We start from the raw sequence: 144,179 nt of genomic DNA on the forward strand, positions 1-144,179 counted from the left end.
TGGAGGCTCTGGCATGGCAGGCTGCAGGTCCCAAGCCCTGCCCCACAGGGAGGCAACTAAGGCCTGGCAAGAAATGGAGCACAGCAGCTGCTGGCCCAGGTGCTAAGCCCTTCACTGCCCGGGGCTTGCGGGCCCGCCCGGCCGCTCGGAGTGCAGGCCCGCTGAGCCCACGTCCACCCGGAACTCGCGCTGGCCCGCAAGCGCCGCACGCAGCCCCAGTTCCCACTGGTGCCTCTCCCTCCACACCTCCCCACAAGCTGAGGGAACCGGCTCCGGCCTTGGCCAGCCCAGAAAGGGGCTCCCACAGTGCAGCGGTGGGCTGAAGGGCTCCTCAAGCGCGGCCAGAGTGGGCGCCAAGGCCGAGGAGGTGCGGAGTGCGAGGGACGGCTGCGAGGGTTGCCAGCTCGCTGTCACCTCTCAGTTCCACAATAGAGCCATGATTGGACTCAAAAAGACCCCTCTTTTCTGGGATCCATACATTTTCTGGGCTCCATTAGGTCCTGCTTAGGTAGTGCTCAGGGGTCCAGGGAGGGTGGAGAGCCTGTATTGGGGTGGAACCCTTTGACTCAACAAGCTAAGGGCTACGTTGAAGTGGCTTATCTGCACCCCTAGTTCCAGAGGCAGTAGTTATCTCGGGCCGCAACATCGCGAGGTCTAGGGAAAAATGCTACCACTCCTCCCCCCCACTTCCGCCGCCACGCTGCCTCCATGCCTGCCTCCCCTCTCTGCCACGCCCCCAGCACGCGCTTTGCACTCTGGGGCCCACGCACTTCCCTGGGGAGTCTAGAAGCTGCTCCTCATTTCCAGACTTTCCGGGCGCCCACCAGGCTCCCGGGCTCTCACCGGAGACCACAGGGAGGAGCTTCAAGGTACCCCAAGTCCCTGCGGCCTCCAGCAGTGAAGAGTTCCACAAGGGTGAGTGAAGTCCGTTAATGAAAGCTACTCCAAAGTAAAGTGCCTTGGGGTGGCGGCGGGGAGCCAGCCCCTTTGTCCCTCGGTGGCTGAGGAGCCCAAGCTACTCCATTAGAGACATTCCCTGCAGGACCCTCGTTTTCCTGGTCATCCTGGGAAGGTTGGTTGGGATGAGGCAGAAGGAGAGGGGTGGCAGCGGGTAGCTGGGGGTTGCACGAGGAAGACCCTCACATTCTGAACCTCCTCCTGCATTGGGCACCATCGTAGGTGCACCATAGGAGGCACCCATTGATTTTTCTTTGGACATTTCGAGAAATTGAAGCAGAGTTGGGAAGAATGGAAAGCTTGTGGTGTCGCGAATAGGCCGGTCTGAGCGGGCGGTTCGGGTGAGAACGCCAGGCTCTGTCCGGTAGGTCTGGGGCGCGTCTCCATTACCACAGTCAGGGACGGTGTGCTGGGGTGGGCGCGCATATCGAGAGGTTTGCCTGGCTTTCGGCAGATTGAGCAGTTTGTGCACGTGAAATCTCAGACTTCAGAATTTTCAGGGCAGTAGCGGCTTTTCAAAGGATCTGCTTGAAGTTTTTGTTGTCCTTTGGGTTTGTTTTTTGCTTTTTTGGATTTCAAATGATGAGGAGTTTATGTCAGGATGTGTATTTCGGCACACTTAGACGGAGAGCACAGAAGTTGTGGCTACCTTAGAAAATGTGTTTTTTCAAAATGGAGTCAGATTAGCGTGAAAGTTGCCAGCAGCCATGTATCTGAAGACCGATAATGGAGGCGAACGTGGGTGCGGTGGCAGGCATCTTAGTCTCAGCTACTGGTTACGGCTGAGTTTGAGACCAGCTAGGGCGGACTTAGCGAGACCTGTTCTCTACAAAAATTAAAAAAAAAAAAATTAGCTGGGCGTGTGGTGCCCAACTAGTCAGGAGGCTGAGGTGGGAGGGATCGCTTGAGCCTGGGAGTTCGAGGTTGCAGTGAGTCATGAATGAACCACGGCACCCCAGCCTGAACAACAGAGCAAGACCCTGTATTTTCAATCAAAACTTCCTTCAAAAATTACAACTCATAAGACAATATTTTATCAGTTACTCATCCATCTTAAGGGAACATAACTTTCCAATGTATAAAATCAAGAATGTAAACTAATCTACCCTGGATTATGTAATATGCATGCCATACACCACACAATATGCCAGGAAAGGCAGGTGGCAAAGTCATGCTCCAAAAGAGATCCAGGAACAGAATCAGGCATCCTGGTTTTTTTGAGGTATCCCTACTGACTGGCTGTGCTTTTCTCTAACCTTAGTTCTTTCAGTAAGTTAAGCTGTATCTAAAGTAGATTTGTTGTGCTTATTTCTCTGCCAGTTCTAGAACAGAGAGTACTGAGGGGTAAAGACACTCAGGCAGCAAAAGAAAATCCTTTCCACCAAACTAAAGAGAATGGGCAGAAAGCATTGGACTCATGACTTTGAAAGTATTCAGGCCAATGTAGCCAGTAGATGCCCTCCAATCTGTCAGTACTTACTTAGAGAGACATCTGTCTTTGAGATTAGCCTAGCACTTCCTTAGGAGAGTTGGCAGTGATGGAGGGAGGATGTGGGGACGGGAACTGGACCTTTCTTCCATCAGCAAAGAACAGGCGTGAGGGCTGTTCCTCCTTTTCTTTTCCCAGCAAGTCAGGAGCCAGTGGGAAGTGGCTTTCTTTTTCCTTTTTCCTTTCTTTTCTTTTTTCTTTTTTTTTTTTTTTTTTTGAGACGGAGTCTCGCTCTCAACCAGGCTGGAGTGCAGTGGCGTGATCTCGGCTCACTGCAAGCTCCACCTGCCAGGTTCACGCCATTCTCCTGCCTCAGCCTGCCAAGTAGCTGGGACTATAGGCGCCCGCTACCATGCCCAGCTAATTTTTTTGTATTTTTAGTAGAGACAGGGTTTCACCATGTTAGCCAGGATGGTCTCGATCTCCTGACCTCGTGATCCGCCCGCCTTCGCCCCCCAAAGTGCTGGGATTGCAGGCGTGAGCCACCGCGCCCAGCTGGAAGTGGCTTTCTAATGGCTGGCCTTTATGGGCAGATTTCTTTGCAAAGTAATTCACAGATACCCAGTTTCTTGGGTAATAAGAATTAGACTAGAAATCCTCCTACTCTTAACTGAAAGCTGATAGGGTTGATAAGGTAATTAGGATTATGGGGAGAGCATTTGGTTGTTGGTAGTAAAACGAAAATTTGTGATAAAAGTGTAGTTTAACTCTCCTGGTTTTGGTTTCAACATTTCATTCAACACATATTCAGAAGTTCTGTTAGAGGCACGTTTTGAGCTAAGATACAGGGCAAAGCAACTGAGAATAAAGATGCAGCTTTTAGGGAGTCCATAGGCTAGTGGAGCAGAGAAACGTGCAAACAAATTATTATATCCCATTATTTGCTTTGAGCTATAATATGTGAATAAGAAACCCAGACACTGGACTTCAAAGAGAAGGGAGTGATCAATTTACCCTGGGTTAAGGCCTCAGCCCATCTTCCCCAAAGAGGAGGATTTAGATTGGGTTTTAAGTTATGAGATTAATAACTCTGGAAGGAGAAGGCAGAGGGAGACACACATACTAACAAAATGATGGAGGAGCAAAAATGCCTAGCATTTTCCGAAGCAGGAGGTGACCAGGTGAGGGTGGCTATCCTTGTGACCTTTGAAAGAGGAGGGATCAGTTTGAGGGGTTGCCTTTCATTTCTTGGACAGTAGGGAGCCATGGCAGGATTTTAAGAAAGTGATTCCCTATACAGGTTGATACCCTTTATCCAAAATGCTTGGGACCAAAATTGTATCAGATTTCAGATTTTGGAATACATGTAATTTGCATTATGCTTACTGGGTGAGCATCCCTAATTTGAAAATCTGAAGTCCAAAAATGTTTCAGTGAGCATTTCCTTTGAGTGTCATATTTACACTTAAAAAGTTTCAGATTTTGTCCGGACGCGGTGGCTCATGCCTGTAATCCCAGCACTTTGGGAGGCTGAGGCAGGTGGATCACCTGAGGTCGGGAGTTTGAGACCAGCCTGACCAACATGGAAAAACCCCGTCTCTACTAAGCCTGGTGCGTGCCTGTAATCCCAGCTACTCGGGATGCTGAGGCAGAAGAATTGCTTGAACCTGGGAGGTGGAGGTTGTGGTGAGCCGAAATTGCACCACTGCATTCCAGCCTGGGCAACAAGAGTGAAACTCCGTCTCAAAATAAATAAATAAATAAATAAATAAAATAAAATAAAGTTTCAGATTTTGGAGCATTTCAGATTTTGGATTTTCGATTTTCGAGTCAGGGATGCTCCGCCATACGTACCACACCTGATTTAGAGGTGGACTCATCAGGATTTGCTGGACTGGATTGTTTGGAGGCAGAGTGAAGGAGAGGGAGCTGTTAGCAGTGATCCTACAAGTTTTTGTTTTATACAACTGATTCCACTCACTGAGATGAGGAGCACCGGGACCAGGAGAAATTTGGGTAAGTTTAGTTTTGGACCTGAACATAAGGTGCTGGTGAAGCATCTAGGAAGCCACTGGATATGCTTCTAGAGCCAGAGCTCAAAGGAGTAGTCACAGCTGGAAATAAAGATGCAGTGTCATCAAGGTTTCTTTTTGGCAGAGGCTTCTGGGGACTACTAGCACCTCTTTATGGCTCTGGTGTCAGGGAAATGAGTCAATGCCTACCCTGCTCTAGCCATAAAAAGCTGCTGTCTCTAGTCATGCTGATGTGACTTAGACTCTGTCTGAATGTTGATAGGCAAAGGTCTGTGTGACAAAGGCTTCCACTAAATTTTCAAGGAGGTACTCCCCGAAAGTCAGTCTCTTAAAAGACAAGATCTAAGCAATTGTCTTTTTGTTCTGTTTTGTTTTGTTTGTTTGAGACAGGGTCTTTCTCTGTCACCCAGTCTGTAGTACAGTGGCATGATCTTGGCTCACTGCAACCTCTGCCTGCCGGGCTCAAGCGATCCTCTCACCTCAGCCTCCTGAGTAGCTGGGACCACAGGCATATGTCACTATGCCCGGCTAATTTTTGTTTTTTTTGTAGAGATTGTAGGGTTTTGCTATGTTGTCCAGGCTGGTCTTGAGCTCCTGAGCTCAAGTGATCTGACCACCTCGGCCTCCCAAAGTTCTGGGATTACAGGTGTGAGCCACCACGCCCGAACAATTGTCATATTTTTTAATGGAAAATACAAACTACCTTTGACGTCCCAGTTTACACTGAAACTTTACATTTGCCCCTTGTCCTTTATCAAGGGCTTAAGATGTCGGCAAGGCTTTCTCCAAACACTATATAAATATTAAATTGACTTCCAAATGTTGTTTATGAGAACTAGAATACTGTTCTTGTTATTTGATATGTATTTATGGAGTGTGTGTGTTCTGACTTGAGTCTAGCTAATGTCCCAGTAGGGTAGGATGTTTTGGACGTTGATGAGTTTTTCTTCTGATTCTATTTCTAACAGTTAAGCACATTGTTTGGGTAACTGGTTGTTCCTTGATTATAGAGTGTTCATGGCCACTAATAAATGTCCCCCATATTTAAATATACAAGTTATACCTTTGGGATGGCAGGGAGCTAAGGGCCATCAGCTCTTTTATATGCTAATACCTGAGATCAAGGCACATGATATTACTCAATCAAGCTAATATTTAGCTTTGGAAATTAAAGCATAAATTCATGAATGTGAATAGTGTTCTTTCTGCATTGATATTTAACCATAATGTATGTATGCACACAATGTTCCAAGATTTCTCTTTGTTTTTATTTTTTTGGTGATGTATGTTTCACTTGCTGCAATATTTGTTGATTTCATGAATACTACTGATATTTAGGGAAAGGATCCAAGAAGTGTTGAACTCCTAGTGTGTCTTTCTTTAAGCTTGTCTCCTTGTTAAGGTGAACCTTAACATTCAAGGTTATGGTGATCCTTATCATTTGAGACATTTCACCGAATATATGGGTGAGCAATGCACCTTAGACTTTTCAGTGAACTTCTCCATCCGTGTGGTATCTGATCCTCCTGAGAGTGGCCATATGCGGTAGGGAGGCCAGGGCTTAGCACCATTTTACAGGTACTCAGACAGGCTAGGTGACTTGCCCAAGATCACACAGCTAGTGCAGAGCTGGGACTAGATCCCAAGAATTCTGACCTCAAGAGGGGTGTTGATTTCCATTGATTTTGCAATTCCCCCTACTTAAGTCACTGGATTAATAATTTTAAAGTGTGGATTAAGGCAAGTATATTTTGTTGGCTTGCTCTCCTTTAACTTTAGGTCTCCCAGTTGGGAGAATGAACTTGTAGGTTAATAGTTTCCTAGTAGAAAGCAATAAATATATTCCTTAGTATAGACAATAAATTGTGGCAGTTTCACTCTCCTCCTTGGGCTGCGTCAAGATCACTTTGAAACATTCCTGGGTATTCTGCATACAGGACTTAGGGCTGTTTACTCTTTGCCGTCTCCCATATCAGCCTCCTTTGCCAATCATCTTCAGAAATACAGGTGTAAGCTGTGCTGTAAGGCATGAACCACACAGCACTTTGAAATGAGAAAGCTTTAAAGTAACAGGCAGGAATTTGAGGGGGAAATTGAAAAGTCTTTCTGCACAAAATGATTGTACTTTAAGGTGAAATTCACAAAGTCAATCAACATGAAGAATCTGGAAACTCTCATTGAGAGTTCTTTCATTTTTTTATACATTCCACAAGAAACAAGGTAGAGCTTTCATGTAAAGTTCTAACTTGTGATTAGAGAAGGCATTTGAAGTGTATAGAACAGAGAGTATATTGTAACTGGCAGCCAGGGCATTTGCAGAGCTTCACGTTAATGGGCAAGTGTCTTAACCATCAGCATTGAGAAAAGGAATGGCACAGGAGTGGGGGCTGAGGATGGGGTGGGGAGAGGGGCTCTGGCATCAGGTAGCCAAGAGTCAGCAAAATTAGAGATAATTTTAAGTGAGGAGGTCCATAGCCTTTCTTTCAGGAAGTGGAAGGTTTCCTTGGCCCCTTTTTCTAATTTGAGAACAATGTGGCTCATACATTGTCAACCTTTTCACTCGGTGGTATATATTTTTTGACCTTTTATGTGATATTGATACTTAATTTATATATCCATCTTAAATTAATTTTGTTGCATATAGATTTTTATGTGTGGACATAGCCCTTTTTAAAAAATTATTCAACAGCTTCTAGGAGACAACTTCTCTGCTTTTTGGGACAAGGCAGCCCTGCAGTAGGCAGAACAGTAGGGTAGGATTCAGGAGAACTGGGGGTTAGGCTGGGGATTACTTGAAGATAAGGGATTTAAAGGAAGTTAGGATTCTGTTCCTCTTCTCAAAGTTGAAATAAAGTAAAATAAATTAGGAGAAACCTAATTAGAAACCTAATTGCTAAAGGGTTTGTTTCCCTACTCAGACTTGCCCTGATTTAAAAACTGTATTTACAGAATGTTCACAGCCATGTAAAATAGACTGGAAAGAAATACTCTAATGTGGCAATGTTTCCCTCAGAGTGGTAGAATTATGCTTGTGTTGTCTTTCCTTTCTATTTTGTAAATTTGGCACTCTTTAAAAAAGAAACCTAAAATAAATTTCCTTTTAAAAAATGAAATTGTAAAAAGAAACAAGAAGCCTGGCTCGTTCCCAGCATTCTAAAGGGGAATGATTGTAGAGCTCCACAAAACTGGCCAAGGAGCTACATAGTGATGAAAGGGTTTTGATCTCTTTGGGAAGTATTGTAGGGAACAGCTTTGCTGGCACTCTCACAGCCCCTTTCCTGTGTGGAGATTGGGCTGTGGGACCTTTGTCTTGAGTGGTAAATGCCCAGCATGCCGCCAGAAGCCCTAGCTGTGGTCACTCCCTCATGGAGCACCTTTTGGGTCTGAGGCTGATAATTGTCCTGCTTCTTATGTGGTAAGCTGTCAGGACTGTGGGCTGCCAGCTGCCTTAGCTTTACTAAAAGGAGGTGGTTGATTCATTCTTTTACTGTGGATTGTCAGCTGAATAAAGCGGCCCACCACAGCCTTAGGGACAAAAGCTCTCCATTAGGATTACACTGCCAGGTTGGAGAATGGCCCTTTCAATGCTGTACAGCCTCAAACAGGGGCTGTATTAAGCTGACCACCTTTATGCAAATCTCTCTCCTTTGTCCAAAGGCCCCCTCATGACAGAGGCCAGCTAAGCCTTTATGGACAGATAGGCTTTGTGCAAGGCTGGGGGATCACCCAGGTTAGGTGTTTCCAGGAAGAAAAGTGGATTGAGGCGATTTTGTAAATGTCACTGCTAATAAATTGAACATTGGCAAACTTGCACTTAAGACATTACTTGGGAAGAACAGATTATTAAAATGGAGCAGATTGAGGTGCCATAGAGTTCTGGAGTGCTGAAATTATTGTCCTTTGGCATTATGCAAAACAACATTATGTCTTTATCTGTCTTTTCCAGTTCCTTTCTAGTTTCCTCCCTGATCCTGAGCTGCTTTATTTTTGTCCAAAGTGGAGAGGCTGCTCCCATCTGTGCTCATCTCCTCCTTAGTTGCTTTGGCTCTTTTCTCTCTCCTTGCTGCTGTGTTTTCCCTCCACCCATCTAATAGAATATTTCCAAGGTCTTATCTTCTTTTCCTCATGTCACTCCCTTGGGGCGCTCAAGTGACTTGTCTAATTTCATATATTCTCTGTGAACATGTCTTATAGAGTCATGGATTCCCCAAGCTGAAAGAGACTTCCAAGTTATCTGTCCGACTCATGTCTATGTGGTCAAATTGACAATTCTTGTCAAATAGAGGTTGGAGTTTCTTCCATGTTTCATTGATGCCTAAGCATGCAAGAGAACCTAAAGTTGATGACACTTCTTTCAGTACTTTTCCATGATTCAGTTTTTCTTTAAGAAAAAACACTCTCCCCTTTTGACCTTCAGCTACTTTAGCCCCCACTGCCCCAGGCCCATAACAGTAGCAACACATCTAATTCTTAATCTTTGTTCCTTCTCATATTAGTCTGCCTCCTTCATAGCATGTCTGGGAGTCATCCTCTCTTGCAACCTTTTTCTCTTCTTTCTGCAGCAGCTAACCTCGAACCCCTTCTCAGCCTGTCTGCTTGAGCTCCCCTTGCATCACCTCTTTTAAAATTAGTTTGATCTTGTGAGTCAATTCTCAGAAAATTTGAGTAGTGCCCAGCTACCTCACATAGTAAATAAAAATGTTAACATCTTCAGTTAGAGAATCCAGCCTGACCTGACGACTTTGATTTTCTCATTTGATTTTTCTTAACACCTTTTAACATTCCAGCTGCTCATTTTTAGAGAATTATTTTGACAGTTGTAAGTTATAAGAGCTATAGCTCTTCTTTGAAATAATAATATTTTAATTTTTCTTTAGGTCCTTTTGATTTACAAAAACCCCCCACAACAACAACAATAATAACAATAGCAATGAAAACACCAGACACAGTGCCTTGCCCATAGTATGTTTGGGGGCATGAATGATGAATAAATAAATAAAAGTATTTGAAATCACTGTAGATAACTTGATTTGCCCAGAAGCCAGAAATGTAGAACCCGCTGTCCTGGAAACTGTATTCTTTCTTCCTTGGTAAATTCCTACGGCATCAAGTAGAGGAAACCTTAATAAATACGGACTGGGAGTGGCCTAAAATATTCCACTATAATCTGTAATACTTTCAGATTCTTTACAGTTTAAATTTTTCTGTTCATTTATATATGAAAATCTTTCTGTTTAAAAAGTTCTTTAATGAAGTGTTCCAGTATCATTTTCTCTAGATTGTTTTACTGATTGGCTGTCAGTATTTTAAATTGAAAATGGACTGGAGACAGAGAAAAACGTACCTATCAAATTCTTAATTAAATGATTCATGAAGATGTCTTTTAAATGGTTCATTTGAAATATACCTTTATATGGACAGGAATGGCTATCTCCATATTAAGTCATCTGTATAAGTTCGTTCTTGCATTGCTACAAAGAAATGCCTGAGACTGGGTAATTTATAAAGAAAAGAGATTTAATTAACTAACAGTTCTTTAGGTTTTACAGGAAGCATGGTATTGGCTTCTGGATGGAGCTTTTACTCATGGTGGAAAGTGAAGCGGGAGCTTACACATCATGTGGCTAGAGCAAAAGGGGGTGCAGGAAGATGGGGTGGTGACGGGGGGTGGGGGAAGGGCATGCTGGGGGTAGAGGTTGGGGGTGGGGGGCAAGGCAGGGGAAGTTTTGGGGTGGGGGTGGGTGCTGGGGGTGGGATTGGGGGAAGATGCCACATACTTTTAAATGACCAAATCTCCCAAGAACTCACTCACTATGGAGAAGACAGCACCAAGCCATGAAGGATCCACCCCCATGATCCAGTCACCTCCTACCAGGCCCCACCCCCAACCTCGGGGATTACAATTCAACATGAGATTTGGACAAGGACAAATATTCAAACTATATCATCATCTGTCCTGCATGTTTTCCTACATTTTTTCTATGTCTTAGGTCGTTCTGTTCCTGCATCTCATGATCTCTGGAGAAGTAACAAGTTCTTGATTTTTCACAGTTTTCAACTAGCTGAATGTTATTCTTCATAGTTTTACAGGCTATGTTTAGATAGCCTTGTGTTGCTGAGAGAAACTTACCCTATTCGCTGCAGTGATCGGGGAGAGACTGACAATACAGGACTTTGATACAGTACCAAGTAAGGCAGGTGCCATAAGGGTAAAGGCAATGTGCTGTGGAGATGGAGGACAGAGGATCAGAAAAGGCTTATTGGAGAAGATGCTTTGGGGGAAGTGCTTTGAAAGATTTATATTACTTCTTTAAGTAAAGATATAGGGAAGGACATTTTAGGCAAGGAGATGATCATGAGCAAAGGCTGGGCAGTATGAATGAAGAGTGAGTGTCTGGATAATAGTGGGTAGTTCCTGGAATTCAGGAATGATGTGATTGGAAAGGTGAATTGGGTTGTATTATAGAGAGCCTTGGGTAACAGGCTGAGACAGTTTTATTGTGGTGATGCTTAAAATCTCCAGACAAGAACACATGTGATTGTAATAGGAGAGCACATTCAATAAATATTTGTGGAGAAATCATATATTGAACTTCTTGTATTTCCCCTTTACTAACATGTTGTCTGTAATGAGGCAAGGTAGAAATGAATTTAATAAACCAAACCAAACTCAAACCTGTCTAACTAAGTGGGTTCCAAAGTCCACATGACTACTTTTGCTTGCTTCACAATGGCTTCAAGTGACAAACTTTGTGAGGGGATCTTCCTTGAGGTCACAATTGTGCCAAACAGGTAGTCCCAAGTGCCAGTCACTAGTGAAGTTAAGCACTGGGCATAAGTGCCAACTCTGGGCACCTAGCCAGGTTCTTGCCAGATGCTCCTTGGCTGATGTGAATGAAAGTCATCTGTTGAGGAGTGGCTCCAGTTCATGTCACTGGATGATTCTTGAGTTTCTGCCCTGTGCTAGGTGCTGCAGACAGGGAGAAATCAGACCACATTCTGGTCTTGTGCTCATACTCCACTGGGGGAGACAGACAAGGGGTTGAATAGTGATCATACCTCTTAGAAAGTGACAAGCGCCCTGAGACAGTAGCAGACAATGAATTCTAGAGGGTTCAGGGAGAAGGAAGCTGAGGAAAATATTTGTGAGAGTGCATTCTACCTGAATCTGGAAAAACTTGAAAAAAATGATGTACTTTGGGATTCAAGTCCATACATCCAGGTTACACTTAACCTTTACACCCAGTAGATGCTGTGGGGATAGATATATTTTGCCAAACATCAGAAACAGATTGCTCTTTTGGGACTACATTATTTGGCTTTGGCATTGGTATGCTCCAGAGGCAAAAATGGTGTGTCCCTCAGAAAAGGCAAGAATACTATTTGCCTGAAGTGAAGCAAGTCCATAGAATCTGTTAAAAGAAGTTTTTGAACATCAACACTTACATTTTCTTCTTTTTTTATTAAAAAATAGAGACGAGGTCTCTTTATGTTGCCTAGGCTGGTCTTGAACTCCTGGGCTCAAGGAATCCTCCTGTCTCAGGCTTCCCAAAGTGTTGGGATTACAGGTGTGAGCCACTGCTCCCAGCCATCACGCACTTTTGTATCTATAAACCAAGGTAAAGATTACAAGTAAGAGTTTTTACATTGCAGAAAAAGGAGAATTCCCTTAGAGGCAGATCTAAACACCATCTCTAGGGCTTGTATCAAAGACCACTGGACAAAATAGCATCAGAAAGCTCAGTCCCTTTGGTCAAGTAAACCATCATGGTGATTGCAGGGGGCTGGAATTGGGAGGAGACTAAAGACATTTGACTTCGTGCAAAAGCTAAAAGCAGTTTAAGAACATTTTTTTTTTTTGGCGGGGGTGGGGGGAGGTGATGAACATTCCCAGTTTCTCCAATCAATAGCATTTCTGTGAGAATTGTAACACTATGAAAAGTCATTTCTAATCTGGAAAGTCTTGGTGGTTGAAAAGTTTCTCTTACCTTTATTTTCAGTTATGTGATTATTGAATTCCCTGGTGTTGCTAGATGGGCTATTTTTTATTTAAAAACATCTCTTTTTTCTAAGATGATCTGGATAGACTATCCAGTGCCCATACATAACACTCATCAGTTTTTCAATCTCTCATTCTCAGGTAAGAAAACGATTTTTGTCTTTCAGACTTTACTTTTGTACTTACCTTTTTATATTTTACTATGTACTTGTAATGGAAGTAAGATTCCTCTGTATTTTGAAACGGATCATCAAGTTGTAAGTGGGGAAAATCTAAGTAATGAGCTGGAATTTTTTTTTCTTTTTTGAGACAAGGTCTCTCTCTCTCTGTCACCCAGGCTGGAGTGCAGTGGCATAATCATGGCTCACTACAGCCTCGACTTCCAGGGCTCAAGCAATTATTCCACCTCAGCCTCCTCAGTAGCCAGTGAGTAGCTGGGACTACAGACATGTAGTGCCATGCCCAGCTAATTTATTTTTTATTTTTAAAATTATTTTTATTTTTATTTTTATTTTTATTTATTATTTTGAGACAGAGTCTCACCCTGTCACCCAAGCTGGAGTGCAGTGGCACAATCTTGGCTCACTGCAACCTCCACCTCCCAGGTTCAAGTGATTCTCCTGCCTCAGCCTCCCAAGTAGCTGGGATTACAGGCACCTGCCACCATACCTAATTTTTTTTTTTTTTTTTTTTGTATTTTTAGAAGGGATAGGGTTTCACCATGTTGGCCAGGCTGGTTTCGAACTCCTGACCTCAAGTGATCCGCCCCCCTCGGCTTCTCAAAGTGCTAGGATTACAGATGTGAGCCACGGCGCTCAGTCCTAATTTTTTAATTTTTTTGTAGAGACGGTGTCTCCCTGTATTCTCCAGGCTGGTCTTGAACTCCTGGGCTCAAGCGATCCTCCTGCCTCAGCCTCCAAAAGTGTTGGGATTGTAGGCGTGAGCCACCATGCCTGGCAATAAGCTGCATTTTAAAATAATAACACCTGAGTAAGTAATTCATACAATGCTCAGTCAGGCTTAAAGCATAGGCCAAGATGTAACATCATTCAAATAGTCAAAATCAACTCTTATCCTAGTGAATTGATTACATGTGAAATTGTGTAGCATCAATAATAAAAATATCTGTTTATGGATGTTCTTGATTTTCACCAATGACAACTACAGATTTAAAGTGCAAATCATATTTTATCTTGAGATTCTACTTGATCACTTTAAATGTAGCACTCTTCTAATTTCCCTCAGAGAATTATAAAATCAAGTGAAGGAAAGAAGACGTCTTAGTTTTGATAAATTGGTGATTGTAGATCAATAAGAAGTGTGTGTGTGTATGTGTGTGTGTGTGCGCACGTGTGTATGTGTACTCAGTTGTAGAACAGTTGCAAACAGAAATGAACTTTAATGTTAATTTTCACCAACTACTGTAATTTTATGTTTATATAGATATTATATGATTGTATTCTCTCAAAACATAGCATATATTTATTGCCATAAATGTAATTTGTTTTTTACATGATTTGCCATAAATGTAATTTGATACTTCTGTAATTAAAAAGTAAATAGATATAGAAAATAGATTTATAAATCTTAAGATATAACAATTAGAGCTCATTCTCACCCAACTCTTTCAAATGGGGCGTTTTTCCAGCTATGCGGCTCGTCAATTCTGTAAATATATTTTTTGAAATTACATGAGACAGCCCAGTGCAGTGGTTGTGCACCTGTAGTCTTAGTTATACAGGAGGCTTAGGTGGGAGGATTGCTTGAACCGAGGAATTATTAATAGAAGCCAGCCTGGGCAATATAGTGAGACCTCGTCTTGAAAGAGAGAGAGAGAGAGTGAGAGAATGAGATTTTCATTTCTGTTATGCTAAGTTGCTCATTTAATAAAAAATTCTCAATAGAAACACAAATTATCCTTGCACAGCCTTGAAATTCCATTTTGGGACCATTTCCTTAGTATAGGAATTCTACTGTGGTGGTACATACAGTGAACAGATTTTACCTTGTTTCTGTCTTCAAAGTTATTTCAATGGCAGGGATTAATAGCATATTAATTTATGGCTCATACTGTTTGCCTGAAGGAGACTTATCTTACACAGATAATTCTGACAGAGACATATACCATAATGCACAGTCATTGCAATTGTTTTGTAAAAGAGAGGTTAGGTGAGAGTCTTTATTTATTTATTTATGAGATGAAGTCTTGCTCTGTTGCCCAGGCTGGAGTGCAGTGGTGCGATCTTGACTCACCAAAACCTCCACCTCCCGGGTTCAAGTGATTCTCCTGCCTCAGCCTCCCGAGTAGCTGGGACTACAGGCATCTGCCACCACGCCCAGCTAATTTTTTTTTTGTATTTTTAGTAGAGACGGGGTTTCACCGTGTTAGCCAGGATGGTCTCGATCTCCTGACCTCGTGATCTGCCCGCCTCAGCCTCCCAAAGTGCTGTGATTATAGGCGTGAGCCACTGCGCCCGGCCCTGAGAGTCCTTTATTCTTCAAGTTGTTTCCCAGGTATTTGGGCAGGCTATGCTGGGGACCTTTATGGGAGCACTTTGAACTGCAACCAGTAAACCAGTTAAAAAGGATCTCTGCTATTACCACATTCATCTTTCCCTGGACCATTCGTAAACCTTGGAGGGGATCCTAAGACTAGTATTTTTGTCACAGAGACCATTCAATATTTGTTAGGCTTTCAAAGTTTCCATTTTGTCATGTATAAGCCAAAATGCATGCATAGGTGTTTGAGGATAGAAAGTAAAACAAGACAAAGACACACTGAAGTCATTTTGGAGATTCTCTGTGCTCCTAGATCTATTAAAAGTGCTGAGATGTCTTGTGTCAAGAAATCTGCTTCAGTGTATTTAACCAGCATTTTTCAAATGTTCTCCGCTAAGGAGCACTTAATGCCTATTTTTATTTTTGCTTAATCCTGTTAACATCTTTTGGTATTTGTGTTCTGCAGGACCAGTGACCTTTAGGAAAGTTGTTGTTACCTGTATGATACCATTTTATATATATGATCAATGGTATTTGGCTCAGCTATATTGAATTCCCCAGGAATAATATTGACCAGCTATTTCTGGGCAAGAAGACCATCAGCTAATTGCAGTGTCAAACTTCTTATGACAACTGGTCATGAATGCTTTTGTGCCAAATTCTCTGATGTGTTGACTAAGGCTCTGGCAGGTTTGAAGACATCAAAAACTCCTGAGGTATCTCCAGTAGATTCAAAAACTGGCCTTGCAGGCTTAAGAACTTTCTCTGCTGCAGAGACAACAGAAACAAGCCTAACTCCCCAAATCCAGAATGAATCTGTTGACTCAGTCCCCTCTGATCTTAGATGCTGTTGCATGGGGATGACATTTGCCAGAGATTTCTCCCCTCTCCCTCTCCTCTGAGTGGCTTTGAGATGGTGGGTTTTGATAACTGAGTTCACCTCGTTGGAGAGAAAGTGTGGACACCAGCATCACAACTGTGGTGAACAAAAAGGCTCCTCCCCTTCCAAGGAAGCTGGGAAGGTGGATTGCTTCACTGAAGAGTTAAAGAAAAGAGTTTTAGAATATATTATTTGATTTTTTTTCTTTTTTCAGGATCATCTGTTGGGCACTTAAGTCACAGACCAACTCCCATTCCATGTTTCTGAGAACCCGTCCTTTAAAATACTGCAGAAAAATGGGTTTGCCTGTAGTTTGACAAATTAACTTTTCTTTAAGGAAACAGTAAAATGTGATTTTCCCATTCAGCAAAACTTAGAAATTCTTTGCATCAAATTTCAGTGAGTTTTATTTTTAGTGTATATGATTGGAATTCTGTTTAATACATAATTTTGAAAAGTCAGCATCTGTTTATATTGTATATAAGATAGATCCAGTGTGGACAATGTCATATAAAATGTTAATCTTACAAGCCGGTAAAGGCTTCAAGTTTAACTTAAGCCTGTTACTAACTTTGCAAAATTTTTTAATAAGGTGTGAGTGACTAGAAAAACCCTAGTTTCTATAGATTTTAATAAACTCAAGTGAGGAAATATATATAAAATGAAGTTTTACCCTTACATGAGTAATAATAGAAGTTTTAAACTGTTATGCAGATCTGTAGAATCCAAGTCAAAGGATAAGTTGTTCTTCAGCTTTTGTAAGGAGCAAAGGAATAACTGTAAGAAGCTTAAAAGCTGTAGACATTTTAGGGAAAGAGGCATAGTGAAATGGACATGAGAGTAATGTACTCTTGACTCAATTTTAACTTTTTAAGCAATCATTTGCAAACCCCAATGCTTTAACTAATATTAAAACATGATTATTTCATTCATTTATTTATTCATTGAATAAAAATTATTGGGAGAAAGTGAAGATGGGAGGTGTGGAAGAGATGTGCAGGAAAGAAAGAGCCTCTATTCTGGGTTGTTGGAGGCTGTCATTTAGTACTTCATATTATTTTTCTTGTTAGACAAGATTACACATGTTGGATTGCCTCAGTGGATTGAAATGGAAATTCTATTGAAATATAATGGGTGAAAATAGTTTTTCTTCTATAATGGTTTACTCTCTTTATCTCAGTAGCAGTGCAGTCTGTTTTCTCTGTGAGTCTAAGAATGACAGCCCGAACTTTTCATTAGCCAGGGAACCCTGAACTTCACTCTAGCAGAGTTCAGGGCATTTAAGAAAAAGTATGATTACTTTAACCCAGGCACTTCCCTGCTGTCCATAACACCAGATGCTGACCCTCTGTGCTTCTGTTTCTGTATTCCATCTGTGCTCTTCATTTTTATTTCTCCCTCTTAGCTTCCAGAACACTTTACGTATAACTTTTTAATGGAATTTATAAATTTTGACCTTGTATTCTAGTTATCTATTTACAAGTCTGATCTCCAAAGAGCAGAACAAATTGGCTTCATCTCTTTATTCTCCAGAGTCAGCCACAGAGTCCACACTTAGAAAATGTCTATAAAATGAATTAATGTTAAATGAATAAGTGGAATTTTATTTACAGAGGACTCTTCCGGAAAGATGTGTTACATGATGTGTGTTACCTTTAGTTCCACAAACGAGTCTCTACTTTTTATATAAAAGCTATCTGGTAAAGAGAACCAGGATATTAGAATATGGGATTTTCTCCTCTTGACCTTTTCCTTCGAACATGCTCCCTTTACATCTTTTGTTTTTTCTTTTTTTTTTTTTTTTTTGGTGGAAGTAGTCTATATATTATTTTGGATAGTGATTACAGTTGTCAGAATTCATGAGACTGAAAATATGTGTATTGTATATTGTTATATCTCAATTAAAATATTTTAGAAAATGTAATACAATATAAACATACAATACAATAAATACAATAATATAATACAATACAGTAAACATAATGATATATGTCTCTCTTGATATGGAAAGACGTTCATGGTATAATGTTAAGTAAATTAACTTGGTTAAAAACTCTGGCTACCATAACCCTTTGTGCATATATATCAAGGTAGTGAGTTTTTAAATTTTATTCTTTAATGTCTTTCACATTTTTCAACTTATTTTGAATGAGTATTTTACCAATAAAGTATTGTTTACTATACAGTGAAAGATTTAAAGTACATCCCCTGCTTATTAAAACTTTGCAGAAATTATTGAACCATATGAGAAATTTATTTTTATTTCTATTAAATTACGAGGCTGCCAGATCACTTGAGGTCAGGAGTTCAAGACTAGCCTGGCCAACATGGCGAAACCCCATCTCCACAAAAAATACAAAAATTAGCTGGGTGTGGTGGCACATGCCTGTAATCCCAGCTACTCGGGAGGCTGAGGCACAAGAACTGCTTGAACCTGGGAGGCGGAGGTGGCAGCGAGCCAAGACTGCACCACTGCACTCCAGCCTAGGCAACAGAGTAAAGCTCTGTCTCAAAAAAAAAAAAAAAAGTAACAGAACTGTAGCTTAAAAATAGTCATGAAAATTTATTTAAAAATGTCTTGGGGCCAAGTGCAGTGGCTCACACCTATAATCCCTGTGCTTTGGGAGACCAATGCAGGAGGATCACCTCAGGCCAGGGGTTTGAGGACCAGCCTGGGAAATATAGTAAAACCTATCTCTACAAAATTATAAAAATTAGCTAGGCATGGTGGCATGCACCTGTAGGTCCTAGCTACTCAGGAGTCTGAGGTAGAGTATCACTTGAGCCCGGAGTTTGAGGTTGCAGTGAGCTATGATAGCACCACTGCACTCCAGCCTGAGTGACAAAGACCCTGTCTCTAAAATTAATTAATTAATTTAATTTAATGGAAATACATCTTTTCTTATAGATGAACTATCAGTTACATGTTTTGAGTTTCTCATTCTTCATTTTTGGTAAATTCTCTGGTTGATTTCTTTTGGAGAGGAACCCATATTAGAACTTGGGGACAAAATGATGAAAAAGGAGAGAGGAAAAGAGCAGGATACAGGAATAAAGTGTCCACTAATGAACCCTAGAAAGAGAGGCCATGAACAGCCAGCTCTGTCAACTCAATTTTGCATAGCTCTCAGTTCAATGAGTAGCTGAAATAGATAGGATAGAGTTACAGTGTGTGAAGAGTAGACAGGAAAATTTCTCTAGGAGGTGTTCAGGGGCAATATTCCCAATAATATGTCGTTGAATCTTTTTTTTTTCTTTTTCCTTTTTTTTTTTTTTGAGAAGGAGTCTCGCTCTGTTGCCCAGGCTGGAGTGCAGTGGCACGATCTCAGCTCACTGCAACCTCCGCCTCCCGGGTTCAAGTAATTCACCTGCCTCAGCCTCCCGAATAGCTGGGATTACAGGTGTGTGTCACCACGCCCGGCTAATTTTTTGTATTTTTAGTAGAGACGGGGTTTCACCGTGTTAGCCGGGGTGGTCTCTCTCCTGACCTCGTGATCCACCACCTTGGCCTTCCAAAGTGCTGGGATTACAGGCTTGAGCCACTGCACCTGGCCCCCCCTTTTTTTTGAGACAAAGTCTCACTCTGTCACCTAGGCTGGAGTACAGTGAGTGGCACAATCATGGCTCCCTGCAGCCTTGACCTCCCGGGCTCAAGTGATCCTCCTGCCTCAGCCTCCTGAGTAGCTGGGACTACAGACCTGTACCACCATGCCTGGCCTGTCTTTGGATCTTGAGTGTATCTAAGAGTATAAGCCTTGGTTCAGTGTCATGGTCCACTCAGATATGACAGCAACAAACACCCAAAGGGGCTTTAGGAGAGCTCTAGGTGGGAGAGAGATGTAGCAGGGGCCTAGAACTCAAATACTGGAGGGGGAAGTGATGAGGCAAGGATGGAATGCACTTCAAGATTCTTACCTCCTCCGAAGCCTAAAATGCTGCTGCACTTGAGCTTTGATACTGTCTAGAGGTTTGAAGTGCACTGGACTGTCACTCCTTGCTATAGACCAGGAATTCTCAAATATTCGAATCCCGTGTCTTAGCAATCACTGTCAAGGGACTGAGCTCTTAACATGATGGAAACCAAACTCTCTCTCCTATTTTTTTTTTTCAACGAACAACACTGATGTGTTTACAGACACTTTGTCAGCATAGTTATGATTTTTTGTGAGTTTCAAGAGCAAGATCAATTGCTGAAAAGTTATTGGACGTAAATGTAATTGCTACAGAACATCAAAGTAATTTGTTGATAGGCAAGGGAACCAGAATTGGGAGAAATGTGGGATGTTCGTGCTTAGTCCTAGTGAGCTGAAGGTCACAGATGGAAATTGGGGGTGGGTGTAAGGAGGGTGGTTAGGAAACAACACGTGACACTTGCAGATGGGCAAGAGTGTTGAAAAAGGGCCAATGCTAAGTAATGAAAAGGCAGTACACTACAGCAAGTGAGTGCTCAGGCACTGCCATGGACTCTCAGGATGGCCTTGGGAAAGTTAGCAAAAATATTTGGAACCTATTTTCCTCATGTGTAAAATGGGGAACATAATGCCTGGGATGTGTAGTAAGTGTTTAATAAATATCACTTAATGTTATTACTATCTTTAATTATTCTAAAATCTTACACTTTTCTACTGCTATAAATCTAAATTCACTAACTATGGTTGCATTTGAGCCCCATTCCAAGGGAGGCTTATTGCTTAAATATAAAAGTAACATGAGGATGGTTTCATCTCCAAGGAACTCTTATAACAAGGGACCTGAAGACAGATTCCCTGTCAAGTCCCAGCGTAGTTTTTTTGTGTGTGTGCTTTGGAAGAAGAATGATAGTAACATACTCTTCATAATTAATTTAAAAACTGGCAATATTTTTCAGTTCTACCTGTCTTTTAGATTTCACAGACTGTTTTAATCTTGATGAAATCCTTTCTAATTGTGGAGTTATAATGATTGACTTCAATGCCTCTCCTTATTGACTGTGAACTTTGTGAGGACAGAGACTGTGGCATCTTCATCTCTGGATTCTCACACTTGGTATTGCTAAGGCTGGCTCGGAGTATGCACTTTGTGAATGTATTGGGAATAAATGCAGTACTTCAGCTTTTTGACTTAAGGTGCTTTCATGTGTCCCAGTCCTAGAAGAATTCATGCTAAGTCTAAGGGAAATCAAAAGAAGATCTAAAAGAGATAAAAATTTACTGATAGTTCTATCAGTTCTCAGCTAGATTTTTATAAGATGTCAATTTGGAGAAGAGTATGAATTTAATGGATTAATAGAACATCAAGGTTGGTATATAGGCACATTCCTAGTGAGCAGAAGGTCACAAATGGATGGAAATTGTGACATAGCTAGAAATGTAAGGACCATTAACAATAACTTTGGAATTCCCCTCTGAATCCCACAGTAGACCACTCTCATTGGGAAATGAAGGCTAGCCTTTGAAATAGAGATTGAAGAAATCAATCAGGGAAAGATAGCACCAGAGAATACATCCAGAAGAAAAGCAGAAGCTTTTCTTTTCTTCATATCAGGGGTTTATTGCTTCCTATACAGATTGATTTCTGTGTTTAATATTAGGACATGCTTTGGGAATAATGAAAAACATTAAGTTCTACAGGCTGATTGAATTCCACTTAAAATCTTACAATTCGTGTTTGTCACCTGGATATCTATAGGTCTTATTCACTAGGTTTTATTGTCCAGCTACTGTAACTAGCCGTGATAATGTGCACATTTGAGTAGCAGACTTCAGATTAATTTTCCTTTTTCAGGAAGTAAAGTCCTGCAAGGATGTCTTGTTCTTTTACTGGAAATCAAAGGGATGATGAACTTTCCTTTGCCTATTGGGGGTGGAGGTAGCCCTGGACAGTTATAGATAGTGTGAGACAGCACTTTAACCACTAGATGCAAGAAACTTGGAATTGATTTGTCTTGTAACTGCTTCCACAGGCCATTACCCATTCTCTAACCCTTTGAAACATCCTTAGACATGATGGGGTTAGTAAACCTCACACAGAATTCACTATGGAAATTAAATATGCTGGATTTCTCTGGAATTATTTATTCTGTAAAATCCTAGGACTCCTAGGGACCACATCTCTTTGATTTTGGTATTCTAAATTCTCATTTCCTCTATTTTGTCATCTCATTATATAGGACCATATTCTGTCACTGCACTTTGCAAAGAGAAGGGTGAGCTGTTAAGGAAACATAGTTTGTACCAAGTTTTCTATATCATCTTTTGTACTTACATACGTTTAATTTGATTGAACAAATACCCAATGCTTTGTGTCTGTGGTGCACAGTTCTAGATGTTTTAGGATATAGAAAATGGAATAAGCCTTCCCTGACCTGAGGAAGCTTACATTCTAGTGGAAGAATAAGAAAAATGCACATAAAGGGCAAGGTTTAGTAGGGGTAATCCAGGAAGACTTCTTGGAAACAGTAGCATAGGTATATAAGGAAATCCAGTGTACTTTTTAACTCTTATACCAGACTCTCTGGATTCAAATCTTTGATCTACTACTTACTAGCTGGTTGATCTTGGGCTACCTTTCTGTGACTCAGTTTTTTCATCTATAAAGTGAAGATAACATCAGATCATACCTCAAAAAGATCTGAGAATCAAATAAATTACTTGCTGCAGAGGGCTTCAAGCAGGGCCTTTCCAGTAGTCTGGGATAATGGGGGACCCAGGGGAGGGCTTTAAGTGGAAGGACAGATCAAGTCAGTGTATAAGATCATATTGGCCGCTGGTTGAGGATGGACTAGAGGGGGCAAAAATGGAGACCATGGAGGAAGAGGTGGTTGCAGGAATTGAGGTGAAAGGGCCTGAGCTTGAGGCCTGGCATTGAGGATTGATAGGAGCAGGCAAGTGTGAGCGATAGTACAGAGATGGGATCCAAGGACAGACAGGCTATGGATGCTGGTCAGATGGGCCCAAACCAGGGCAGAGAAGGAAGAGATGTTATGAAAATTGACTTGGCAACCATCATTTGCAAGAATAGATTGATGATATTCATGCTTGAGTATTTTGTCATATAACTGGGATTTTCTCTGCTAATATCCAGGTAAATATGAATACCTGGCTTTCTACTCCTTTCAGAGGATTGTTATACAATAAATGTAGAAATTTAATTCTACCGAATTTTTGTTGTTTCAACCAAGGAAGGAGAATGTTGCATTCTGTTGATAAATAAGGGAGGGAAATTAACAAACATTTAATTACCTGCCTGATACTGATCAGCAGAATTCTTACATGGCTTAGGGATTCTGGAGGAAAGGGTTGTGGGAAGGGCACTCAGTTTGACCATGGAAGAGGAAGCAGATTGCTTTGGGGCTTCATGTACAACCCAGGAAAATGCTGGGGGACAGGATGTAGAAGACTGCATCTGAGAGGGTAGCTAGAGAGCTTTCCTGGGCAAGAGTGAATGTGAAGACTGTTACAAAAGCTTAGGTGGTGTTGTCCAGAGAATGTAGTGGTTATAAACTGAATTCTAAAGTTTCCCACTTATTCATATACTCACTTTCACATCAGTTGGGCCTCCAAAATAGTTTAGAGAGCTTTTAGAGTAATCACTTCAGAGTTTAGTAAGAGAGAAAGAAAGTGGGTAGTGTAGCAAGAGAGAGAAAGATCACCTTCCTTGAGAGTTGAAAAGCACTACAGAGGAGATGGTGAAGCAAATGTTTACAGACTGATTTTCCAGTGCTGTCAGGTACTAGCTATGTAACTTCAGACAAGCTACTTAAACTCTGAGTCTCAGTACCCTCATGTGGGAAATGGGAGTAATAGCACCTATCGAACAGGGCTGTTGTAAGGATTAAATGGTGACTGGTGAAATACACAGGACCTAGTATGTATGTAGTAATCTCAGTAAATGTTGGTTATTTTGGCTCTACCTCTGCTGCCACTGCCCTACTTCAAGGCCCCAACCTCTCCCAGCTGAACTCCCTGGGTCTTCTAACTGAAGTGCTTCTCAAAGGTTAGTGTGCATAGACATGGCTTAGAGAACTTGATGCCGTGATGATTCTGATTGTAAATGTCCGGGGCATCCCTAGAACTTGCCATCTTCTGTGAAGCTTCTAGTTCGGTATTGATTACTCTCTTGCTCCTTGCCCTGAATCAGTGGATTTATACAGGTGCCAGTCTTCCCCACAAGCCTGTGTACTGCCAGGGTGTGGCAGGGACAGGGGTTGAATTGCTGAGATTTCAGAACTGGCAGGAGCACAGAAGGGTTTTATGGACTTAATTGGAATAAGACTGGGATTAATCGTTTAATGGATTGCTGATCTGTTTTAGAGCCTGCAGAAATTTTTGCTGGACCATCTAGAAACTTGAAATATTCTGCCGGAATGTTCAGGGATGCCAGAAATCTTCTGTTTCTTTAGTATTCCTTATTGTCTCAGACTAAGAGAACATGGCATATGAATTCCCAAAAGGGGGAAATCAGTAAGAAATAAATACCCTTTTAAATCTGACTTTGTTTCTTTACAGATCTGGGTTTGCCTTTTTTTTTTTTTTTGTACCTATCTTTTTGGAACAGGATTAGGATTAGCTGGGTGAGAGGAGGTGTTCAGCAAACTTTGACTGACCATTTGCATTTTTACAGGTAAGACTCAGCGTTCCCTCATTCATTTATTCATCCACCAAACATTTATTCAACATGGGTTTTCTACCAGGCACAGTTTAGGGTGCTAGGAATATAATAAGTGACAAAATTGGCCTGACCCTGTTCTCAGAAGGGGCCACAAAATATGCGCCTGTGCTCAGAATGCACCTCAGCTTTGGTCTAGGAAAGACTGGGCATTTTTCCTATGCAGGTATGTGTGTATGTGTATGTGTGTGTGCGTGCTTCCGTGGAATTGAATTCATTTTCTTCATTGCTTGGATTCCCTCACAACGTTGCTCAGGTCAGGGTCTATGCTTGTGCAGTGAGAGCTTACTGAAAGAACTAAGGTTAGAGAAAAGCACAGCCAGTCAGTAGGGATACCTCAAAAACACCAGGATGCCTGATTCTGTTCCTGGATCTCTTTTGGAGCATGACTTTGCCACCTGCCTTTCCTGGCGTATTGTGTGGTGTATGGCATGCATATTACGTAATCCAGGGTAGATTAATTTACATTCTTGATTTTATCCGTTGGAAAGTTATATTCCCTTAAGATGGATGAGTAACTGATAAAATATTGTCTTATGAGTTGTAATTTTTGAAGGAATTTTGATTGAAAATAAATTGGAAATTTCCACTGACTTGGTTGATATGTTTATATCATACACATTTAACATCATTACTGTCTACTTGAGAATTGTAAATATTTCATTCTTTCTCACTGATTAAATGCCTTTAATAAACCTTATATGAGAAGAGAAGATGACTTCACTCACATTGATGAAATGTGCCATAATGCATTTTCCCCTATAAACTTAAAACAAATTCCTGGAACCATATTGAGATTTGAAAGACCATTTTCCTTTGCTTGAGCAATTGTTTATAAAGAGTGTGTACGTGTCTCTCTCTATAGAAAGACAGAGTTGATCCCTGATAGTGCGCAGCAATTTTTATAACTACAAATATATGATGTGATTATCTTCCACAATAGCATTTTCAATACTTTGAGGTTTTTACTTTAAAATAAACAAATATTGTAACCAAAGTAATTTCCAAAGATGTATTAGTCTCTGCATTCTGCTTTTCTTCTGACCTTCTCTGGTTTTCTTTAAAATTCCATGTAAACATTTTAAATGATGTTTACATGAGTCAAACACTTTCTGGCCATTACTGCACTGGGAGGCCACAGAGTTTTCCTTCTCTCTGTCAGTCTGGCTAAGCTGACTGACAGACTGGGTGAGGGAGGACAGACTGATCTGCAGAGCACATTTCTGGGTGCTGCTGAAATAGTACTCATTCTGACAAATCGCTGATTAGGCCTGCCAGGAACTGCCTGTGATTTAGGCAACCCCACAGAGATTCCTGGGTTCTAGAGCACTAACTAGTTAACTTTAACCTCTTCAGATGTGGAAGAGTGAGGATATGTTCTCTCTTAGTCTCTCTTTATGAAAGATAGAATATTGTTCATGATCATACTTTTTGCACCATTAGAAATTACTGCTAACATTTTCAACTTAATTCTGCTCAATTAGGCCCAGAAACTCCAATCCTTGCATTGCTCTTTCTCTGGGACTTTTAATACACCTGCCCATTGCCTGCTGAAGATTCATTCCAGCCTCTTGGCTTCTCTACTTTTTTTCTCAGTGAGCTTTCCCCGCATCCCTGCCCCAACTTCTTCACTTAGTCAATCTTTACATCACAGTTCTACACGTCAAGTACTGTGGCTGATATTCTTAGTGTCTCTTGTTCTCCTTGGTGCTCAGAAACACTCGGAGCAAGGACTGATCTGATCACCCCCTTTCCCCATTCCTACATGTGAGCTGCTGTGTGTTATTGGGGACAATGTCACTTCTGCGCAGATCATTACCACTACAGAGTTATCCTCTTCTGCCACATGTTGCACATTACGTGGGCATACATTAGGTGCCATGATACCCTGACTCTGCACCTAGACCTGAGACAGCACTTATTCATGACATGTTAGACTTACCTGGTAGGCCCACTGCATGGAGATTGGTCTCCACACAGTTCTCTCATTGTTGCAACAACAGGTGATGTGAAGAAACCTCTCTGTATTGCCAAATTTTTGCCATCACTGCCCCCTCTGAGAAGACTGCATCCTTCTCACAGTCTTTTAGATTTTATACTGCTATTAACAATCTCTAATGAAAGCCATAATTTATTGGGTGGTTGCTATGAGTCAGTCATAGTGCTAGCCACTTCATATACATTAACTTAATTCTCATAAAAACCTTGGCATGTAGGTATTATAACCCCCATTTTAAAGTTGAGATAATTGAGACTCACAGAAGTTAAGGACCAAAGGTCACACGTCTACAAACAGGTAGAGAGTTGGGATTTAAACCCAGGTCCAATTGATTCCAGAGCCCAGTCTCTTCACTCTTCAACACTGGTGTCCACATTGTTTTTGAGAGGAGTTTCTTAATTCTGAATGGCACACATACTAATTGTAACAAACTTTAAAAATATAAAAAAAATTTACTTGCTCATTGTTCTATCACTAAAAGACACCTTGTGAATGCTTTGCTTTCATTTCTCATTCTGTTTTATACACAATATTGCATTTGATCATTTGCTTAACATGATTGGGTTCATATAGCACATACAATCCTGTAACCTTTTCCAGACAACATTATAAGAAGTATTTTTCATAATACAGATTCTCTGAAAACATGCTTTTCACTAGCCTCTGCATTGATTACAAAACATGAAAAATCTACTGGGGAGTGTCACAAATGAGATATTCCATGAAATAAGAAATGTAATCTGGGGTGGGAGGATAAAGGGAGCTTGGACTCCTAGTCCTGGGCAAATGTTACTCTATTTGAAAATGAAGAATGCCACAAATATAGACATTTCACATGGAACTGCACTAAAATTCAACTTTAAAAGGCAGAACAGGCAAAGGTGGATGAGTACAAGTTATTTATCTGAATTTGTGAAGGATTTGTTGGAAAGGACATCAGCCCTGAGATATGTAAGTAAACTCATGAATTACAGTGCTTTAGTCTTTATTTTAAACTCTTTCCTAGTCCCCTAGGTTTGCATTCAGAAAGTCATGATCTTGCAATTCTTGCTCCTCAGCCTGGTTTCTCTCCTTCCACGGCTGTCAGGTGTAGTAAAAGTTTGGCATTGTAAAGTAGTCCATGGATGGTGGAAGATTTAATACCTTGAACCTAACCCCATAGTAAATGGGTCCTGGACTCATTCTCAGAACATGTTCCACTTTCACTTTTTATTTTTATTTTTACTTTTATTTGAGATGGTCTCACTCTGTCGCCCAGGCTGGAGGGCAGTGGTGCCATGTCATCTCACTGCAACCTCTGCCTCCCAGGCTGAAGTGATCCTCCCACCTCAGCCTCCACAGTAGCTGGGTCTACAGGTGCGCACCATCATGCCCAGCTTATTTCTTATATTTTCACCATGTTGCCCAGGCTGGTCTTGAACTCCTGGGCTCAAGCTATCCTCCTGCCTTGACCTCCCAAAGTGCCGGGATTGCAGGTGTGAGCCACTGCACCCAGCCAGGACATGCTTCACTTTGATTCTAATTCAGGATTACAACTTTAGTGTCATTTAGTCCTGAAATATTTGTTCTGGGAGATATGGCACATGACATGTATGTCACATAGGTCCCAGATAGAACTCCTGCAACATGTTTCAGGAACATTAGCAACAGGAGCCCAGATTTTGATCAGTAAGTCACTTGTCTCTAGAAAAGGTTGGTATTGCTGTGCAGCTTGAGCTGTAAGTCTGATATTTGGGTCTTGGAAGTTTTGAGACTGAGAGAGTTAGACTGAGGATTCTTTTGACTGTGGGCCTTATCCCAATTAGACACTGATACATCTATATTATCATAGTAGTCATGCCGGAAAGTATATATCTAAGTGATTCTCAACTACAGAGAGCCAATGATGAATTAAATCCACCTATTCAGTGTGTTTTCTTGTAAACTAAAACAAATATCTATGTATGTATAGATGTGTGTGTACACACACATCTATCATACGTTTTTCCAGAAAATTAAAAATGGATGAGAACAACACTCCCCACAAAACCTCTTAGAAGAAATGTTTGCAAGTGTGACCCTCCTGACCTTTATATTATACTTCAGTAATACAATTTGATGGGATTTTAGATTATTTCCCATTGATTTTGGAAAAATGTACTTATGTAAACAGGTATTTCCAACCAATTAATTATTATTTTGCATAGGAGGGCTGACTATTCTTGGCCTGAGAGCTTTTAATTAGCCTTACTCTTTTTCAATCTTTCCATGTTCTTTCACCAACATAAGTTTCTGAATCTGTTGTTTTAGAATGAATTACTGAGTGGAGAAGGTGCAAAGTCCATTAGCAGTTAGGTGTTTGAGCCTACCTTGCCCAGTAGGTAAGGAGAGTGGTCAGGTGTTTATCTGTGGATTTTGAGTGTGTGCTCTGTGTGAAGCTGTGTGCTGTTGGAGGTATCAAAGATATGTAAAGCATGGCTCCTGTCTTCAAAGAACTTGTAAACAAATTTTGTTGCCCCAAAACACAGAAAGGGCTATATTAAACACACACACATACTCTCTCTCTCTCTTTTTTTGTCTCTTTCCATGGTAAAACTTCAAAATTTTAATGCCTCTTTTATCATAAATCAAATTTCAGTTTATGTTGTCTCTTCTCTGCTATATGTATGTGTTTACCATTATTGATTAGCCTGAATACAGTAGCTTTATAATAAGCTTTGATGTCTAGTAGGCACACCCTTTATATTGCTGTTGTTCTTCAAAGTTATTGTAGATATTTTGGCCCTTTACTTTCCACAGGAATTTTGTAATTAACTTGTGAAGTTACATAGAAAAACAAAGCAAAGCAAAACAAAAAAACTTACTGGTCTGATCAGAATTATGTTAATTTGTACATTAGTTGGGAAGATCTGATAAATTGATGATATTGAGACATCCCTTACACAGACTTCGCATTGTCACTGCATTTATTTTATGTGATTCAATAAAGCCTTATTATTTCTAGTGTAGTATTTCTGTGCATTTTTGTTAAATTAGCTACTAAGCACTGTATAGTTTCCTTTCTATATGAAGGAACCTATAAATGTTATTTAAGAACATGAAAAACGGGTTTGAATAATTGTAGAGAGAGAACTTTTCTTGATGGAAATATATACCATAAAGATGTATAAATGTAATTTTAATAAATTACAATTAGATTACTGAAGCTTTTGGAATTTAAAATTAATTTTTATAGTAAATCATTTTGAAATATTTTCCAATTTTCTTTGGGGTTTCTTCTTTGACCCACAGATTGTTTAGAAGTATGACATTTAACTTCCAAATATTTGAGGGGTTTCCAGATATTTGTGTGTTTAGTATTACTAATTTAATCCTGTTGTGGTCAGAGAACAAAATCTGTGTGATTTTAATGCTTTAAATTTATTGAAACAGTAGATGTTGAATCTTATTGAATGTTCCATATACAGTGGAAGATAATGTACGTTCCATAGCTGCCTGGATGTGGTGTTCTGTAAATATTATTGCTGGTAATGTTAAGTCTTCGATATCCTTACTTATTTTCTCTTTATTTATTCTATTGATTACTAAGGGGAGTATTTAAATTACCAACTCTTAATTGTGGATTTATTTATTTCTTCTTTCATTTATGTCCGTTTTTACTTCACTGTAAAGCTTTGTAGTTAGATGTAAACATATTTAGGGTTGTTAAGTTTTCTTGATTGACTTCCTTTATCATTATGAAATGTCCCTTCTTTTCCCTAGTGATATATTAATCCTAGAGTCTACTTTGTGTAATATTAATATAGTCACCCAAATCTTTTATTATTAGGGCTGAGTGGTATATATGTTTTTATCCCACTTTTTTGTAGTTAAGTTTATTTTTTTATTTTATTTTTTAAAATTTTATTATTATACTCTAAGTTCTAGGGTACATGTGCACAATGTGCAGGTTTGATATATAGGTATACATGTGTCATATTGGTTTGCTGCACCCATCAACTCGTCATTTACATTAGGTATTTCTCCTAATGCTATCCCTCCCCCAACCCCCCACACCTGACAGGCCCCAGTGTGTGATATTCCCTGCCCTGTGTCCAAGTGTTCTCGTTGTTTGATTCCCACCTATGAGTGAGAACATGCGGTGTATGGTTTTCTGTCCTTGTGATAGTTTGCTGAGAATGATGGTTCCCAGCTTCTTCCATGTCCCTGCAAAGGACATGAACCCATCCTTTTTTATGGCTGCATACTATTCCATGGCGTATATGTGCCACATTTTCTGAATCCAGTCTATCATTGATGGACATTTGGGTTGGTTCCCAGTCTTTGCTATTGTGAATAGTGCTGCAATAAACATATGTGTGCATGTGTCTTTATAGTAGCATGATTTATAATCCTTTGGGTATATACCCAGTAATGGGATTGCTGGGTCAAATGGTATTTCTAGTTCTAGATCCTTGAGGAATCATCACACTGTCTTCCACAGTGGTTAATCCCACTTTTAACCTGTGTCTTTATAATTAAATTGAGTTTCTTATAGACTATACATATAGTTTGGTCTTGCTTTTTAAAAATCTAATCAACAATCCTAAACTACATTTGTGTGTTTAGTCCATTGATAATTTGTATTATTATTATTATTATTATTATTTTGAGACGGAGTCTCACTCTGTCACCAGGCTGGAATGCAGTGGCACGGTCTCGGCTCACTGCAATCTCAGCCTCCTGGATTCACGCCATTCTCCTGCCTCAGCCTCCTGAGCAGCTGGGACTACAGGTGCCCACCACCACACCTGGCCAATTTTTTGTATTTTTGGTAGAGACCGGGTTTCACTGTGTTAGCCAAGATGGTCTCGATCTCCTGACCTCATGATCCACCCACCTCAGCGTCCCAAAGTGCTAGGATTACAGGCGTGAGCCACCATGCCCGGCTGATAATTTATATTATTATGAGTATGTTTTGATTTAAGTCTACCATCTTACTATATGTTTTCTGTTTGTCCTATTTGATTGCTGTTTCCATTGTCTTCTTTTTTCTGCTTTCTTTTGGATTAAATGAGCTTTTAATTAGTATTCCATTTTATATCTTTTTTGATTTATAATCTATATCTGTGCCTTTTATTTGTTGTCTAGGCAGTTTGTCATATACATCTTTAATTTATTACAGTCTGCCTTTTATTTGTTGTCTAGGCAGTTTGTCATATACATCTTTAATTTATTACAGTCTGCCATGGATTAATATTGTGCCACTTCATGTATAATGTAAGAAGCTTACAACAGCAGATTTCTATTTTCCACCCTCCCGTCCTTTGTGCTATCATTGTCACGGGTTTTACTTCAGCATATATTATAAACTCTAGAATATTTTGCTTTTACATCAATTATCTTTTAAAGAAATAAATTAAAGAAGAGAAACATTCTTTTATATTTATGAACATATATATTCTTGCCAGTGCTTTTCATTCCTTTGTGTAGATCTGAGATTCCACCTGGGATCATTTTCCTTCTACCTGAAGTACTTCCTTTAATATTTCTATTAAAGCTGGTATGCTTCTCATTGACTTCTTTCAGATTTTGTTCACCTGAAAATATCTTTAGTTTTCTCAAAGGGTGTATTTTTGCTGGATGTAGAATTCTAGGTTGATTTTCCACCCCCTTCTTCCCAGCACTTTAAAGATGTTTCATTGTCTTTTGGTTTGAGTTGTTCTGATGGGAAGCCAGAGAGAAAACATTATTTTTCCTCCTGTATTAAATGTATCTTTTATTTCTGTTTGTTTTTAAGATTTCTGTTTAAAATTGGTTTTCAGCAATTTGTTTTAGTTTTTCTTTGTGTTTATTTTATTGGGTTCACCAATATTCTTGGATATATGAGTTTATATTTTTCATCCAGTATGGCAAAAAAATTGGTAATTATTTTTCCAAAAAATATTTTTGCCTCCCTCTTCTGGGAATCTAGTTACTTATATTTTAGATTGCCTGATACCATCCCCCACTGAGAGAGACTCTGCTCCTTTTCCTCTACTCTGGCTGGATACAACTCAAATGTCTTCCACCTAGGCATGAACTGTGGTGGTTATTTAGTTTTGTATTCATACCATTTGTTCTCTCCCTGGTAGTTTTGATCTTTGACTGGTCTTGTAGAATGTCACCTTGCAGGCCGGGCGCAGTGGCTCACGCCTGTAATCCCAGGACTTTGGGAGGCTGAGGCGGGCGGATCACGAGGTCAGGAGATGGAGACCATCCTGGCTAACATGGTGAAACCCCGTCTCTACTAAAAATACAAAAAAAAAAAAAAAAAAAATGTACCCGGCGTTGTGGCAGGCCCCTGTAGTCCCAGCTACTCGGGAAATTGAGGCAGGAGAATGGCATGAACCCAGGAGGCAGAGCTTGCAGTGAGCCGAGATCGTGCCACTGTACTCCAGCCCTGGCGACAGAGTGAGACTCTGTCTCAAAAAAAACAACAAAAAACAAAAAACATGTGTGCAGATTTCTGGAACTCTTTTTCCCCCAGAGCTCCCTTCTTTCTGATACTCTGCTCCACAAATTGTAACCATCTTTCTTGGTTTTCTGAACTCTTATGTCTGTTTCCTAAAACTTAATGAGACCACTTTATTCTGGTTGAGATCCTTCTCCCTCAATCATGGTCTGGAAGTGCCCTCAGGTAGAAATCTGGGATTTCTGTGGAGCTCTTCTCATTTTTGCTCTTATCTCAAAGATCACAGGCATGTGCTACCTGCTTTCCAGTGTCTTAGAACAGGCATTTCCTATAATTTGTCCAGTTTCCTAATTGTTCATGGCAGGGGGACTGTTCCCACATCAGTTATTCTAGAGTGATAAGCAGCAATCCTGTCTTAGTCTGTTTTCTGTTGTTATAACAGAATACCTGAGACTGGGTAATTTATAAAGAAAAAGGGTTTATTTAACTCAAGGTTCTGCAGGATGAGAAGTTCAAGGGGATGGCCCTAGCTTCTGGCAAGGGATTTTGCGCTACATCACAACATGGCAGAGAAAGTCTAAGGGGAAGGGGACATGTGCAAAACGTGAGGCAAGCAGGAGGAGGAACTTAAGCTTCTAACAACCGAGTCTCTCAGAAATTAATCCATTCCCCTGAGAAGTAATCCTGTATCAAGAGAGTGAGAACTCACTACCAGGAGAATGGCACCAAGCCATTCATAACCCAAACCTTCTCACTAGGCTCCACCTTCCAGCATTGCCTCTTTTTAAGGATCAAATTTCAACATGAATTTTGGTGGAGACAGGAAACCACAACCAAGCCATAGCAGACCTCTGTAACTTTTTGTTGCTATTGTATGTTTTAAAAATATTTCCTAGTTTTGGTTGCTGGTATGTAGGAACAAATTAATTTTTAAATATTAATCTTGTACACAGCAACCTTGCTGGACTATTTTATTTCTAATAATTTGCAGAATTTCTTAGGTTTTCTATGTAGATAATCAGAGTGTTCATGAATGCAGACAGTTTTATTTTTCCTTTCCAATAATTATCCATTGTATTTACTTTTCTTGCCTTAAGGCATTGGTTAGCACCTTTAGCACTGTGTTAAGTGTTTTAGCAACCACTCTTTTTTTTCCTGAAGCTAAAAAATTCCTTTAATGTTCTACCTTTAGGAGGTTTGTGTGTTTCTGGTTGACATATTTTATCAGGTTAAGGAACTTCCTGTCTATTCCTAGTCTGTTAAGAATATTTTCAAAAATCGTATGTGTGTATTAAATTACATCAAATGTGTTTTTCTGAATCTACTGAGATGATCACATGCTTTTTCTCTTTTTAACTGGGATGTTGAATTATGTATTTTTTCTAATGTGAAAGTATCCTGATATTTCTGGATTAACTCCACTTTCTTAATACCCTGCTGGTTTGGGTTTTTACAATTTATTTAGAACTTTTTCATATGGATCATAAACAAAACTGACATAAAATTTCTCTTTTTGATGCTGCCTTTCTCTGGTTTGGTATGAAGAATATACTAGCATTATAAAATAGATTGGGTAATTTCTCTTTTTATGTGTTTTCTAGTGTAATCTGCATGGGATAGGAGATACCTATCAGTTCTCTAAATGTTTAGAAGCATCCATTTGCGAAATCATCAGGTTTTGTTTAAATTTGTTTAGGTTATTTTCTGTGGATGGATTTTTAACTACCAAATTTATTTATTTAGATTTGTAGAGTTTATTCAGGTTTTCTTTGTATCCTTAAATAGGTTTGGGTAAAATTCATTTTCCAAGGCAGTATCCCATTTTATCTGTTTCTCTGTTTTCAAATTTATGGGTATAAAGTTGATCATACTGCTTTTTACTATGTTGTATTTATAATATGCCCTTTCATTCCAAAATGTGTCCTCTCCCATGTTTCTTGATTAATCTTGTATAACAATGCTTTATTTATTTCACTACTTTTTATTTTAAGAAAGCATTTTAAGATTTCTGTTTTATCTTTATTTTTATTGCATTATTTTCTGGTCCTATCTATTATTTTCTTCTCCTTTCTTTAGCTTTACTTTTATTTTTAAATTATTTTGTTTACTAATTTATTAATTTTGTTTGTTTGTTTGTTTGTTTGTATGAAATGGAGTCTCACTCAGTCGCCTAGGCTGGAGTGCAGTGGTGCGATCTCAGCTCACTGCAATCTCTGCCTCCCAGGTTCAAGCAATTCTCCTGCCTCAGCCTCCAGAGTAGCTGGGATTATAGGTGCCTGCCACCACGCCCAGCTAAGTTTTGTATTTTAGTAGAGAGAGGGTTTTACCATGTTGCCGAGGCTAGTCTCGAACTCCTGACTTCAGGTAATCTGCCCGCCTCGGCCTCCCAAAGTGCTGAGATTACAGGCGTGAGCCACTGCGCCCGGCCAACTTACTAATTTTGTTTACTAACTTGTTTACTAGTTTTTGTTTACTTTTTTTCCGAATAGGCATTTAAGACTAAAAGCTTTGGTACGACTTTAGCTGCATTTTACTTTAATATATTTGTAATATGTGGTATACTTGTAATACTTTAGTTCTGAGTATTTTCTGCTTTTCAGAGCTATTTAGGAAGTTTTGTTATTTTGAATGTTCAAATCGATCAGGTTTTGTATTGTCTTTTTATTATTGATTTCTAATTTAATTGTATTTGGGCCAGAAAATATGGTCTATATGATAATATTCTTTGGTATGTATTGATCTTTTTTATGGCTCAGAATGGCTTAGCTGTTTTTTGTGCTCTGAGATTTCACTGTGATATTTCTAGGTGTGGTTTTATTTTGATTTATCCAGATTAGGTCACATTTTCCATTCTGGAAAATTTAAAATTATCTCCTTACTGCTCATCTCCCCTTGCTATTATGCCCATCTGGAACCCCTCTTAGATATATACTGTGCCTTCCCATTTTGTCCTTCATGTCTCATAACCTCTTGTTTCATATTTTCTAACCCATTTCTCCTACTGTATGGCAAGTTTCCTCATAGCTCTGTTCCACTTACTAATTTCCCTATCTGATGTTTCACATTGTTCAATCCATCTTTTAAAAATTAGTTTCATTGAATATATCTATTTATATAATTTCTAATTCATCTTTGTCCACATCTATTTGAAGTTCTTGGGGGATTCATACTGTTGGGGTATGTGTGTCCCTTATTTTGGGGATTGATAGATTATTATTATTATTATTATTATTTTAGTATTTATTGATCATTCTTGGGTGTTTCTTGGAGAGGGGGATTTGGCAGGGTCATAGGACAATAGAGGAGGGAAGGTCAGCAGATAAACACGTGAACAAAGGTCTCTGGTTTTCCTAGGCAGAGGGCCCTGCCGCCTTCCGCAGTGTTTGTGTCCCTGGGTACTTGAGATTAGGGAGTGGTGATGACTCTTAACCAGTATGCTGCCTTCAAGCATCTGTTTAACAAAGCACATCTTGCACCGCCCTTAATCCATTTAACCCTTAGTGGACACAGCATATGTTTCAGAGAGCATGGGGTTGGGGGTAAGGTTATAGATTAACAGCATCCCAAGGCAGAAGAATTTTTCTTAGTACAGAACAAAATGGAGTCTCCTATGTCTACTTCTTTCTACACAGACACAGTAACAATCTGATCTCTCTTTCTTTTCCCCACATTTCCCCCTTTTCTATTCGACAAAACCGCCATCGTCATCATGGCCCGTTCTCAATGAGCTGTTGGGTACACCTCCCAGATGGGGCAGCGGCCGGGCAGAGGGGCTCCTCACTTCCCAGACGGGGCGGCAGGGCAGAGGCGCCCCCCACTTCCCAGACGGGGCGGCTGCCGGGCGGAGGGGCTCCTCACTTCTCAGACGGGGCGGCCGGTCAGAGACGCTCCTCACCTCCCAGACGGGGTGGTGGCGGGGCAGAGACACTCCTCAGTTCCCAGACGGGGTCGTGACCGGGCAGAGGCGCTCCTCACATCTCAGACGGGGCGGACGGGCAGAGGCGCTCCCCACATCCCAGACGATGGGCGGCCGGGCAGAGATGCTCCTCACCTCCTAGACGGGATGATGGCTGGGAAGAGGTGCTCCTCACTTCCCAGACTGGGCGGCCGGGCAGAGGGCCTCCTCACATCCCAGACGATGGGCAGCCAGGCAGAGACGCTCCTCACTTCCTAGACGGGGTGGCGGCCGGGCAGAGGCTGAAATCTTGGCACTTTGGGAGGCCAAGGCAGGCGGCTGGGTGGTGGAGGTTGTAGTGAGCCGAGATCACGCCACTGCACACCAGCCTGGGCAACATTGAGCACTGAGTGAGCGAGACTCTGTTTGCAATCCCGGCACCTCGGGAGGCCGAGGCTGGCAGATCACTCGAGGTCAGGAGCTGGAGACCAGCCCGACCAACAAGGTGAAACCCCGTCTCCACCAAAAAATACGAAAACCAGTCAGGCGTGGCGGCGTGCGCCTGCAATCCCAGGCACTCAGCAGGCTGAGGCAGGAGAATCAGTCAGGGAGGTTGCAGTGAGTCGAGATGGTGGCAGTACAGTCCAGCCTCGGCTTGGCATCAGAGGGAGACCGTGCAAAGAGGGAGACGAGGGAGAGGGAGAGGGAGACCGTGCAAAGAGGGAGACGGGAGTGAGAGAGGGGGAGGGGGAGGGGGAGAGATTATTTCCTTATGTATTTTCTAATTTTGAATGGTGAGCCCATCTTCAACAGTGCCTTATTTGTGGAAATTCTGTGGAATCTGTCTTTAGAAAGTATGTCTCCAGAAGGGGTTTGTCTTTGCTTTTTCTGGAACCCCAAGGTTGATTCAGTATGGTGGTGTCTTTTCTCCTGTACCCAGAGAACATACTGAGACAGACAAGCTTCCTGTTTTCTTCTTTTGTTGGTAGGAGGATTTTTTTTTCAATGTAGTGTTAGCCTCTGGGAGTCCTGGCTACATGTAGGGAGAGGTGGTGAGTTTTAATTCCACTTTGCTGTTTGGGTTATTTTTTATCCAATTTTTCTTTTCAATGTAATGTTAGCCTCTGGGAGTTCTGGCTCTACATAGGGAGAGGTGGTGATTTTTAGTTTCACTTCCCTGTTCAGGTTATTTTTTATCTAGGAGAGCATTAACACCAAGCACGGGTTCATATTTTGTGCTCAGTACCTTTCCAGTGTTTGACTCCCTGAACTTTCCCTTACTTAGAGAACATTTAAAGGATGTTTGCTATATTTTAATCACTTTTTTGTAACACATATGTATTGGGATGCCATTGACATATACCTTGAGGCTTTGGCCTTGAGGTGATGTGTGAGTCTAATTGTACAGCTCAAAGCAGAGGACTTCAGTGATTTCAGGGCTATTGTTTTATATGTCAAGGATTTCTGTGAACATCAACAATAATGCAAATTTTTCCCTTTTGTGGCATGTACACGCTTGGCATGAAGCTTTCAAACTGCATCTGTCTTCATTTCCTTAAATTTTCTCAAAGTTAGTGAAAGTTAAATGAATTTAAGGGTATGGAATTAAAACATAAATTAAGGGTATGGAATTAAAATACAAATATTTGGGGGTTTTTTTGGTTAAGTGGTGTAACCACAGAATGTTTTTGTAACTTTTACAAATATATTCATTTGTAATGTTATTATCAAAAATATTCATTGGGGATTATGCAATAAAGCAAGTCTTCAACATCTACATAACATATGAGAGTGTTATTGGTACTTAATGAAAGCCTATCTTTAAAAGAAGTAGACATTCCTTGAGGGAAAAGTGTTACACAATTGAGAATTTTGATTAGTCTTATTGCTTTACTGTGATTCACCATAGACTGATCTCTTAGTAAAATGTTGCTTCACTTTGATTTCAGGAGTCTTCCTATGTCACTGAGTAATGAATGAAGATGAGAGGGAAAAAGAGAAGAGGTATGCATTCATAACTGACTGACATTTCTGTCAAAGCCCTCTCCCTCGTCCTCTGTTCCCGTTTCACATCTAGCAAAATGCTACTTCCTCAGGGAAGCCTGATTCACTCAGAGAAATGTGGTTTCTCCAGTGTTTTTTTTTCATAACTCTCAGCTCCAGCTCTATTATAATACTTAGCACATTACCTATTTACCTGACAGCCCTCTTCCTCAAACTGTGTCCTCCATGCCTTGCACAGTGCCTGCCCAGAGCTGACTCTAAGGGTTGTCAAATGACTGACAAGTATACGGTCCCTGATATTTTTAGAAGACAGTTTTTGAGCCTTGGCTTGCCTACAGCTTAAATTCATTTGTGTTTGAGAAGATAAATTAACTTATTTTTCCAGATCAAACTTCTAAAATAAATTCAAGTACACTGATCAAAAAGTTTTTGTCAAAAGTTTGCAGTATGATCTGTGGTATCCAATGGATACATTTGATACATTGTGGAATGGCTAAATCCAGCTAATTGATATATGCATTACCTCACATACTTACCTTTTTCTGATGAGACCACATAAAATCTACTCTCTTAGCAATTCTCAAGTGTACAATATGCTGTTATTTACTGTAGTCACCATGATGTGCAATAGAACTCTTGAACTTACTCTAACTGAAATCTTATATCCTTTGTCCAACATCTCCCCACTCCTTCATCTCTTACTTTTGATGAAGGTTCATAGCTAGATTCTGCCTCTATCTTTGCTACCCACTTTATTCTGTTTGTAACAAACAACCATAGCGATCTTGTAAAAACCTAACATGTCACTCTCCTGCTTAAAAGCACTTCATGGGCTGGGCACGCTGGCTCACACCTGTCATCTTGGCACTTTGGGAGGCTGAGGTGGGTGGATCACCTGAGGTCAGGAGTTCAAGACCAGCCTGGCCAACATGGTGAAACCCCGTCTCTACTAAAAATACAAAAAATTAACTGGGTGTGATGGCAGGTACCTGTAGTCCCAGCTACTCGGGAGGCTGAGGCAGGACAATGGCTTGAACCTGGAAGGCGGAGGTTGTAGTGAGCTGAGATTGCGCCACTGCACTCCAGCCTGGGAGACAGAGCAAGACTCCATCTCAAAATAATAATAATAATAAGAAGAACAATAATAATTAAAAGCACTTCATGTTTTACTCAGCATAAAATACCAACTTCTTACCATATACCCTACATGATCTGGCCCTTCCTGTCTCTCAGGCTTCGCTTCCTACTGCTTTAACCCCTGGTCATCCCACTGCAGCCACTCTGGGATCTTGTCATCTCTTTAAATAGGCAAAATGATTTCCTGTTTCATGTTGCACTTACTGTTTCATCTCCCTGAGACGGTTTGGTCCCATGTCTTCACATGGTTGCTTTCTTGTCAATCAAATCTTAGCTCAGATGTTACCTTCCTAATACCTTCCTAGTAAGGCTTTTCTTGATCACCCGATCTTACGAATTATTGTACTTGCAGATACCTGAAACTGTCTGTTCCGTTGTCTATGTGTTGATTATCTGTCTACGCTGCCCCATCAGTCTGTAAGATACAAAAGAACAGTCACCTTATTTTTCTTGTTTATGCTGTATCCTAAACCTGTAAAGCAGAATATGACCCATAGCAGGAGCTCTGTAAACATTCGTTAAATAAATGAATAAAAGAGGTTCAGTTTAACAACAGGTACTGAATCCCTGCCATGACCTAAGTACCATGTTAGACGTTGGGGATATGATGAAGAACTGGATATGATGCACACCTTAGAGAATAAACAAAAACAAGTTCATGGGTAATAATAAAGTAGAAAAGTCCTTTATGATTTATTTATAAAACACAGTGGTTATCCTTTCTTGGCAATATATGAACTCACCTCTGTTTTTTATTTCTTTGAATGAAGTCTAGGAGATGAAAGTTATGAGATGGAACTGGAAGGCAATGGAGAAATTTCTTCAGAAATTGACTATGGAAGAGTGTCATGGGTTGTTTCTTGAGTTTGAAGAGCTATGCCTAGAATTGAGTTTCCAAGCTGGGACAGTGGTCAGGATCACTGATCCTGAGGCATTTATGCAGTTGGCATGGTTTACTTTTCATGTTACTCCTATTTCACACCCAGTTACACACCCTATTTTCATTCCCTCATCAGTGAGGGCTCTAAAGCTCTCTTTATGCATGGCCTCCCTCTTACCCAACTCTACTCCTAGGAAAGAGTCAGAGACTCATGCCTGTCAAGAAAGCAATAGCCACTGTCAACATTATCCTTGTCATAGGATTTTACATTTTTAATAGAGATCAAAGTTGTATGCTATGGGTCTCATTTTTCTGTGAGGAGAAGGAACTAATGTTTATTGACATGAAGCATTAAAATCACTTGAGATTGGAGGGCTGTGTTAGTGAAGTCCCTTTGCTAGTGAAGTTAGTGGAGTAGGGTGGAGTTGGGGAGGTAGAGAGGAGCACATGTTGACAGCAAAGACTAAGCACAGGAGCAGAAACACACTTCTCATTGAGGAAACCAGAAAACCCTGAAGAATGTGATAGGACAGATGGGGGAGAGGACAGTACCAGGAGCTTTGAAGAGATAAAAGATAAGGCTTGAAGATATTCTAGTTAAGGAACCTTGCGCAAAGCTTAAATAGATGAAGCTAAAGAGTGGAATTTCATAATTTAGTTAGGACTAGGGAAGGGCTTTGGGAGTCTGGATCTGCTTAGAGCCCCTTGACTTACCTGGCAGATTATGGATACTGGGTTTTGGTAGAATTCAAGAGGAAAAAAAGAACTAGAAGTTGAAAAATCATAAAATTGTTGGACAGGTCATAATGTGTGTGGTAGAAATTGAGTTGGATGATCTTCAAAGTCTTTTTCAATTCCAAACACTTCTGGGTTTATGATCATTTATATACAATTAGTTAGCCAACATCAGATCCTTCATTAGCACTCAGCATTTTCTCATAAGAGTCTTTTCTATAAATTAAGTATAACTTTGAAAAATCTAATACCCATAGCTAATCATTTTAATGTGACACTGTTCTGTACTTTCTTCCTTTTTCTAAAAAGGCAAAGTCAATCCAAAAAGCTCTCAAAGGAAATTAAACTGTATTCCATCATTTCCTACCTATGATTACTTCAACCAAGTGACGCTACAGGTAAGAGGGCTTTTGTTCTTTGATTACTTCATATGTTGAATACATGTAATAGAAGACAAAGAATAGTGTTTGTCAAAGTGTGATTAGGAGATCATATGCATTAGAATCAACCAGGGAGCTTGATAACTTAAATCGTCTGAATCAGACTCTCAAACCTGTTAGGGCCGGGAGTTTGCATTTCTCTCAAGCTCCCTGGATGCTTCCTATGCCAACTGAGTTTTGAGAACCACTGATTTTGAGTGACAACAAACACAAACAAGTCTTCGCATAGGTTAGTGGCAAGTTAAGTGGTTATCTGGTAGACTAGTTCAACATAGATGGTTATACTCTAATGAATTAGCCTTCAAGTAGTTTCTCCCCCCTCAAGAATGTAAGGTGTTTATAGTTTCTATCTCCAAGAAAACTGGTTATTTTCACAAGCCACAAACTGTACTCTGAAGGACCATATTCCTTTGAGTGGGACAGATAGGGATACAGATTTTGCCTTTGTCACTTACTTGCTGTATGTCTTGACTGAATTACCATCTCTGAGCCTTGATTTCTTTCTCTTTAAAATGGGTAAAAATTATCTTTATCTCATTGAGATGATGTGAGAATAAAATAAAGTGAACATGTGTAAAATATATAGTACAGCGTTTGGCAATATTAGACGCCTGGAAATTATCCGTCCAGTCCCTTTTCTCCTTCAGTACTGGCTGACCACCCAGCACTATGACCATTAGTGGTCATAAAGGTGTGTGAGAAAGGCATTGTGTGAGTGAATCTTTTCAAACCTATCCCAATGTTAGGGGCAAAATTCTGACTGTGAATGAATGGAGCCATATTGTAATATTCTACTTCATTTTTCTTCCTTTTAAGAAACAGACTCTCACTTTTTTTTGTGACACAGGGTCTCACTGTGTCATCCAGGTTGGAGTGCAGTTGTATGATTGTGGCTCACTGCAGCCTCAAACTTCTGGACCCAAGCAATTCCCACAACTCAGCCCCCAAAGTAGCTGGGACCAGAGGTGCACACTACTATGTTCAGCTCATTATGTTTCATTACGTCTCACTCTGTCACCCAGGCTGGTCTCCCAAGCTCCTGGGCTCAAGCGATCCACCTTGGCCTCCCAAAGTGCTGGGATTACAGGCGTGAGCCACTGCACCTGACTCTCTCTCAGTTTTATTAGAGGTTTTGTTTTAAGGATCCTATACACAAATATCTGCTAAATAGAGGACTTAAAATGTGTTATGTGAAATCCTGTTACCAATTTTATGAGACCAGATGCTTATTTGAAATATTTTAGAAGCTAGACAAGGTATAAATACACCCTAGAGGGATAATTATGTTCACAACTACAGAACATATGGCATTCAACTGGAAGGATCAGAATTTCTTGGGTAATTCCCTCCTTTCCACTTTTTTCCCCTCCATTAGGCTTTAATAGCTTCCCTAGAAAAGTCTGTTCTTTATTCATGAAGTTTTTTCTTGAAATAAACAAGCTCAGTCTGGCTAATCAGAGCTGACTTCAACCAGAGAGATGGAAACATCAGGGAATCTGAGAAGAGGGGGACAGTAGAGGGCTCTTTCTCTTCACTTTCCAGTTTCATTACAGCTTTGGCCATTCTTTTGAAGCATGAAAGACAGCGGGGTTTGAAGGGCAAGAGAGCAAGGTGACTTTGTTTCTTATGGCTTGTATTTCAGAGCAGTGACTTAGCTTTGGATGTTTCCTTCCTGTTTGCCATACTGTTGGTCAAACGTAACAGCCTCCTGACATCTGCATAACAACCTACACTGTGCTCTCATGTAGAGTAGCTGATTTCATCCTCATAAGAAGCCTATGATTAACTTAATAATGATGTTGATCCCTTTTACTGCAGGAAAGAGGAGACCAAAGCTGGGAGAGCTTGCACCTTGCCCAAATCCAAGACCTGTTGAGTAGCACAGCCGAGTAGCACACCATGTTTTCTCACTTACACTCCAGCCCATGGGGGTCCAGACTAACTCAGAGCAAACCGTCTCAGTAGAGAATGTGGTAATCAAAATGCCAAAAGCAAGCAGACATACAGAAAATGAGTAGAGAAGCAAAGTGCCTTACCAGATCTGCCTAGACTCTTTTCTGAACCTATGTGTTTGGGAGGTCACTTCAGGCATGTGGCAATTTTGGATGTCATCTTTTGATGTCTAATGGGAAATAGCAAACACCCAGTTTTAAAAGTTTTTACTTAAAATTTTATCTTACAAAAATATATATAACATATAGTAACACTTAAAAAAATAGTACAGGTGACACCGAGCTTAAGAAATAGAGCATTACCAGATCCTTTGAAATCCCTTTGTCGTAATCTTCTTCTTCCACACCACTTCTTCCCTACTATTTCCTGAGTTCTGTATCAATATTTCTTTGCTTTGCTTTGTATTTTTAGGACATGTGTATGCATCTCTAAGTGATATGTTGTTTTCTTTTGCATGATTTTCACCTTTATATAAATGGAATTATATTGTATGTATTCTTCTCTGACTTGATATTTTTGCTCAACCTTTCTTTTTCAATTCATCCATGTTATTGCATGTAACTCTAGTGCATTCATTTTTACTTCTGTATTCTTGTTAGAACATACTACACAATTACTTACCCATTTTGCTGTTGATGGGCACTAGAAATCTGTTTTAGCTCATGCTCCTTAGGAAGTAGAGGCAGAAGCAAAATTTATATGCTAAAGTTTTAGTGGGATATGCAATCTCAGGATAGCGAGGGTGAGGGGAAAAGTAAGGCAGGGAAGAAGGGAACTGAAATATAGGGTAGTTTATTACCAAGCTGGATAGAGCTTCACAAGAACACACAGCGGGTTGTTCAGTCACTCTTAAAACTATGTAAAAGGCACCACACCTTGAAATAGTCTGTATAGGGGAGGAAGGGAAAATACTGTATCTACCAGTTCCTTTCTTTCTCCTGTCATTAGTCAAAAGTCACACCCAGGATGTTAGCAATTCTGTCCTTTGGGTTACCTGGCTTTTCTGGAAACCCAATGGGGTACCCAGATCCCATGCTCCGAGGTGGATGAAGTTACTGCCTTCATGAATCCAGTCCCTTTGGATGGATACTGAAGCACCTAGTGCTGGCGGAGTTAGGAGACTAGGTTGGGACTGCAAAAGCAAAGCTAACGTCCCTGGCTTGATTGAGGGTGGGATGGGGTATGAATCTTGAGGAGGCGCATAAACTGAGTCTGGTATAGCTGTAGGTTTTTGTTATTGTGAGCAGGTTTGGTTTGAACATTTTTGTTCATATATCCTCTTCCATATAAGCAAGAGTGTTTCTAGGTGTATATCTAGGAGTGAGATTGCTGGAGGGTAGGGTGGAGTGGTAGGGTAGCTCCCCTCTACATGAAAATGACAATGCTTTTCAAGTGGCTGTGTTTCACTGTGTATTTTACTGTTCTTTTATATTCTTAGTAGTAGTGGATGAAAGTTCTTATTGCTCCACATCCTTGCTAAGAATTTATTGTCTAATTTTTAAATTTTTGTCAATTGGGTGGGAATGGAATGGCGTCTTGTTTCATTACAAATGACAATGAGCCTCTTTTCACAAATTTTGAGGCCACTTGTGTTTCCTCTTCTATGAGATGCTTGTTTCTAGCCTTTGCTCAGTTTCTTATGGTATTGTTCTTTCTAATTATTCATATGTTGGAGATTTTTAAAATAGATTCTGGAAACGAATCACTTGCTAGTTATGTGTTGCAAAATTCTTGTTCTAGTTTGTAGCTTGCCTTTTCACAATTTAAGGTGACTTTTGACAAATTATTAATTTTAAAGTAATCAAATTTACCAATCAAAGGGTGTTTACTTTCCTGTTTAAAAAATCCTTACCTACCACAAGGTAATAAATATATTCTCTTATATTTTATTTTAAAAGCTTTAACGTTTTATCTATTATATTTAATGTGTTCATACTTTTTGAGTTTTTTTTGTGTATGCCATGAAGGAGAAACATTACGAAGATAAGAGAATATTTTAAACTAGTGATTTCATTCTTTAATGATGATGTGATTGGTTATATTTTTTACTTCTTCCCAAGTCACTTTTTGCAATTTATATGTTTTTAAGACTTGCTTTCAAATTTATTGGCATAAAGTTGTTCATAATATTCTCTCATCTTCATAATGTCTAAAGCTTCTGTAATGATATCCACTTTTCACTCCTAATATTGTTTGTGTTTTTTGCCCCATGATTCATCTTACCAGAGGTTTGTCGATTTTAATGTTCTTTTCAAAGAATTGACTTTTAACATTCTTGATTCTGTCCATTGTGTCATTATTTTTTGTTTTATTAATTTCTGCTCTTATTTTTATTATTTACTTTTTTCTACTTTTTGGGGTTCATTTTTTGTTCTCTAACAATTTTAGATTATTTAATTCATTGATTTGTAACCAATTTTCTTTTCTAATATATACATTTAGGCGAAGATTCCCAAGTGTTGTTTCAGCTGCTTTTCACAGGTCTCAATAAATAGTGTTTAAAAAGTTATTCTATTATAAATACTTTGTAATCTCCATTATTACTTATTATTTGGCCTATTTTTTTATTACGGTAAAATGTATATAACACGAATTTACCGTTTAATCACTTTTAAATGTAGAATTCAGTGGCATTAAGTACATTCACATTATTGTGCAACCATCACCACATTCCATTTCCAGCTTTGAAAATCTTGCGTAACTGAAACTCTGTACTCAAACAATAACTCCCCATTCTCACTTTCTCCCAGTTCCTGGTAACCACCTTTCTACTTTCTGCATCTATCAATTTGGCTATCCTAGGAACTTCATATAAATGGAATCATACAGTAATGTCCTTTTGTGACATGTTTCGCTTAGTATAATATCTTCATGTTTCATCCATGTTGTAGTATGTGGCAAAATTCTCTTTCCTTTTAAGGCTGAATAATATTTTGTTGTTTGTTACGCATTTTGGTTATACATTCATCTGTTGGACACTTAGATTGTTTACACCTTTTGGCCATTATGAATAATGCTTCTGTGAGCATAGGTGTACACATACCTATTTGAGTCCCTGCTTTCAGGGTGTTTTTTTTTTTTTTTCACTATACACTCAGAAGCGGAAATGCTGAATCACATGATAGTTCTATGTTTAGTTATTTGAGAGACTGCCGTAGAGTTTTCTATAGCAGCTTTGTCATTTTATACTACCATCAGTAGTGCATAGGGGTTTCAATTTCTTCATATCTTGTCCCAAAACTATTTGTTTTGTTTTAATCATAGCCCATCCTAATGGGTTTGAGGAGTTCATGACTTTATACAAATAGAGAATCCTGCTTCAATTATTTGGGCTTCCTGAATCTTAAGATTGGTGTATTTTATTACTTCTGGATAATTTTCCACCTATATCTCACTGAGTATTTCCTCTTCTCTGTTATATTATCTCCTTCAGGAACACTGATCAGACATATGTTGGACTTTCTGATTCTCTTCTCCATGAAATGAATTTATCTTATTTTTCCATTTGTATCTCCTTGTGTTACATTCTGAGTCATTTCCTCAGCTCTTTCCAGCTCAAAAATTTTATTTCTGGCTGTGTTCTAACATGCTATTTAACCTATACATTAAGTTTCTAATTTTGATGACAATATCATCTATAGACATTTTGTTTGATTATGTTTTATATCTCACGAGTCAGTTTTGAGTCTCTTGTTTCTTCATATTTCTAGTGCCCTGTGTTATTTATTTAAGCCTATTAAGCACACTTATTTTGTATTCTGTATCTGATAATTCCAATATGTTATTTTTAAATATGATTATTTTATTATGTCTATTGCCTCTTATTCGTAATGCTTCATCTCTTCCTGTGTTTTATTTTTATTATAAGCTCATATTATTTGTAATTTTATCTACATGAATTCTTTGAACCCTCACTTTAAAATAATTCTCTAGATGTGATTTCGATTTCCTTTTATTAGACATATGGGGTCAGGATCACTTTAAACTAAATATTAGACTTTGGTTGTTGAGGGCCACACAGGTAGTATATGAATTCTAGCTCCAAGTTTGTGTGAAGGTGGGCTTCTGCTTAGTACCTCCCAAAGTTGACTATTTTCTCTTTTCCTACTCTTCCCAGGATGGAGGCTGAGGCAGACATGCACATTCCCTGTCTCCTTTCACTGGATAAGATTTTTCTGTTTTACCTGTTGGAAGTGTCACCCTTTTGGAGACCTGGCTTTGTACTGTGGTCTTTGATTTCACCTCCTACCTTGTACAGGCCTCGGCTTTGCTTTTGTCCCCCAAGCTCTAGGCTATCAGTGTTGGAAGATAGTCTCAAGGCGAATACAGGGTCTAATATTCTCTAATGTCTTAATTCTCACAATCTAGTCATTTCTGATATCAGGTTATTTCCCTTACTTTACCAATAGCTTGGTCCTGTTTTGAAAAATAAGTTTTAATCTATTTTATTCATCATTTTAGATATTCTCTACCAGGAGGCATTTGTCTGGCTATTGAATCCATCATACAGCAGGAAAGTGATGGCAATATCCGTATTTATAAGGAGATGACTAACCTAACCACAAATGAGAGTGTCCTTAAAATATTTTTAACATTTTTGAAATTAAGTGTTCTTAAAGTGAAACAACCTACACATGGAAATGAATCTTCTTAGCTTGCGTTAGAGAATTTCATGTTAATTGGGTGTACATTGAAATTTGTTTAAGTGACACATCATTTGATAAACATTTCATGCTTAAGGTTAAGTAGATTCTGTGTAGGAGGCAGAATAATGGAATTTTAATTAAGTCTGTGCCTACTTTATTGATATTTAAGGACTGGAGTGCATTTCAGTGTGCTATTATAATTATCTATGCATTTAGCAATAGAACTATCATTTTATTATTGTTCCACTATTTAATTACATTATTATTCTCTCGTCATTAGTTATTAGATGGCTTTATGATTACACTGAGCACAGATGGAGTGATCGTTTATGTGGCTGAAAACATCTCTTCTCTTCTTGGACATTTACCAGTAAGTTCTTTCTACTTTTGGGAAAGTGGATCATTCTGGTTTGTTGTTTAGGGGTTCATTATTTATTTTCTTTTTTTATTATACTTTAAGTTTTAGAGTACATGTGCACAACGTGCAGGTTTGTTTCATATGGATACATGTGCCATGTTGGTGTGCTGCACCCATTAACTCTTCATTTAATATTAGGTGTATCTCCTAATGCTATCCCTCCCCCCTCCCCCCACCCCACAACAGGCCCCAGTGTGTGATGTTCCCCTTCCTGTGTCCATGTGTTCTCATTGTTCAATTCCCACCTATGAGTGAGAACATGCAGTGTTTGGTCTTTTGTCCTTGCCATAGTTTGCTGAGAATGATGGTTTCCAGCTTCATCCATGTCCCTACAAAGGACATGAACTCATCCTTTTTTATGGCTGCATAGTATTCCCTGGTGTATATATGCCACATTTTCTTAATCCAGCCTATCATTGTTGGACATTTGGCTTGGTTCCAAGTCTTTGCTATTATGAATAGTGCCGCAATAAACATACGTGTGTGTGTGTCTTTATAGCAGCATGATTTATAGTCCTTTGGGTATATACCCAGTAATGGGATGGCTGGGTCAAATGGTATTTCTAGTTCTAGATCCCTGAGGAATCACCACACTGACTTCCACAATGGTTGAACTAGTTTACAGTCCCACCGACAGTGTAAAAGTGTTCCTATTTCTCCACATCCTCTCCAGCACCTGTTGTTTCCTGACTTTTTAATGATCGCCATTCTAACTGGTGAGAGATGGTATCTCGTTGTGGTTTTGATTTGCATTTCTCTGATGGCCAGTGATGCTGAGCATTTTTTCATGTGTCTTTTGGCTGCATAAATGTCTTCTTTTGAGAAGTGTCTGTTCATATCCTTCACCCACTTGTTGATGGGGTTGTTTGTTTTTTTCTTGTAAATTTGTTTGAGTTCATTGTAGATTCTGGATATTAGCCCTTTGTCAGATGAGTAGATTGCAAAAATTTTCTCCCGTTCTGTAGGTTGCCTGTTCACTCTGATGGTAGTTTCTTTTGCTGTGCAGAAGCTCTTTAGTTTAATTAGATCCCATTTGTCAATTTTGGCTTTTGTTGCCATTGCCTTTGGTGTTTTAGACATGAAGTCCTAGCCCATGCCTATGTCCTGAATGGTATTGTCTAGGTTTTCTTCTAGGGTTTTTATGGTTTTAGGTCTAACATTTAAGTCTTTAAACCATCTTGAATTAATTTTTGTATAAGGTGTAAGGAAGGGATCCAGTTTCAGCTTTCAACATATGGCTAGCCCGTTTTCCCAGCACCATTTGTTAAAGAGAGAATCCTTTCTCCACTTCTTGTTTTTGTCAGGTTTGTCAAAGATCGGATAGTTGTAGATACGTGGCATTATTTCTGAGGGCTCTGTTCTGTTCCATTGGTCTATATCTCTGTTTTGGTACCAGTACCATGCTGTTTTGGTTACTGTAGCCTTGTAGTATAATTTGAAGTTAGGTAGTATGATGCCTCCAGCTTTGTTCTTTTGGCTTAGGATTGACTTGGCAATGTGGGCTCTTTTTTGGTTCCATATGAACTTTAAAGTAGTTTTTTCCAATTCTGTGAAGAAAGTCATTGGTAGCTTGATGGGGATGGCATTGAATCTATAACTTACCTTGGACAGTATGGCCATTTTCACGATATTGATTCTTCCTATCCATGAGCATGGAATGTTCTTCCATTTGTTTGTATCCTCTTTTATTTCCTTGAGCAGTGGTTTGTAGTTCTCCTTGAAGAGGTCCTTCACATCCCTTGTAAGTTGGATTCCTAGGTATTTTATTTGCTTTGAAGCAATTGTGAATGGGAGTTCACTCACGATTTGGCTCTCTGTTTGTCTGATATTGGTGTATGAGAATGCTGGTGATTTTTGCACATTGATTTTGTATCCTGAGACTTTGCTGAAATTGCTTATCAGCTTAAGGAGGTTTTGGGGTATTTTCAGAAGCATAAAGCTCATCAGAGAAGATGTTTTCAATGTTGTCAAAATGTGCCCCTGTTTTATTGTCATTTCCATTGGTTTCAGAGTACTATAGATTGGGTGTCTTTGTAAACAACACAAATTTATATTTTATAGTTTTAGAGTCTGAGAAGTCGAAGATTAAGGTGCCAAGAGATTTGGTGTCTAGTGAGGGCCCAATCTCTGCTTCATAGACATCTTTATTCTTACTATAACTTCATATAGTAGAAGAAGCAAGGGAGCTCTTTTTTTTTTTTTAAGATTGGGTCTCACTCTTGTCACCCAGGCTGGAGTGCAATGGTGCGATCTCGGCTCACTGCAACCTCTGCCTCCTGGGTTCAAGTGATTCTCCTGCCTCAGCCTCCTGAGTAGCAGGGATTATAGGCGCGCATCACCACGCCTGGCTAATTTTTGTATTTTTAATAGAGATGGGGTTTCACCATGTTGGCCAAGCTGGTCTCGAACTCCTGACCTCAAGCGATCCGCCCATCTCGGCCTCCCAAAGTGCTGGGATTAAAAGCGTGAGCCACCATGCCCAGCCTAGGGGTTTCTTTTATAAGGATACTAATCCCATTAATCATCTCCAAAGGCCCCACCTCTTAATATAATACCATCACATTGACAGTCAGATTATTTCAATATATAAAGTTTTGGGGGACATAAACATTCAGTCTGTAGCAAGGCCTTCATATTCCACTTATACGTGTGTTTGAAGAGGGGTTACCTAGAATACATTTACCAACAACCCTCCCACACAAACTGTCTGCCATTGGCATGGTTGTGTTAACAAAAAGTTTTGGGAGAGGATATGAAGAAATTGAAACCCCTATTCACTGATGGTAGTAGTGTAAAACAATCATATCTCGGTTGTTGTTTTCATTACATATTCCTCATTCCACAGAGTTGTCTCAAGAACTTGACAAACCCTAATCCAGAAATCTATAGTACTCAAATTTGGAACATGGAAATTAATAGAAGCTAGGTTAGATTATCTTGTAGTTAGGTTGGAAGCGGATTAAAAATATGTCACTATTTTAGCCAGGCCAGTTGGCATGTTCTGTGGCCTTCTTGGAAGCTCAGAGTCCTTATACCCTTTTAAAAAAAATTACAGATGCTAGAATCGATCTCTTTTATTTCTCATTCTCTTTCATTTTTTAAAAAAACAGTTTACATTTCCAAATTCAGCTTATATTTGTAGGATACCAAAACAGCTAAATGAAATAGTAGAGATATTTATTGGATTGCACTTTAGTATATTTAAATCATAGAAGGAAAATAGTCTTTTAAAATATATATTAAAAGAAGGAATGTACGAGTATGATCCACTACAGCTTAAATTTTATTATAATGAAGACCAGAAAACCAACCAAATTCTTGTGGCATCAGATATTGCTTAAACCAAATTGGTCATTGGCTGAGACTGGTGACTTTTTCTTATTATGTGAAGATTTATCATAGTGATGGTGTTAGTTATGATATGATCTTGCTTCTTTATGTATTTGGTTCAAAGTTTTCCCTATCAAGAAGCTCTTTCACCCTTCAACATTTGAGGTACCACACACACACACGCCCCCCAAAACCACAAGGTCTAGAGAGGTGTCTGGGACATGTGCTTTGAACTGCCAGCCTTAAACAATAGACTTGATTTACCTGAGATCAGTGTACTTAAAAATAAATGTATAACTATTACATTTGTACATAAACATTAAATGGGAATTAAGTTATATATTCCTATAAAACAAGGTTAAAAACGACTACACCTGAGGCATAGTTTCACACTTCCTCATTGAATCCCAACTGTTCTTAATTTTTCAAAACAGGCAATCTTTTTCTCAAGCTTTGATTAAAAATTTCATTTTATAAGTCATCCAACTTATATTATAAAATGGAGACTGAACCATTTCTAGAATGTCTGCGTGGCTCCAGGAATCTTCAGTTTCATTACATATCAGGGCACCTCTGTCTATGGAGCAACTCCAAACTAATAGCATGGTGTGATGGAAAGAACTTGGTCTTCGGAATCAAATAATCTAGAGATTAAAATTTAGCTTTGTTTCTCTCTAACTGCCTGACCTTTAGTTTCTCTTCTATAAGTGGGGAAATAATATTACTTAGAGAGTGCTGGGAGATGAATTAGTATAAATAACGTGATTGGCTAAGGCCCATCTGATCAGTGACATTTATACAGAGACCTGAATGGAGTATGTGTGATATGCAGGTAACTGGAGCAAGTGTCTTTCAGACAGAGGAGGAAGCTTATGTAAGAGCCTGAAAGCAGGAAAAGGTACAGCAAAGAGGACAGTGTAACTGGAGTGCTGTGAGCAAAAGGAAAATAGAGATGATAAAGTCAGAGCAGTAACAGGAGAAGTAACATCCCTTTTCCTCTGAGATGGGAGGAAGCCATTGGGGAGGTTGGAGCAGATGAAAGAAATAATCTAACTTAAGTTTTATCAGGATCGCTTTGGCTGTTATGTCAAGAATTGGCTATGAGGGGCAGGCATGGAAGTACAGAGTCCACTTGGAGGGCCATAGATGGTAGTGGTTGGATTAATGTGGCAGTGGAAGCATTTTGTAGGTAAAATAAGTTGTTTTGCTGATGTATTGGAAGAGGGGTGTGACAAAGAGATAAGATGTGTCCAAGTTATGCTGTTACAACACATACCATGAATAAAATGATGCCCATTATCATCATGATCATGGTATTAAACTTTTATCTGAAACCTGCCATCATATTTTCCCAATCATTCATTTCATTGACAGTTTTTTTTTTCCTTTGGAAAAACTCATAGTCATTTGTAGTAGTAAGTTCCAGTCACTGCCCCCTGTTCTTAGCAGCCTGCCCTCCTACTCACCCTACTCTGTCGTTCCCCCTGAAAATAAAATCAAATCTAGGAGTTTACATATATTTATTCTCTTTTGCAGTTCTAAAGCAAATGAAACTTTTAGAACATACACTACGTCTGAAAAAATTCTCAGCATTGAATCTTTAAGAGATTAAAACTTAGCAGGTTTTGACCATAGGTACATGGTTAGTTTGTGATAACTGTGATGAGATTTGCCCTATTTTCCCTGAGAAGCTTACCGCACAGTAGAGATTTAGTAGTGATGAGTCTCATTTGATTTGAGATGCTGCCTAAATCTCCTGCAGAGGATCTTATCCTTCCCTGTGCCCTACACAGTTGAATAGTTTTCTAATGCATGTATAATATGAGTGTCTTTGGCAGGAAAAAAGATGCTTCTTGCCTAGGTTCTCAGTAAATGTCATGAAGTCCTCAGTAAATTTCTTAATTCTTTCTTTTTTTGATGTGACTGAGACTCACCACACTAATATTTGTGTGACAACTAATAGATATTTGCAAACTTGGCTTTTGAAAAACCACCTTAGTTTTTCGCTGGTGTTTATCCTTGCTTCATTAAGCTCTAAGTACCTTGATCTTTCTACCTTGTGTAATAAGAAGAGCAAATGCTAAAAATTTACAAAAATAACATGAGGTCGATCATGCTTTCAGGTCTCCTCCCTTTTTCTAACTAAGGAACAAGGCCACTGGAACAGATCCAGTGTTTCAATTAGCGGTTAATTATAAGGCTTATTGTCACTATTCCTATCCCTAGAGAGGCAATAAGAAACTCATTACCACTAGTCACATCCAAGAGAATGTAGACTATCAAAAGATAGCTCACTTTGAACTCTTTTAAGTGACAATGCTATCTTCATTTTTCAACTAATGAAAGAACTTACGAGACATAGCACTTTGTACCTCTTGTTAGGGTATTATTTTATACTCTACATCATAATTGATTGTGCATATTTAATCTGCCCTATTAGACTATGTGCTCATTGGAATTCGTTGTCAGGTTCATCTTTTGTAACCCTTATAAGAAATAAGTATAAAATCTTATTCAGTGAATTACTTCATGTAGAATGTCCAAAATACAGGAACTGGTCCAGTAGCAAATTTTCTGTTCCTGATGCAAACTGGACTTGAGGCAGCTATGGTGTAGTAGAAGGAACAATAGACATGGAATTGGATGGAGCTTTCATGTCAATTTCATTTCTGCATTTCTGAACTCTCAACAATTGGAGAAGCCTTAATTTGCTGATGAATAAAACAAGGGATAATTCTTACTCTCCCAGGGGATTAAGTGAGCTTGTATATGTGAACATACCTAGAACAGTGACTGGCATGGAGCAATTGTTTATCGTGTGTTAGATGAGTGAATGAATGAGTGGTCTCCACAGAGGTAACCCAGTTTGGCATCTAAAGTCTATTTTATAACTAAACCAACAAAAGTGTTTTTATTGAAAAAGTTAAATTTAGTGAAAAAAATCTACATTTCTTTTGGGAAGTCATTATTTTACTGTGTGACTTCCACTGTCAAGATGTATTGCCTGTTAATTCCATAATGTTTTGTTTGCTAGATTAAGGTAATATTTCTATCCTTAATCAAGCCAAGCTTGATTGAGACAGCATCTGTCTGCTAATTTGATCATTGACCAGTTCATAGGCTGGCTTCTACAAATGGGCCATAAAGATATATTTCTAAATAGTGACTTTAGATTATTAATGCTAATCAGTTAAAAATCATTGGAATTTGTGGTTCATCACACAAAGCCATTATTCAGCTACAAGAAATACTTTATTACTTTGTTGCTATCACATTAAAGGCTCATTACTTCTATATCTGATATTCAATTTATCCATGTCTCACCGTATTTCAGCTACATGATACGGTATTATTCATTCATTCAACCAATATTTACTGAGTGCTTACCAGTGCCAAGCTCTGTTCTAGGTGTTGAAGATATAGCAATGAATAAGACAGGCAAGGTCTCTGTTATACTGCAATTTACATTTTAATGGGGAAGGTAGATAATAAACAGATAACAAAAAAGGCAATAAGAGAATGTCAAGGAGTTGGTGCTATGTAAAATACTTTTGAGTAAAGACCTGTATTAAGTGAGAGAGAAAGCCATTGCAAATATTGGGGAATGAGTGCTTCACATTTCAGGAGGAGTTAGTTTAAGGGCTCTGAGATGAGTATTTGCTCTCATTGTGTTTGGATGTGAATGAGGAGTTAGGTGTACCTGGAGTGCAGTGAGAGAGAGAGAGAGAGAAAGCAGATAAGGTCAATAGCAGCAAGGAACCAGAATATAGAGTGGTGAAAGCCCTTATAAAGACTTTGGCTTTTATTCAGAATGACTTGGATAATCAGTAGAAAATTTGGAGTGAGCATAGGAATAGCATGATGTGGCTCATGTTTGGAAAGAATCATGCTGGCTGTTCTATAGAGAATGGAGTGGTGGCAGGGGCATGGCAAGAATAGATGCAGGGAGAGCAGTTACGGCTACTGCAGTAATCCAAACTGGAAATGAGACTTGGACCAAGTGGCGAAAAGTGAACTGAGTCTGTATGTGTTTTGAAAATTGATCCATTAGAGATTGCTGATGGACTGGATATTGAGTTTGAGAGATAAAAGGCAAGTCAAGGACAAGTAAATGGGTAAATGGTGGTTGCCATTACTGATATTAGGAAGACCGAGGGAGGAACATATTTTGTCAAAGAAAAGATCAGTTCTTTTTGGATATCTTAAAGTTGAAATCCGATTAGGCATCCAAGTTGAGTTATCACGGGGGCAAGAGACGACTATCTGTGAGTCATTAACAGATAGGTGGTATTTAATGAGATGAAAGGGGAAGAGACCACGTAGGGAAATAGGCCTAATGACTATAAGCCCTGGCACTCTGATGCCTAGTATTCAGGAAGCAAGACTAAGATCTAGCAAATTGTGAAGGAGTAGCCTTTGAGATAGAAGTATATCCTCATGTGTGTGGTGTCCTGGAAGTCAAGTAAATGTATCAAGGGAAAAGGAAGGATCAATTGCATCAAATGCTGAGATGCTTGGTAAGATTAGGGCTGAGAAGTGATGATTTGATTCGGCAATATGGAGGGCATTAGTGACCTTGACAAAAGCAGTTTCAGTGGAGTGGAGTGGTTAGATATAAACTTCATTAGTGTGGTTTCAAGAAAGAGCGAGAAGTGAAGAAAGGGGAGGTAACAAGTGTCGTTTCATTTCAGGAATTTTTGTTCCAAAGTGGACCAGATAAGCAGAGTTATAATTGAAGTGAGAGGCGGTAATGTAAAGGAAGGTTATGCATGTTTCGAATTTTGTGTTGTTTTTGTTTTCCTGATTATTTTTAAAATTTCTTATTGATGTATAAATTTGTACATAACTCCAGATAAGTAGAATTATAATTGAAGGGAGAGGCGGTAATGTAAAGGAAGGTTATGCATTTTTAGAATTTTGTGTTGTTGTTTTTGTTTTCCTGATTATTTTTAAAGTTTCTTATTGATATGTAATATTTGTACATATGTATGGCGTACATGTGATATTTCAATACATGCACAGAGTGTGTAATGACCAAATAGATGACAGATATCATAGCATGTATAGTACAGCATTTTGTATGCTTATGGGAACACCCAGTTGAGAGGGAAAGAAAACTTGATGTGTGGGGTAGGGTGAGACTTTCTAGAACAATGTCTTTTCATAGTCTACAGAAAAATGGGATGCAGTGCACAGGTGAAGGAGTGAAATTCAGGTAGGAGCTTATTCATTGGAAGAGGAGGGAAAGCAGGTCTCTAGGCACAGGAACAGATAGGTTGGTAGATTTGGTGTCAGATGTTGACATTTCCCATTTTTTTTTTCACTGAAACTAGAAATTAGGTCAGCTGAAAATGAAGGAAGGCTCGGGGGTCGGAGGTTTGAAGGAGGAAAAAGAGTAGGGGAGCAAATTGTCTAAATAAATGATTTTTGGGCAGACTTGAATACTTATTTCAAATAATATACTGCTTAGTTGTGGGTTTTTCTTCATTTACATTCAATTGCTTGGGTGAAGGTGTAGATAAATGAAAGGTTGGAAGTAACTAGAGTCGAAATTTTCCCAGGCAAATATGGTAGAGGGAAAGAGCACATAGGAATGATTACACTGACTATGGAATCTGGGCTGGATAGGGAAAGATGTGATGATTTGAGGAAGATAATGCACAGTAAAAATGTGATAGGAATGGATTAGAGGTCTCCGTGGATGGAATCATTGTTGGAGAGCTGGTACATACAAGAGGGGTACTTGTGTGAGTGCACTGGGAAGGTAGGAGGTGGTGCTCATAAAGTAGGATAATGGGAATTGTATTTTTTAGAGGTACAACAGGTGTAACTGTACATGGCTGAGGTGGGGCAGAGCATAAGCTCACTGGAGGTAAGGAGATAGAGGAACTGAACAGTATTAAGACAGATAAAAAAGTTTACTCTCTCCCTCTTCGCCTCCTTTTTCCCTTCACCTCCTCCTCTCCCCTCCTGCCAGGCTGAGATTGTGGGCAAAAAATTATTAAGCCTTCTGCCTGATGAAGAGAAAGATGAAGTCTACCAAAAGATTATTCTCAAATTTCCTTTACTAAACTCAGGTATGTATATTTTTAAAAGTAGTAAATTCTTAGGTTTTAAGGGACAAGTAACAATCGCTCAATGGATTAATTTCTAAAAAGATATTAGAGCATATACGGCTGTTGATCATATATTAATTTACTTTTATATAATATTACAAACTCTATTTCTAGTGTTAAAAAAATCTCTCCTCCATTAAATCTTATTCTTCACCACAGACCCTGAGTATTGTAGCATTTGTACAATTGCATTAGTGCTATATAAATAATGGACCATTGTATATAGTGTTCTAGCTGGTGCCCTACTCTACTGATACAACATAGCTAGCTATGTAAGTGCTAATGTTCGTGGAAAGAAAATGATATTTTTGTAAAATCTAATCGAAGTAAGACATTGGTCATATGAAATAATCCAGTAGAATATGGTAAAGTACAAATGTAGACTTGTTTTGTATTTGTTCTCTTTTTATTAGAAAGACATATTGAATTTTGCTGTCATTTAAAAAGAGGAAATGTCGAACATGGTGATAGTTCTGCTTACGAAAACGTGAAATTTATTGTGAATGTAAGAGATATTTGTAATGGTAAGCAATTCTGTTTATCTTATCTATATGACATTTATGAGTCATGTAGCCTCACATTACTAACATAAATGCTCTTCTGCTTGGTACTTGCAGACTGTCTGATATCCCTATGGCCACAGTTTCTGACTACTCACATTAATTAGACTTTTAAAAATTAACAGTGAAATTTACAAGGTGGGGGACACTGAGTTGTTAAGGATGGCTCTTTCTTTTTATAAAACAAGGAAATGATTGCAAAAATATAACAAAAGAAGTTTAATGCATATCCAAGCTTAAAATAAAGGGGACTCTGTGGGTCTATGTGTACCAGAAATTAAAGTTTAAAGCAGTATGACAGTGGTAAGAAGAAGCTGATTTTGTGGTGGCCTCGGTGGATTTTAAGTCATGCATAGGCTCCATCGGCTGGGGTCGGGAATTCTAACACCCAGTCAAGCACCAGTATATAAAACCTAGAGATCAATAAAGTGATCAATAAAGTTCTGTCCATTGACCCAGAGGAATAGTGAGTAGGTTTATCATCTCTCTGGGAATTTGAATGGACAAAATGTGCCATTTACAAGAAACCAAAACCCAAATTTTTGTCGCGTGTGGATATAGGGTCCATTTTACAAATTTTGAGGTTTCAGAAACTGCAAGCTGAGAAATTAACATAAATTAATTAATATTAACTGGTTTGGAGCCATTAAAATATCTGGGACTTGAATCAGAGGTAAATAGCCCAAATAGCTAACAAATATATGAAAAGATACTCCAACTCACTAATAAGCAAAGAATGAAACATTTAAAAACCAGTGACATTAGCACTCTACACCCATCAGAATGGGAAAAATTAGAAGTTTGAATAGTACCAAATATTGATGAACATGTGAGAAATGAATAAATAAATAAATGAAATTAACTCACGCAAAAGGTGGCTGATATATTTGTCATGATTCTTGGAAATTAAAAGTCATACCTTTTGAAAAAATCTTACTTGACTCTGTGTGCACAGATTACACACACACACACACACTCCCACACACTCTACCCGTATGGTCTGTATAAAAAAGAGGAGCCACATCTCTTTTGGAGACTAAAATATCCATCCACAGGGTAATAACGGAAGACTGAAAACCAACCTTAACTCTCAATATTTGATTCTCAGTAATAAATTCTTTATGTTTTAATGGGGAGGGTGGCTGAAAAGGAAAGAAGACAGGAAAAATCCCATGGCTCAGAATTTTGAAAATTGTCAATGGGTTAGCAAACAGCACATGGATGTGTCAGGTATTTGTCTTCTTGTTTAACTGGTCCACCTTTCTGTTTTCACATGTGTGTCTATCTTCCTTAGAGTTTCCTGTGGTCTTTAGTGGCTTGTTTTCCAGCCACCTCTGTGCTGACTTTGCTGCATGTGTTCCTCAGGAGGATCGGCTTTATCTTGTGGGAAATGTTTGCATTCTCAGGACTCAGCTCCTGCAGGTGGGTATACTGTGTTTGTGCTTCCCCCGCTGTGGCGATGTGGGCTTCCTTTGAAGGGTCACTTCCCCTTTGGTCTGTCAGCCACTGGACAACATTGCTAAATTACTCAGTGTGTGCAGAGGGTTGTGCTGGGATATGTAAATAAGGAAAATTAGCTCCTATGTTTCAGAAGGTGAACATCTCAGTGAAAATTTAGACACACTCGAAAGAGATGCACAATCATTTACAAGTAGTCTTGACATAATATAAAATATTATAAAATGTAGGTGCTGGGGACTGGAACACATGAAGAGAAATGAGCATTTTGGCAGGTAGATGAAGGAAGGCTTCTGACACTACGTGAGTTTTGAGGCAGTTCCACCACAACCCCATTGGGTAGCTGATTGTAAAGGCTTCTGCTCTCTTTGTGTTCTCTAATATAGCATTCACAAATTCTAGCTCTAAAAAGAATTCACTTTGGAATTCATCTGATAGATTCAGCATCCATTAATTTATCCATTCAGTAACATATTTAGTAAGTACCTACTGTATTACAGGTACTGTGCTAAGTGCCAGAGAGACATTAGGGGAGATAGACAATAGCTAAATAATATTGGAAGGTGCCCTGAAGGATGACAGAATAATGTGCTAATGACTAGTGCGGGTGGGGAGTTCAGACAGAGTGGTCAGGGAAGGTCCTTTTCGGATAATTTGTCTTTTGAGCAGAGACCCCTAGGGATGCTAACTAAGAAAGGAAGGCAACGCAGGTAGATGGTTCAACATCTGTAAAAGACCTAAGGTAGTAACTAGCTTGGAGAGTTCCAAGTAACAAAGTAAGTTATGTGACCAGAATAAGGTGAAAGGGGGAAGGAGCAGCAGAAAATAAGATCCAATAGATAGGCAGGGGACAGATTATGTAGAACTTTGAGATCCATGGTAATCAGTTTGGGTTTTATTACAAGTGCATTGGAAAGCAGGAAGGTGACATGATCTGATTTTCTTTTTTAAAGGTCAGGCTGAATACTGGGTGAGAAATGGAGTATAGAGGAACAAGAACAGAAGCAAGAATACCTAAGTGAAAGATGATAGGGGCTTGGACTATGATTGTAGTAATGGAGATACAAGTATTCTGACTTGGGATGTATTTTGGAGGTAGTGCCCTTGCTGATGAGTTAGAAGGGTCTAGGAGAAGGGAGAGAAACATCTCATGGAGGATTTTTAGCTTTTTGGCTTGTGGAACTCAGCAAATGGAGGTGCCATTAACTGATTTTAGCAAGACTGGGACAATGTGGATCAGGCAGTGTGGGAGGCTAAAATCAAGAGCACTGTTTGGGCCATGTTAATATTGTGTTGACATTACAACATAAAACATATCCAACTCATTACCTTATAAGGGAAGCCTCTGATCCAGATTTCCTGTGTTCAGATCCTTTCCCTACCAGCTATGTGACCTTGGCCAAGTCACATCCTTTAGCCTCAGTTTCTTTTTCTATAAATGGCAGTCATAGTACCTTCTATTAGGGTTGTAAGGAGTAAATAAGACAGTTTCTCCTATATGGTAAGCACTCAGTAAATGTGAGCTATTACAGTTGTCGTGATCATTGTTATTACTGTCATTATTACTGCCAGTGATCCAGAGAGGGCAACATGCTTGCTTTACTTTTCATCTCTGGTTTAAAACATGGGCTTTTCAGACCACATTTTAGAAACTGTGGAGGGGGCCTTTACACATTCAATTTTAGAACAAGTAATATGTGTCATCATTTCTTCAAATTTAAGATGGTAAGAAAAGTAGTATAGAAGAAAGACAGTTTAAGGAAGTTGCCTAATTCAGTTGCCCCATTCATTATTCCGTCTTTGTAGCCCTCTGGGATTTGAACTGTCACATCTGCCATGAGAATACAGACATCCCATTTTGGAAGTCAACCCCAGTACCTACTTCCTTCTCTGAGAAAGAGAAAAAAATCTGATTTGGCCCAATACCTTGGTAGCCCTTACAGCACAAGGAACTCTATTTGTGTTCTAGTCCAGTTTCTCTCTAGGTTTATAGGATGTTTGTTCCATATTAGTGGACATTTTGGAGAAAAAATCTTGTGCAAACAGGCGGGTTTTTGGAGGAAGATTTTTTTCACAGCGTGACTGTGTAGTACAGTGGGAAGAGTGATGAACTCACAGTTCAAACTTTGAAATTCTGCTCCTGGACCTACTAGCTCTATTTCTTGGGTCAAATCATTATATCTCTATAATCCTCAGTTTTCAAATCTGTAAAACTCCAGTGCATTTCTCACGTTGATATGCAGATTATTTGTAACATTGGATATGAGCATGCCTCCAAAATTAATATATGCTGTGCATTTTTACTATTTATATACATATTAAATGTCTAAATATTGGAATTTTTCTGCAGCAACTTTACACTTCAAAGGCAGTCAGTGATGAAGCTGTACTTACACAAGATTCAGATGAGGAACCTTTTGTGGGAGAGCTCAGGTGAGAGGTAGTATTGATAAAGCTAATGAAGATCTAGAATACAATTTTACTAAACGAAACTGAAACAAGAGAAATAACACCTACAGATATTTTTTTCCCATCAAAATGAAAATGAAAAAAGAAACAAATGGGCCAGGGATGGTGGCTCATGCCTGTAGTCCCAGAACTTTGGGAGGCTGAGGCAGGAGGATCCCCTGAGCCCAAGAGTTTGAGACCAGCTTGAGCAACATAGTGAGATCCTATTTCTACAAAAAATACAAAAAAAATTAGCCAAGCATGGTGGCATGTGCTTGTAGTCCTAGCTATTTGGGATACTGATGTGGGAGGATCAGTTGAGCCCGGGATATCAAGTCTGCAGTGAGCAGTGATCATGCCACTGCACTCCAGCCTGGGCAACAGAGTGAGACCCTGTCTCTAAATAAATAAATAAAACCAGAATAGCAGTCTACTAGTCTGAACTTCCTTTCCCAGCTCATATAATTCACGTTTTTCCAACAGAATGTAAATACAGGTGATTGGCTTTTTATTTTTTATTTTTTTAAAAAAGCATTAAAGCAATAAATAGAGAAAACTTAACTGACCCAGGCATGTAATGACTTTCAAATTAAGGTAATGCATTTTAATATACTACTTCATTACTTTTTTTTCTTGAAAAGGAAGGTAATGTTTAGACACTTTTAAATGGTAGAAGAGCAAGTATGCATTGTGGTAACTGCTAATTATACAGGCATCCCTCTTTTGTGAATCTAATGTGTTCTTTAAAATTTGTTTACTAACACATTTTCAGAGAATAGAAGCCAATATTCCACTATTTCACGTGAGAAAAGTAAAAATATATTCCTAACCCCCAGGAAAATGCCGATTAATTTGCCAGATACCACTAAAACCCCTTTATAAACTTATTTAACAACCCACAAAGGATTTCTGTAAAATATAAATTATTTATAATACTATATAGTTATTCCGCATTTGATAAACTCATTGTTTGGCACATTTGTATGTAGTAAGCCACAATAGCATACACTATACAGTGTCTAGTATTGGGAGGGGATGACATTTTCCTTCTACGTTGCAGTGTACATGTACTGGTAAATAAATAATGAAGTAATATATTAAATATATTAAAGATGTGCACTGTATGACAGTAATATTTAGCAAAATAAAATAAGCAAACAAGAGAACTTTGCAAGAGGTTTCTTGGGATCAAAGGCATGCTTGCATGAGGTCTGATGGTGAGAAGAGTGAGCTGGAAGCTGTGGTCACGGTTACTATTCGGGGGCAGGAGGAGGTAAGGAAGCCAGAGCTAGTGAAGGAATGAGTTAAACAGGAAATATTTGAGGCTCATCTGGATTTAAGAGAAGGCAGGGAGAATCTTCCATTCCCATCAGAAGAGTACAGAGGTGATTGGTTGTCAACCTTTAGCTGATGCTACACACAGAGCAGTGGGATGAGAAACAGAACTCATGGTGGCTAGCTATTTACATCCCCTTTGCTTGGTTAAAAATTCTTGCTAACATAAAGCTGCATTTGTATTAATAATTGTGTAATTGTGTGTTGAATGTGACAATGTGACATGTCTGCTCATGCCATGATCACATTTATGTGTACCAGCATGCTGTTTTTATGGAATCTAATTTTTATTTTTATTTATTTTTAAATTTTTATTTATTATTTATTTATTTATGATACTTTAAGTTTTAGGGTACATGTGCACAACGTGCAGGTTTCTTACATATGTATACATGTGGCATGTTGGTGTGCTGCACCCATTAACTCTTCATTTAACATTAGGTATATCTCCTAATGCTATCCCTCCCCACTCCCTCCACCCCACAACAGGCCCCAGTGTGTGATGTTCCCCTTCTTGTGTCCATGTGTTCTCATTGTTCGGTTCCCACCTATGAGTGAGGACATGCAGTGTTTGGTTTTTTGTCCTTGCCATAGTTTGCTGAGAATGATGGCTTCCAGCTTCATCCATGTCCCTACAAAGGACATGAACTCATCCTTTTTTATGGCTGCATAGTATTCCATGGTGTGTATGGGCCACATTTTCTTAATTCAGTCTATCATTGATGGACATTTGGGTTGGTTCCAAGTCTTTGCTATTGTGAATAGTGCTGCAATAAACATCCGTGTGCATGTGTCTTTATAGCTGCATGATTTATAATCCTTTGGGTATATACCCAGTAATGGGATGGCTGGGTCAAATGGTATTTCTAGTTCTAGATCCCCAAGGAATTGCCACACTGTCTTCCACAATGGTTGAACTAGTTCACAGTCCCACCGACAGTGTAAAAGTGTTCCTATTTCTCCACATCCTCTCCAGCACCTGTTGTTTCCTGACTTTTTAATGATCGCCATTCTAACTGGTGTGAGATGGTATCTCATTGTGGTTTTGATTTGCATTTCTCTGATGGCCAGTGATGGTGTGCATTTTTTCATGTGTCTTTTGGCTGCATAAATGTCTTCTTTTGAGAAGTGTCTGTTCATATCCTTCACCCACTTGTTGATGGGGCTGTTTGTTTTTTTCTTGTAAATTTGTGTGAGTTCATTGTAGATTCTGGATATTAGCCCTTTGTCAGATGAGTAGATTGCAAAAATTTCCTCCCATTCTGTAGGTTGCCTGTTCACTCTGATGGTAGTTTCTTTTGCTGTGCAGAAGCTCTTTAGTTTAATTAGATCCCATTTGTCAATTTTGGCTTTTGTTGCCATTGTTTTTGGTGTTTTAGACATGAAGTCCTAGCCCATGCCTATGTCCTGAATGGTATTGTCTAGGTTTTCTTCTGGGGTTTTTATGGTTTTAGGTCTAACATTTAAGTCTTTAATCCATCTTGAATTAATTTTTGTATAAGGTGTAAGGAAGCGATCCAGTTTCAGCTTTCTACATATGTCTAGCCAGTTTTCCCAGCACCATTTGTTAAATAGGGAATCCTTTCCCCATTTCTTGTTTTTGTCAGGTTTGTCAAAGATCAGATAGTTGTAGATATGCAGCATTATTCTGTTCCATTGGTCTATATCTCTGTTTTGGTACCAGTACCATGCTGTTTTGGTTACTGTAGCCTTGTAGGGTAGTTTGAAGCCAGGTAGCGTGATGCCTCCAGCTTTGTTCTTTTGGCTTAGGATTGACTTGGCAATGCAGGCTCTTTTTTGGTTCCATATGAACTTTAAAGTAGTTTTTTCCAATTCTGTGAAGAAAGTCATCTGTAGCTTGATGGGGATGGCATTGAATCCATAAATTACCTTGGGCAGTATGGCCATTTTCACAATATTGATTCTTCCTACCCATGAGCATGGAATGTTCTTCCGTTTGTTTGTATCCTCTTTTATTTCATTGAGCAGTGGTTTGTAGTTCTCCTTGAAGAGGTCCTTCACGTCCCTTGTAAGTTGGATTCCTAGGTATTTTATTCTCTTTGAAGCAATTGTGAATGAGAGTTAACTCATGATTTGGCTCTCTGTTTGTCTGTTATTGGTATATAAGAATGCTTGTGATTTTTGCATATTGCTTTTGTATCCTGAGACTTTGCTGAAGTTGCCTATCAGCTTAAGGAGATTTTGGGCTGAGACTTCAGCAAAGTCTCAGGATATTTTTATTTTTTACTTTTTGAGATGGAGTCTCACTCTGTCGCCCAGGCTGGAATGCAGTGGTGCAATCTCAGCTCGCTGCAACCTCCACCTGCCGGGTTCAAGCGATTCTCCTGCCTCAGCCTCCTGAGTAGCTGGGATTACAGGCACGTACCACCACGCCTGGCTACTTTTTATATTTTTAGTAGGGACGGGGTTTCACCATGTTGGTCAGGCTGGTCTCGAACTCCTGACCTCATGATCCTCCCGCCTCGGCCTCCCAAAGTGCTGGGATTACAGGTGTGATCCACTGCGTCAGCCAGAATCTAAATTTTAAATGAATCTTCAGTGTTTTATGTTTGGCTCCTAGGAGTGGGGAGCACGTGCACGACCAAGCTTAAGACTTCTAGCCAGTCTCTGAATGTGCTTTATTGCTCCCAGCTTTTCTTGTAGTACATGGACTTCAATAGGCCTGTTAGTCTTGCCCACTTCCTTCATTAGTTTCTCTAGTTTCTTAGATGACCTTTTACTGAATAATGTGGAACGTAAGATACCTACAAGAAAACATGTTTAAACAACATGAACTCAAGATGCTATAAGGAGAATGACTGAGACACAATAGCAGCACACTGACATGCTCTTGTCTAGGCATGCATGACTTAAACATATTCTTGCATGCACCCTAAAACGGATTTATTTAGCAGGTTTGAGTAATGAATTTTGTTTAAAAACTAGCATATCAGTGTAGCAAATATTCAGATAGTGAGAGTTTAGAGAACAAAGATACTCATATTTTATTTAAAGGTAGAGTTTAATTGGATGAAAAATATTCTGATGCAGCAAGGGGCCAGCTACCACATCTATGCCGTAATCTTCATAAGATACATAATAAAAGTGTTTTCTGAGGGCTTAAAATTATATCATTTCTAATTTTGTAAGAAATTATGACTCAAATGTGGGTGAATGCACACTCTTTCCCCTAAAGTTCAAAACTAGACAATGGATTGTTTATCATGTAGGAAGTAAGATAGAAAATGACACTTAGGGAAAAAGCGGATGCATTTAATGAAGAAAAGTCTGATTAATTCGAGACTGCTTGTCCCTCTCATATCCCTCCCTCCTCCAACTCCATGGCCACTACTCTGGCCCCAGTCTCTTCAGCTCTCATGTGATGGATTGTTGGTGTACCTGGCTGGCCCACTAACCTGAACTCTGTAAGGCAGGACCTGTCACCCTCACCCTTGTCTTAGCACAGAACCTGATAATGAGTAGGCAGAAGTGACATCTGCTCATTAACTGATTGGTTACTTGATCTTATCAAAATGGTAATACATTCCGGGCCATGAGATCTCTCAAACATTATGCAGTATTGTTAGAAAAAAAGTGCAAACCAGTACCCTATTGCTTGATTTTTTCATAGACTTGTCCCTTGTCCCCATGATATTTTCAATTAAAAAGGAGAAGAGATTGCATCATATCAGGGTTGTAATTTTTAGTTATTAATAGTCTGGCTTCCATTTTACCCTCTGGGGGATAGTTAGAAAAGCAATTGGTCACAAAGGTCATAGGGACCCACAGCTCCCAAAATGTTTCCCTTATCTTGGTAATTCCATTTTTTAAGATTAAGAAGCATCCTGCTAAGTTTTCTCTATGCTTATGAAGGAAACACAAAGGTGGGAATTTGAAGTGTTTAGAAGAAAGGGTGTATTTCCACATAGAATGTCCTGTTTGTGCATGTTTAAGATTTGAGGCTTAAAAATCTTTCATTCCAGGAGAGGGCCTGAACAGCTGGGGTATTTTTCATTGAGGCTACAGGTGTACCGGAGTGGAAAGTCTTGCTTTCTTGGACTATTGAAGGTAGAAAGAAGTAAGGGATTTGTGAGTCAGTGAGGGGCAGGCAAAAAAGTGAATACTGAGTAGCCCTCTGCTGTCTTGCTACTGCTAGAGTCAGAAGTAAGCAACTAAGGTACTCTTTGGATTTGCCCAGTTGCATGTATTGGTAAGGCCCAAATTCCTATCATAGCATCATCTTTTAACACAGTGCAATTTGTTCTTTATACTTCATGATGTTATTTTATGTTTATTAACTCAGTTATTTTCTACATATCTATAAGGTAGATTTTAGACTCATTGTACAGGTGAGAAAGTGCACTCACAGAGGATGTATGATTCACCCAAACTCACACAGCTGGTTAGGCAGTATAGCTGTATTTGGGACCTAAGTTATCCTGGGCTGCATTCCACGAGGACACCAGTTTCAGGAGCTGTGGGCGGTATGTGATTCAAGGGAGAAAACTCAAGGAGTCTTTGGAAAGTACGTGACCAGGGATGTTACTAAGAGAAAACATTTTTCTTTTTAATTTCACCTTAAACTTAGAGGGAGGAGAATATACCGATTAGTTAGCCCTAATACTTTTTACAAAGATGGCACATTTTCACCCAAAAGTAAAGTAGAAAACACTGGAAAATCAAATGATGAGTATTTCCCAGGTTCTAGTAGCTGTTACCTGTGCTTGCAAAGTCCTCAGAAACTCTGCTATAGGACTGGAATTGGTCCCTGGGGAGACTCCATCTGTCAGCAACTCCACCAGAAAGAATGTTCCTGCCTAATTCCTCTTTCAGTGAAGAGACACCTTGTACAAAGGTGTGGGGAAAATTTTGCAAAGATGTACAATGGTCCTAATTAGTGAGGTTTTGTTGTACCGAGTCTTTTTACCGTACTATACTATACTGTATTGACTCCATTCCTTATGTCTGTCCCATCTTGAGCAGAGGAGGGGCCTTGCACATCATTGTAAATGTGGCTAGCATGCCTAGTCTTATCACTTTAGTCCCAGTGAAACTTATTTATTCATACAGAAAATAGTTAGCATCTACTATGTGGAAGTTTCTGTTCCAAGATTTAAGGATATGGTAGTGAGCAAAAGTCCTTATCTTCGTGGTCATTACATTCTGGTGGAGGAGAAAGATAATAAACAAGTCAATAGACTATAGAGCAGGTGAGATGATGAGGGCCAAGGGAAAAAAATTGAGCAGTGAAAGGGGTATAGGGAATGTTATTGGGGGGAGGTTAAATACTACTAGATTTTGAAATGGCATTTTATAGGTTAAAAATGGAGTAATATTGGCAATTCCCTGTGGTTCCTTTGTGGCCAGAAAGGGCCTCAACAAGCAGGTGACTTGAGTTAACATCTGAAAGGAGTGGAGGAGCAAGCCTTGTGGATTTTGGAGGAGATATTCCAGACAGAAGGAAGAGCAGATGCAAGGTCCTTGAGGCAGAAGTACATGGCAGAAGCATATGTTTGAGAAACAGCAAAGGAGCCAGCGTAGCTGGAGCAGAGTCACCAGAGAGGAACATTCAGAGCATGCAGGGCCTGTGAGCAACTGTGAGGGAAGGACCCAGGATCTTGTCAGCTCGACCCTGCCTTGTGGAATAGCTCCTGCTAGAGTCATTCACCATTATTTCTCTTGTTTTTCAATGCCGTGTGGAGACTCAGTCAACACTACCTGCTCTCCCTTTGCACGTTACTTGGCTATTTCTACTAATTCTACTCTACTAATTCTACCTATCACCTTTGGCAAATACTGTGGAGGTCTTGTAATATAGTTTTAAAACAACATAAAATTAGGATTTTTAAAAACTATAATGCTCAGGTTTTATTTCTCAGTTTTGCCATTTACAGTTTGTGTGATCTTGGAGAAGCCTGTTAAGTCTTATGTTCTTTATCTATAAATGATGAAGATAATTACTGCAGAATGGGTGTGAGGCTCAAATAAAAAAAAATAAGATCTATATGTTTTGTAAAATACTATGCAAAGTCAAATTATTATGGATTAGAAAGTCCTTCCAAATATGGAGTAATTATAATTTAACACTATAGTCCTTACTAATCTATACAGACACCATTAACTACAAAGGGCTACCTGTGAACATAGCAGACAGTCATGATCTGAAGTTTGTGTCTGGTGATTTCTTCAATATTCTTTTTATTTTTCTATAAATTTAAGGTAGTTCTTTTTTTTTCTGCTTAAAGCCAGTACATTTGAAACCTCCATACTGAGATGGTACTCTCTCCATTAACAACCAAGTCATTCCATGAAGAGCATCCATGTCTCCTTGCAGGGTGAAGTGGGTGCGGCCAACTTTGAATATGATGAAACTTCCAGCTTGGAGGCCACATACAGCCAGATGACTCTATGCTCCGACACCCACCAGAGAGATACTCACATGCTGACACCTGGTGTTAGCAGATAAGGAAAGGAGTTGGGGCTTTTCGGGCTGACATCCAGGGAAAGAACCCTTGAGCCCATTCCCACGCAGCTGTATTTGTTAGATTTGAAGCCAGTCCCTTGGTGTACATTTAACTAATCATATTAGTAGTAGGTACAGGGTCTGGTCCTTGAAAAGGACAGACATCAAAAGACATAGGTAGAAGGGATAGCAGTCTCAGGATCCTGGGTTTTATATATCATTTTCTTTATGATGTGACCTCTAGCCAACCCATACTCCATCTTCAGCTACATGACAAATTATTTTGATCATCTAAATGCATAAAATCATTAAACTATTAGATTTGCAATTGATAAGAGCAGTTTTGTTGTTAATATTTTTTGAAAAGCTCTGTGTAAGGGTTTGTACTAAAAACTTATTGAAGCAACACTGAAATTACTGAGGTTTAGACACTAATGAAAAAAGTCTAATAAATATAAAAGTTTTAAAAAACTGGGACAAATTATCTGATATATTTGCCTATTTTATGAAAAGCAATTTTAAATAAATATTCTCACAGCTGCATATTCTTCTCAAGTAATAATGTTATTTTTTTCTCACAGTATTCATTTGCCATTCCACAATATAGTTGCCCAGCTTGTGTGTTGGTCATCTGAAGATGTGGAATGGGATTCATCCAGCTCTCTTTTCACTTAATGATTTTGGCTTTACCTCTTTCTTATCTTGAGACATTCTTTTGCTTTAGCTCCATTGCCATTTTTTAAATTTTTTTTATTTTTTAACTTTTTATTTGAATATTGGCAGGAACTATATGTGTCCTCTTTTACCTATACTCACAACTTTTTACAGCTTGCCCCATTTGCTTTATTATCATTCTCTCCTTTTCTCTCCTTCTCTCAACTTCTCCCCATCTTTTCTTCCCTCTCTCTTCTCTCTCTCTTCATATAGATAGATATTTTGTGTGTGTGTAATTTATTATAAACTGTGGAGATACACCTCTATTTCTCAAATACTTCTATGTATTTCCTATGTTCAAGTTTATTATAATACATAACCTTAGTATGGTTATAATATCAGGAATTTTGGTATCTGTGGAATATTAGTATCATCTAATCCACAGTCCATATTCAAATTTTGTCAGTTATCTTTTGTAGCTTTTTTTGGGTATAGGATCCAATTTAGGATCACGATTACATTTAGTTGTCATATGTCTTTAATCTGGAATAGTTTCCCAGACTTCCTTTGATATTCTTAACTTTGAAATTTGTGATGAGTGCAGACTAAATATTTTATGGAATGTCCCTCCATTTGGGTTTGTCTGATGTGTCTTCTTAACTAGAGTCAAGTTACGCATTTTTATCAGGAATACCACAGAAGCAATGTTGTATTCTCAGTACGACATATCAAAAGATAGATGGTGTTGATATTTCTCATAAGCTGATGTGAACTTTGATCACATGGTTAAAGAGATGTCCACCAAGTTTCTCACCTGTAAAGTAAAATTTCCCTTTGTAAATTTTAAGTAACTTATGGGAAAGTACTTGAAGACATGTAAATATTCTGTTCCTCAAGAAATTTTTACCCACTACTCTTAGTACCTGTTGATAATTTTCTAACAGCATCATACCTTCTACATTTATTGGTTGGCATTTTGGTTAGGAAGTTTCCCCTCTGCCTCATTAATTGAATCGTTATTTATTTATTCACTGGCTTATAATATACTACTATTATTACTTATTTCGATGCTCACATTGTCTCAGCATTGGCCAGTGGGAGCCTCTTCCAGCTGACTCATCTCTTTTTAATGTGCCCTGTCATTCTTTGAGCATCCCCCTTACTACCTGGCACAAGACTTTTCAGGTTCATTTTGTATTTTCTCTGCCTCAGAGAAATCAGCCAGTTCTCTAAGTCTTAGTCTGAGCAACTCCAGCTTCTTCAATCAGAAGTATTTAGAAACCAAGATCTAGGCATTAGTTCTGGTCATCATTACTTGTGTGCTACTGCTTTTAAGTGCTTTCAGAACTAGGAAACAAATACACATGTACCTACATATAAAGATATATATCTATATGTATGTGTACCTTTGTGTATGAGTGTATATAAAATAATACAAATCATGAGTTCATAGTGATGCTTCAGATTCTAAGCCAACACCATAGGGTTCATTCTGGTCTTCTCATTTCTGTATTTGCAACACTCTTTTCCAATAGTCACAAAGGCCTGGCCCCACTGTCCTCAATATAGTTACTTACTTGCTCAAATATCAAATGCACAGAAAGTAGTTTCAGGGTTGCCAACTTATGTCATTGCAAAAAGAAAACCTTCTAAATTGAGTTTAATAGTATTTACATTTGTAAAGTAAAATTTACATGTAGTAAAATACACCTATCTTAAGTCTATCATTCCATGAGCTTTGAATGGAGAAGCCCGTGTAAACCTCATTCCTGTCAAGATGTACAGTGTACATCATGGTGGCTATGGTTAATAACAATGTATTTTATGTTTGAAAATTGTTAAGAGAGTAGATTTTAAGTGTTTTCACTACAAAAATGATAAGTATGTGAGGTAATGCTTGCATATTTTAAATAGCTTGATTTAGCCATCCCGCAGTGTATACATATGTCAAAACATTATATTGTACACCAGAAATACATATATAATTTTTACTTCTTAATTAAAAATTTTTAAAGATACACAATGTTTTCAGCCCCTTCTCTGTCATCCTCCCACCTAGAGGCAACTGCTATTTTGAATTTTTTCACTCTAGATTAATTTTGCCTTTACTAGAACTTCATAAAAATAGAACCGTACAGTATATACTCTGTTGATTCTGCCTTCTAACCCAGCGTAAGTTGTACGTATCAGTAGTTCATTCCTTTTGTTGCTGAGGAGTATTCTATTGTATGACTATACCACAATTTGTTACGTATTTTCCTTTTGATGGACATTTTTTTCTAGTTTTGGATTATTACAAATAAAGCTGCAATGAACGTTCTTTAAAAAAAAGTCTTTCTGTGGATATGTATTTTCTTTTTCTTTCTTTTTTTTTTTTAATTTTTTGAGAAATTTCTCGATCTGTCGCCCAGGCTGAAGTGCAGTGGCGTGATCTCAGCTCACTGGAACTTCCACCTCCCAGGTTCAAATGATTCTCCTGCCTCAGCCTCCTGAGTAGCTGGGATTACAGGTGCCTGCCACCAGGCCCGGCTAAATTTTGTATTTTTAGTAGGGATGGGGTTTCACCATGTTGGCCAGACTGGTCTTGAACTCCTTACCTCAGGTGATCCACCTGCCTTGGCCTCCCAAAGTGCTAGGATTACAGGCATGAGCCACCGTGCCCAGCCTGTATTTTCATTTTTAAAATTATTTCTTAAACAATCTATCTGTTAAATTGTGCAGTAAATTTTTTTTTCCTCTTGGTATACAGTTCTGTGGATTTTAAGAAAGCTATAGATTCATTCAACCACCACCATAATCAGAATACAGAACAGTTCCATCATCCCTCAAAAAACTTCCTTGTCCTGCCTATTTATTGTCAGCCCTACCCCACCTCACCCCTAACCCATTTCAACCACTGATCTATACTTCATCCTTATAGTTTTGTGTTTTTGAGAATGTCATATAAATGGAGTCATACAGTATGTAATCTTTAGAGACTGGCTTCTTTCTCTCAACACAATTCCTTTAAGATTCATCCGAGTGGTTGCATGCATCAAAAACTTTTTACTGATGAGTTGCATTTCATTGTAGGTATGTACCACAGTTTATTATTTCACCTGCTGAAGGACTTCTGTGTAATTGCCAGTTTTCTGGCGGTTATGAATAGTACCGTGATAAACGTGTACAAGATTTTGGTAAACGTGTTTTCATTTCTCTAGGGTAGATAGTCAGGAATAGAATTGTTAGTACATACAGTAATTGTATGTTCAACTTTATAAGAAACTACCAAATCCTTTTCCAGGGTGGTTGTGCCATTTTGCATTCCTACTGGCAATGTATGGGAGATTTTGTTTGTTTTTTTTGTTTGTTTGTTTGTTTTCTGGAGACGGAGTCTCGCTCTTGTCCAGGCTGGAATGCAGTGGCCTGATCTCGGCTCACTGCAACCTGTGCCTCCTGGGCTCAAGTGATTCTCCTGCCTCAGCCTCCTGAGTAGCCGGAATTACAGGTGCTCACCACTACGCCTGGCTAATTTTTGTATTTTTGGTAGAGGGGAGGTTTCACCATGTTGGTCTCAACCTCCTTACCTCAGGTGATCTGCCCGCCTCGGCCTCCCAAAATACTGAGATTACAGGTGTGAGCCACCACACCCAGCTTGTATGGGAGTTATTATTGCTTCACTTCCTCCTGAGTGCTAGGTGTTGTCATTTTTTAAACTTTTAGCCACTAATAGGCACACAGTGGTATTGAATTATGGTTTTAATTTGCATTCCCCCTAAGGACTAATAATACTGAATATCTTTTCATCACTTTCCATCATTACATCTTTGACAAAGTGTATGTTTGAATCTTTTGCCTAATTTTAAAATTTTGTTGTTTGTTTTCTTATTGAATTTTGAGAATTCTTTTTTCAGTTTCATTTTTTATTCACAAAATATTTTCTCATATTCATTGTCTTTAATCTTTGCAACATCCTGCAAACATTGTTCTAATATTAATTTTGCAAAGTCAGAGCAGTACAAATTAAAAATGTAGTCTCCAAAGCTAACAGTCTGGGTTCAAATTCTGGGTTTGTCACTTATTGCTGTATTAACTTTAGCAGCTTGACTTCCCTGAACCTTGATATCCTCAACTATGAAATCATACTCATACAAAACGATCATTCTCAGCAAATTATCACAAGGACAGAAAACCAAACACCGCATGTTCTCACTTATAGGTGGAATTGAAAAATGAGAACACTTGAACACAAGGCAGGGAACATCACACACTGGGGCCTTTTGGGGAGTGGGGGGCTGGGGGAGAGATAGCATTAGGAGAAATACCTAATGTAAATGACGAGTTGATGGGTGCAGCAAACCAACATGGCACATGTATACATATGTAACAAACCTGCACATTGTGCTCGTGTGCCCTAGAACTTAAAGTAAAAAAAAAAAAAAAAGAAAAAAAAACAATAACAACACTTACTGAGTGCTTACTGTGTATCAGGCATGGTTCAGAGTATTTTAAACACATCTTAACTCATTTCATCCTCACCACAGTCTATGAGTTTTGAGAATTCTTTATGCATTCTGGATACAAGTTATTTGTTCAATATTTGATGTGCAAGTACTTTCTCAAGTCTGGGGCTTCTATTTTCATTCTCAGCTGTGTATTTTGCAGAACAAAGGGTTTTTATTTTAAGAAAGGAATATTTTGTCATTTTTTTTTCTCTGATGGATTGCTTTTGGTGACATGTCTTAAGAATTCATTACCGAACCAAGACCACAGAAACTTTTTTTTTCCCAAAAGTTTTATCATTCTGGATTTTAAGTTTGTATCTACGATCTACTTTGAGTTAATATTTTTATAAGGTGTGAGATTTAGGTCAAAGTTCATTGTTTTTGGTATATGGATGTCCAGTTGTTCCAGTATCATTTGTTGAAATATGATGTTGTTACCGTCCTGCTCAAAAACTTTCGGTGCTTTCCCCATTGCACTTGGAATAAAATCCAAACTCCTTTTGTATGGTCTGTAAAGCATACTGCTTTGTATTCCCTTTTGTCTGTCAGACTTCAGCCTCCCCGGCTTCTCTTTTCTGTGAATTCTCAACACTCTTTTCCAGCGTAGAGCCTTTGCACAAGTTTGTGTCCTCAACCTGAAATATTTTTCCACTATGTTGTTCAATAGTTGCCTTATACTGGTTCCCCTAAGTTTATTTTTTATTCTCTCCTCTGGCATTCTGCCCTTTTCCTTAATCATGCTTATTACAATTTTTAACTTTATAGTTATCTCTAAACTAATCACTCATTGTCTGGATTTCCCATGAAACTGTAAGATCCATGAGACTGTGTTTGCAGTGCCCAGTACTGTGCCTATCCTCATAAAACTTGCTGTCTAGCGCTGAGATGTACAACGAAACGAGAAACTACAATACTACAAGAAACTGCACCATTCTGCATAAATGCCATTTAAGTTCATTCACTATTTCTACATGGACTAAAATGTTTTTCCCGTCTATATTTTGTATACTTGAATCCTTCTCACCCCTCAAGAAACAGCTCCATCTTCCCTCTCTGAGAAGTTCCTCCTGGTGCCCAGTTTGGAAGAGCTCTTCCTCCCTGCTTTCTGCTCTCGTACTGACACTCTCCACTTTGCCTTGAGATCACAGAGACTGACTTAGCTCTTCTCCTAGAAAATCAAAAGCTTGCTGAGAGTGGGATCTGAATTGCATTCAGCTTGTGTCTCCCTCAGTACACAGACTAGCTCATTTTATTCAATTAATTCATTTTCTGATTTCTAGAATACAGTCATGTGTTTAGCTATGGGTCCATCTTGCCATTGGAAACTAACAGAGCTGATTTTCAGAACAAAAAGAGAAAACAAGGCCAAACTTCAAATCATATCTCATATTTGCACAGCCAACACAGGCCATTAGCGTTTTAATAAATAGCAAAGACATAAAACGTTTTCTTTTAACATATGCTGGGACTTGACTGGTCTCTGTTGCTTTATTTCCCCACCTGGCTCAATAATAGTCCTATAAAAGTGACAGAAAAACCATATACCATGTTACCTTAGAGGGATGACTGAGACGGTTACAAAAATAGGAAGACTCAGATGCCAAATAAAACATGGGATGTTTGGCAAAACCTTAGCATGAACATATGTACCTAGTCCAGGCGCTCTGAAGTTACTGGCTGTATTAAAAAGAAGTTGGTCCTGCCCTGTTTTATGATGTAAAAGTGTGTGTGTGTTTGTGTGTGTCTTGTTTCATTGAAGTGAAAGCAAATCATTTTGACTGAATAGTGACAAATATTAATTCATAAAATAGTTTTTAGACTGGAAAAATATTTGATAATGGATCCAAATATGAAAATAATGAAATATAAAAGTCAATGTAGTACCTTACAAACTGTAGAAATTATATCTGAGCTGTCAGTTCTAGTCCTTCAAAAACCCTGTCCTCTTTGAGTGAGAGATGCATCCCTATAGAACATCCTGTCCTCAGCTGGAAGGCTTGGCCTTAAGGGCTTATTAGTTAGTGGGAACAGAGCAAACTTTCTTTATATCTTACCACACAGTGCTGGTCTTAGTATAGTCTTGTGTCTGATTTATGAATTTCTCCTGGAATGAATTTTCCACAAATATATGATGGGGAACTGTGTAGCCTTGACATTCATTCTGCCCATGAATGTCTTTAGTGTTAGCAGCTGGCATCCAGGCATATTCCAGTGACTCACCAACCAAAGCTATATGTTGCCTTCTCTACGTTTGAAAAGGGGCAGGGGGCGGACCACAGAACACTAATCAGATTCTAAAGTTGCCTTCATGTTTACTTAATATTTCTGCACTGCCCAGAGGAAGCCAATATCAGCAATATTCTTTTTGAGATGACAAAACCTTGAAACTTTTTTGGGTATTTTTATAGCAATAGAGTTTTTGTTGACTTAGTGTTCATTTTTCTGTTTTCTCTTTATTATTTGACATTAGGGCAACTCTTACCATAGATTAATTGCTCTTCGGGGTACATCAGACTAAGATTTCTACCATGTTGATGATTTGTGTTTACTTTTAAAGTGTGATGAATATTGTGTATTACTTGTTTTTTTTTTTTAATTCTGGTGAGGAAATACCACCAAGTGCTGTTCGGTGTTTTTCCTCTTTTGATGTGTTTGTGGAAAACTGGTGTAACCAAAAAAGCACATTAGAGGAGTTCAAAATGGCCCTTTAGAGAGTGCTGATTTCTATGAAATGGATAGATTTTTAGTTGTATATTAGCAGTGATTTGAAGCAAGTCTTTACCATACAGCTAAAAGAAGAATTGAATTTTCTTAGCTATGCCATAAAAGTAATTACCTGCCAGATAAAAGGGACCTCATGTTATAAATAGTTGAAACTCAACATTTTGTTTTAAATCTTCATTTGCTAATACGTGAAATTATATGAACTAATCTATATGGTGTAGGTTCAATTATGTATCAGCTTCAGATATATCAGTTATATATATGTTAACCCACAAAAAGAATATGATTTTGAAAGCCATTAGAATCCATATCTGTGTCTCGTACAGGAAAACAGGAAGGCTGAAATGGAAAGATTCTTATAGACCCTAACTAATTGTCTCATGAAAGTCAGTCCTCTTCATGCTGTGGCCAGGGAGCAGTGAGGGTTGTGGTGCTCAGGATAGGGAATTGGAGAGGAGAAGGGTGCATTATTTCCTGAGTCATCTTGTTTCACTTTCTGCCTATCTCTCAATCCCAACACACACCGTAGGCGTGTGCACACGCGTACTTACACACACACACACACACACACGCGCGCGCGTATACCAGACATTTTCCTTCCCCATCCTTTTAGGCCCTGAAGTAATAAATTACTCTGCTGGGGAGGACGGGTAAATTCAAATAGCACACTCCTTCCATTCAGAATATCTTAATGAAATATCATACTTTTCCCCTCACATCAAAAAAGACAGAACTTTTTGTGACTAAAAGTTAATTTCTTAAGCCAAAAGAAAATTTCTGGAAGCAGTCACTCAGGAAGTTTCCTAAAACATTCATATGCTAAGATGGTAAACGATGGGATTTGTTGTCCCTTTGTTAGCAGGAAAGCATGATCTTGAGCAGCTTCAGGTCCATCAAGATCTTTCCCAAGTGAGAACGCAATGGGCTTTTCTGGCTGTAAGTTGTCCATTGCCTCTGCTGTCATTGGAGAGAAAGAAACCAATCACCTGCTCGTGTTTTTTCAAATTACAAAATCCATTCTTACGTTGTAAAAAAACAGGCTGCTGCTGATTTTGGCTCACAGGCCATAGTTTGGATCCCTTATCTATTCAGTATACTAAGTATCTGTTCATATCAATACATTATTCTTGATTATATGCAATGACTACATTCTTGATTATAGTCAATGGATATATTCTTATTTTCAACATTTTAAGGAATGTTTAATTTGTAAAAAGTTAAAAGTCGCAGAATGGTTTACCATTCTTATGAATAAAAACAGAATTTCAGGATTTCATATGAATGTTTCTGGTTTATGCTAATTTAATAATACACTTTTAAAGAATGCATTTTCTAATTTTTCAATGATTTAGCATGTTTTCAGATTTTATCACCAATATCATCAAATGACTTTGCCAAATTTACCATTTTCCCCAAACTTATATCTCTGAACTCTGATAAAACTTAATGACTTAGAGTGGATTGAAATATTTTAACAGTTTTTGAAGATACTTAGGATATATTGCACTTGGCCAATTTTTCTATTAACATTTTAAGAAAGGTTCCATTTGTCTGTACCCCAGGTCCCTTACTGCTGCAGCTGAATTGAGCAGGGGACAAGAGAGGGGAACTTGCAATGGGGAAAAGAAACAAAGGAGAGCCAGCATCCAGCACAGCTTGGGCTACCAACCCCTGAAGTTGGGTTGGGAGGAAACTGGAGTCCATGAGAGAAGGAAATGAGGAGCTAAGCAGGTGACTGAAGCCCTCAGGACTCTGAAATCCTTCCTTCCAACAATAGTCTTAAACTCTGCCAACTCAGCATACTGCAAATTTTATGAATAGCTTAAAAAAACAGGTTTTTGGGCCGGGCGCGGTGGCTCACGCCTGTAATCCCAGCACTTTGGGAGGCCGAGGCGGGTGGATCACGAGGTCAGGAGATCGAGACCATCCTGGCTAACACGGTGAAACCCCGTCTCTACTAAAAATACAAAAAATTAGCCGGGCGTGGTAGCGGGCGCCTGTAGTCCCAGCTACTCGGGAGGCTGAGGCAGGAGAATGGCGTGAACCCGGGAGGCGGAGCTTGCAGTGAGCCGAGATCGCGCCACTGCACTCCAGCCTGGGCGACAGAGCGAGACTCCGTCTCAAAAAAAAAAAAAAAAAAAAAACAGGTTTTTGGTAAATCAGTATATTTGGATAATTTGACAGATTGTTACTTTGATTCATGTTCATTCAGTCCATTTGTCTCCTGGCAAGTTGGCTTTTGGAAAATTTCCTATTAGTAGATTGACTTGGGAAGTTGGTATCCTTCCATACTGAAAAGCAGTGGCTTTCCAGAAGCAAAACTAAGAAGGAGCCAGGAGTTGGTCAAGATTGCATCCTTCCTGGAAACAATAGTGTGCACAAACTACCTGGCAAAGTTGGTAATAGCTCATAGTTATCTGCAGTTCATTCTGTGGAGGATGTTAGTGGGTTAACTTGCGGTGTGAATATAAAGTGATGGAATGGATCTTAACATATGAGCCTATCGATTTCAAAGACATACACATTTTGGTAATAGAGACAAATGCAGGCATCGCATGCGTCTATCAAAACATTTCATGTACCCCATAAATATATACACCTACTATGTACACACAAAAATCAAAATAAAAAATAAAAGTAAAAATAAACAAATTAGGGCATATTGGACGTGTGACATGACAAAATCAAGGCATTTCTGGCTGGGATTAAACAAAACTAGAGATTATTTTACTACTCCCTAGTGGTGACACAACTATTGCCCTTACTGGTATAAGGAGTTAGCAGACTGGGTTCATAGTCTGGCTTTGTCACTTGCTGGTTGTGAACTTATATGTTATTCATGTTATAAAGCTTTATTTTCCTCATCTATAAAGTGGAGATGATAACAGAGCATATGCCATTGAGTTATTGTAGGACTCAGAAAGGTAATATGTGTAAGATACAGACCCCATGGTAGGAACTTGGTAAATGATAGTGTCTTTTCTGTCAGTCAGAGATGAGATTGGTCGTGGGTAGGGAGTATGGTTAGTTAGCATTTACCTTAAGATTATTGAGGGTGATGATGAAGCATTCACTTCAAGTTACTGATATTCTAAACCGATCCAAATTACATCCATTGACTATCTGCCTTTAGCCAAGTTTCCTAAAATGAACTAAATTCATCTTCAAATAATGTAAATCTATTAAGACGACTATCTCCAATTATTTATTTAATAAAAGGTGGCTATATTGAAAGAGAAGGACCTATCAAATATTTAGAAGGCAGTGTAGTTATTTTGTATTTGGAAGGATCAGGATTTGTACATTGATTCAGAAGATATTTACAAGTGTACATTGTATGCAGAGCCCTGTAGCCACAGAACACGCTTCTCTTCTCCCCCTCAAAGGAGGGTATTGGTCTAGGTGATCTACAGCAATAGCAACATTCCCAACTCTCTCAGTGCAGTTTCAAGTCACAAAACCCAGGCTCTTGATCCCTAGTCTGCTCATCTTAACACTAGAGCACCTGCTTCTTGGCTCCAAAGGAATAGAGAAATGATAGTGCATGCAGAACTCATCTTGCAGGAAGACGTTTTCTAGGAGAGAGAATTAAAATTACAAAAGAACAATTGTAAAGCAAATTACAGTATTATACCTCTCAAATCATATAGTTAAGTGGAATAGAAACTTAGAGACATAGGGTGGTCAATGAAAGAATGGCTAATGAGGGCATTTGAACTGACCACACTTATGGGGACTGTACAGATTACAACGTAATTTTTCTTTTTTTTTTTTTTTTAATTTTTCAGAATTTTGTTTTCACTTTTTGCATGTGGAGTTGAGAAAAATATTTTTCCAGCTTTATTTAGGTATAATTGACCAATATTGAGGGTATGTGACCCCAGCTTCTGTTCACCTTCCATGGCTTGCCTAGAATACTGAATAAAATAGTGGGAGGCTGGGGCAAAGAGAGGCTGTTTCAGGCTTAATTCCCAGGGAGCCACTTAAGAGGAATCCTCTTCTAAGAACATAATGACTCTTCAGGAGAGGTGGGCTTTGGAGCTGCTAGTATCTAGTTATCAAGGATGGCTGAGATGCAGTTGGATTTGAAGGAAAAGATGATACCTGATCCTTGAATCAAGATTTTACATTTCAGATAGGGCTTGGTAGTGGGCTTCCTCTGAGAGCCTGTAGACAAGCCTTGGTTAGAGTAACCTTAAAAATTAGCTTCATAAACTTTGTTCATAACCTGCAACCAAGAAGGGAAATCTGGTTTTCTTTCCTTCCATCACTTCAGATTATATCATCTCAGCTGTAAATTAAATAGGGAGAGACATTTAGGATTATATTTTTACTGTCATCAGTTTCCTGACTCTCTGCCACAACTGTTCAAAACACACCTTAGTTTGTACTCCATTGACGTATGAAAGGACAGTATTCATTTGACATCTTTTTCATATTTACAGTTTCATTTATACAGCAAGTAGAAGTAGATGATCTTTTAAGCCAAGAACAACCTTGCATTAAAGTAATTCAGCAGTGTTGAGCACTTTACCAATGGATATCAAACCTCGGTAAAATATTTAAAATGAAGAGAGAGAAGAAACATGAAGGGCTCGATTTAAGAGTAATATTTTGAGATTTTACATAATGAGACAGAGGTACTTTTCTTTGTAGAATTAGGTGTTATTTTTATGTAACTACAACTGGCAAAGTGTTCTTTGATCTTTCTCCTTATTTTTAAAAATTAAGTGATAGAATTTGGAAAAAGAAAGTTGTGCTTGTATCTGTTCCTAACCAAAGGCCAGCAGTGGATATGGCTGCAAACCCTCTGTTACATGTTATATCCCATATCCTGAGCCCGAACTCATTATTTACATGCACAAACTAGTTAGGTATTAAATATTCCCTAATGTTTTTATTTAAAATTGTAAGTGCTTCTCTGTGACTTTTAATTGTGAGGTGTTTTGTTTTGTTTTGTTTTGTTTTGTTTTGTTTTGTTTTCGGGTCTCGCTCTGTCGTCTAGGCTGGAGTGCATTGGCGTGATCACAGCTCACTGCAGCCTTGACCTCCCCGGCTCAAGTGATCTTCCCACTTCAGCCTCCTGAATAGCTGTGACCACTGGTGTGCACTGCCACATCTGTCTCATTTTTTATTTTTTCTAGAGATGGGATCTCACTGTGTTGTCCTGGCTGGTCTCAAACTCCTGGACTCAAGTGATCCTCCCACCTTGGCCTCCCAGAGTGCCTGTGACTTTTATGTTCTACATCAAATATTTGCCATTTATATTGGCTTATGGAGAGGCACAAAATGTAAATTCACTGAATAATTTGGAAAATATTTACTTGTATTTATATTCTTGATATTTAAGTCGGTGGATTTGAAACAAAACATACTTGCTTCACAACATATTGCTGTCAAAGAGTTTTGTCCAGTAAAACTTACTGCATCCTTTAATACAGCACTGTCCAGTAGAACTTTCTGTGATGATTGCAGTGGCCTATAATCTGCTTCATCCAAGATGGCAGCCACTAGCTACGGAGCACTTGAAATGTGGCTACTGTGACTGAAGACTAAATTTTAAATTGTATTTAATTTAAATTAACTTAAATTTTGATTTAGCCACATGTGTCTAGTGACTGCCATATTGGACAATGCAGCAAGCAATACATTCCTATGTTGTTTATCTCAGATATAAAGTTATGCACTATTTAGAAGCCAATATAAAGGTATTAGATTGCTTTTAAGGAACAAATAGAAGCTCCAGCTTGTTCATTAAAATAATTTTGTCAATCCAGGCAGACTTGGGATGAAGGATGTGAAAACATTTTGATTGAATTGACTACTAAGTTTTATCTGTTTATTCCTTTATTTACTTAGCAAATATCCATTAAGCACATAGTAATTGCTCTCCATTGTGTGAAGTGCCTGGGATACAAGAAGTTTAAAGCATGTTCATTGCCTTGAAGAAATTAACCAGGTAGAAAAAGTAGATAGAAAGTAATAAGAAACATTCATATAAGGCAGAAGAGAGTTGAGAAAGAGGGAAGAGTCTAGGATGACTTGTAGATTTCAGTCTTGAGTGACGGGGTGGAAGGTGGTACTATTCACCAAGTAGGAGACACTGGAGTGGGGAACAGGAGTCTATACCATGTTGAATTGAGGTTAGATGTCCACATGCATGTGCTGAAGGCAGCTGGATATGTGGGTCTACAGCTTGGGAAGAGGTCTTGAGGTAGAGCTGTGGGAGTCACCCATAGTTGAAGCCAAGGGATACGACATGGTCTGCAAGGCAGATAATATAAAGAAATAACAGAACTCCAAGAGCAGCCCTGAAGAGGTACCAGCATTTATGATGTGAGAAAACATTCTGTTAGACTAACATAGCTTATAAATTTAGTCGGAGGTTGAAAAATTATTTTAAAAATATGTAATAATATAGGAATTTTGTTGTTAAATAATATGTGGGCAGATTTACAAGTGACTCCATTTATGTTTGTTTCATGACACTGAAAATCAAATCAGTAAGAAATATTTTATATTTTACATATTTCATATTTTAATTCAATTAATATTAACAACATAAAATATTACTAAATATATTTAATTAAACATATACTTTTTATATATTTTAAACATTCTGTATTCGATATAGTCCAGTTATACATGCAAATGAATGACTTAACTCATTAACTAGTTGTTTTATGCTGTGTAAATCAATACTTCCTAAATATTACGTATTTTGGATATCCGAAATACATTTTTCAAGCTCTTAATTTTTTAGTGTTAGAAATAAATGATGTAAATAAAATGGATTTTTGTCAGGGTCCTCTGAAATACAGAATGGAAAATTTATCTCCATTGGATCAGAATTCACTTTTTGAAACCATGTGGCATAACCCAGGTTTTCTCTTAATTATGTGTCTTCTGAATATGCTTGGAAAGTTTTATATATATCATTCTGCCACTGTCTTGCTGCTCTGAGGTCTTGTTTTTTATAATATTTATTATCAGACTTTAATTTCTCATTTTGTGGAGTAATAGGGGCTTTTCTAAAGAAAAACTCGTGAAAACAAAATACATTTCAATAACAGAATCTCAGTTATGAAATTTTTAAGGCTTGAAACACTATTATCAATATTAGAAATAAGATTCTCATTCATTCATATTTTCTCACCCATACTTAATTGGTGAAAAGTAAGCTAGTATTTCGACTCTAGTGTGCCATGAAGCTGCATCTCACCCCGGGCAAATTTCTATCTAATTTTGATAGAAATGAATTGTTAATGAGCCCCGAGAATGGAGAGTTTCTCTAATTACAGGAAACAAAATTAAATTGGGCCTAAAGGCATTTTTTTTTGTAATTGCAGTTGGTTTAAAAATTGAAAAAGAATATTCACTCAAACACCTTGGCTTTAAAAATATTGGTTTGCTCCCCACTGTTAAAAAGGCATTGAGACCTGCAGCAAACTTCATTCTAATGAGGGTCCAGATGATTTTTTTTTTTTGTAGATGTGTAGAACAACTCTGTGGGAAAAATGATACCTCAAAGATTAATGATGTTCTGTAGTAGGGAAAATAAAACAAACAGTTTTTATTTGAACCTTTTTATTGTATGATAGAAAATTTTGATTTAAATGGCGAGTGAGATATGCTTACCATCTCTCTTTTTTCCTATTTATAGTAGCTCTCAAGGTCAAAGAGGACACACTAGCATGAAAGCCGTGTATGTTGAACCTGCTGCTGCTGCTGCTGCTGCTGCTGCTGCTGCTGCTGCTGCTGCTGCTGCTATCTCAGACGTATGTACACTGAGGACCATAGACTACAATCTTAGACCCTTATCCGTGTGATGTTGATTATTTAGTTAATGTGTGTTACCAAGAAGTATGTCATATGGATGTGACACATGAGCAGTGTTCCACAGTTGCCATCTTGTAGACATTTCTTATTAGGAGCCAGTAACTGCCAGACTTCGAATGGTCCCTCTAGTGCTTGAAAAAGAATTAAGCTAAGCTGTATCCCAGTTGTTGTTCAGGGTCTTTTTGCCTTGTGAGTACATTTCATAATGGAAGTTTACTTACTGACCTGCCTGGTGTAGAAAGCCATGAAGGCCAGAACCTAGTGCCTAATTAGCCTAGGTTGTCTGCATCCGTTCTCTAAGGCAATGAATGTATCATCAATTTATTCATTAACCAGATATGACTAGAAAGAATCCTTAAGGGACATACATTAATAGAAATCTACCTGGGTCTACCCTCAGTGATCTGATGAAACTCTAGACTGGGACATAAAACCAAACTGCAAGGAGAGAGGTAGAGAAGAACAGAAGAGGTATCCCAGAAGGCATTTCCCACGTTAAAAAGTGACAGGGTGGTTCCTCACCTTACATGCCACTCCATGGGTATATGTACCATAGCTGATAGGCTGGATCACCACAGTGGTAACAGTGCTACAGAGAGAAAACATGACCGAGACATCAGAAGACAAGGGTTTGATTCCTGATTCTGCCACTTACCAGTTACGTGGCCTGGGGAAAGTTATTTTACCTCGGACAGCCTCAGTTTCCTCATCTGTAAAATGGAAGTAGTAATAATAATCTCTGCCAGGCTACCTCATGGGGATATAATAATGCTCAAAGGAATCTTATCGGGATATTTATTTTACTCCTATAATAGAATGAAACCTCTGTGAGAGGAGAGACCATTGGCTGTCTTGCTGGTCAGCATATCCCCAGTATTTTGAACAAGGCTTGTTACACACAGTAGGCAGTCATAAATATTAGATGCACAAATGAGTACTCTACGTTAAAGCACTCTGTTATTTTTATAGAACTCTTCAAATATTTGGTAAAGGGATTTCAAGAGCAGTATAGACAGGCTGCATGCATAGACTCTAACTTTGGTTTTCAGGCCTCCATGTGTTTTGCCTGAATGAATTTGTACTGGGATCAGTGCAGACAGCAGGTCTTTTCAGTATTTAAGTTCTTCTGTAATATGGAGATGCCATGAGCACATATTTTAAACATGAAGTGCTGATTTTGTATTGAATTGTCCAAGTATTGCTCATTTAACAAAGTATGTCTATGTGAATAAAACTTTCTCCAGTCCGAATAAGTACCTCTGCTTAACCTAATATTCTACTCAAAGAAGTATGAAACAAAGAGGAAATAAGGTAGAAGAATGCTAATTTAGACAGAGCAGTGTTCTGTTTACACACAAACTAATTACAGGTATGCTAGGAAAAGGGGCCAAGCCGACCATATAGCTCTAGCCATCAGTGTAACATCTACACAGTTGTCAGGCTTGCTTCATCAGCCCGTCAGTAAATAAATATTTACCCAGGGTTTATACTGTACTGTGTGTGAAGAATCCAGAGTCCCTAAACTTAGTATGTGTTGAAGAAAGCTGGATTAAAATATTCTCATTTTATAAAATATATAATGCCTAAGTAATTATAATATTTAGAGAAAAGTGGGCTGTTTAAAAAAAAAAAGAAACACATAATCCCACTGCTGTGGCACAGCTGCTATTTAATTTTGCTTCTTCCCATTCAGTCTTAGTCCACCAACGTATATATTTTTCATGTAGTTACAATGAAAAATACAGCTTACATTCTACTGCATACCCTTGGCTTCCACTTATCACTAAGTTCCATTTTTTTCAACAGTCACATTGATCATTTTTTTAAACTGTATAATATTCCATGAAATTGTGAGACCTGCTTCCAGCCAAGATGGAGTGAGGAGGCCAGGTTAACTTGCCTACCTGAAATGGGCAAAAATAAAACAGACAAAATATATGACACAACAGTTTTCATGATAATGGCCAGCAGGGAGCAAAGGCCATGGATTCTTGAGCAATTGGAAATCAATGAGAGGAGCTCCACAGTTACCAGAGCTTACTACATAGCAAGTTTCTAGGCCACATTGCAGAGAGGGAGAACACATATGGAGCCCAGTGGACTGCCCGAGTTGAGACTGAGGTGAGAGTATAGGGAGACTAAGTTTGCTAGCAGAGTCCTAGAGAAGAGAGAGCTGCATGGAGAAAGAATGCCAGAGATCTGTGAGGGGCCCCCTCTAGTATTCAGCAGCATATTGATTGGCATATTCACTTGAGGAAGCTACTTGAAGTGGGGCTAGGGGAAAACCATTCCAGAGGATTACAGAGAACAATACTAGTACTCACAAAGGGTTAGTAACAGTTCTTGTTCCTACCAGCCATACTGGAAATCCTCATAACACACAAGACATTAAGTGAGAGTACACAGAAATGTCTTGCATCAGGTGTGGAGAAAAATTAACCCTAATAATATGGTTTGGATCTCCTTTTTAATTGACTCTGTCCCAAATACTTCTCTTAATGATGAGTGTAGGTGACTTATGTTAGTAGCCACCCACATTCTGCCATCCATTCCTAGAGACAGGTTGCTCCTTAGCCATGTTACACTAAACAGGCATGTTTGGCAGAATTGCAGCTTGTGCATTATCAGATTGCTTTTGCACCCAAATCCATTGTGTCAGGAGGTGGCAGGTGGGGTGGGATCTTCAGAAGCAGCTGTCTTTGAGCATGAACCAAGAGCTAGGTAGGACAGAAGCAGACAACACAGAAACAGTCTGCTGGAGCTGATTACTTGCAAATGAGAGGCCAGGACAAACCTGATTTAGGGAATAATCATGAGAGCATCTTGCACTGATTTTATACCTACTATGGTAGGCATTTAGTCATTTATTCATTCAACAGATACTTATTTAAGATTCTAAAAAGTAGTCAAAGAAGATCAGCCCTGAAGAAGAATAATAACACTGAAAACTAAACTGTATTAAGAGCTTCCTATTTGTGCATTTTACTGGGTGCTTAAGTCCCACAACAGACCTGTGAGGCATTATCATTCCAGTTTTACAGATGGCAAATCTCAGAGTCTTGCTATTGAATAAGTTGCCCAAAGTCACACAGTAAGTGTCAGAGCCAGGATTCAAACCCAGATCTGTCTGATCTCAGTATCTATGTCTCTTACTGCCCAATGAGGCGTCTACTTTTAAAACTATTTTGTCATATTGTCCTATTTGTTGCATGGTTTCCCTTTTGTTCTTTATATATTTGAACATTTTAAATGTGTTTATTTTTAAAGGCCATTTCTGATTCCTTCATTTACTGATTTATTGAACAAGCATTTATTGAACACCTACCAGATACCAGGCACTGTTTTAAGTTGGGGGTGGATTCATCAGTTAACAAAACAGTGAAAAATTGTTGCTCTAGAGGAACTTACATTCCAACAGTGAGAAACAGACAATAACGAGATGAAAATATTAAATAAAGAAATCATTGATTAGAAGGTGACAAGACTTAGGCCAGGCACAGTGGCTCATGCCTGTAATCCCAGCACTTTGGGAGGCCGAGGCAGGCAGATCACGAGGTCAGGAGTTCGAGACCAGCCTGACCAATATGGTGAAACCCCGTCTCTACTAAAAAATACAAAAATTAGCCAGGCGTGGTGGCACATGCCTGTAGTCCCAGCTACTCAGGAGGCTGAGGCGGGTGAATCACTTGAACCCGGGAGGCGGAGATTGCAGTGAGCTAAGATCGTGCCACTGCACTCCAACCTGGGCGACAGAATGAGACTCCGTCTCAAAAAAAAAAAAAAAAAAAACAAAACAAAACTCAACCCAACCCAAACAAAAGAGAAGGTGACAAGACTTATTGAAAAGATAGAACAAGATGAGGAGGTTTGGGAATGCAAGAGGTGGGGGAGTACAGTATTAAATATAAGCAATGACTTGAAAAAGGTGAGAAAGCTAGCCATGAAGACATCTATGGTCGGGGGAGACTATTTCAAGAAGAGGAAAAACTTCTGCAGGGTTTTGGAGGTGGAAGCATGCCCGGTGTTTAGAGGAATAACGAGAAGGTCAGAGCAGCTGGAGCAGAGTGAGCAAAGCTGAGAGTAGGTATTGATGAAGTCATAAATGTAAGGAGGTCAGGTTGAGTAAGGCTTTGGAAGCCATTGTATAGATTTTGGCTTTAACTCTGAATGAAATGGAGAATGATTAGAGAGTTTTGAGCAGAAGAATGGCATGACCTGACTTGTTTATTAAAAGAGTCACAGTGTTGAGAATAGACTGTGGGAGGAAGGGCAGGAATGGAAGTTAAGGAGTCCAGTTAGGAGGCTATCCCAGCAGTCCAAATGAGAGATGATAATGGCTTGAAGCAGGGTGGTAACCGTAGAAGTTATGAGAAGTGGTCAGATTCTGAAAATATATATGTGTGTGTGTGTATATATATATATATATTTTTTTTTTTTGAGATAAAGTTTCGCCCTTGTCAGGCTGGAGTGCAGTGGTGCCGTCTCGGCTCACTGCAACCTCCGCCTCCCAGATTCAAGCGATTCTCCAGCCTCAGCCTCCCAAGTAGCTGGATTACAGGTGCATGCCACCACACCTGGCTAATTTTTGTATTATTAGTAGAGACGGGGTTTCACCGTGTTGGCCAGGCTGGTCTTGAACTTCTGACCTCAGGTGATCCACCCGCTTCGGCCTCCCAAAGTGCTGGGATTACAGGCATGAGCCACCATGCCTGGCCTTCTGAAAATATTTTGAAGGAAGAGCCCTTGCATTTGTTGGCATTTGATGAGGGGTGTGAGAAAAAGAGAGGAGTTAGGGATGACTTTAAGGTACTTGACATGAGCAACTGGTAGGATAATGTTGCATTAACTAAGATGGAAAAAATTATGGGAAGAACTCACAGCTTAGGGATGTTTTCTTCCTTCTTTCCTTCCTTCCTTCCTTCCCTCCTCCTCCTTCTTCTTCTTCCCCTTCCTTCCTTCTCTCTCTCTCTCTTTCCTTCCTTCCTTCTTTCTTTCTTTCTTTCTTTCTTTCTTTCTTTCTTTCTTTCTTTCTTTCTTTCTTTCTTTTCTCTCTTTCTCTCTTTCCTTTCTTCTTTCCTCCTTTCTTCTTTCAAGACAGGGTCTCTCACTGTGTTGCCCAGACTGGAATGCAGTGGCATGGTCAGCTCACTGCAACTTCTGCTTCCCAGGCTCAAATGATCCTCCCAACTCAGCCTCCCAAGTAGCTGGGACTGCAGGCACACACTGCCAGACTCACCTCATTTTAAATTTTTTTCTAGAGACAGGGTCTCACTATATTGCCCAAGCTGGTCTCAAACTTCTGGGCTCAAGCAGTCCTCCCACCTCAGCCTCCCAAAGTGTTGGGATTATACGCATGAGCCATTGTGCCTAGCCAATGGTGTTTTCTTTGGGGGGAGGAGTAATATCAAGGACTTAGTTGTGAAAATGTTTATGACTGAGAAGCCCCTTAGACATCCAACTGGAGATGTAATACAGGACTGGAAATTTGAATTTGGGGATCATCAGCATGGATGGTCTTAAAGCTGTAAGCCTGGAGGATGGACACTAACGTAGATAGCAACAAGGACCAAGGACTGAGTTTTGAAGTACACCCAAAGTTAAGAGATTAGGGGAAAAAAAGGACGAATTAGCAAAAGAGACTTACAAGTGACTAGTGAGGTAGAAGGTAAGCAAAGTGAAGAAAGTATTTACAGGAAGAAGGAATGATGAACAATGTCAGATACTGCTGATAGATTACATAGGTCGACAATTGAGAAGTGACCATTAGAGTTAGGACCTGCAGGTCATTGCTAAACTTGACAAAAGTTTTGGTGGAGTATGGTGGGGTTCAAGGAGATAATGTCTGATGAGAGTAGGTTTAAGAGAAGATGGTGGAATGGTGGCAGGTAAATAAGAGTTAAGATCTAGAGAGGATTTCTAAACTCAGGGTATTTCTTTGTTTTGATTTTTGTTTTTCTTTTTATTATTATTATTATACTTTACGTTCTACGGTACATGTGCACAACAAGCAGGTTTGTCACATATGTATACATATGCCATGTTGGTGTGCTGCACCCATTAACTCATCATTTACATTAGGTATATCTCCTAATGCTATCCCTCCCCACTCCCCCCACCCCATGACAGGCCCTGGTGTGTGATGTTCCCCTTCCTGTGTCCAAGTGTTCTTATTGTTCAATTCCCACCTATGAGTGAGAATATGCAGTGTTTGGTTTTTTGTCCTTGTGATAGTTTGCTGAGAATGATGGTTTCCAGCTTCATCCATGTCCCTACAAAGGACATGAACTCATCATTTTTTATGGCTGCATAGTATTCCCTGGTGTATATGGGCCACATTTTCTTAATCCAGTATATCACTGATGGACATTTGGGTTGGTTCCAAGTCTTTGCTATTGTGAATAGTGCCACAATAAACATCCGTGTGCATGTGTCTTTATAGCAGCATGATTTATAATCCTTTGGGTATATACCCAGTAATGGGATGGCTGGGTCAAATGGTATTTCTAGTTCTAGATCCTTGAGGAATTGCCACACTTTCTTCCACAATGGTTGAACTAGTTTACAGTCCCAGCAACAGTGTAAAAGTGTTCCTATTTCTCCACATCCTCTCCAGCACCTGTTCTTTCCTGACTTTTTAATGATTTTTATTCTAACTGGTGTGAGATGGTATCTCGTTGTGGTTTTGATTTGCATTTCTCTGATGGCCAGTGATGGTGTGCATTTTTTCATGTGTCTTTTGGCTGCATAAATGTCTTCTTTTGAGAAGTGTCTGTTCATATCCTTTGCCCGTTTTTCAATGGGGTTGTTTGTTTTTTCTTGTAAATTTGTTTGAGTTCATTGTAGATTCTGGATGTTAGCCCTTTGTCAGATGAGTAGGTTGCAAGAATTTTCTCCCATTTTGTAGGTTGCCTGTTCACTCTGACGGTAGTTTCTTTTGCTGTGCAGATGCTCTTTAGTTGAATTAGATCCCATTTGTCAATTCTGGCTTTTGTTGCCATTGCTTTTGGTGTTTTAGACATGAAGTCCTTGCCCATACCTATGTCCTGAATGGTAATGCCTAGGTTTTCTTCTAGGGTTTTTATGGTCTTAGGTCTAACGTTTAAGTATTTGATCCATCTTGAATTAATTTTTGTATAAGGTGTAAGGAAGGGATCCAGTTTCAGCTTTCAACATATGTCTAGCCAGTTTTCCCAGCACCATTTATTAAATAGGGAATCCTTTCCCCATGTCTTGTTTTTGTCAGGTTTGTCAAAGATCAGATGGTTGTAGATGTGTGGTATTATTTCTGAGGGCTCTGTTCTGTTCCATTGGTCTATATCTCTGTTTTGGTACCAGTACCATGCTGTTTTAGTTACTGTAGCCTTGTGGTATAGTTTGAAGTCAGGTAGCATGATGCCTCCAGCTTTGTTCTTTTGGCTTAGGATTGTCTTGGCAATGCGGGATCTTTTTTGGTTCCATATGAACTTTAAAGTAGTTTTTTCCAATTCTGTGAAGAAAGTCATTGGTAGCTTGATGGGGGGGATGGCATTGAATCTATAAATTACCTTGGGCAGTATGGCCATTTTCACAATATTGATTCTTCCTATCCATGAGGGTAGAATGTTCTTCCATTTGTTTGTGTCCTCTTTTATTTCCTTGAGCAGTGGTTTGTAGTTCTCCTTGAAGAGGTCCTTCACATCCCTTGTAAATTGGATTCCTAAGTATTTTATTCTCTTTGAAGCAATTGTGAATGGGAGTTCACTCATGATGTGGCTCTCTGTTTGTCTGATATTGGTGTATAAGAATGCTTGTGATTTTTGCACATTGATTTTGTATCCTGAGACTTTGCTGAAGTTGCTTATCAGCTTAAGGACATTTTGGGCTGAGACGATGGGGTTTTCTAAATATACAATCATGTCATCTGCAAACAGGGACAATTTGACTTCCTCTTTTCCTAATTGAATAGCATTTATTTCTTTCTCCTGCCTGATTGCCCTGGCCAGAACTTCCAACACTATGTTGAATAGCAGTGGTGAGAGACAGCATCCCTGTCTTGTGCGAATTTTCAAAGGGAAAGCTTCCGGTTTTTTCCCATTCAGTATGATATTGGCTGTGGGTTTGTCATAAATAGCTCTTATTATTTTGAGATACGTCCCATCAATACCTAATTTATTGAGAGTTTTTAGCATGAAGGGCTGTTGAATTTTGTCAAAGGCCTTTTCTGCATCTATTGAGATAACCATGTGGTTTTTGTCATTGGTTCTGTTTATATGCTGGATTACGTTTATTGATTTGTGTATGTTGAACCAGCCTTGCATCCCTGGGATGAAGCCCACTTGATGATGGTGGATAAGCTTTTTGATGTGCTGCTGGATTCGGTTTGCCAGTATTTTATTGAGGATTTTTGCATCAATGTTCATCAGGGATATTGGTCTAAAATTCTCTTTTTTGTTGTTGTGTCTCTGCCAGACTTTGGTATCAGGATGATGCTGGGCTCATAAAATGAGTTAGGGAGGATTCCCTCTTTTCCTATTGATTGGAATAGTTTCAGAAGGAATGGTACCAGCTCCTCCTTGTACCTCTGGTAGAATTCGACTGTGAGTCCGTCTGGTCCCGGAGTTTGTTTGGTTGGTAGGCTATTAATTATTGCCTCAATTTCAGAGCCTGTTATTGGTCTATTCAGGGATTCAGCTTCTTCCTGGTTTAGTCTTGGGAGGGCGTATGTGTCCAGGAATTTATCCATTTCTTCTGCATTTTCTAGTTTATTTGTGTAGAGGTGTTTATAGTATTCTCTGATGGCAGTTTGTATTTCTGTGGGATCGGTGGCGATATCCCCTTTATCATTTTTTTTTTTGCTTCTGTTAGATTCTTCTCTCTTTTCTTCTTTATTAGTCTTGCTAGCGGTCTATCAATTTTGTTGATCTTTTCAAAAAACCAGCTCCTGGATTCACTGATTTTTTTGGAGGGTTTTTTTTTAAATTCTGCTCTATTTTATGTAGCATTTTCTCCATGTCTGTCCAATCTGCTGTCTTGATTGGAAGCCCTATGGCCTTTCCCCCACCACCTCCAAAAAAGTAAAATGCAAGGATCTCCTAAAAATTAGAGCACTTTAACAATAAGCCACCACAGGGAAAATGCAAAGATTTGGGAACAGACTTCCTGAATGCCCTCTTCCCCCTCTCCCCCTACATATTTGCAGTTTACATAACCATCAGGTATTGGAGTTTGCATTTGAAGCCTACTCTATATCCAGCCTCAAAACCCATGCCTCTCTTTTCAAATCCTTTAGCACACTATTCGTGGAGACAATTATGGAATAAAGGTGAATCCAAAACTCCACTGAAAACTGTAAAAGCAGGTTGATTTTCTTCCTATCTCCATCCATGCATTTTCACCTTAGTCCTAATTGTATTTTAAACTGTTATCTTTTTGCTTCCAAAGTAGTTTCTTGGCTTTGTTTTTTCCAGGCCAATTACCATTACTGCACATGATGCTGTCATTTAAGTTAATTTAAGCTCACTGCATTTATATTGATAAGCCCGAACATATGAATACCCAAAAGTGGACATCTTAATTAACATTTGAGAATATAAATTTCTATTGAAAATAATCCAGAAAGCAAAGAGTTAGTGATTAAATCGATAGATGGCTATGAAGAAGAACAGAAGGAAGAGGAAAGAGACAGGTCATATCTCCTCTTAATGAATACCGATTCACCATAATCTCATTGTAAATAATGAAAAGATTGTCACATCCCCAGCAACATATCACTTATTAGGGAGTATAAAACATAGTCATTTGAACAGTGAGGTTGCACAGTTTCCTGAAGTTGAAATGCTGGGATGTGATCCAACAAACAGATTCTTTGTAGAAAAATCACCATGGGTCTGTGTCTTAAGCCAATCCAGAACAAAAGCAAACAAAATATTTTGTCAGGGATGTAAAATATTTCACTGCTAAACCAGGTACTTAAATTTCAATGGACAGTGATCCACAGACTATTCAAAAAGGATTCAGTTGTTCAGGAAATAGGACAGGATCACTCAATAGAAATATTATGTATGTAGTTTAAGGCAACAAATGGCTTAAAGGTAGCCAGGCTTAGGAAAAAGAGCATTGGGTTTGGAGTCAATGGATTCTATCTCTCACTCTGCTCCTGTCTGTCTGTATGGCCTTGCCCTCTTTGACACTATCCAGTGAGAACATTGGACTAGAAGCTCTTAGAGGCCTTTTCACCTCTCTGCTTAAAGTAGTTTTGCTAATAATACTTTCAACTTTAATCTGCCTAAAGACATGCAATAGTTGTTAAACAGCCCCCGGTTGGCCTTTTCTTGCTCTAAGCCTAGGATGCAAGTGCAGGAACTCTGGGAAAATGGCCTTATCAGTGGTGGTGCAGGTCTCCCACTGCTGTCCCATTTCTCTGTGAACCAGTTTGTTTGGGTCTAATAATGAGGAATGGGAGATGAGGTGACTACCACCCTTGGCAACTATCATGACAGCATCCTACTGACACCACTGAAAGGCAGAATTGTTTTTGCCATGCCTTTTGATCTATAAACATTTTTTGATGCCTTTATTTTTAGTGTTATGTATACTGTGTTTCTCTTCTTCAGTTTGGCATCTATAATCTCTGCTTGTTATCTTCCAGCAATATTTTTAAGGAGGTATTTGATGATGATTTTTGTTAGGTTTTCAGTTGATTGCAGCAGTGTTAGAAATTGTGATGTGAAATGCATCAAAGTTTGTATTCTGCCTGTGTTTCCTATTCTTTCTAACTCCAAAATGCAATGTCCTATCTTTCTCTTTTGGAAATGTACAGGACCAAATCGATATTGCAGAGGTTGAGCAGTATGGACCACAAGAAAACGTTCATATGTCTGTAGATTCTGATTCAACTTACTGCTCCAGTACAGTTTTCCTGGATACTATGCCTGAATCTCCAGGTAGGTACATTTATGCATTTGGATAGGGACTATTAGAAGAAAAACAGTGACCCACAGGGTAGTTACAGTTTTTCAAATGAATATAATGCTCTATAATACTGTGAAATCACAGAGTGAATTCCAGCTTTCTTCATCTTCTGTAAATATTTGAGATGATGATTTGAGAATAATAAAAATGAGTATTTCATCACAGATTCAAGTGCTTGGAAATGGTCTTTTCTCCTATTTAATTTTAATCTTCTAAAAATTGGCGCTGGATCTCAATCCTTGAAAGAATAGCGTTTTATCTTTTTATACTCGTGTAGTCTATTCTGCTATCACACAGTATTTGGATTCCAAAGAAACCTCTTGTTATTGAGTTTTCATGCCAATAAAGGGGGAAAGTGAGAGTCTCTCAAAAACAGTGATATTTCTTTAATGAGTTTCAATATTAAAGATATTTCGTAACCGTAATTGTTTAAAAAGTACAAAACTTAAGGAAATGGTGGATGCATAATACAAATTATATCTCCTAATTAATCTTATCATAAATAATTGGTATGTGGAATCTCCTTATATAGAAGTAATAAGCTCTATTTTAATTTTTATTTCACTCTTTTTCAGTTTTTAAATCCAGTTTTAGTATCTCCAACTTTTAAAATTCTTAGTTAACAACTTTTCCATTGTTGCTGTCAATCTCAAAGCTGTGTTTAAAAAATTCCTTCCAAAACAATTGATTTTTGGCAGGAGAGGTCAAACTCCGTGAACTCATAATTGTGATTTCTAAAATTTATAAGAGCATTGATTGCTTTAAACCTATTTATCTGGACCTACCATTGTAACTTTGCTATAGACAATTATTTGTATTCACTACTGTTAAGCCAATGATGGAGAAATCCTTATAACCTTCCACACATGACTGTTCCAACAAAATGAGCATATTGAAATGGCTAGCAGCTTATGGCTGATATGGTAGAAGTCAAGTAACTCCTGGGTTTCTCACTATCACTTACAGATAATTTAGTAGCTTTGTTTACTTGGAATCAGAAAATTAAAAGATGGTAAACTGGGCCAGGCACGGTGGCTCATGCCTGTAATCCCAGCACTTTGGGAGGCCGAGGTGGGCGGATCATGAGGTCAGGAGATCGAGACCATCCTGGCTAACACGGTGAAACCCCATCTCTACTAAAAATACAAAAAATTAGCCGGGCGTGGTGGCAGGCACGCCTGTAGTCCCAGCTATTCGGGAGGCTGGGGCAGGAGAATGGCATGAACTCGGGAGGCGGGGCTTGCAGTGAGCCGAGATCTTGCCACTGCACTCCAGCCTGGGCGACAGAGCAAGACTCCGTCTCAAAAAAAAAAAAGAAAAATATGCTAAGATGATTTGGAAAATGGCTTTTAGTGGAAAAAAGAGTTAAGCAGAAGAATTTAGCCAACAGTCTAAACACTGGAAGTATCCAGAAACCAGAATTTTCCAAAATATTTTCAATGGTCATCCCAAACTCATGCTATGATTAAAGGACAATTTGCTCATGACCATAGCATGGTAAGGTATGCAACCCCAGGCTGCAAAAAGTAGATAGGAAGTGACGGAGTGGTTCATTCTGCCTAATCCAGATGTTTCTCTTTTCCAAACTTTTAATCTTGAAATAATTTTGGACTTGAAGAGTTGCAAAAATAGCACAAAGAAAAAAATAGAAAAATAAGGGAAAGATACCATTTAGGATAACCTTCATTTAGCTTCCCCTAATGTAACATTTTACATAACCACAGTACAGCTGGCAAAACTAAGAAGTTAACATTGATGCAATACTTTTAAGTGAGCTTCAGCCTTTATTCAGTTTTCCCAGAAACTTGTTTTTCTGTTCGAATAACTAATCCAGGATCCCTCATTGAATTTAAATAATATGTGTTTTTAGTTTCTTCCAGTCTTTGACAGTGTCTCATTCTTGCTTTTTTTTAAATCATCCGATACTTTTGAAGGATATGGGCCAGGTATTTGACAGAATGTCCCACAATTTGGGTTCGTCTGATGATTTTTCAAGATGAGATTGAGGTCTTGCATTTTGGGGAACAATACCACAGATGTGATGTGCCCTCCTTAGGGCATCATATCAGAATATACATGATGGTATGTTTTATTGCTGGTGGTGTTAACTTGATTGCTTGGTTAAGGTGGTACTGTTTTCCCCTTTGTACTTATCAAATATTTGAGGGGAGCTACATTGAGAACATGCACATAATGTTTTCTGTTTCTCCTTAAACTCTCCTTCACATTTAGCATCATCAGTGGAACTGGCCTACAGCAATTACTTCTAATGCCAATTTTTTATTTCCCTCGTTTTTTGTATATTTATTAACTGCAATCTTGCTGTAAGAAAGAGTTGTTCCTTGTCTCTCTTTCATTCATTTATTCGTACATTCATTTACATCAGGATGAATCCATGGGCATTTTTTTATTATTTGGTTTGCAATCCAATACCGTCATTAAAAAAAATTGTTCCAGCTTTGGCTCATGGGGCTCTTTTAGGTTGGCTCCCTTGTCCTTTTATCATGTCTGCATCTTTTTTTTTCCCTTCACTTCCTTATTTCCATTATTACATGTTGTCATTGAAATCAACCCCTTCTTTAAGGAACCTTATTTAGGTCCTTTATTTGGAGAGTGGTATTTAGAAACGAAGATCTGGGTGCTAGTTGTACTCATTGTTACAGGTGTGTCACTACTTCTAAACCCTCTCAGTGGACCAGGAAAGATGTCTATTCATACTAACCCATGCAACCATATACAACCATCTGTATTTATTTCAGCATGTAACAACCAACAACAACAACAACAACAACAACAGGAGTTCATTGATAGTTCCTACTCCAGCCCAGTATCATAGGGTTCATTCTAGCCTTTCTGTCTGCTTATTTGTAATTTGTATCTCTGACAGTGAGAAATCTGGCTTTCATTATCTATGGTATATTTATTGATTTTTCCAATACATAAACATTCATAAAAAGTAGTTTCACAATTGCTAACCTGTACCCCTTAAGGAACAAATTTACCATTTGGAATTAATTTGTGTGTGCATTTTTTTTGTCTTTAGCTTTGCAGTATCCAGGCAAACCTCTGTTTTCTGAAGTTCCTGCGTTAGCTTCTTTATTTCTCACCCCCGTCACTGTGGATATGTCATTTATCTGTAATAGAATTAGATTCATTTGTTACAGTCTGTATTTTCGCCTAGGTTTTCCTGCCTCCTGATCAATTTCTTTTCAATTTTATATACAGTAAAATTCACTCTTTGATATATACAGTTCTATGGATTTTGACAAATGTTGAGAGTCATGTATCCATCACCACAGTACCAAACAGAATAGTTCCATCACCCCCAAAATTCCTTTGTGCTCCCTCTTTGTACTCAACCTTTGTCTCCCATCCCCTGACAACCACTGATCTGTATTTCACCTCTGAAGGTTTCCCTTTTCCAGAATGTCATGTAAGAGGAATCATATGACATCTAGCCTTTTTGGTCTAGCCCCTTTCACTTAGCAAAATGCATTTAGGATTCATCCACGTTTGCATGAATCAACGGTTCATTCCCTTTATTGCTGAGTAATACTGTATCTTATGAATATATCAGGTTTTAAAACTTCATTCACCTGTAAAAGAACATCTGGATTGTTTCCAAGTGTTTTTTGATCATGAATAAAGCTACATTAAACATTTGCGTAGAAGTTTTTGTGTTGTATGAATATAAGTTTTCAACTCCTGGTTGTGGGACTGCTGGGTCATTTGGGAAGTATGTGTTTAACTTTATTAGAAACTGACAAGATGTTTTCAAAAATGACTGTACCATTTTGCATTATTCAAATAATGTTCTCCACTGTGCTTTTCAGGGCTGTTGAAACCAAGTCATGTTATAACACCTCCCAGAGAACTTTGAGCACTCCCGAGGTCCCACATTCTGGGCAACCCAATTGTGCAGAAGTGATTTATGACTAGATTTTATTTGGTTTTATCGGTTGGATGGTACTAAATCTCCAAAAGCAGAGCCAAAATAATTTTATAATGAATGAAATGACACTAACAAATGCAGTGGGTTTAGGCACTAGCTTAAGTTGGAGGATAGGCAGTGGTAACTTCAAACACTCTCTCCCTTTTCTTCATTTTCAAATATGAACAGATTTTTAAAATAATATTCTGAATGATTCCTGGCACCTGGCACATCTCATCCTTAACATGGGCTAAAATGACCCTCGTACAGTCTTTTTGATAACATTAGTACTTTTGCTTTTTAAGTCATGAACTCCCCTGTGCTTTCTTCCTCAGCCTTATCCTTGCAAGACTTTCGAGGTGAGCCTGAGGTGAATCCATTGTACAGGGCAGAGCCAGTGGACCTGGAGTTCTCGGTGGATCAGGTGGACTCAGTGGACCAGGAGGGCCCAATGGACCAGCAGGACCCAGAGAACCCAGTTGCCGCATTGAACCAGGCAGGCCTGATGGATCCAGTGGATCCAGAGGACTCAGTGGACCTGGGGGCTGCTGGCGCAAGTGCTCAGGTACTCTGAAAGTCTCGCTTCATTCGCTTCACGTGTTTGTCTGGATAGCTAACCTTGCAAAGCCCAAATTTTCACTCTTGTGACCAGTTTCACTTCACAGAAAGTATGTTTGTTACTTTTTCAAAACTATATCACTATTTCTGTTATACTGGATTTTCAGATGCCGTTGAGAACTCAAGGGACCCTCACAAACAGGGAGATTGGAGGTTCTCTAAGTAAGACCAAATCCCTGTGCTCTTCTTAATATGAAATCCCATGGACACTTTGTACTTGAGGAAAAGTTTGAGCCAAATAAGAAGCTTAGCTGCTAAGAAAAGGTGGTATTTTTAAGAGCCCTGCTTTTAATCACCTGTGAGAGCATGCTAACCATCTAGAGGGAAGACAACTTTCTGGCCTTCCCATACCAACCCTCTCCCTGCACCACAAGCTAGGTTTTCCCAGTGGAATTTTTATTAGGTTAGAACATGCATTTCAGAGTCGTTAGATATACCCAACCTTGAAACATCAGTACCAATGTACAGTCCAAGGCCAAATCAAAATGGTTGGATTAACTACTGTGTAGTTCCTCTACCCCGAAATGTGTGTACATAACCACAGATTTTGACGATCATCTTTTATATTAGACAGGATTATTAAAATCAGGATTAGAAGCCAAGCTAATGAGTTGATGGTCAGTTACCTGGAATTGTGTGCGTTCATCACTGAGCCTAAGATTGAGTGACTCCGGTTCAAAAGGATCCTCATCCAGTGAAAATAATTAAGGGCTAGAACACAATTGTTTGAGTTTGGCCCCAGCAGTGTGGCCTTGGCAAATTACTGAGCCTCAGTTTCTCCATGTTGAAATGGTCTTGCCTTGTGGGGATTTGCAGACTGCTGTGAAAATTCTTTGAGCTATTTAAAAGGAAATTTCTGTGAAAATCTGCTGTGGCCTGATTTATGTCCTTATCATGCCAAAAAGTTGTGGTCCCCCTTTCACTGTTGACAGGTTTATCTTCTCTTTTGAATTAACTTGTAATTAAATTTTGAAGTATAACTTTTAAAAAATCACCAAAATAACCAGCAATGAATGTGTGTCATCTGGCTCTGCATGTGCTAGTGTATTAGGCTTATTTCTGGGTGCCATGTATCAGCAACCTGGAGTGTATCCAGAAGATGGAGACCAGGATGAGGAAGGGGCTGGAAAACATCTTAATCAGTTGCCGAAGACACTGAGAAGGGAAGAATGGGAAGGGACAGGACAGCTTTATCCAAGTAGTTGAAGGGTCATAAAGTGGAAGATACGGTTCCAGAGGATCAAGGAAGCAGTCTGGCACTATTAGCCCTTCTCAGACGGATTAGGTCACCTCTCGAAATAGCAAGTCCTCTCTCCTTCGATGGAGTGGTGAGAGTCAATGCTTGGCAGCTCCTTTTCCAGGAACAGCAAAGAAGATTTCTGCTTGGAGAGGGTGAGAGGATGTGATAACCTGTAGGGTTTGTCTCTTCCTGTCCTGAGTTTAGAGGGGTGTGTGTGTGTGTGTCTGTGTGGGTGTGTACACGCGCGTGCATGTGTGTGTGTGTGTGTGTGTGTTTTTTGGTCTAATGAATATCTGCTTTCTTATAGGAAGAGACATACAATACATAGTGAAAGAAGGACAAGTTGAACAATTTTCAATGGACTAAAAATACATATATAATTTTTATTCCAAATAATGAAAACAACAACTTGTAGGGTATTCTCTCTCTTTCTCTCAACTCATCTATGTACTTACATTACTCATAAAGGGTATTGATGAACCACAGTATAAGTCTATTTTTGGTTTCTGAAAGTTGCAAGTATAGGTACCTTTTTCTTATCATTAATGTTGTAAATTCTTTATCGATCAGGACTGTGGCTCTCTGACCTTGTTTATATGCATGGTATCCAGCATAGTTCAGGGCAAATAGCAATTGTTCCCAGGCCCTACTTCCAGCCTTGAAAGATAATTATTTTCCAAGAATCTCATCTCTTTTCTGTCCCTCTCGGCCAATCAGTTGAGAAGTCTCATCCACCTTTTTTTTCCTCCTTTTTTTTAAAATTATACTTTAAGATTTAGGGTACACGTGCACAACGTGCAGGTTTGTTTCATACGTATACATGTACCATGTTGGTGTGCTGCACCTATTAACTCGTCATTTAACATTAGGTATATCTCCTAATGCTATCCCTCCCCCCTCATCCCACCCCACAACAGGCCCCGGTGTGTGATGTTCCCCTTCCTGTGTCCATGTGTTCTCATTGTTCACTTCCCACCTATGAGTGAGAACATGTGGTGTGTGGTTTTTTGTCCTTGCAATAGTTTGCTGAGAATGATGGTTTCCAGCTTCATCCATGTCCCTACAAAGGACATGAACTCATCATTTTTTATGGCTGCATAGTATTCCCTGGTGTATATGGGCCACATTTTCTTAATCCAGTCTATGATTGATGGACATTTGGGTTGGTTCCAAGTCTTGCTATTGTGAATAGTGCCGCAATAAACATCCGTGTGCATGTGTCTTTATAGCAGCATGATTTATAATCCTTTGGGTATATACCCAGTAATGGGATGGCTGGGTCAAATGGTATTTCTAGTTCTAGATCCCTGAGGAATCGCCACATTGACTTCCACAATGGTTGAACTAGTTTACAGTCCCAGCAACAGTGCAAAAGTGTTCCTGTTTCTCCACATCCTCTCCAGCATTTGTTGTTTCCTGACTTTTTAATGATTGCCATTCTAACTGGTGTGAGATGGTATCTCATTGTGGTTTTGATTTGCATTTCTCTGATGGCCAGTGATGATGAGCATTTTTTCATGTGTCTTTTGGCTGCATAAATGTCTTCTTTTAAGAAGTGTCTGTTCATATCCTTTGCCCACTTGTTGATGGGGTTGTTTGTTTCTTGTAAATTTGTTTGAGTTCATTGTAGATTCTGGTTATTAGCCGTTTGTCAGATGAGTAGATTGCAAAAATTTTCTCCCATTCTGTAGGTTGCCTGTTCACTCTGATGGTAGTTTCTTTTGCTGTGCAGAAGCTCTTTAGTTTAATTAGATCCCATTTGTCAATTTTGGCTTTTGTTGCCATTGCTTTTGGTGTTTTAGACATGAAGTCCTTGCCCATGCCTATGTCCTGAATGGTATTGCCTAGGTTTTCTTCTATGGCTTTGTGGTTTTCCATCTAACATTTAATTCTTTAATCCATCTTGAATTAATTTTTGTATAAGGTGTAAGGAAGGGATCCAGTTTCAGCTTTCTACATATGGCTAGCCAGTTTTCCCAGCACCATTTGTTAAATAGGGAATCCTTTCCCCGTTTCTTGTTTTTGTCAGGTTTGTCAAAGATCAGATGGTTGTAGATATGTGGCATTATTTCTGAGGGCTCTGTTCTGTTCCATTGGTCTATATCTCTGTTTTGGTACCAGTACCATGCTGTTTTGGTTACTGTAGCCTTGTGGTATAGTTTGAAGTCAGGTAGCACAATGCCTCCAGCTTTGTTCTTTTGACTTAAGATTGACTTGGCAATGCAGGCTCTTTTTTGGTTCCATATGAACTTTAAAGTAGTTTTTTCCGATTCTGTGAAGAAAGCCGTTGGTAGCTTGATGGGGATGGCATTGAATCTATAAATTACCTTGGGCAGTGTGGCCATTTTCACAATATTGATTCTTTCTCCTGCCTGATTGCCCTGGCCAGAACTTCCAACACTATGTTGAATAGGAGTGGTGAGAGACAGCATCCCTGTCTTGTGCCAGTTTTCAAAGGGAATGCTTCCAGTTTTTGCCCATTCAGTATGATATTGGCTGTGGGCTTGTCATAGATAGCTCTTATCATTTTGAGATACGTCCCATCGATACCTAATTTACCGAGAGTTTTTAGCATGAAGGGTTGTTGAATTTTGTCAAAGACCTTTTCTGCATCAACTGAGATAATCGTATGGTTTTTGTCATTGGTCCTGTTTATATGCTGGATTACGTTTATTGATTTGCATATGTTGAACCAGCCTTGCATCCCAGGGATGAAGCCCACTTGATCATAGTGGATAAGCTTTTTGATGTGCTGCTGGATTCGGTTTGCCAGTATTTTATTGAGGATTTTTGAAAAGATCAACAAAATTGATAGACCGCTAGCAAGACTAATAAAGAAGAAAAGAGAGAAGAATCAAATAGACGCAATAAAAAATGATAAAGGGGATATCACCACCAATCCCACAGAAATACAAACTATCATCAGAGAATACGATAAACACCTCTACGCAAATAAACTAGAAAATCTAGAAGAAATGGATAAATTCCTCAACACATGCACCCTCCCAAGACTAAACCAGGAAGAAGCTGAATCTCTGAATAGACCAATAACAGCCTCTGAAATTGAGGCAATAATTAATAGCTTACCAACCAAAAAAAGTCCAGGACCAGATGGAGTCACAGCCGAATTCTACCAGAGGTACAAGGAGGAGCTGGTACCATTCCTTCTGAAACGATTCCAGTCAATAGAAAAAGAGGGAATCCTCCCTAACTCATTTTATGAGGCCAGCATCATCCTGATACCAAAACCTGGCAGAGACACAACAAAAAAAAAAAAGATTTTTTTTTTCAGAGATGGGGTTTTTGCTTTGTTGCCCAGGCTGGTCTCAAGCCTCAAGCAGTTCTCCCATGTCAACCTCCTGAGTACCTGGGATTACAGATGCAAGCCACCACACCCAGCTCAGCCTCTTTTTTATTACTGTTTTTTAAACTTTATTTTACTTTAAGATATTGTGGATGTTAATCTTTTTCTTAGAATTTAGTTTATTTTTGATATATTGCAGTCGTACATAATATATATACTATATGTGTGTGTGTATATATATATACACTATGTATATAGTATACATAGTTTAGTGCCAATTGATGGTTTTCATATTATATATATACTATGTATAGTGTATAGATATACACTATATATATTATGTTGTACATAGTTTTGGATACATGTACATATTTGGATACATATACACAATGTGTAGTGATCAAGTCAGGGTAATCAGGATACCCATCACTTCAAATATTTGTTTTTTCTTTGTATTGGGAGCATTACAATTCTTTTAGCTATTTTAAAATATACAATAGATTGTTTTAACTCTAATTTTCCTACTTGAGTACTAGAACTTGTTCCTAATGTTTAACTATATTTTTGTACCCAGTAATCAACTTCTATTCATCCCCCTCTCCCACATTCCCTTCCTAGCCTCTGGTAACCACCATTCTACTCTCCACCTCCATGATATCAACATGTTTAACTTTCACATATGAGTGAGAACATGTGATATTTGTCTTTCTGTACCTGGCTTATTTCACTTAACATAATGACCTCCAGTTCCATCCATGTTGCTGCAGGTGATGTGAATTTATTCTTTTTATGGCTGAATAATATTCTATTGTGTATATATAACACATTTTCTTTAGCCATTTGTCTGTTGATGAATACTTGGGTTAATTCCAAATTTTGGCTATTGTGAATAGTACTGCAACGAACATGGGAGTGCAGATACCTTTTTGATCTACTGATTTCCTTTCTTCTGGTGTATACTCAGCAGTGGGATTTGTTGGATCATATGGTAGTTGTATTTTTCGTTCTATAAGGAACCTCCATACTGTTTTCCATAGTGGCTGTACTAATTTACATTCTTACCAACAGTGTATGAGCATTCTTCTTTTTCCACATCCTCACCAGCATTTGTTATTTTCTTAATTTCTCTCAAATGTGTCTCTATATCGTCTACCTCTGGATTGTTCCATGCCCCTATTATCTCTATCCTGAATTACTCCCACAACCTTCTAATTGACTTGTCCCAAACTCCACGCTTCGTTTCTCCCACCACTTGATCTTCTGCACAGCTGCCAGAAGGCGTGTTTTATAACTGAATTCTGAGCATGTTACACCCCTGATAAGATCTGGGTTGTAGAACACATCTTCTAGCAGCAGTGCCAGGTGACTGATGAATAAAATCCAAGTTCCTCGGCTGCCTGAACCTGTACAAAACTCTGGTTTCTCCTCTACGTGTGACCTGCCTTATTCCTTCTATTCCAGCTAATTTGGAGCATCATTTGCCCCATAGCACACTCTCTACTTTTATAAACCTGTACATTTGCTTCTTTCCAGATGTGAAGCTGTTATCCAAGTTAAAATTAGATTTCCAGGACCTAGAGGAGAGTCCATCTAAGTACTATATGAGAACAATAATAGTACCTGCTTTTCAGGGCTCTGTGAAGATCAGACCTGTGAGTTTTCGTACAGTGCTTAGAAGAGTGCCTGGAACAAAGGAAGTGCCAGTTGATGGTTTTCATTATTGCATTGCTAACAGGGGCCCTATTGGTGGACTGCCATTTGTGATTTGACCCAGGCGCAGAATACTTTGGCACTGGCCCATGACTCTTCCACTAAGGACTTTGGGCATGTTGCTTCATGTCTCTGGGCCAATTCCACTTCTTTCTTTTTGGGAAAAGAATCAGGCTAAATGATCTCCGTGGTCCATTTCTTATCTAGAATTCCTAAATTCTCTAACCATTTTTTCAAACTTTCTAGTAATGAATGAAATCAGGATTTGAGAGCTACCATTTGCATTCTCAGTCTTTCAGAAATTTTGAAGTGAAACAGGATGGTAAGACTTGGAGAAACCAGTGTTGCTATACATGAACCATAAGTAATTCCTCCCCACAGCCATTACAGCCATCATCACCAGTTGCATATGACATCATTAGCCAGGAACTGGAACTGATGAAGAAGTTGAAGGAGCAGCTAGAAGAGAGGACTTGGTTGCTGCATGATGCCATCCAAAACCAGCAGAATGCATTGGAATTGATGATGGATCACCTTCAGGTCAGTCAGGATGCTAGGTTTCAGGTCAGAGACCAGTTCTATATTAGTAGCAGAAGGAAGAGGAGAAAGGGACCTTGGCAAGCCTTAAGGAGTTAGTCAATGGTGTCTGCCGGTAGTGACAGCTGCTGCCCACAGGGTGATATGGGATATCTAATGTGATCTCCAGCAGGGACTTAGAGTTTTGCCCTTTTTCTCCTGGCTACAAGAGCTGAGATTGGCCCAGCCAGGCCTTGGCAATGGTAGATGTGGCTTATATATAGCCAAGGCTTCCTGTAGGCTTCCCTGTGGGCAGTCCTGCTCCATGCCCAGCTTGTCTTATGCCGTAAGGAAAGGTGTGGACTGTGAATAAGACCTTTGTGATACTGTGTCCTTACAGAAGCAGCCAAACACATTACGCCACATTGTCATTCCTGATCTCCAATCTTCGGAGGCAGTGCCCAAGAAACAACAGAAACAACACGCTGGGCAAGTGAAGTGGCCTCTCCCACATCCCAAGGAGGTCAAGTGTTTCTGTGGTTTATCTTTATCCAACTCTCTCAAAAACACTGGGGAGCTTCAGGAGCCTTGTGTTGCCTTCAACCAGGTATGGAAAGGCTGTTTTAACTGTGTATCTGAAAGGGGATTTTGTTTTCTTGAGGACTTTGACTCACTTGGTTCTCCTTAAGGGGTAGTGACTATCCACTTGGCTGCAATTTATTTGCCCAAGATAGTAAAAAATCCTGGGCTACCTAGACCTGAATGCACATGCTAGACCATGTATACATACATGTACATATGTGCTGGATTAGCAGACTCTCGCTGCCAGGTGCATGGCTGCAGCTAGTATCCAGTCTAACTAAAGTAGACAGTCACACAGATCACTATGTGCAGAGAGGCTCAACTGTTGTCACCTTTTGCTTTGCGAGAATTGAATGGGAGTGTTAAATAAATTTCTGGGAGGCTCTTGCAGACACCAGGGTGCTTTTATCTGTTGCCTTTCGATGCAGCAGCAACTGGTGCAGCAAGAGCAACACCTGAAGGAGCATCAGCGGCAGCTGCGGGAGCAGCAGCGGCAGCTGCGGGGGCAGCTGCAACAGCTGAGGGAGCAAAGGAAGGTGCAGAAGCAGAAGAAGATGCAGGAGAAGAAGCAGCTGCAGGAGCAGAAAATGCAGGAGAAGAAGAAGCTGCCGGAGCCGAGGCGGCAAAAGAAGAAGAAGCTACAGGAGCGGAAGAAGTGGCAGGGGCAGATGCTACAGAAAGAGCCAGAGGAGGAGCAGCAGAAGCAGCAGTTGCAAGAGCAGCCACTGAAGCATAATGTCATCGTGGGGAATGAGAGGGTGCAGATATGCCTGCAAAACCCAAGTGAGGTATCTGTGCCCCTCTGCAATAACCCTGTTAGATTTTTACAGACCCAACCCATTGTTCCTATCCAGAGAGTAGCTGAACAACAGCCCTCTGGCTTCTATCAAGATGAAAACTGTGGGCAACAGGAAGATGAGAGTCAAAGGTAAGACATGCATGGAATGGTGATAGTGGCTATGATTATTGCTTTTCCCTCATGGCTGGATCCCATGCCTGAGATCACAGACAGATGACCTGTCCATGTGGCACCAGCGTCCCTCTCATCAATAGCAACTTGCTCTCAACTTGCCTTCTCTGTGGCCACTGCCATCATCCTTCTGCGTGTGTGGTGCATGGATGAGCATCCATTGATGGAACAAAGGGGTACCCATGAAGAAAGGACTAGATAAGGAAGCCTCAATGCTAGGGAATTAGCCCACAAACTTTGAAATCACTTGGCTGGATTCCCCAAGCCCAGTCTCTTGCACAGGGTGTCTATGGACAAGTCTTGTGCCCATAGCTGAATAACTTCTGGGCTTCCAGTTTCATTCCCCAACTTTCCTGGAATCTGGTGATGGCAGTAGGCCAAGTGCAGGTATCTCCCTGGCATTTATGAACAGTAAGAGGGAAGTGAGTGTGAAACAGTTGCTAGATTGCTAAGATCAGCCAAGAACACATGAAGGCTAAGTCCTGAGTGGCAATATAGGGACACGAACACATTTCTGCTCAGTAATAAGGTCTTCAGTTCCAAATGCTAGAAAGATAAGGTTCTTCCCAGCAATGAAAGGATTGCTTAGCACATAGTTGGGGCCCACTAAATAGTTTTGAATGAATGTTAGCTTTCTGAGACGGGCCTCCTAAAGCTCTCTGGACTTCCTTCTGGGCCTTGCTTTCGAATCAGTGACTTTGACATGTAGACTGCTTTAGGGCCATATTGCCCACCTGACCTGATCATCAGAATCCACCTGAGGAGGGTTTGGAAAGTATAGATTCAGAGTCTGGGATGGGGTTCAAAAATCTGTATTGATCACAAGACTTCCAGGCTTAGGGTTGTGGAGAGAGCACTGGATTTGGAGTTTGGAAATCTGCCTTACAGTCTCCGCTCAGCCATTAGCTCCCTGAGTGCTTTCAAAGTAGGTGAAATGACTTTCCAAGGCCACAGAGAGCATAGTTGTAGCAGGAACAAGACTGTCCAAGTAATATAAATAAAACCAGGTGAGACAAGGGATTGTAATTTCTCTCAGTGTCTACATTCACTTTACTTTGACAAGTTGAATCTTAGTCAGGCCAAAGTGAGAATACAAACAAGTGAATCCTGTGGTATAGCCACCAAAACCAAATGTGCCTGAAGCACCTACTGATGACCACGTGAGTGTCTCATCAGTTATCATGTCCAGATCCACGTCACTGCAACAGCTTTCTTCTCTTACAGTTTTTATCCTGAGGTGTATCAAGGGCCCCCCATGAACCAGCTGTCATTGATAGATACCTCAAACTCTGAGACAATTTCTTCTTCCAGCATTCCTCAGTTTCCCATAACTTCAGACTCAACCATAAGCACCCTGGAGACCCCACAGGATTACATCCGGCTTTGGCAAGAGTTGTCTGATTCACTCGGTCCTGTTATCCAAGTGAATACTTGGACTTGCGATGAGCAGGGCACCCTGCACGGCCAACCCACCTACCGTCAGGTATGGGACAGCCCCCTCCTTTTCCTTCCAGCGCAGGTCAAGAGGGATTCTGGGCCCCTTCCACATAAGGCACACACCCCAAGTGCATGCTGTGTGTGAGAGCCAGACTTCAAAGCTCAGTACATTTGACGGCAGTTAGTCACATGATGGTAGCACTCATTGCTGAGTAAAAATATTCTCTACAGGGTTCCTCAAAAAAGTGAGCTGGCCTAGTGAACCTTAGACGCAATCTGACTGAAACTTCTGTCAAAACTATGTTACATGGGCAAAGTGAGCCATGCCATGTTTTTAATCTGAGCTCATCGTCTGGTCCCAAGCCTCCTTTCAGACTTATGGATCTTTAGTTCTGCTACAAAATCTAAGACCTAGTGTAGGTATGTTTCCTTGTACTAAAAATAAACTTAGGGCCCCTCTGTTGAATGTGCTTGGTATCCATCTATGGGGTACCCCGTATTTGGAAGGGCAGGCCTACCTTGTGGATTATCTGCAGTGGCCATGTTTCCAGGATGGAAGCTGGTCCAGATGGCAGTTACGTAGCAGGTTTTGCTCCCCGCAGGCCCCCCACACACAATTTCACTAATGAATGGAACTTACAAAAGGTGTTTTCACTCTAGCTTTAAAAATCTTATTACAGCCTAACCTTTTTTTTTCAAACAACAAAACCAAACCAAAATAACCAGAACAAACAGTAAGCTAAGGCAGAAAGGAGTTTAAATACTTTAGGCAAGCAAATGTATGATTATTTTCACATATACCCCTAGACTAACTGTGCCACCAGTACTGCTAGAAACTTGGTCACTTGGACTGCTCACACGGAGAGATCAGAGTGGGCAATAGGTCCTATGGTTCCTGTGGTTCCATTACCAAGCCAGACTTTGTTGAGAACATTTTTCACGCCTATTTTTGAGGCACTTTCCCTCCTAGAGGGGGTCCTGAGAGACCAAGCCAGCACAAGGTTGAGCACGTTGCCCAGGGAAGTGGGAAAGGTCAGATTCTGAAAGGTTGCTCAGCTGGGAGAAAGCAGGGCAGGACCAAGTCGGAGCTTTCCTGTCCACAAAACCTCAGGGGCTCCCTGCTATCCTCAGGATGAAACCCGAGCTCCTCTTCCTAGCTTCCCAGCCCTCACTGCCTGCCCTGGCTTATCCCTACTGCCTTCTGGCACCTTTCTGCCTGCAGGTCCCCAGACACCTCCAGCTGTCTGTCCAGAGCCCAGCCCTGCTCCTTTTGCTCCCTGTGTCTTCTCCGCCCCCTTGGGTTCCAGTCCTTGAAACCTTGCATCACTTTGCAACATAACCCAAGGAATCCCTCCTCCTTAACCAGAAAAGACCCCCTCAGCCCATACTTTGTAACACCATCTTTGTATCTATTCCTTCTCCCTCCTCCACACCCCAGTGTGGGTTGGTACGTCTCCTGTCACTTTGTTAAAGTGGGCCAAGTAGCTGCAAATCAGTCAGCATGGAAATGACTGAGCCCAAGACCCAAGGCTAGTGGCCTTGGCCGGCCATGGCTGGCAGAGAAGCTGGACAAGAGAGGGCCAGACACAGACCCAGGAGCCTTAAGACAACTTTGAGAAAGCCCGGGTCTGCTTCTGCTGCTCTTTAAGCTAAGATGCTGCTGGGAGAGAGAAGAGGAGAGGAACCTTATCTTCTGTAGCTCCTCTGTCTCCCGTCACCTTGCAGGCTCATGTTCCAAAGAAGTATTTCTCAGCAGCTTGTGTATTTGAACTAAAGGATTCCTCCCACCACCAAAAAATGGGCCCACAGACTCTAGCAAACATTCCACCTTGTTTCACTTTTTCCTGGCAGGTGCAAGTTTCTGAGGTAGGAATCGAGGGACCTCCTGATCCACAGGCTTTCCAAGGCCCTGCTGCATACCAGCCAGACCAGATGAGATCTGCGGAGCAGACCAGATTGATGCCTGCAGAGCAACGTGACTCAAATAAGCCGTGCTAACAGTACTTTCATGACCAGTGATGAGGGGAAATGGGGGGAGGGGGCAGGCCAATGAGGTCTGCATGGCCAGGGGACCTTCAAGGTGCGTAAAGTCCCTTGGGGTAGGGTTTAGTAGGTAGAGACTTATTTGTTTCCTGATAGATTATGTTTGTAATTGTTTGTTAAGCACAGCCTGTTTCTTGGAAGTTATGCTGTAGAGGCAGCCTGTGATCCGTAGTATGCTAGGGTGTGACAGCAGCCAGCCACAGCTGGATTTGATGTCTTGTCTGCCCCGCCCAGCTTTGCATATCCATGTTCTACCACAGGAAGGTGGCCTGCCAAGAGTCTGCTCAAAGTTTTCAACATAAAGAAAAAAGAAAAAAAATGCCAAAGTGCTTTTCAATCTAGTAAATCTAGAGGGTGTTTTGTCTTAGCCACAAGAATTCCGAGGTCTTGACCCTGATGATCAACCTGCCTCCCCTCCATAGTCTTGTTGGAGAAGCCCAGAGAGAATGGGACTCCAACTAAGGGAACCTGAAATCAACTCAATGGAGGCACTTCAGAGCTAAAATAATTATGGCTTCCTTAATAAACATTTTCGTTCACTGCAACTTTGTGAATTGATGAGTGATGTTTGGAACCCGACTGTGCCAAGGTCCCTGGTGAAGGGTTGGTTCCCTACAGTTAGGCCCCTTTTGTAGACCCTGCTCCCCTCAGTCTCTTGTTCACACCTCAGCTCCATGCCACATTTGCAGAGGCCAGCGACTGCTGCCTTCCCACATGGCCGTGTGCCCAGGCCCGCTGTGTAGCTTTTTTTCGTGTAGCTCAGGCATGCTGGCTCCTTCATTGACACCAAGGGCAGCCACAGGCCGACTGAACTCTGAAACAGTTGGCCTAGGGGCTACCTTCTCAGGGTGGATGGTGTTTGTGCCTCACATATTACTTCAGAAGTAAGCCTGAACACTAAAGGACAGTGTACCCATACCTTTTACATGTGGGTTCTTTCTCTCCCATCAGTAGACTTTTTAATAGATAGGAGTACCCCCTAGAGGGAAAATGATTTTGGTTACAAGTCAAGCACCAAGAAGGACAGCTTCACAGCTGTCTGCATGGTGCAGACAGAGGTTCGGATAGCCAAACCAGAGGTCACTGTGTGCCTTTCTTAAGGTAATGAACCATTGATTGGAGAAAGCAAAGGAGACCCCAGTCTCTAGTGGCAAGTTAAAATAAAGGAGGCACATTAGGCCTCACATCACAGGAGAAGCCAGAGATTCTTTAGGAAGCGTGATCTCTACCATGGTTTTATGGACTGAATGTTTGTGCCCCACCCCAAATTCATATATTGAAGCTGTAACTACCCAGTGTCAGAGTGTTGGAAGATGATGCCTTTGACAGGGGTGATTAAGGTTAGATGAGGTCACTAGGGTGAGACTGTCATGACGGGATTAGTGCCCTTAAAAGAAGAAACACCAGGAAGCTTGCTGTGCCCACCAAGCCCCTTCACGTGCACATGGGTGCATGCACGCACACACGTATGCACGCATGCACACACACACGTACGCACACGGACACACACACACACAAGAGGTCATGTGAGCACACAGCAAGATTGTGGCTGCCTGCAAACCAAGGGAAGAGGCTCCAGGACAGAACCTACCTTGCCAAAGACTTGATCTTGGGTTTCCAGATCAAGCCACCACACATGGCAGAGCTTCCAGAAACAGCCACCGTGACCTCCACATCAGTTCATTCCCAGGTGGGCAGTACAGCAGTCCTCACTGAGCAGCGCTCAGTCTGTATGTACATAATAGAACATTGCATGCACAGACTTAAAGCTGAATATTCATGTTTTCTAAACACATCAAACATTCATAAATGTTCCTATTCCCAAGCACATTTTCTAATAAAGAAGGAAGAGTTATTAAAACTACCAGCTCCAGTTCATGTTTGCAGCACACACCACAGCATGGGCTGATGCCCACTGTGGTGTCTTTAGTGTGTTTTGACGCGTATTTTGGAGACAATGAAAAGGAAGGTAGCTATAGAATGTTCTTGAGTATGACTTTTGTTCATCTCTGCCAAAATCACTGGGAAGGAAAGGTTGGGGAAGAAGGGCTGGAGTGACAGGAAGTGGGCCGGGCAGACATGGGAACTGGGAACTGCAGCTTCAGGCCAAACTGCCTATGAGGTGAAAGGAGGGAGCTGGTCCTCCAAGGCCTTGGAATGCGTCTCTAGCCTCAATGGAGACTGCAGTAAACTTCACCTGCATCTCTTAAAATGGGCCACATCAACCTTAACGAAGACTCTGGTTTACAGCTAGGACCAAATTAAATATTCCCTAGGGGATATTAAATAATTGGGATTTTTGTTTGGTTTATTTTAATGGGTAGGGAAGACAGCATTGAGTGCTTCTCCATCGCCTATCAAATAGAATCCAGATTCTCCACCTGGCCTGGCCTCGCCCTTCCTCTGCAGCTGCATTTATCTCCTCCAGTCATGCACTCTGCCCCCAGTCCCCCGAGCCCTTGGGTTTCATAGAAGTCCTGGGCCTTTTTGCCCTTGTACATTTGTCACTATTCCGTATTATCTTATGCCCTTGCCTCCCAGCTCTCTATTTTCAACCCTTGCCCACCACCATGCAAAGCCTGGCTGGGAAGGAGCCCTGCTCCATGTACTCCTACACCCGCCTCTACCTCACTTGGAGCACACAGGTCATTGCCCTTCTAGACTGAGCTACAGTGGGCAGAGATTGGGACAGATCTTGGATGCCCCCGTAACACAGTACCTTGCAGGTAAGCCTTTCCTCTATGAATGTTCGCAGCTCCCAGGACCCAGGAAAGCCTTCCTCCAGTGCTCATTATTTAGGTAGAGCCCTTCTTAAGCTTCTGAACATTAACCAGAAACCTTGCAGCTCTTCCTCAGGGAGGAGCTCCTCGATGAGGGTCTGTCAGACCTGCGGGCATGCCCTGCAGTGGGGGTGCAGTTCTGGCCCTGGGACTACAACTTTCCTATGGGTCTGGGGGCACAAGGGAACTTGGTAGATGAGACAGCAGGGTGTAAGTCATGAAGTGCAAAGCACTGCACACAAGTTGGTGAGCATCCCTAGTGGTGGCTCCAGTTAGCCTCTGCAAATCCCTTTGTGGCACAGGGAAGTCAGGACCACTGCAGGGAGATGGGGGCTGTGGGGAAGTGTAGGGAGAATTGACGGTGACAATTAAATGCCAAGAGGCCCAAAACTCCTGGAGCCATGGATGTTTCCTGCCCAGATGGAGGCCCTGACCCCAAAGGTCAAAGGGTAATTAACCACCTGGTCACCTTGTTGATGAAACAAAACCCACAACCCTGCAGAATCAAAACATGTCAATTACAGAGAGGCAAAGGTCGGCAGACAGGACAGACAAATTGCAGTATTTAGAATGGTGCAGTCAAGTGTTTGTGCAATCTATTTCCAGTTCTACCATGTGGGCAAAGTAGTTGGGAGAGGGGCTGGAAATTTGGCTGACTAGGAGTGGGGCGGACTTCAGCACAGAAAGAGGCTCAGGGCTCTAGGTAAGAGCCATGCTCTTGAGGCCATTTACACCCCAAACCTTGGACATGCTGTCTGCTAGGAAAGGCAACCTAGGACTGCCTGCGAAAGGGGTAATGGGACAGCAGAAGACTCAAGATGGGGGTCTTGAACTGAGTTCAGTGCTGCTCTTTTATTGTTCCCCTCACTTGTCAGTAGGCAGTGCCCACCAGTTTCCATGTGGGATATGGTGCCAATAGAGGCAAGGCATTGAATGTTTAGGCTTCTACCTGCTACCCACCTACTGTGAAACTCTGGGCAAATCACTTTACCGCTCCCTGTCTCTGCTGACTCACTGGAACATAGGGACAAACATAAGACACTTGCTTGAGAGTGAGACTAGAATCCAGAGGCCCTCCTGGATCAAGGAACCAATGAATGAGTGAGAGAACAAATGTCAGAGCCTGTCTCCCTGCCATTCTGAGCCTTATGTCCTCCGTCTCAGCTCTGATGAAGATACAACGTGGGCTCCTGGAAGATGGCCATACCACAGAGTGCATCTCCACCCTTATTGCATTCACCTCCCCCTCTCTCTTCTCAGGCCAGTTGTGTCTTCTCTTCTCTCTTTATCAGCACACTGTTCCCCTCCTTTAACTCCTGCACTGCCTCCTCTTTTGGATAGGCACCTCCATCCTCTGAGTCACCCGAGCTAACACGCAGACTCTGCCTGAATCCTCCCTTTCTTCCATCTATCACCTTAGACATAATTGTCTGTTTCTTCCACTAACACGGGGAAGGGAACATGAAAGTGTGAATTAATGAGGAAGTAAATAAATGAACAGATGACTGTCCAGTCTCTATTCTCTTCTGTTCCCAGGCTCAGCATGGGCTGGGCTTACAGGAGGCATCAGGGGAGATCTGGTGGTCAAGGGTTCTCTCCACCAGAGCCTTCCCATGCTCCTCCTTAGGCACGGACACTTTTTCCAGGCTCAGGGCTCTTAGCTCTAGGAACCCTCTAGGTTAGGGCCAGCCCCTAAGACTATAACCTATGGTACCAGCCTTGGGAAAGATGTTCGATGGCTCTTCAGGGCCAGCACATAGATTGTGATTCTTGGTACCATATCTCAGGGTGCCCCTATAACACTCAGAGTCAGCTTCCTGGGGTTGCCGAGGGCTGGGGCATTGCCCAGCGCCTAGACATGGACAAGAGCACAGGATGGGTGGAAACAAAGGAAGTTCCTTTATCTGTGTCTTAGATTCATGGTCTCATCTGTCCTTGCCCCACACACCCCACCGCCACCAATTTGGTGGTAGATACAGCAGGCTCCAGCTCAGGTAGGCAGCAACATGCACCCCAAAGCCCTAGGAGCAGTCAGGTAGGCCAGTGGCGCTCAGGACACACAGCCCTCAAGCCCTAGGTTGGGTGTGGTCAAACTCATTTCTTGTCATCTCTTGCCCCCTGGTGCATGGTCACAGTATTGCAGCTCTCCAGGGTCCTCCCTTGTGACCAATTCGGTTAACATTTTCTGACTACCTTTTCCAGGTCAGGCCCTAAGCCATACAGAATTCTGTTCTCAAGGTTTCAGTCTAGCCCTTGGTCAACTTTCTGATGAATCTTCCTTCTCTATTCTCCTCAAGCACCCCAAGGCCATGATCCATCATATAATCATCTTCTGTCTCTTTTTTGCTTCTGTCACAATTGACTGACAAATTCCCACCCTTGGATGAACTCAACTATGCCCTCTGTGTGTCTGCACTTATGCACCTCCGTGCTTCTAGAGAAAATCACACACATTGGCAGATTGTGTACCGCTATATGCTCATGATCTTCAGCCTCACCAAGGCACATCTCGCTGCTCAGGACTTCCGTGTTTGGTGTCTTTCCAGTCCGGTTCTCAGAATGGTGATTCGCCCTTTCCTCAAACTCCCCATGTCTTTCCATTTCCCTCTTGCTTTCTTTGTTAATACTCAATTTAGATGTTACAAGATATGGAATAGAAATTCCCTCATCCTCCCATCACTAATCCTTCGTATGCTTTCCTCTGACTGAGCTCCGCTTTCCGCAAGCTAAAATGGCAGAAGTATCCCTTCTCCTTTCTAAGGCCGATGTCTTCATTTGTGTTCTGGATCCCATCCCATGCCACTTGCCCCTCCCTCCACCATCAATGAATCTCCCTTTCTACTTGACCAGTCCCATCACCATAGAAACTTGCGATATTTTCTGTCTTTACAAAAAACCAATCCTTGACTCCCACATCCCTCTCCAGTAAGTGTCACATTTCTCTGCCTGTGTTCAAGGCACTTGTCTGCATGTATTGTCTCCTCATCTTGTCTTCCCAGTATACCCAACAAGTTCAGCTTGTGTCCTTTTAAGAAGTCTCTCTCTCTCTCTCTCTCTCTCCACACATGCACAGAGGAAAGGCCATATGAGGACACAGCAAGAAGGCAGCCATCTGCAAGCCAGGAAGAGAGCCCTCACCAAGAACCAAATTTGCAGGCACCTTGACGGTAGACTTTTAGCCACCAGAACTGTGAGAAAAATGGATGCTTGTTGTTTACATCACCTAGTCTATGGTACCTGGATGTGGCAGCTTAAGCTGACTAATGCAGCCACCTAATTTGTGGTACTTTCTTAGGTGGCCCTAGCAAACTAATACTACTGGGATCATCCTTAACTACATCTTTTTGTTCGACTCCAAATATCCAATTAATGTCCACATTTTGTTGGCTGTGCCTCCAAAATCCATCTGGAATCCCTCTATTGCTCTCCATCCCCAAAACTCCCATGATCATCTGTCACATGTATTGCTGGTAAAACTCTTTTAGCTGGTCTCCTTATTTCCATCCTTGCTCCTTAAAGTGCATTCCCCACACAATATCACAGTGATCTTTACAAAGTATAAAGCTGATCATGTCATTCTCTTGCTTAAAACTCTCCAGTGCATTACATTATTATCAGAAAGAGGGTCAACCCCTTGAAAAGTTCTCTAGGGCCCCTCTCCAAAGCATCTCCTCTTACTACCCCCACCCTTGCTCACTACGTCCCAGCCACACTGGCCCCCTTTCTGGACATCGAGCCTCAAACTCACGTCACATGACTGACTCTTTCCCTTTAGGTATCAGCTTAATTGTCACTTCTTCAAAGGGGAAGTTGCAATTGTGAGATCCAAAAATGGATTTTTTCTCATCTTATTTCCTAACTGGTTATTGTTGATTTGTAGGAAAGGTGCTGAGTTTTGTAAAATTGGCTTGATTCCATCTGCCTTGCTAAACACAGTTCTTAGTTAATCATCTTTAGCTTTCTAAGCAGCTAATCATATAATTTGTAAGTAATAATACATTTTTATAGTGGGGCATTTCTAATAGGTTTGCATCTTGTTTCTTGTCCAAATCTTACTACATCACTTTAAGTAAGATCCCCTTCCTTGTTTTAAGTAAGATCCCCTTCCTTGTCATAAGTGCTCCTAACAACACAGCACATCTTAACATCTTAATCTGTACTTATATGTTGTTGTGTCTAATAGGTAAGTGAATACATGCAGTGAAACAGATTGAATGAGTAACTGTGTGTCTTTTGCTCTCCCCTCTGAACTACAAGTATCATAAAGTGGGGACAGTGATTGAGTTCAAGCAACAAGGTGGACAGTCATTAGATGTCTATTGAAAAAAAAAGAAGGAAATAAATGAAGATGCTTTAATAGAAGCATGTAATAGCTTGTTGAGTGGAGGTAAAACATGACAACAAGACCATTTCTAGATGAAAGGGGAGTGTCAGCACAGGTTTCTACCGGATCTCAACTCTAAATGGATGTTGCCAGGTAGAGAAGCGGGGTGCACATTACAGGGAGAGGAAGCAGCCATGGCAAAGGCCAAGGAGCTATGGAAACCTTATACACCCCACCTCGCTACATGGGCTGCCACACCTGTGGGCCTCTGGATTTCCTGTTTCCTCTAACTCTAAAACCACAAGAAAACTAAGAAACGAAGTGCGTGAATTATCTTTCTGATCCCTGTATGGATAGGTGGATGGGTGGATGGGGCTTTCTACGTTTAAAAGAAATGGAAAGAATCACAAAGGAAAAACAAAGCAATAGATTGATCTACATTAAAATAGTAAACTTCTGCATGTCAAACATATTAGCACCAATAAGAGGCAAACCAAAGCATAAATATGTGCTATATAATGTGCAAAGAACATATGAGAATTAATTTAAAAACACTAAGATTGCAACAGAAAAATGAGGCCACACAGTTAATGCACAGAAAATAAAAGGAAAATGGTGAATGAACATGAGAGAATATAAGCTTGACTAAAAATGCAAACTAAACAATGAAATATTAATACATTTTGCAAGGACTATTAAATTGCGATATTTCCTGCTGGCAAGGGTGAAGTGAAATGAACACTTTTATGCACTGGGATGTGGTACAACCTTGTTGTATAGCAAATCAGATCTACAGAGTAAAGCCTCTTAAAGGCTCATATTCTTTAAACCCGTAATTTTATTGCTAGAGATCTATAATTCTACTTTTAAGAGTGGGTAAATATTTATAAAAAGATATTCATTTTCAGCATCAATTACAGTAATAAACAGTAGAAACAGCATGAGCCTCCAATTACCTGAGGAATTCTTAGATAAATTTCAAAACCTCCATAAAATGGAATACTTTACATTCATTAAAAATACTGCAAATAAACAAAAGTCATTTAATAAAATTTAACTTCTATTTCTGATTAAAATGACAAATAGTAGTGAACGAGGAATCAAATGATTCTTTCTCAATATGATGCATTCAGTGTATCATAACCAATGGTAAATGTTGGTGTAAATCGAATCACAAGAGGCATTGCCCTGAAAGCTAGGGACAGGATCTTGTAGTAAGATTATGTCAAGAAACAAATAGCATACATACTGAAATGGAGGAGACACATTCATCGTTATTTGCAAATTGTATGCTCATCGTTTAGAAAACTAAACATGTTTAACTAAGAAACATTTTTAAGCAAAGCTGATGGATACAGGTAATTTTACAAAAATCAGCATCTTTCTCACAAACTAGCAATAACAAGTTGGCAACTATAATGGAAATCACAATTGCAACAAATATATATATATATATATATATAACAACTATGCGTAAAATATTTTAAAATGTGCAGCATCTAATCTATAAGAAGAAAACTAGAAAACTTACCTAGGAATATTAAACAAGATAAATGAAAATATTAACACCAAGAGATTGATTGAAAAGATTTATATTGTAAAGATACCAGTTTTCCCAATTTTAATCCAAAAATTTAATACAATTGCAACCAAGATATCAATGGTATTTCTTCTTTTGTAACTTTATGAAACTATTCTAGGGGTTAGATAACAGAATAAATAAGCAAAAATGAACAAGAAAATTGGAGGGAAAGAAGCAGAAATGATTAGGGACAAGAGGAGAGAAGGTAATTGATCCACTAGATAATAAAAGTTGTGCTAAAGTTACACTGGTTTCAACAGTGTATTACTGACATAGGAAGAGACGGGCTATAGCAATGGACTAGACGAGAAACATAACCAATAATATACAAAAAAGAAACACCTGGTAAAACTAGTGCTTCCATCAGTGTGGAAGAATTGTGGCTCCAAAATAGCTTTAAAGACACATCTGAATGGTGGCTCTCTGGTCAGTAGGGAGGGGAGAAGATTCTTAAAGGCTGAGGAAATATTAGTTGTCCATATGAAAGAGACACTGAGAGGGTGGTTAATGGATATTAAGTCTCCTAAGCTACCCCTTCTCTCCAACAGTGGTGGAGAAATAACAGTTCCCAAACAGAATAAACACTTAGAAAAATACAGTTAATCCCTAGCTTAAATCTTAAGCCAAATTCAATTTCATACAGGGATTAAAAATTTACACATTATCTAATGAAAACATAAAAAGGTAGGTGAAAATAACAAATATTTTAAGTGTTGGAAGTGGAGAAAACCAAAGCATGAAAGCAAAGGGAGAAAATGGTCAAATGTCCAAGACGCATGTACAAGCAGGGCCATAACAGCATTGTCTACAATAATAAAAAAAAAAAAAAGGAAATAGGTAAAGAAGTATTAGTTCAGCCATACTCTGTACTGCCTTGACAAAGAGAGATGCCCATGAGATCTCAAGATATTGTTAAGGGCAAAAAGGCAGTTCATAATTCCTTTGTGTGTGTGAAAAAAAAATGTATGTGAAAGAAAACATACAGAAGGGTAGAAAACATACAGAAGGATAAATAGGAAAGTACTAAAGTGATTCTCAACAGATCAGGGGATTATGGGTGAATTTTAACTTTCTATTTCATGTATTTGTGTTTTGCCTGAATATTTCATAATGTATATTTTACGAATTGTATAATTAGATTAAAAAAACAAAGGAAATTAAAAAACTTTTTACAGTGTATGAACTAAATGATGTAAAATTGAATTTGTAGAGTGAAAAATAAGAAGGTGATATGTAAACATTTTAATAATGGCTTTCTCTGGCTGGTGGAATTGTGAGTGGTCATTTTCAAAATTGCCACCATGACAGCATATTATTTTTAGAATCAGAACAAAAAGATACATGTATAATTCCTATGCTACATGGTGTGGAATGATATGAGAAAGGCAGGAGGGAGCTGAGGTTACAGAAATGTACAAGACAGAAATGTCCCTGACCTCATGAGACCAATAATCTGGTGGGAAAGACAGACCGATCACAAGGAAATAGGAGTGAATCAGAAAAATGTCAGAGGGCAAATGCTCTGGAGGAAAGAAAACAGGAGCCGAGATACAATGTAGAAGGGGATGAGCTATTTGCAGAGTATGTCTGGGAAGGCTTCTTTGAGGTTGTGACATTAGAGCAAAAAGCTAAAAGGCAAGAGGGAGCCAGCTATGGAAAATTTAAGGGTGAATCATCTGAGCTAATCTCCTACCACTCTTTTATGGTGATATTTGATGTAGACACACTGAGCTTCTGTCAGATTCCTGTGTCCCTAGTTCCACAGGACAGTGCCAAACCAAAGATCAGATTATGGGCAACACAAGAGGTGGGTGCTCTGTTGCTAAGTAGCCAATACCATACTAAAAACTATACTCTAAGGTAGGGAGGGAGGTGTCTTAGTCCATTTGGGCTGCTATAACAAAACACCTTAGACTGGGTAACTTATACACAGCACAAATTTATTGCTCAGAGTTCTGGGGGCTGGAAAACCCAAGATCAAGGCACCAACAGATTCAGTGTCTGGTGAGGGCTGTCTTTGGATGGCTCTGTTTTCATGGCCTGATCATCCCTTAAAGTCCCACCTCTTAGTACTATCACATCACATTGTTAATCAGGTTTCAACATATGAATTTTCTGAGGGACATAAATATTCAGATCAAAGCAGGGGGCTAGGTGGAAAGTCCCATCCCTCACTAGAACCAGGGAAGTGGGTGAAGAATTGCCTCATGGTAGCCTTGCATAATAGAAAGGAGAGTGGAAAAGGGTCTTGTGGCAGCTCCTCACAGGACTTCCCATCTTCTGACATTCCTGGGAGGATCATCAGGCACTCCGCCAAGACTGGACTCAGACTGTGGTTGAGCCTTGCCTCTGGCCTGTGTGAAATCTTTCCCTCCACTCCTTGTGCCTCATACATGCCAACCACACTTTTGTCCCAGGGCCTTTGCACATGCCATTTCCTTTTACAAGAATACTCTTCTCCCAGTTATCTACGCAGCTATCACCCTTATTCCTTTAAATGCTTCTCAAATGTTACTTCTCAGTGAGTCCTTCCCTGACCAACTAGTTTAAAACTGCAATCCAGAGGCAAAGCAAGATGGCCAAATAGAAAACTCTACTGATCATCCTCTCTGCAGGAACACTGAATTGAACAACTGTCCACACAAAAAAAGCACCTTCATAATAACTGAAAATCAGGTGAGCAATCACAGTTCCTGGTTTGATAAGAACCAAAAATCAGGTGAGTAATTACTGTTCCTAGTTTTAACTTGATATCACTGAAAGAGGCACTGAAGAGGGTAGGAAAGACAGTCTTGAGTCACCAATGCCACTTCATTCCCATCCCCTGGCAGTGGCCAATAGTCTGGCATGGAGAAAGAATCTCTGAACCTGGTGGAGGGAGAGTGCAGTGATTGTGAGATTTTACATCAAAACTCAGTGCTGCCTTGTCAAGTGGAAAGCAACACCAGGCACAGCTCAGCTGGCACCTATGTAAGGAGCATTTAGACCAGCCCTAGCCAGAGGGGAATAACCCATCCCAACGGTTAGAACCTGAGTTCTGGCAAGCCCCACTACTCTGGGCTAAGATGCTCTGGGGTTCTAAATAAACTTGAAAGGCAGTCTAGGCCATAAGGACTGCAATTCCTGGGCAAGGCCTGGTGCTGAACCAGGCCCAGAATCAGTGAACTTGGAGTGCACATGACCTGGTGAGATGCCAGCTGATGTGGCCTAAGGAGTGCTTATGTCATCCCTCCACTAACCCCAGGCAGCACAGCTTGCAGCTCCAGGAGGAGAGGGAAGAGTAAAGAGGACTTTGTCTCGAAACTGGTATACCAGCTCAGCCACAGCAAATTAAAGTACCAAGCAGAGTCCTGAAGCCCCTGTGGGCCATAGCTCCTGGACAACATTTCTAGACCCACCCTGGGCTAGAAGGGAACCCACTGCCCTGAAAGGAAGGACCCAGTCCTGGCAGAATTCAACAGCTTCTGACTAAATAGCCCTTGGTCCTTGAATAAACATCAATAACAGCCAGGCAGCAGTCACCACAGAACTTTGGCAAAACACAGTACCATGCTGGCTTCAGGTGTGACCCAGAACATCCCCAGCTGTGGTGACTATGAGGAGGGACTACTTTTGCTTGAGAAAAGGAGAGGGAAGAGTAAAGGGGACTTTGTTTTGCAGCTTATGTACCAACTCAGCCACAGTGGGGTAGAGCACCAAGGAGGCTCATGAGATTACCAATTTCAGGCCTTAGTTGTTGGACAGCATTTCTGGACCTGCCCTGAGCCAGAGGGGAGCCCACTGCCCTGAAGGGAGAGTCCCAGGCCTGGCAGTATTCAACACCAGATGATTAAACAGCCCTTGGGCCTTGAAGGAACATCAGTGGTAGCCAGACTGTACTTGTCGTGGGCCTTGGGTGGTGGTAGCCATGGGGAAGGCATGACCTCTGCTTGGGGAAAGAGGAGGCAAGAATGGGAAGGACTTTGTCTTGTGGCTTGGGTGCCAGCTCATCCACAGTAGAATAGAGCACCAGGTAGATTCCTAAAGTTTCTGAGTCCAGGCCCTGGCTCTCTGATGGCATCTCTGGACCCACCTGGGACAGTGGGGACTTGCTGCCCTGAAGGGAAGGATACAAGCCTGGCTGGCTTCACCACCTGCTGATTGCAGAGTCCTAGGGCTTTGAGCAAACATAGGCAGTAGACAGACAGCGGTTATCACAAGCCTTGAGTGAGGCACCAGTGCCATTCTGGCTTCAGGTGTGATCCAGTGCAGTCCCAATTGTGGTGGCCACAAGGGTGCTTATGTCATCTCTCCCCCAGTTCCAGGCAGCTCAGCACAGATACATATCTTCCCCCCACCCACACACACACACAGACAGAGAGAGAGAGAGAGAGAGAGAAAGAGAGAGAGAGACTTCATATCTCTGGGAGAAATTAAGGAAAGAAAACAAGAGTCTCTGCCTGGTTATCCAGAGAATTCTTTTGGATCTTACCCAAGACCACCAAGGTGGTACGTTTACAAGTCTGAAAGAGCCACAGTGTTACTGGGCTTGAGGTGCCCCCTGATGCAGATATGGCTGCAGTAACCAAACACTTAGATCATAACACCCAAATCCCTTTGAATACCTGGAAAGCCTTCCCAAGAAGGGTGGGTACAAACAAGCCCAGATTGCAAAGACTAGAATAAATACTTAACTCTTCAATGCCCAGACACTGACTAACATCCATAAGCATCAAGACCTTCCAGGAAAACATGACTTCACCAAATGAACTAAATAAGGTACCAGGGATCAATCCCAGAGGGACAGAGATATGTGACTTTTCAGATTGAGAATTCAAAATAACTGTTTTGAGGAAACTCAAAGAAATTCAAGATAACACAGAGAAGGAATTCGGAATCCTACCAGATAGACTTTAAGAGATTGAAATAATTTAAAAGAATCAAGCAGAAAATCTGGAGCTAAAAAATGCAACTGGCATACCAGAGAATGCATCATTGCTCTTTAATAGCACAATTGATCAAGCAGAAGAAAGAAATAGTGAGCTTGAAGATAGGCTATTTGAAAACACACAGTCAGAGGAGACAAAAGTAAAAAGAATAAGCACGTGCTTATGTGTAGGTTGGGATCCAGGGTGTGTGTGGGTGGGAGGATGGCAAAGTTCTTGGTAATTTCAATATCTGCATAGATAATTCTACTCTGATCTCCTACTCCCTTGACCTACTCTCCAGTGGTGCTTTTGCCCTGTTCTCTACCTCAGCCACTTCCTTCTACACTCATCCTAAGACCTGGTTGACATCTATAACCACCATCTCTCCAGAACCTCCATTTCATGTATCCAGCTCTCCAACCACCGGCTCACTCCTTTTAGTATTATGACAGTCCTCTGACCCCTGTGGGGACCCTCAAACCAAAGATTCTACTGTTGATTTCACTCTCCTTCACCAAACCCTGATTCTGTCCTTATCTCCCTCCTTACCCAGCCTAAAATCCATGGTCAATCATTATCATTTCTCCCTTGAATCCACATAAAACTACTGTGTCCCTCCATTATATCCCTGTACTCATCTGGCAAAACCCCACCCCTGATGAAATCCAACTCTACCTACTCTAAATATCCACAAGAACAATTGAATATGGTTGGAGAAAGCCATGAGCATATGTTGAGTAGTTTCACTTTAAAATAATGACCATCAACCCTCAAGTGGGCCCTCCATGCAGCCCAGAAATCACGCTACAGTTCCACAGAACATCCACTCTCCTGGCTCCCAGAAGAAGACTATTTCAAGCCTTCTCTCCTCAAACCACTGACATTCCTCACCCCAACTCCCAACTGGTGGCTTGGCTTTCTGTGTCACTGGGAAAATAGAAGCCATCAGAAGAGCACTTTTCCAAGCTCTGCCATCGCCTCTCCCACCTACCTACATCTGTGTCTCTCCCTCCTGCATCACCAATTTTTCCCACGTTACTGGCTCATTAGCATACAAACATGTCACAGGGCTGGAATTTATCTCATATTTTAAAAATACTTTTATCTTGTCCTCTCATATCCCTACCACCCCCAACCCCAGCTTCTCTGTTCTCCTTCACAACAAAACTCCTTACAATACTTGTCAATCATTGGGTACTCGCTGTTTTCAATTCCTTTTTTCCTACTCTTGTCCCTCCACATTTTCCTGGAAATGGCCCCTGTAAAGACATTCATGACCTCCACATTGACAGACATAATGCTCAATTCTTTGTCCTCTTCTTATTTGTCCAGTCCGTAGGATTGGAATAGCTGCTCACTGCCTCTTTCTTGATACACTTTCTGCAGTTGTCTCTACGTGTTGCTACACCCCTCCTGCCTCACCCATCACTCCTTACTGGCTCCCTTGCTGGCTTTTCCTCATCTAAATGTAGGATTGCCTGGGGCTTCGTTCTCGGGCTGGTTTGCTATCTCTACATTCATTATCCTGTGGATCCAATCCAGTCTCATGACTTGTAATATGAACGAAATGTTACTCATTCTGTGATTATATCTCCAGCCTTGATATTGCCCCTGAACTTCACACACGTCTATACAACCCATTCCATCACTGTTTTTCTTATCTCAGTTAAAGGGCCTCCATCCTTCCTGTTCCCTTGACTGAGAACCTTAGGGCCATAATTGATTTCTGTCTCTGTCCTAGCTCAACTCCAAACTGGCATCAAACCCTAATGACTCTTCCATCAAAATCAATCTTGAATCTGCTTGCTTCTTACCACCTCCACTGCATTGCCTGTTGTAAAATAGAAATCAGGTCGTGGTAACCACTGACTCAGAATCCTCACTGTCTCTCCACATGACTCTGACTAGTAGCCAAAGTCCTGACAGTGGTCTACAAGGCCCTGCATGATCTCTTGCTACCCCCATCTTAACTACTCTGACCTAGTCGCCTACCATCCTCCTCTCTGGCTTGCTTCACTTCAGCACACTAGCCTCCTGCCTAACCCTAGAACATGCTAAGCTTCTGCTCCCAGGGCTCTCGCACTTGTGAATTTCCCAACCTGGAACAGGATGGCCCCTCAACTCTTTCAAATCTTGGTTCAAATGCCATCTTCTCAGTGGCACATTTCCTGACTACCTTATTTGAAATCTCTGCTTCACTTTTTCTTCATGGCACCAATCATCATCTAGCATCCTGTATCTTTGACTTGTTTTTCCTTTTTTTTGTGTCTGATATCCATGAGGTTAGGAGTTTTTATTTAATTTTTTGGCTTCTGTAATCCCAAGTCCTAGAACAGTGGATAGCACGTAGTATCACTGAGTAAATGCTTGATGTAGGAGTTGTTTCAGTCTGTCTTAACAAAGTAGGTACTGTGGACTGGGTGGCTTGAACAATAGAAATGTATTGTCTTCCAGTTCTGGAGGCTGGAAGTCTGAGATCAAGGTGTGGGCAGGGTCAGTTTCTCCTGAACCTCTCTTGGTGGCTTGTGGATGGCCACACTCTCCCTGTGTCTCCACATAGTCATTCCTCTGTACATGCCTGTGTCCTAATTTCCTCTTCTTATAAGGACTCTAGTCACACTAGATTAGGGCCCAGCCTAATAACCCTATTTTACCTTAATAACCTCTTTAAAGGCCCTATTTCGAAGTATGATCACATTCTGGAGTACTGGGGATTAGGACTTCAACATGAATTTGCAGAGGGACACAACTCAAGCCACGACACCTGATTAACTTGTTGATCGGTTTGCAGAGATGGAATGAGTCTCTTACAGGGTAAGGATCAATGCTTAGGCTCAGTCAGGACATAAAAGGATGGGAGCAGCAGAGCTCAGATAAAGTTATCCATTCGATTCTGGAATGGATGAGTGTTGGGGAAAGAGTGAAACTCTGGGAGTAAATGAGGTTGTCAGAGAGTGCTCCTCTTAGCCAAAGGGTGAGGCACAGGGATGGGGCTGGGGAGGGGCAATGTGGAGGAAGGTAATGGAATTGGTGGTGATGAGACATGAGGAAAGAGGCAACTGGTCAAGGCTTGCAGAGGGGAGAAGGTGAGGAATCACAAGCGGTGGGTGACTGAGAATTCTGTTACCTGGGATAGGATCGGGGATATTGGAAATGCCACCCATAGGCACTATGGCTTACATAATTTGTGGGACCCAGTGAAAGTGAAAATGAAGGCCTCTTGTTCAAAAAGCATTAGAATTTCAAGATGGTGATAGCAGAGCCTTGAGCCCAGTGTCCAGAGCCCTCTTAAGCACGGGGCCCTGTCAGACTCCATGGGTCATACGCCCACAATTCCAGCTCTGCCAGATGGGATTTGGAACAGAAATGGGGGCAGGTAAGAAGGTAGGTCAAATCTGGGATGGAAGGTCTGTCCTCTTGCACTGTGTTGGGAATTTTTACTGAATTATGATCTACCTTTTCCCACTTACTGGAGCTGTGTCCTCCCACAACCCTTAATGCAGTGCCTTACACATGATAGGCATTCGGAAAACTGCTCAGCAATGCAGAGGGAAGAGGAGGGTGAACGCTGAATGTGATGGAGGTCGGGAGCGGGAAGTGAAGGTTCATTTACATAGTGAGGGTCAGAGCTGTGCCAGTAGCCTAGGGGAGGCTAACATCATTGCAATTTGAGTGGAAAAGGAAAGCCACTTGAGGGCATCAAAGTGTCTGGTGCCTGGCCAGGTAGTGAAGCCAGTGGACAAGCCTTCCACATACTGGTGCAGGGGGCACCTTTGAGACCACAATCTAAAATCATCTGCAATCATCACAATCTAAAATCATCAGTCCTCAGCAGTGTGTGGAGCCATCCTGAGGGGAGTTAGAAAGCCTTCTCACTGAGGAAACCAGAGTCTGGACAAAGCTGATACCCCACGACCCACAGGGAGGAAGCAGGAGCCAGAGCTGCTGTTGGTGTCCACTGGAAAAATAGAAGCCATCATGGTGCTAAGTTGAAGGCTGACCCACACACCAACTTGCAGAGGGGAGAAAGTGAGGAATCACAAGTGGTGGGTGATTGAAAATTCTGTTCCCTGGGATAGGATCGGGGATATTGGAAATGCCACCCATAGGCACGATGGCTTACATACTTTGTGGGACCCAGTGAAAGTGAAAATGAAGGCCTCTTGTTCAAAAAGCATTAGAATTTCAAGATGGTGATAGCACAGCCTTGAGCCAGGTGTCCAGAGCCCTCTTAAGCACAGGGCCCTGTCTGACTCCATGGGTCATACACCCACAATTCCGGCTCTGCCGGAACAGAAATGGGGGCAGGTAAGAAGGCAATGGAGGCCTTCTCAGCCCCAGCCCCTCCAGCCTCAGCTTGACAAGTCTCTAGAGAGCACCAGCTGTGGATGAGGCTCTGTGCGAGATGCTAGGGACACAGGAAGAGACAAGGTCCCTGGCCCCAAGAGAGGAGGCAAGTGTGCACGTAAGTGAGCTACCAAATGAACACAAGGTAGCTGGATGCAGGCCAGCTGATGTGCATTAAGCTCACACTTAAGCGCCAGGCACATTCTATGTGATTAGCTCCACTACCCGCTTAGCAACGCTTTGAGGCAGGCACTGTTAGCATCATTCTCATCTGAAAGGTAAGGAAACCGAGATGCAGAGAGGTCAAACACTTGCTGGAGATAATAGAGCCTATTATGTAGTACCACCAAGAGGTGCAGCAGGCAATACGCTCCAGAGGCACTGCTATTCCTCCTCCCCCACCTTGCTATCCACCGAGGCCCCCATGTTCATAGTCTCTGCAGATAGTCCCGAGAGTGGAATGGCGGACTGGGGTGCAGGGAGGATCCTGCAAGACCTCACAGTAGAGATGTCATGCACACTGTGTGGGAAGAATGAATGCAAGTGCTCCAGGTCCACAGTGGGAGGAAAGGCATTCTGGGCAGTGGGAAGTAGAAGTAGCCTCATGTGGCTGGAGCCAGAAGCTAAAGTGGGAGTGCCAGAAGGAGGGCAGAAGCCATAGACCCTTGTGCACATACTGGAAGAGCTGCTTTTTTAACAGTCAAATGTACAAGGGTCTATGCGGTGTTAAGATCACGATGGGAACATGCTGGTGGGCTAGGAAACTCAAGAGGTTAGTTCCAGAAGAGTCTGTGGAATTCTGCCTCATAGGCTCCGGAGGCATGGGGGGAAGGCCATAGAAGAGCTGTCGTGGGTAAGGAAGATTCCTGCAGCCGTGAAATAGCAAGCAAGCTAGGGAAGAACTCTAACAGGAGGCAGAAATGGAAGGGAAAGCACCATGCGGGGAGAGAAGTGTAGACGCAGGCATCGGGGGAGCTAGGGGAGCCAGGCCCTGGGGGTTGGAGGGGAGGCGGCCGGTGGCAATGAAGGCCTTCTCCCACCCTTCTTCCGCCCCCTGGCAAGGCAGGTTGCTAATACCCGCCCTGGGATAGGGGTGGGAGTGGTTCTGGAACCGCCTTCTGAGACTCATTCCCATCAAAAGCAACACTTGGGGTGGAGGGAGGAAGAGGACGCCAACCCCAGTGCCTGGCCGGGTTCTAGATGTGCAGAGAACAAAAAGGAACCCTAAAAACCCAGCATCCCCTTCTCGGAGGGAGACTTTCCTAGACCCAGAACCTCAGCCCACCCGGAACCCCCTTGCCCCTCTCTTAGCAGTGGACCTGTCATGTGGTTCCTCCTGGACTAGTGTAATCTCTGCTATGCGTCTTGTCCTGCCATGCTGAACTTCTCACAGTGCGGCCTCCGAAGGAGCCCCCATCTAGCGCTCCTTGCAGTCTCAGAAGATTCCTTCTCCCCTTACTGAGCCTTAGAGTTTTCCAAACCCATTTCCTCCTTCAAATCGCTGCAGCCTCGCGAGGGAGGCAGAATTCTCCCCATTTCTCGGACTTTGCAGGAGAGAAGCCTGCCTTCCCGGGGCAGGGTGGGGGTAGGTAAGTGAAGAAGCCAAGGTCACCCAGTCATTGGCGGAACGCGGCCTCGACTCGGTCCTTCTTCTGAGGGCCCTGTGGATCCCTGGCAAGGCAGGCCTAGGTTGCAGGCTAGCCCCCCTCTCTTTTCGGCGGCCCCAGGAGCCCGGCGGGCCTGAATGGCAGGTGAGCCCGGGGTGGGGACAGGACGCGGGTTGGGCTGCGCAGGGTCGCCTGGCGCGCGGGCCTTGGGAGCGGCCGCCCGAGCTCCCTGCTACGCCGTCTCTTCCGAGGGCCCACGCCTTGGGTCACGACTGGACCAGGGCTTTGACCAAGGGTCCTCTGTGTGCCCCAGGCCCGCCAGTCAGGCCCCGCCCCCCGGCGGCACGGGCGGGGGCAGGGGCGGCGCCGGCAGAGTGGGGCGCGGGCGCGCGGTGCTCGGTGCGCGCCGCCGCCCCTCCGGCCCGGCTTGCCCGCCCGCTCTCCCAACCCCCTCGGCCCACACCGTCGCCCCCACCCCTCCTTCCTCCACTCGGCCAGGCGGCCGGCGGCCCGGTGCGCGGGGCAGCGCGACGATTGCGGCCTGGCGATCGGGGCACTGCGGTCGTGGCGCGCGAGGCGCGGGGCGCGAGGCCAGCCCTGGCGCGGCGGGGTGTGGGGGGCGGGCAGCTGCGGAGCCCCCGGAGGAAAGCAGGGGCAGGCAGGGGGGTGCCGAGGTAATGGGCAGGGCCTGGGCGCCGGGCTGCGAGGGGCGGGGGTTCCAGGCGCACTTCGGCCCTGGAGGGGCGGGCGACAGGGTGCCCGGGGCGGTGGGAGGGCAGCGGGGAGGGGAGGAAGGGAAGGAGGAGACGGCTGGGCCGGACCGGGGGGCTTGGCCGACGGGGAGCAGGTGGGCGGGGACAGGGCCCCTGCTGGAAGAGGCGCAGCAGCGAGGTGGCGGGCTGCGTGCGCAAACAGGGCGGCCGCCTTCTGGGCCCGGAGAACGGTGAGGCCATTTGGGTTGGGTGTCCCAGTCCCGAGGGCACGGTTCGGTATCCAGGGCCAACGAGCTGGGTGCAGGGCATTGTTGGGGAGGGAAGATCTAGAGGCCTGTCCGGGCCAAGGGGATGGGGCGTACTGAACAGCTCCGGGAGAAGAGTGTTGCTGGGTCAGGGCGCTGGTGTCCAGCGAAGGTGGGCGAGGACAGGCACTTTCAGGGCTGGCCTGAGTGGAAAGGGACAAGGGGGCCCCAGAGTTTGAGTTTGAGCATAATTTGGGAGTTGTCGTGTCACTGGGTGGGTCGATGAGTCATGCGATTTGGAGAACCCTTTCCTGGCCATCAGTTCTGAGGGATGGAAATAAAGTCTAGGGTTTGGAGAAGTGGTTTGGAGGCCATGTCTTGGGACACCAGGTGCTCTGGTGGTCACCAGGCTTCATGTGAGGGACTTTGGGAGTTGTGTCCCAGAGGCCTGAGATTCAAAAGCTTCAGTCTGGGGTGGAGTTAAGCAAGGTCTTTGTGGTGGCCAGTTCCCTGCCTTCCTTCCTTTCCAGGCTGTCAGGATTCAGCTGTGTTCCTGCGGGGAGTGGGTTAAAAATTCCTTCCGCCTGCAGTCAGCTTTACAGTATCCACCAGGGGCAGGGGGGACATATACATGTGTGGCTGCAGCATCATTCTTTGTCGTGGAGCCCTCACGATTGCTTCCTTATTGTTGCCATAGTAACTGTCTATTGATGGTGTATTTATAGGGGAAGAAGCAGGCGCTACATTTTGGGGAGGGAGGGGAAAGAGGCCTCGTGGCAGGCAGCAGCAGCAGTGAAGGTGGCTACAGAATTGCTAATGGAGTGGGCCATGCCATGGGAACTGTTTTGGGGGTGTTCCTGGCTCGACTGAAGCTTAAAAATGAACTGGTGACTTTAGCAGGTGCGTCAGGATAACATGTATTCGGGTCTATGATAGGTGTGACATATAGCCACCTTTGACCAAGGCTAGGTGTGTGGGGGACAAAAGATGGATATATGTAATCTATTATGTAAATTTTTCTCCACTTTTTTAAAAAACCACTGCAGTTTCCTTTGATAAGCATATTTTTCTCTCTTCCCTTATTAAGACTATATGCATTTTTCTCAAACCCAGATACAACAGCTCCATTTTTCTTCAAGCAAAAAATCCTTGCCATGAGGCATACTATATCCACTCCCTCACCACATAAAGCTCAGGTATCCATAATGCAAGCAGAATTTTGAGATCATATTCCATCTTGGTTCTGACAAACATTGAGGGCCAACTGTCTCACAAGGCAGGCCCATCTGTTGACAAATTCACATGTTGATAGTTTTGAGGGAGATTGTTGCTGGGTTCAAAAGAGAAAGCCCCTTGATGTGGCGTTTCCACAAATAGATGTCAGATCTGCTGTTTTACCTTTAATTTTCTTTTCTTTCTTTTCTCTCTTTCTCTCTTTCTCTCTTTCTTTCTTCCTTCCTTCCTCCCTTCCCTTCCCTTCTCCTTCTTTCCTTCCTCCTTCCCTTCCCTTCTCCTTCCTTCCTTCCTTCCTTCCTCCCTCCCTCCCTCCCTTCCTTCCTCCCTCCCTCCCTCTCTCCCTCTCTCCCTCCCTCTCTCCCTCTCTCCCTCTCTTTCTCTCTTTCTCTCTTTCTTTCTTTCTGGCTTTGTAGCCCAGGCTGGAGTGCAGTGGCGCAATCTCAGCTCACTTCAATCTCCGCCTCTCTGGTTCAAGCGATTCCCCTGTCTCAGCCTCCAGAGTAGCTGGGACTACAGGCATGCACCGCAGCATGCCTAACTAATTTTTGTATTTGCAGTAGAGATGGGGTTTCACCATTTTTTGGTCAAGCCAGTCCCAAACTCCTGACCTGAGGTGATCCGCCCGCCTCAGCCTCCCAAAGTGTTGGGATTATAGGCATGAGCCACCGCGACCAGCCTAAATTATTGATTTATATCCTACCTGTTTGCCAAAAGGATTAGGTGGCATATTATAAATGCACAATAGGACACTGGAAACATAAATAGAAAGCTGTATACCACATCGCAGGACAGAAGCATATGTGCTTAACAGCTGGGCTTCCAGGGTGCCTGTGCTTGACTGGCAATAGTGACGCTGAACTTCCTGGCAGCCTAGGCAAAAAGGAGGGCTCAATGGATTCCACAGTTCACGTGTCTTGCATCCAGTTAGTCATAAAACCAGAGCTTCTGCTTGGGGAGGGGAGTAGTGGGGTGATTGCTCCCAGATGTGGACAGCTCAGCAAGGGCTCTAGAATGTGTGTATGAGTGGGCGTGTGTATTGTGGGGAGGGACAGAGGGAGCAGTGTGCTGTGACCATGGTTTAAGTACTGGCTGGATAGCTCCTTAGCAGGAGAAAGGCTTTCTGACAATAGCTCACATTAGGGGCAACTCTTGTAGTTAGCGTCTCAGTGTCGGGCATCTAAATTCATGTCTTGGCACTCTACTGCCATGGGCTTTAATGCAAAGAGAGAAGAGAGGCCTGGTTCCAGAAGATTCCAGGTATCTTGCCTCTTTGTCTGGTGAAGATGAACACAGCGGGTCACCTGGGTTTGGGCCTTCTGATTATGCCTGGGAATATGAAGAATGCAGCATTGTTGTGCATGGAGGATGAGACCCTGTAGAAGATGTGTCCACTGAAGGTTGCTATAGGCTAGTCCCAGCAGGGCAGTGACTTTTGAGATGGTTGATGCTGTGTTAAGCTTTGTTTTCAGGGAACATGCTTGTCATTGGAGGCATCTGTGACTCACCATTGTGCTCAAAATTAGTTGTGAATTCTGGTCCTGCCACTGTCACTGTTGATTTGCTTAACCTTGTCTGAGCCCGTCTCTCTGGGCTGTATTTCCTCATCTATCTCTGAGGTCCTTTCCAATTGGAAGTTGCAAAGATTCATTGAGGGGAGCAAGGAAGGAGGAGCCTCAGCCTTTAGGATCTTTCCTTTTTTAAAGAAAAAGGTCAACCCTTGGTTCTTATAGATGCTCAGAACATGTTCTTGGGGGAAAACGCTGAAAGGTTTGCTTTGGGCCCTACTGGGCCTGGGGAGGTCTCTGGAGAAGAGCTTGGGGCAGAATGAGAAGCAGCGGAAGCCATGGGTGGCTGCATGGAGGACGATGCACCCCACAAGGTGCTGCTTCAACCTTTTGACCAGGCCAGTGGGAGGGGGGCACATCCCAGAGCCAAGAGTGTGCCCTGTAAATTTCTAGATGTGGTTTCACTGCAACTTTGCTTTTCTCTTACTCCAGAGAAGTGAGACCCTGCAGCTGAGGGAGCATCATGGCAGGTGAGTTTTTCCAGGCCTGGGCAGAGCCGTGGAGGGCCATGCCTAGGGGTTCATGAGTCAGGTTTCAAGTCCTTCCCAGCTTCCCTGCCCCCTACCCCCCAAGTGGGCCTGTAGCCATTTTCCAAATGGCTGAGTAGCAGTTTTGCCCTCTCAACTCTTTGGCTCCCTTCTGAAGTATATGTCACTTGTAGATGTGTACCTACCCAGGCTTCCCTGAGTGACACTAACGTGACAGGCCATAGGGCCTGGGGAAGGGTGCCTGCCTGCTGGCAAAGACATGCCAGCTTGGGCATCCAGGGGGAGTTGCTTTACATGGGAACCAGGAAGTCACCCACCTCTAGGTGAACAACAGGAGCAAACGTCACCTCTTCTTTCATCCTTCACAGTCTCAACTTAGGCTTATGTGGGTGCAGAGCTCAAGCTATTCTGGTCAGCCTGTTTGTAGCTGGGTCTCTCTCTCTGGAATAAGTAGATATGCCCACCATCCAAAGACGGTATTGTAGGGAGATTCTGTGCCCCGTCTGTAAAAGCTTAGACTCTCCATCTGAACCCTGCTACTTCCCATCCCCAGAGGTGCTCTTAGGCTCGTGTATGCCCACTTGTCTGATCTAGCCTAGGCTGGCTTTGCATTAGACTTTCTTGAACAAGACTATTGATGCCAGACCACCTGGCGGCACAGGTGGATGTTCAGGTGGAGGAACACCACCCTGGTAGAGTCTTCTAGGATTATCTGGTATTAGTTCCACCAGTATCAGCCTTAAAAAGGAATACATTCTCATTGCAAGGGCTCCAACTTTCACTTTTCAAGGTGATGCAGAAGATACTGGAGCTTTAGTCACTGAACATTGCCTACTTACAATTCTTATTCTTTCTTGTTCCTGTGCAACGTGCACTTTCCTTGCAGTTGGCTACCATTTTCTTCCATGTAGCCAGGGGCCTAAGCCTTGTTGGGGCTGTGGTATTCTAGACAGGTATATCACGGCACCATAGAATGTCAGCCCTTACATCCCTTTCACAAAGGGCCGGCCATGTCCTTTGATCAGAAGCCTGGTGTCTTGCCTGCTCACTCGGCCTTGTTTCCCTGCATAATTATGCTTCAGTTGCTGGGCTGGGCCTGGTTTGAAGGAGCCCCTGGGCATCTCCCCATTCCAGGCCTCAGTAGGGCTCTCTCCTCAGTGTTTCTGGAGGCCAAGGATGCCCATTCGGTCCTGAAACGATTCCCTCGTGCCAATGAGTTCCTGGAGGAGCTGCGTCAGGGCACCATCGAGCGAGAGTGCATGGAGGAGATCTGCAGCTACGAGGAGGTCAAGGAAGTGTTTGAGAACAAAGAGAAAACGGCATGTACCACCCTGGGGCTGGTTCTGGGAGTAGGAGTAGCCTCAGGAATAGCAAGAACAGGCCCTGGTAATGCAGACCAATCAGAAGCAAGGAAAGACACCCAGCCTAAGGCATAGCCACTAGGGCCATCAGGGAGCAGATAAAGTACGTACAGTCCCATTGCCTGACTCTTTTGGGGTCCTCCTCACTTGGGAGCATTGTCCTTTGCCCTTGGTACATTCTGCTGCCTCTCTGGTAACTCTGTGAGACAAGTCAGATGGGGAAGGGTAGGAAGCACCAGAGTTACTGAAGGCCTCTGAGCCCACGTGGAGCTTGAGCTTCTCTTAAGTACCACTTTTTCTTTTGCAGATGGAGTTCTGGAAGGGGTACCCAAATGCAGTCTACTCTGTCCGAGACCCCTCGCAGAGCTCAGATGCCATGTATGTGGTGGTACCCCTTCTGGGGGTGGCACTGCTGATTGTCATCGCCTTGTTCATCATCTGGAGGTGCCAGCTGCAGAAAGCGACCCGTCACCACCCCTCCTATGCTCAGAACCGGTACCTAGCCAGTCGCGCCGGGCACACCCTCCCCCGGGTCATGGTGTACCGGGGTACTGTGCATAGCCAAGGGGAGCCTTCTGGGCACCGAGAGGCAGCGAGCAGTCCCCAGGTGGTGCTGGGGCCCAGTCGGGGGGGCAGGACCACAGTCCGGCTCGAGAGCACCCTCTACCTCCCTGAGCTCTCTCTCTCCAGACTGTCCAGCACCACCCCTCCCCCCTCCTACGAGGAGGTGACTGCGCCCCAAGAGAGCAGCAGTGAGGAGGCCAGCGTGTCTTACAGCGACCCACCCCCAAAGTACGAGGAGATAGTGGCCGCCAACCCTGGCGCTGACAAGTAGTGGGACGTTTGTGCCCTGTCCTGGATGAACGCCTCTTTCCGAGGTCTCCTATTTTCTTTTTAACTTTTTAAAGACTGTGCCACCACAAAACAGCCTTAGCCTCCTTGTTGCCAAATAATTCCCTAACTGTGGAGTTTTAGGAAGTCAGTTGTCAGAGACAGGTGGGGAGGGTGGGGGTAGGGACCACGCATGAGTCGAAGCCCCCGGGAAGAGCCAAAGGCCAAAGTGCCCAACTCTTTGGGATGACCCCCAAGCCTCCAACATCCTGTCTTTCCATCAGGAACTGGCTTCTCTTATGCCAAAGGAATAACCCCATTGAGTTGATTGTGGCCAGAATGTCCACAGGCCTGGCCCGGGGTCTGTGGGACTGGCTGGAGGCCTGCCTGTGTCTAGAGCTCTGGGCCTCAGGGGTAAGGGAAGGAAGCCAGCCTTTCAGCACCCCTTACCCTCCACAGTTCTGCGATTTCTGTCCTTGCTTACATTTGGAGGACAGGGACAAGGACTGAGCAAAAACAAAATGAAAAAATCATGACAAATAAATAATTAACACAATAGAACAAAACTCTAGCACCTGGGCCGTTCATAGGAGGCCAAGGGAAATTTATCACATGGATCTGTGATGTCCGCCTCCCCTAAAACCTGTCCCCACACTCCTGGAAGGAGGACAGGGTGTGTGAAGGATGAGGGCCAGAGGGCTGGGTGGCAGAGTTTCCTCTTCCACATTGACCAAGAGGCCCACGTGGACTCTGCCATTCAGTTTCTAGTGTGCTTGTCTCTCCAGACATGTGGACCAGCTGTGTTCAAACCACTACCCACTGGCATGAGCCTACTTTTTGCGAATGGTGCATTGAAATTGAACTTCAGATTGAGGATTTCTCCTTAACGATGGTGCGCATCTCAGGAGAAGATCCTAAAGTGTCCCTTTTAAAACATTTATTTGTGGAGAAGCCCGTGGCCTGGGGTTGAAGGCCCATATGGGGTTTGCTCTGCTGTTGCCAGGTGCCAGTCTGTTTTCAGTGAGGCTTTGGACAGCAGTGGGGCAGAAGGCACCTGCCCTTTAACTGTCAGTGACCATGCTAGACACTGTTGATAACGCCTCCCCCTACTTCCGTCTCCATCCTCCTGACCTCAACACCAAACCATTTCTCCTCTGTGGTGCTTTAAAAATTGTAGCAAATTTTTGTGTGGTGCAAGAATGCGTGGCCTGGGTCTATTGGCAACCACAGCAATTTAAAATCCACTGAGCTGACAAGCTTTTTTCTGTCAAAATATCTCTCTAAGGCAGACATTGGGACTCATTTCCTTGAATGCAGCCCTGCCTTCAGGCCACAGAGGACTTCTGGAGGCTGCTCTAGCCCTGAGGACTTGCCCTGGGACGTGCTTCCAGTTAGAAGGCTTGTGTCCCTACCCCAGTGAGGCCACCAGCTTGGACCACTCCACCCTGTGGCTGGGGTTTTCCATCCTTCCCCCTACCTCACAGGCCCGTTGGAGGCTGACTGAGCAAATGCCTGCGAAGTGCTTGAATTGCCAGGGAGCCAGCGAGGTTTGCCTTAGGAAGAGTCTTCTAGAAAGGTGTAGGTTATAAGGGAGCAGTCTTAGCTGAGGCCCTCATATGCCTCTGATGTTGAGTCTCCACTTGGAGAGTCAATCTCCCGTCAGTTGACCCTTTCCATCCTCTCGTCCTCCCTTTCCAGAGCTCCCTGATGCCAGAGATGCTGGTGAATGCAGGTGACATTCTACCTTTCGTTTCCTTGTCTTTCCCTCCCCTGGGCCTTCAGCATTGCACTCCTGCCCTTCGTCACAAAGGGGTTTTTGGCTTAAGAGGCCCCTGCTTTTTCCATGTTGGGGGACCTGGGGAAGCCTGAAGCTCGGGGCTAGCCCTGGCTCTCCCAGTATTTCTTCAAGTAGGTGCCAGAGTGTGACCTGGGAGCAGGTGAGAAGAAACTTATCCCAATATGTCTACTCAGTTAGCACAGAGCCAGGCATGAGCTCCACTGATCAGAGCCAAAGGGAGTTTGCCAAGAAATGCCCGCTGCCTTTGGCATCTGAGTTGCAGCTGGGTGGTAATGGGAGAGAGCAGGAAGAAGCCCAAGGCCTGGCCCATGGAGGGCAACATGTGTCCTTCAGGGGCTGAGGACAGGCCGTGGGAAGAGTCACAGGAGGTTGCTTAAGGCCTGTGATGTTCAGTTCAGATGCTTCATGGTGTTCTGCCAGGTGGGGTTGCACAACGGTTTCTGGGATGGTTTTTGCAGCACATTGTAGAAAAAAGACTGTACAGCACACAGCAGGCATCACTCCTTGCGGTGCACACTTGGCTTTTATGAATGCCCTGTACATATCTTTTCAAACTCTGTGTTTGTATGGAGGTGGATTTGATACAATGCTGACTCTTTCGTGGCTACATTTTTGCTGATTTTGGACTTCTATGTGTGTGTGTGTGTGTGTGTGTATGTGTGTGTGTATCTATGTGTGCACGTTGCCTTTTCTCATTGCTTATCTGAAACAATAGCCGGTGTGCAGCTATATTTGTACCAGGAGGGATCCGGTCTGAAAAGAGGAATGTCACCTCCCCTCACAGGGCTGGGTAGCCTGATGACAGGGCCCTGAGCAAGGAAATGTGGCATTTTAACTATATTGGACACCCAACCCCCAAAGTTGTCACTGTTTGCCTCCTTGAAAAAGGCTTTGGAAGAAGACAAAGCAGCTCCATTCTGCAGGTCTCCACCCTATGCAACCCCCGCTCACACGCCCTTTTGGCATGGTGCCCCTGGCCCAGGCTTCTTTTCTGTGGGCGTCAGCAGCTGAAAGAAATCTGAGCACTCCTGGGCATGTTTTTTTTTTTGGTTTTTTTTGGTTTTTTTTGTTTTTTTCGTGTGTGTGTGTGTGTGTGGAAAGATGTGTGACTATTGACTTTGGGTATGGCGGGACTAGTTAATTAGATGCTTTTCATTTTTCAAAAAGAAAAGGCTTTAAAAATTTTCTTGAAATGTGACTGTCACTTGTTTTCAACCAAAAACTTTTTAAGATTTTTTAAAAGAAAAATCGAAATCCTGTCCCTCCCCCGCTTCCCATCGCCTCCGGTTTTCAAAATGAAAGCACAAGTGCAAGAGTTGGGTGCACAGGTGCCTGGCGTGTACACACCACCCACACAGCTGCGTCCAGCCCTGGCTGAGGGAGACGCAGTGCTGAGCAGTCAGCCCCGGGAGGCCTCTTTTTCAACTTCCAATCCCACTGCCATGAATGTGAATTCCTTAGGGTGCTTCCAAAAACAGGAGTCTGCCTGATCTGTTGGACATTGCCTTTTTGGTAGCCCGAATATGAGGAATTCAGGACAGGAAAGTGTCTTTTTGTCAAGTAGTCAGAGCCGGATGCTTCCCCTCTCCCAGTGGGTGGAGCATCGCAACCCCCAGCCAGAGTTGATCTTTTGACAACCCAGTGACATCCCATGAGAAGGAAGAAAAAAAATTCAACACTGCCTCTAGATTGTTATTTTGTCCAACAGAGAGATCATGGAGAGAGTCTCTCTCGCTCACGGAGGCTCTGTCTTTCTAGGAGTATGTGTGTGTGCTGTCTCATGTGTGGACACTCACAGTTGAGGCTGAGATGGATATCTTGGCAGCAGAGCTGCTGGTCTAGGTGGCTTTTCAGCTTGACAAGTAATGAAGCTCCATTTCAAGATTTCACCGATTCCGAAACAAGCACAGCCCCCCACCCCCCGCCACGGAACTCTACTAATACTAATCACTATAATTAGCTAATTTAAAAGTACGGTAATCAGACTGCTTGCAACTATTTTAAAAGCCCATTAATTTGAAGCCCACTACTTCAGAACTTCGAGAAAATCACAACTTAAGACAATTCACAGTAGCTGTGATTCTGGCTACATAAAAATATTTGAAATATTCTTCCCTTTAGTCAATGTTCAGGGTCTTTTGTGTAAGAGAAATCCAGTTTAAAATGAGTACCCTTTTCAAAGAAAAGGCTCAAGATATTAAGGATCCCTTCACCGTGCCTTCAGCTTTGCAGTTCAGCACTTCTCGTATGTACAGGGTGATCTCTTGTTCTCTCTCCATCACAGGGATGTTGGATATTGCAGCCTTTCACTCTACTCCTTTATTTATCCTGTGAATAACATAGTTTGTGAACTAGACTGCAATTTAAACTAATACACATGATGTATCTTTCTAAATATTCTGTAAAGCAGATGCTTCGCTGTCAGACTGGCCGCTCCATCATTCGCCTCCAAATATTCAAACGTGGGAGCTTTTCCTTTCAGACTGTGGGCAGCGAGTCTCTCTCTAGCAAGAATTTCTCTGACAAACATACCCAAATAGCACACCCTCTCAAGCTCAATGCCTCAACAGTTGTTTCACTGTACTGATATCTGACTGCTGAATAGTGCCTGCCCTTCACCCACCCCCAGCCCGAGCATTAACACAGATCTTCAGGATTGGGACAAATCCCCCAGCTGCTTTTGCCTCTCAATCCATCTCCCCTCATTGATACCAATTTCCC

The 144,179-nt window shown here is 41.2% G+C and overlaps 2 protein-coding genes across 11 annotated transcripts in view; both read left to right on the plus strand.

Annotated features, from left to right (window-relative positions):
* The first annotated feature begins 280 nt into the window (after positions 1–280).
* PASD1 (PAS domain containing repressor 1) lies at positions 281–114,217 on the plus strand. 7 transcript variants are annotated; one of them, XM_034950160.2, is made up of 16 exons: positions 281–915; positions 38,699–38,753; positions 41,815–41,903; positions 48,825–48,914; positions 58,270–58,369; positions 58,822–58,932; positions 60,263–60,390; positions 62,777–62,859; positions 86,198–86,312; positions 97,172–97,295; positions 101,590–101,819; positions 108,508–108,666; positions 109,043–109,249; positions 109,653–110,152; positions 111,419–111,677; positions 113,483–114,217. In XM_034950160.2, the coding sequence occupies exons 2-16, from the start codon at positions 38,726–38,728 to the stop codon at positions 113,627–113,629; spliced, it is 2,370 nt and encodes a 789-aa protein (XP_034806051.1). In that variant the 5' UTR covers positions 281–915; positions 38,699–38,725; the 3' UTR covers positions 113,630–114,217. The 7 variants fall into 7 exon arrangements, with proteins under 7 accessions (XP_034806051.1, XP_054962395.1, XP_054962392.1 ...); XM_055106420.1 differs by having other exon boundaries at positions 751–915; positions 111,506–111,677; XM_055106417.1 differs by having other exon boundaries at positions 751–915; positions 109,656–110,152.
* A 19,374-nt stretch (positions 114,218–133,591) lies between these two features.
* The window catches only part of PRRG3 (proline rich and Gla domain 3), a 10,930-nt gene continuing 342 nt past the window's right edge, over positions 133,592–144,179 (plus strand). Inside the window, exons 1-4 of one of the 4 annotated variants that reach the window (XM_034949757.3) lie at positions 133,592–133,895; positions 137,413–137,450; positions 138,627–138,787; positions 139,137–144,179. The exon at positions 139,137–144,179 is cut by the window's right edge and continues 342 nt beyond it. In XM_034949757.3, coding sequence (XP_034805648.1) covers positions 137,444–137,450; positions 138,627–138,787; positions 139,137–139,664 — 696 coding nt within the window. In that variant the 5' untranslated portion in view covers positions 133,592–133,895; positions 137,413–137,443 and the 3' untranslated portion in view covers positions 139,665–144,179. Of the gene's footprint in view, positions 133,896–134,053; positions 134,165–137,412; positions 138,788–139,136 lie in introns of those variants that run through there. The other 3 variants (XM_008960676.6, XM_063601870.1, XM_034949759.3) reach the window with 3 other exon arrangements.

This window comes from Pan paniscus, chromosome X, assembly GCF_029289425.2.
Source record: "Pan paniscus chromosome X, NHGRI_mPanPan1-v2.0_pri, whole genome shotgun sequence".
In the NCBI taxonomy this organism is placed as follows: Eukaryota; Metazoa; Chordata; class Mammalia; order Primates; family Hominidae; genus Pan; species Pan paniscus.

Excerpts from the sequence above, each read along its gene's own strand:
- PASD1 (XM_034950160.2), top strand. The coding sequence starts at position 38,726 with ATGAAGATGAGAGGGAAAAAGAGAAGAG. Across the intron at positions 41,904-48,824 it reads TCAACCAAGTGACGCTACAG|TTATTAGATGGCTTTATGAT; the intron begins GTAAGAGGGCTT and ends TCTCGTCATTAG. Across the intron at positions 62,860-86,197 it reads CCTTTTGTGGGAGAGCTCAG|TAGCTCTCAAGGTCAAAGAG; the intron begins GTGAGAGGTAGT and ends TCCTATTTATAG.